Source organism: Pogonomyrmex barbatus, unplaced genomic scaffold (genome assembly GCF_055798465.1).
Source record: "Pogonomyrmex barbatus isolate J1 unplaced genomic scaffold, ASM5579846v1 scaffold1, whole genome shotgun sequence".
In the NCBI taxonomy this organism is placed as follows: domain Eukaryota; kingdom Metazoa; phylum Arthropoda; class Insecta; order Hymenoptera; family Formicidae; genus Pogonomyrmex; species Pogonomyrmex barbatus.
Window position 1 is genome coordinate 3,280,190 of NW_028297098.1, and position 144,179 is coordinate 3,424,368.

The 144,179-nt window shown below is 37.5% G+C and overlaps 2 protein-coding genes and 1 non-coding gene across 10 annotated transcripts in view; 2 read left to right on the forward strand and 1 right to left on the reverse strand.

Moving 5' to 3' along the window:
* The first annotated feature begins 24,715 nt into the window (after window positions 1–24,715).
* Window positions 24,716–102,349, forward strand: kn (EBF transcription factor knot). Of its 5 annotated transcripts, none has more exons than XR_016138315.1 (14): window positions 24,717–25,801; window positions 33,155–33,308; window positions 37,861–37,924; window positions 42,083–42,138; window positions 49,554–49,627; window positions 50,074–50,142; window positions 92,047–92,128; window positions 94,044–94,176; window positions 97,324–97,478; window positions 97,559–97,685; window positions 97,811–98,113; window positions 98,423–98,689; window positions 99,335–99,565; window positions 100,324–102,349. XR_016138315.1 is itself a non-coding variant. In XM_011647358.2 (13 exons), exons 1-13 carry the CDS (start codon window positions 25,731–25,733, stop codon window positions 100,327–100,329), a joined length of 1,575 nt encoding a protein of 524 aa, XP_011645660.1. In that variant the 5' UTR covers window positions 24,716–25,730; the 3' UTR covers window positions 100,330–102,349. The 5 variants fall into 5 exon arrangements, 2 of the variants coding, with proteins under 2 accessions (XP_011645660.1, XP_011645659.2); XR_016138314.1 differs by having other exon boundaries at window positions 100,310–100,446; XM_011647358.2 differs by lacking the exon at window positions 99,335–99,565 and having other exon boundaries at window positions 24,716–25,801; window positions 100,310–102,349.
* A 2,953-nt stretch (window positions 102,350–105,302) lies between these two features.
* Window positions 105,303–105,386, forward strand: TRNAL-UAA (transfer RNA leucine (anticodon UAA)). Its single transcript has one exon. It is a non-coding gene; the product is annotated as a tRNA-Leu (tRNA).
* Window positions 105,387–125,317: 19,931 nt separating this feature from the next.
* The window catches only part of LOC105432505 (uncharacterized), a 117,413-nt gene continuing 98,551 nt past the window's right edge, over window positions 125,318–144,179 (reverse strand). For all 4 annotated transcript variants that reach the window (XM_089085182.1, XM_011647354.2, XM_011647352.3 and 1 more), the window contains exons 2-5: window positions 141,870–141,915; window positions 138,494–138,626; window positions 131,164–131,270; window positions 125,318–130,718 (exon numbers count right to left, since the gene is read on the reverse strand). In XM_089085182.1, the coding sequence (XP_088941308.1) occupies window positions 130,269–130,718; window positions 131,164–131,270; window positions 138,494–138,626; window positions 141,870–141,915 (736 nt within the window). In that variant the 3' untranslated portion in view covers window positions 125,318–130,268. The remainder of the gene's footprint in view (window positions 130,719–131,163; window positions 131,271–138,493; window positions 138,627–141,869; window positions 141,916–144,179) is intronic.

A 144,179-nucleotide genomic window follows, 5' to 3' on the forward strand; every position in this document is an offset into this window, starting at 1 on the left:
TCGTAAAATTACCGAGTAGCAGTAAATGCGGAAAGAAAGTACGGAATGACTGCGTTAAATTGCTATGGAGCTGTCAGTAGGAAAACTTCGTTCTCAAATGCTTTTCAAGCTCAAAGGACAAGCTTTGCAATGCCGGAGGAAGATTTCGCAATAAATCAAGAGTTTGCTAGAGCGACGGTTTGTTTTTTCGCGAAACAAGAAATATGCATATCTATAAGTTACACACATGTCATAATGGCGCTTTCGACGAAGCCGGTCAAGCAGACGACGTTAAAGTTTTTAATATTCCCCGTAAACAGGCGGCATCTACCTCTGGGACGAAGTTTGAATTAGCAGAGACATATTCATACGAGGAGTTTGCATCGAGGGTCGTTCCTCGGAGGGCACTCCGTCATCTCACTGCTTCTCGCTCACCTCGTCTCTCCTTCGTGCTGTCCCATGGACGTCCTCGGGGAGAGGCTGGTCATTAATTAAGTCTTTTTGCAGACTGACCCGCACAAGTGGCAACGAAAGCTTAAAAAGCGTCCGGACCTCTATCTCGCCCGTACAACTGTATCATCTTTTCTGCCGTCTGATACTTGACAATATTAGTGGACGGCATATTTATTCATACTTTTTTCTTTTAATATGTAACGTACAACTCTCAGTTCAATTCTCGAACTATTCGCATCTTTACCGCGCATATTTCAAGTATATTATAATCTATGATCGATGAACGCAGTAATGAACGCCGCCGGAACAAGGTATGAATATGAAGTCCTACATACTGCACGGTAATCTACATTCGCTATCCGACGGATGTAGAGGATCTGAAACTTTGAAGAGGCATGTAGATCTGTACAGGGTCGTAGAACGGTCGCGAGCGGGTTTCCTCGGCATGTTAGCAGCAAATTGTTAAGGGATAGGGAATATACTGTGTATGCGAACATGACATCGGTGCCATGCTGGAACTCCGACAACGTACGTAGCGTATTGCGTTCGTTCACGTATGCAAATAAGGCCTGGACAGGCGCGAAAGACATGAAACGCGGAAGACATAAAACGTATTACGAAATACCGTATCAGATTAAAAAGGGAACAGAACCATTTCCGCGTACATCGCCAATTTTGATAAGGTTTTTCTCTCTTTCTCTCTTTCTTTTTTTCCAAATTACCACACATCTGAAAACACGACTGGAATTACGAATTATTATAATTGAGACGAATATAAATTGTTGAAAAACCTGTTTTTATCGGAACGGAACTTGTGACAATCGGACGCGGGACTCGAGGAGGGGGACGTTTTCGGCCACGAGATAGCCTTCACCCTCTCACTATCGCCGCGGTCCAAACGAAACAAACAATATGTTAGCAACCCCCGACGATATTTCGAATTTGAATTTAAATAACTTGGCAGGATCGGCTCTGGGACTTTGGGACTACGCACGAGCGTTCCTTCTCTCGTTCCCCGTTCTCTCTTTCTCTCTGTCGCATTTTGCCGTTCTTCCATTCTGTCACTCTCTTTTTCTCGCGACGTCCTTTCTCTTCCTCTCTCTCTTTTCTATGTGCCGCGATGGTTGACACTTGCACATACGAACACGCGAAACCGCATGTGACTTATAAAGTCGTTACTTTTCGTTACTCAGAGGTAGAATGGTGACCGTTTGTTAATTCTTAATTGATCTAATATTTATAATATCGTCCAGTCTCGGAGACCGTGCCAGATTTCCCCTGGTGGTCAGACCAACGGCGTCGCTGCGATATTGAAAAATATCGAGCCGAGCGAAATGTTTGCATTCCTTTGGTTTTTTACTCCTGCGCACTTTTTCTCTCGGGCATTTTTTGCTCTCTCATCCAGGCACGGCTTGATTAAAGTTTACACTGCACGCGTCGACAAATACCTTGCGCCATGTAATTTTGCTGCTCGTTGATAGGATATGCCTTCTTCGAAAATGATCATACTTCAAAGATTTTTGGAGAACAAGAATTATGTTATTTGATATGATGCGTTCACAGCACGAGCATTTAAATACGAGACATATTTTATTTTTCCTGATAAAAAAATCTTAATATTATATAAACAATTGTATAGATATAATTTCACGTTACACACTGACACAATTTTATTTCGTTTCTGTAAACGTATAGCTTTATCCTCGTGCCAAAAGCGACCACAAGCCGTCAAGATTTACCCGCGGGCGAGCAACGGCACGCGGCTCGTACATTATTTCGTCAGCGAGATGGATCCGTCTTCGGGCAAATGGCATTTGGTAAGGACCGCCGAGTAAGTTGACGCCACGGCGAGCGTCGAGTGACAACGTTAATATTAGAGAATCTGGTTATCGCGCGCTTAATATGCAAGGGTTAATATGAAGGCGCCCCCCAGGAGTCGTAAGGTGGTGGCACACGTATGCCGGCTACGTCCACGCAACCCTTTACCCGCGAGCAACCCATGGCTAACACTCGCTGCATATTTCATATTTATATTAACCTGATTAAGACATGTTACCCCGCGGCTTAATGCAGATATGTGGAGTTTGTTTTTGAACTGGCATTCATTTTAATGGAATTTGTAATTAAATGAACTATGCCGCGCCTCTTTCTCGTCTCGCTCGTTCGCGTGTGCACGCGGATCCGCACCCCCCGCTCGCGAATGTCGTAATCCTTTCAATCTCCGCGCGTTTTATCCCGCCGCGGAACGTAGCGAGACAGTACGATGTAATCCGTTGTTCAGGCATCGCCAACAACGCAAACTAGGTCAACGTGTTTTCGAGAAATGCACTCAGAGTGCATGCAGAGTTTCCTGTGTATTTAAAATACAACAATTCTCCTTTCCAAAGAAGTTCTTTTTTCTTTTCATATATATATATTTTTTTATTATTATTATATAGAGATAAGTAAGAAGCGCAGAAAATTCTATTTATTACTTTTAATTCTAACATTTGATATGGAATTTTCTTTTGAAAATTTTTACCAAAGACTCTATCTACTGAAATGACTTCCTGTCAGGGAGAAATGCAGAATTAAGAGAAGGGATTTGAATCCGTAAAGCGTGTCTCTACGTTCTTCCCGAGCAACGATATTTAACGAGTGTCGTTGATAATGAATTCCGTTTGCTACGTGTACGTCGAGCGGTTCATGAATATTGCAAGTTAGAGCGCGCAGTATTATTCGGTTACGAGGCGTGATTAGCGTCTCCGTCAACTCGCATCAAACTTTCCCGATTAATCAACCTGGCCTGCCCCTACGGTGCCGCGTGCGCGCTCTCTCGCCCCCGCTTTTGCTCTTGTTCTCTCCTTCCCGTCCATGGGCAACCCCTTCGCGATGGTGACGATGCCACGGTAATGTAAACTAATTAAACTGGAGGCCAGGCACTAATGTGTCCATTATGTCGTCCTGCCCTCGGCCCAGCTTCGCACCGGACCCTCAAATCCTCCTCCCTTCCTTCCTATTCCTTCGTTACCTCTTGCGGTTTACTCATTCTCTGCCTCCATTCTGACCACAATATGGCAGAAACGTTGGGCACGTCAAGCACAATAGTCAAGATTGTCTTAATGTCTTTCTATACCTAAATTGGCACATCTGACATTTATGAAAGTCACGTATTGTTTGTGAAAAACTTCAAATTTCAACTTCTTTTTAGTTTAGCCTAAAAGATTAAAATGCCCTTGCATTTTGTACAAAATAAGCTTTCATACATTTATTTTATACATCCATAAATTTTAATTGTTTAGAAATATAAAAGAGTATGGCAGTCATAACCAAATTAATTATATTGTGTGCGTATTTTTTCTTACAAAATAATGTTTATCTTTAATAGTACGATTCACCTCCCTCCCATCAGCGAGGGGCGCAATCATCTATTATTAACACTTCCATCTGTCGGTATATCTTGCTTGACTCAGGATGCTGCTACATTATATTACATGCTACGACTGACCGTATGGCAAATCAAAAGTACGTTCTAAAAGAAGACAATGTAAGTATAAATATAGCTATAAATATTTAAAGGAATTCTAGTTTGTTAGATAAAAAAAAAATGATTTTTTTAAATTGTATTTTTATAAAGTTGATAATCTTAAAAATATATTCCCACATCCATTTATATAAATAATGTAAATTAATAAAGTTATTCATTGTTTACCGAAATGGTACGCAGATAAAAATTATACACGCTGGAGTTTCATTTTTCGTAAGAAGATCTTTCATAGAAAGATCATATGAATCTTTAATTCTGTTATTTTCTATTAGTCATCAAGGGATTTACTAAAAAAACGTTTGGGAAAACCCAACGTTTGGGACCCAAAATAATAAAAAATTTTTCAAGTTGACCATCTAGTTGGCATCTAGCAAGCATTAAAGCATATTCACTTCAAATCTTCAAAATTATCTAAATAACATTATTTTTTAACTACTAGCATTTTCAACGAGTTTTTATATTTTAAAATGTATGTGTTGATGTTAGGATTGATTATTAGAGCACAATGATAGCTTCTCTAATTTCAAAGGCAATCAATGAAAAATGCGCGCGATAAGATGAAGCAACGAAATAAGTAAAAAAGGCTCGAAATATCCAAAAACAGGCATCAAAGTAAACAAGAGGAGGGTTGCTATAAGGCCAGGAATAATTGACTAAACTATGATAGCTAAGTAAAATTTATTTGCTAATTAACTATAGTTAAAACTTTAAATACATTTTTCTTAAAACGATATTTTTCAATCACGTTGATAAAATATCTTGGACACTAACCGTTCGATCGACTTGAAGTTTCGTGTATTTATTTAATAAATGTTCTTTTATTATTGGAATTATGAAAATTTAATTGAAAAGTTATTGAATTATTATTGAAAAGTGACTATTGAAAAATTATTTTATTATATTAAAAAGATAAAAGATCAAATTTATGAATGAAATTAACATCTTTTTTTCAAAATATTGCTGTTTCAATAATTTTAAAAAAATTTTCTGTTAATATTTTAGATTCTAATAGTACTTTCTAACTTTTACAATTTAATAATCTTTTTGATTTTTTGTTTTAGACTATAACTATAACTATAACGGAATCACAAGAAATTTCTTAATATGTCTTATGCACTATTGTTTACCTCTTAATATACTTTATATGCGGACACAAAAAAATCATATCAATTATATATAAATACAGCTGGAAAAATTTTAGATTGCTATATTAATACATTTCCTTTAAAAAAATTCCCAAAAATAATGTAATTTTTAGTCTTCCAAACCAGAATTCCTCTTTAAAAGAATTTGTGTAACAATATTAATTTTTTTAAATATACTTTGTTTTTCTATTTTATGAATTTATGTATATTAACTATATATTGATTTTAATTATTTAATAAAATATTAATATTTTATTTTTTATATATAATAAAATTATTTGAGATAATTTTCTTGCTTTAAAGGCAAGAAGTAATTGTTCAGTATACGAAGAGCTTTTACTTCAAATATTTTTCCTTCCAATTCAAAGGATAAATTAACCTCTGCGGAGTCATCCCCTTGCATCGCCATTTAGAAATGTTTTATACTGCAAAGACTGCACCATGGCGTTTTAATCAAGTGCCATAGCATATTGCGCCCTAAGCTAAATGCGACTCTGTAACATCCCCCCTCTACGGGGGTTCCTCTTACAAATTGCTAGCTATCGTACCCCCCGTAGCTATGTCAACGATACGTTACGTCTAACTAGTGAATTCGGCATTAGAACTCATTGTGCTATCATACCTGCTGAAGTATATATATTATATTTTACTGGTCTACAACAATAATCGTCAATTTATAATATATTGTAATTTAAAAAAAATAATTTATATATTAAGGATTAAAAAAATTAGATTTTTACCATAACAAAGTTAATGGTTATTGAATTTTAAATACAATACATTAAGTAAATAGAAATATAATACAAAATAGATCAGATAATATATGATAATCTCTAAAGCACATCAACTTAGACACGTATGTCTAATGATAACCTGTAGGATATCCTAAATGCATTTTAAAACTTGATGAAAAATGTCTAAAAATAATTTTAACACTCTGGAGCTTGTCATTTATCTTAAGAGATAGCATTTTAGATGTTAAGAAACTCACAGATAAAAAATCGCGCGATATATGTACAGTCATCTAAGCACGATATTTCAAGCACATTTTACACACACACACACACACACACACACACACACACACACACACACACACACACACACACACACACACACACACACACACACACACACACACACACACACACACACACACACACACACACACACAACAAGATTACATGATTTTAATATTTAAATAATTTTACTGATAACTAAACTTTTATTTATTGCAATATATGTGTATATAAGAAATAAATAGATTAATGAATTTAAATAAATACTGATCTTTTTAAAAAATCTTATCAATTATTTTCAATTTATCTAGCAACACTAATTCCTTTCTCATGTTTTTTTTATTAACATGTTTCTTCATAATTAATTCTTATTTTGCCATGGAATATCTAAAAGTAATCCTAAACAAGACATTCACAAAACTTCTCAAAGTTATCATAAATTGGATCATAAGATAATCTAAGAACAGCTTTTTGATTTTATTTAATAAGACATCATAAAAATATTAATATAATATTATTTTGGTATTTACTGTAAGTTTATAGACTGTGAAAAACACAAAAATAATTTTAATTTGTAAAGATATATCTTGATAATTCTAGTTAATCTTATTTGGTTTATTTGCTTCGATTGCTCGAGAAAAGAAACGGCATATCGGTGGTCATTATAATTTTATGCGCCAACTGTCGCTGCACAGCAGGTTCTATTTATAGGCGTAAAACAATTTTCAGCATAGAAAATCACGCGTTATAGTTTCGTATTATGGCATAACGGTGCGCTATTCAGTAGGGTGCGTGGGGTTACTGTAGCATTCGTTACGCTAGTATTCATAAACCATCATAACTTTACTGGCGTGGGTTACAGTACAGTTCTCGTTACCTACTCCCTACCATCATGCAAAGTGCACTAGTCTTTCGTTGCAAAGGATGATTAGGATTAATTAAATTTACGCAAAAAGTTAACTATGATTCATCAATAAAATATTTCTGTATAAAATAATAAATAACAGTTGCAACAAAAATTTTATATAAATAAAAATAGAAATGTATAAATAAAAATAAAATATCTGATAATAATATTTATAAAAAGATTAAATTAAACAAACTATAAAAATCTCATTCTTATAACGTAAGATTAGCGACTGAATAAAACCTTCTTATATTATCCATATTATATTTATCCAGTTATATTTTTGCTGATAATTCAGCGAAATGTTTCTCTTTCATGTTTGTAACGAGATTAGTTTGAGACATCCGCAGAGACTACTGTATAGCCAAGATTGTGTGTAATTGGATGTAAGCAATTAACTCTCTTTTTTAAACTGATTTCCTGATTTGCTTCACAATTTACAAAGATCGCTTTATAAAGTACACAAGCATATCATTTTACATAACAAAAGTACTGGATACACAACATAATAAAATTTTAGTTTTTAATGCATTTTTTCATGCTGCATGATTACAGATCTTCATGTAGAATTTTAACTTTTCATTGTAGAGATCATTAAAATTTATAATTAAATTAAGTTAAATAATTTTTAAATAAAAGTTGAAGAAATATATTTATTATTACAATGATTGATTTTGCGAAAATATATGAACCACAAGTCTTTCCGTCAGAGTCATGAAAATCCATTTTCCCTCGTTTACGAGATCATAAACAGCATTGAAGGTCCTAATGGTCTCAAGATCGTAATATGTTAACGTATAGTCACATTATCACTAACATTAATCAAGCACAAGCTTAAAATGCCCACTGTTACTCCGCACTGTATTCCTTACGATAATTTATGTTGTGTTACGTTGTTTTTATTTATGGGATTATATATATAAAGATATTAATGTGCACACATACATTTAATAATTTATAATATAACGTAAATATAAAAATAGTTGTAATTTTATGATCAAAAATTATTTTAATTTATTATTTAAACATCGCCATCTTTACAGATTTCTTCGCAAAACTTTAATTCGTTTCAGATCTCAACGAGAGCACACGCACGAAACAGTATATAACTACGTCGACCGCTATCCCGCCTCTTGTACACGTCCCGAACGATAGTTTGCCAGAGATACGGACGAGTCCTTCAGGACTCGCAAACCCAACGGCTGGCCACGGCGCCCACGGGAGAAACCCCAGGAACTATCCTTGAACAGAGAGGAGCGGCGGAACTTCCGAATCCTGCAAACTGCAACTACCGCAGTTATCCACGTCGCTGTTTTTGATAAGGATATTAATAAAGTTTAACACCCATGGCACTCGCGCGATACCGACAGTGCACAAAGAGGGAGATAGGGCAACAGATGCGTCTATAGGCAGAGAGAACGAAGTTCGGACACCTTCGGGACGTCCAACATCCCTTAACGTTGTACGTTGTACGGCGGCACGAATGCGATTATCTTAAAGATTTGATGTTATAAACTTCTTGTTCTATAATATATTTCATAAAGATTGTTATTAATAATTAAATGTAACATATATATATATTTAGATTACATTGACTATAAATTGTTAAAACTATATATGAAAAATTGAGATTTGCGATGGATAGTCGGAGTGTTATATTTTTTCACAGAACGTTGTCCACTTTCCTGCCCCATAGTCCCGCACCGCTGGTTCTCCAAGTGTACAGCTTTCAGCAGAGTCGGCAACAGGAGTTCCTGAAGTCGCGACGAAGGCACGAAGCCGGCTAGTGGCCCCCTCAGGGGCTGTGCAGTGACTTTCGCCCCTATCTACCCTAAACCACGCTCTGGAAACATCCCTCCGCCTTCCTACGGATAGGTCACATCACCACCACCGTGGCTTGGAGAGATCCGACTTTTGAAGACGGTTTTCTCTCTTCATTCCTCTCACTGTATCCTGCTTAATACCGGCGACGATATGCTGAATGCCTTCTGGCAATGTTTTAAGTTTGATCTTCGTGCGTGCGTCATTTGAACAAGTTGGCACTGTATATCTTTTTTAAGTCACTTCTTATAAAATAGCGAATATGAAATTTTGCTGATAAAAATATAATAAAAGCTGATATATTCTTTATACATTTAAAGGAATATACATCAGATAAGAGAAACATTTTATATAAGGCAACTCATAATTTTAAGTAATGCAATTTTTTATAATATAACTTGTAATTTAGAATAATTTAATATCACATTTATTGTATTATTATAATTATAATATTGACAACTAAATATTACATTAACAAAAAGAAAATCATATATTTTACTTTAAGGTAGAAGCATAAGTTTCTTGTTGATAAATAAAATTACTTGTGATATAATTTCCTTTGACAAACGATTTATTTTTAATTATAATCAAAGTCTCGTGAGAATTTCTGTCTGTCTTCAGATACTAAACTTATTAAATGGTGAAATCTAATAAACGTGACGCGACTTTTTTATAAACTTTTCATGGCAACAACTTTTTTTAGGATGTAATTACATAAATAATTACACAATTATAATTTGTTATTTTATTATAATTTAACTGCAGAACGATAAAACTTATATTTGCATTTTTGTACCTAATAATTCTTTATCAAAATGAACAGCTACTTGACGACGAATTATTTAAATATTATTGCTGAGCGTTCTTCAAGGTAGATTTCTCTACCGATGTCGGATTTGCATTTAAAGCAATGAAGTAAATTCACCTCGCGTAGCATGAAACAAGGACACCATTGGGACACAAACGAAGTGGGAGACTGGCTTATGCTAGCTCGTAAAACGTCGCTGGGTATTTTAATTGACAAAATATGCTAAAAGTCGCGATCATGATAAGATTTATTTATATGCTGTTTCTCCAGTCACACAGACAAAGTTGAATATTACCTGAAAATTTATTAGAACCCGAAAAATTACTATAAGATATTTTGCCTGCTTATTGACATTACCTATTATTTTATGAGATTTTTATATACAATTTGAATAGCAATATATTATTGTTCAAAAAAAGATAAAGCTTAAAAATAAAATAAAAATAAAATAAAATTTCTATTACTTCGTGATATAAGAAATTTATTATGGCTAGACGCTGCAGTCTTGTCCTACATGTGTTATTTATTTTCTAGTCAGGAACTTTATTCTCGAAAAATATCGTATGCGAAAATCCTATGTTGTCATGTATATTACAAATTTTCATATGCGACATGTATATGATACGTATTCGAGAATTCCAGACTTTAATGCCTAAATAAATATTTTTTTTTGTATTTGTTTTTTTTATAATATTTTGGAAAAAATACAAGAAAAATCTTTTCATATAAATGTTAAAAGAAAAAAGATTCTCGATGTAATAACAATAGACAATAGTAAGGCTAATGAGAATCAGCGCTGTAAATGGTATGCAATCATATGCTTAAGTTTAACTTAGTTTATTAATAAAAAGTACCAAAAGTGGCACAAAGTGGCAAAAGTGTCAAAAGTGGCACTCTTTACAGCGTTGATTCTCATTAGCTTTATTATTGTCTATTCTTTCCATATAACTTGTAATTATTTCATTCACGATATAATTATGTGCAATATATAGGCAGATAACAATCAACTTTAATACATTTCAGTGTTGATTTAACATAAACTTTTTAAAAGCGGAATAAACACACACATACACACGCGCGCACGCGTGCACACACACACACACACACACACACACACACACACACACACACACACACACACACATTCTTCATTAGTTAAAAATAGTTTATTAAAGACTATAATCTTACAGATTTAGTAACCATCGGCACAAGGAAAAAATTTTCAAAAATGTTTCCCTTTCATAGAAAATTATGTAACTATTGTGCATCAAGACAGCAAGATTGAGGTGTTGAATTGCTGATTCTTTGTGGTCAGTTCTTTCGTCGAACCGACTATATTGTACAAACACGCTTGATGAAATGGATTAGTTCTTTATAAGAATATAGAACATAGATTTTTTGATATCCGAATGATTTTCTTTAATCCATACAATACGACATTACTTAGCATTAAATTATAAAAAGATATATTACTTGAAATAGATTTATGACTTTCTTTTATATTCAGCTTTCACAAAGAAATAGATTTAAGAAATAGATTTTTTAATCCTTTCTTTATCCTTGACACTTTCTTTCTAACCCAAATTTGTTATTCTCATAGAGAAACCAATGATGGGCAAATATGTTCTTAGGTAGAAATCTCAGAATTCAGTGTAACCTTTGAAATAGAGAATCACAAAATTACAATTTTGCTAAAATTATTTGTATTTCATGTTGATTTACATTTTTGTGTGATGAGTATCATATAATTTCTATCTTTCTATTATATTTCTCACTACTTATTTTTCTTCGGTTTTTTTTTCTAATATCACAATAAAAATTATCTAAATGTTTGATAGAGACTTAATAATAAGGATATTTTGAAAAATATTAAATTTTTGAAAAATCTAACTACACAATTATAAAGTGCATAGAAACCCATAAAAGTTTTATCTAAAACAAATTTTCTATATATCTCATTATTTCGCTGATAATTGATTGGAATCAAATATAAATATTAATTTTGAGGAATTGCTAAATTTTAGATTAGGCCGATATAATACATTAGATTTTTGTGTATAATATATTTCAAGGAAAATCAAATTGATTCAGAACAATTGTGATAGGTTCCTTGTAAATTCTATTAATTCAATGTTTTAAGCTTGGAATTAATTTAAAGCCAATTAAATAACAACTTTTATTGCTTTAAGTGAACAACAGTTTGATAAAAAACACAACAATAGATACCATATTTTCTATATGTATGTGAAAAAATTATATTGCTAATTTATCTGATTTAATTGCATTATATATCGTTATTAATGATGACCATTAAACATTTTCATATTACTGAATATGTTCCCACGAGAACAGTAAGCATTATGTGTGAATTAACAGTTTTCGATTCATGGATAATTTATAATTTGCAGTGAAAGCATATTAACCAAATTATAATAATAATTTATAATAACAATCTTTTTAATAATAATAATGAAAATTAATAAATACAAAACAAAATAATAATAGAAAAAAGAAAAAGCCTCGATAATATGTACATAAAAATAAACGGATATTATATTGCAAAAAAGTAAGGTGTCAAAGAGATCGATGTGCTGATCAAAAGCAGTAATAGGAAATGCACATATGACGCGGTCTTCATGGCTCGTTGCACTCGAAAGTAAAGCCGGGAGGCTCGTTTATAATGGAGAGAGTATGCACTTGTCCGTTCTACTGCGGTCTAAAATCTGATGCTCCCTACGGATACCGATAGCACCCTTGCTGATGACCTTGTTGCCCCTCAAAGTGGGTGCAGTATTTCCCCGTTGAACAAGTTTGAGAGATAGCGAAAATGACAGAGAAGGGTAAACGTGCCACGAGAGGAGAAGGGAGTTTACTCACGATGGGATGACCACATCTGTTTGCAATTGAAGCAAGTGGTTCGATTTTCGTAATTATGTGGATTCATCGATTAACGTTTACGTTTGTATAATAAGATTTTATTTACTCTATAATCATCAAAAAATTAATAAAAGCATTTAGGTTTTATCATAAATATATATATATATAGTATTGTATAATTACGCAAAATATTGTATAATTACACAAAAATTATATTAAAATAATACGCATGTACTAGTTTCTTAATTATATTATTATAATAATATTATCACACAATTATAATACTATTACTAATTGCAGAAGAAAAATTCCAAGTTTCTAAAAGATTTTTAGAAGCGCCTTTCCAAAGAAAGGTCTTCAAAGAAAGGCCTTTTTAAAAATTCTAAAAGCAACCACTGAAAAGAAATTATAATAAGAAAGATTTTTCTTTTACGAGAGACTCATTTATTGCACATTAAATATATTATTAGTTACGTTAATAATACAAAAATTTTTTAAATTTAATTTGATATAATTAATTTAATATAAAGTTTAATATAAAGTTTATAATAAAGAATTATCGACATTCAGAATTTAAAATAATATGGTCACTCCATATAACTATTGACTAAGAAATAAAGAAACAACATCATCAACAAACAAAATCATCTTTTGCGATGAAAGTGGAAAACAACACGTTGCCATACTAGTATCATTCTCTTTATGGATAAATGTTAGTGGTCGTTTCCATACAGGTAAGCAGATATGATATTTCAATAAGAGCCGGCAGTTAGGCGTCTCTAACGTGCATTTTGGCCTTCAGGCATTGTCATTCCCGTATCTGAACGACTGTCGTTTGTAACAGAGTATCGCGAATATCTTATATGATCCTTTTACTTTTATGTACTCGCGATATACAATATGAAATTTTATATAACCATTTTTATTATATATTATACAAAATATATTACTTCATTACATTTACATTTTGCAATATAATAGCAGAATATTCATACTTTTCTTACACGAACTTTATTAAAGAAATTTATTTAATTAATTTAAAAACAAACTTTCATATATATAAAATTAGATTTTAAATATTTTTTAAAATACACAAATGTCACACATTCACTACCCATCCGTCATCAATCCATTTCAATTGTTAATGTATGCTTATATTTCTCTAGTGAATATTTTCTCTTCTTTCACTCTATGAAGCTGAAGGAGACTGGACATTTTGCTAACAGTTTAATCTTCTCTGAGGCAATCAACTATGTTAAGTATTATAATTGCACTAAAATGCGCTAAATTGCTTAATAATAATTAACAATATATAACGTTATGAATGTTAATTTATAACTAAAACTTATTGATCAAAATATGCAATTGTGAAAGACACAAAAAAATAATGTCTGAGATTTTGGCAAAAAGAATGTCACGAGTCAGAATTCGAGAGAATTTTAACTTTTGCCTTTGTAACAGGTGTCCTGTTGCTATCGACAAAAGTTTACATAAATAATGAAGATGTCCAGTTCGCATTGAAGTACTATACTACGGCATACGAGGGATACGACGGCATACAAACGAGAGAATGAAGGAAAAGGCCTTTGTCCTCAGTATGAGGTATAGGCGTTGAAACGCCTCGTTGGTCACCAAAGGCCTTTCTCTTTCTCTCTCAATCTGTCATAGCCGCAAAGTTTGTCTCTCTGTACCATTTCTCTTCTCTCCCGTACCTCTCTGTTTATAGACCAACGCAGCTACGAGTCCATAATCCAAACAGAGGGTGTGTTGCATTCACTGAGCGTAACCATCAGCCATGTGTTCGTCTGCGAATACCTAGCCTGCTAATACCTTCCACATATTCGAATAAACGTCTGTTAACGGAGTATGCTGATTTCTTGAGATTTATTTTTTTAAGAACATTCGAGAGTGTAATACTTTTAGGGGTTATGTTAAGGTAATAAAAAAAATTAGTCAAAACAGAAAACTTGAAAGGAACTTTTCTTAAAAAGTTGAGAACATGTTCAATTTTTATTATATACGATATCTCAATGTGCAATATCTCAAAATTGCCGAATATTTTTAATTAATGTATTTTGAACTTTCTAAGACAAAAATTTTTACATAAAAATGTCATATAAATGTTAAATAATTATTTTGAATGAATAATTAATGTAAAATAAATATTTAATAGATAAATATTAAATATTATTTCTATAATATAATATATAATATAATATATATAATATATAATAATCAAAAATAAATGTTAAAAAAATGTTTTAGAAATTATTTTCTGATGACTGAGTAGAAACGGTTTTTACATTAATCAGCATTTAGATTTAGGCTGCAAATTGTTTTTGTCAAAAAATTCTTTCAAATTTTTTCAAAGCATTTCAAATTACTTGACAACATCTTTTTGTTACATTCGTTTCGTCATCGAAAGTTCTAATACCTGTTTGACAGGTCATAAATCATAAGTTCGACTGGATGACATGAGTGAACAGGCTACCAAGAGCTACATAGCATGTGTTTCAGGAAACGCATTTATACCCGACCGCGCAAAAAGAATTCCGCTTATATATATATATATAATCCTCTGTATCACCCCTTTCCAAAACCCTTTTTGGTATTCTCCGACCCCTCGATCCCTGACTCGACTTTCGGCCACGACGCTAATTCACAGTCAGTGACATCTCATTGCCTTCGCATCAAGTACTATTGTCCTGGCAAACCGGACCAATTGGACGACTATTGTGTCTCTCTCGAGCGTCACATTAAATCTTCCAAATGACACCTGGCGGAAGAAATGTTCAATGAGCAATTTTTGCAATTGATTCGGTTGCACGTCTGTGATGTTTGTTTGAAAACATCGATACCGCATTACATTGTCTGTGCTATGATTTAAGTCAGTTCAGGTCGAATATTACGTGGTACATGTTTGAGAAAATGACAAGTGCCACAGGTAAATCGCAAATTAGTTTATTAATTAATTAATATAATTTGTTACATCTGTAATCTTTATAATAATATTTTATTTTTTATATTTTTAATCATCTTTACTTTATTATACTCAATTGCTGAAATATCAGAACTGAAATAGTGTCGTAACTAAATCTTTCGAAATGGGCAAGCAATATTGTTAACGTAACAGGCTCTGGTACTGTAGCTGCGCAAACAAACTGGGCGTTTGACAATAAACAGACATAATTGGTTGAATACCGCCTCGATAGGTACAGACAAGTACTATCGGCGAATGCCCCCCGTGACGCTGTTGCTCGCATTTCCGCGTGTTTGTACCTTGTTATGAAATGCAAGCACGCTTGTACGCGAAGCACACCGCCGCTCCGTTCCTCACAATCCCTCTCGTTTTACCCCTCTTTACTACCCGCTCGCACTCTCCTCTTCCGGCGCGCTCGCTCGCTCGCTCGCTGTCCTGTATGCGAAGCAAATGTATCATATCACACGGGCCCCTAGGGCTGCATTACAAGCCCGATCATAGTACGTTTCCGGCTGTATTAATACGCCCGTAAAAATGCAACCTCTATTTCACGACTCCGCCGAACTAAACCGCCCGCTAATTCCATTTGCCATGGAGCGAAAATAGGGTGCGTATGCATCCACGATGCAAACGCGCGGCGCCATAATCATAAATACGCACCTTACAGTTCTGTACTTACAGTTCTTCATACCACACTGTCTGACCGAAATAAAAGACACTTGCAAAAAGACGTGAACATTAATTTTCTAAACACTTTGAGCTAGATTATTTTGAATACAATAAAATTTGACACAGACTTCCGGATAAAATCAGATATAATAAATGAACGGGTGTAATATATGTAATATAAAATATAATTCTATAAAATATAACAAAATATTTATTAATTACACTCTTCAAAGTACAAGAAAACAATGGAGTAACGTATGAAATTTATTATATGAACAGAAATCTTCCGAGTTTCAATATTTGAACGTAACGATAACGTAACGTTGAAAAACTAAAAAAATAAACCACTGATCAATTATCTTCTGGCACCATATACGACGATAGCAAGTCGTTCCCGCGACGGGTGATGTACATAGCTAGAATGAACGAGGACTCAGGGAGCACTGAGTGATAATAAAACCTGAACAATCAAGCGGCACGTGTAAGACGCGGAGCCGGTAAAGTATACGCGAGGATACACGAGAAAACACGAAATGCTTTGGCGTCTAGCTAGAACCGAAGGATTCTGGTGGATGAGCGTACAGGATAGAGACGATAAAAAGCAACCTTTACGACGTGACGGAATTACCACTATTCGTCGAACGAACCAATGACGACCAGTCAACGTCTTCACCTTCTTTGCCACTGATTTTATCCATATTCCTAAGTGTACAGTATTTAACTGCACCACGAAGAAGATTATAAAATTACAGACTTATCAACATGAATGTAGCAATTTATTTGTTTGTATTTCTTTTACCAACGTTTTTCTCATTGTTGTTTTTTTCTTTTCTTTTATAATATTACATTACGATTATTTCAATTTTTCAAATATTTTAATATTGCGTTACTTTTTAGAGCCATTAATTTGCCAATCGTAAAACAACATATATATATTTAATTAATATTAACCGTAGAAATTTAATTTATACCAAGATTATAATATACACACGGAACAAACGAGTGATTTAAAATGAATGACGACAATGTTCACGCCACGTTTCGAAAGCCGTCGGTGTAATAATAGATTTGCAGAGAAAACATGGAAGCGTGGCGGACCGAATCAACCTAGCGTGAAACAAACAGTGGATATTGCACGCAATGTGTCGCGTCTCGGTCCAGAATCAGTCCTCTGCAAACACGTTAATGTGCGAAATACACACATACTACCGCGGCTAATATTGCGAGAACCCCCCCGTTGGACAAAACCCTGATGCGTAGTCTCGCCGTAAGAAATGGTAGTTTCATTACAGTCAGGAAAGCACTAAGATATTACAGCACTGATTTATATTGATTGTACAACAAAACGATCGTAAACGATTACCTAGATTGATGCAATTAAAAGAAATCAAATCTCATTCAAACTTAATTTTGTTTATACGCCACTCTTTTTTTTTTTTACGGCAATAATGAGCAATCGCCGTAAGTGTGGGAAAAAGCCGCAATAATTATTTTAAACGCCACTGTTAGCAACGTGGATATCCGGGAACGAAAGGGAGGACGTACTCGTGGAATTTTGTTAGAGGGAGAGGCTACGCGCAGTGGGATACGGGTGCGTTTACGCAATTACTCGATATTACTGCTCTGGGCATCGGTAACTCTGCTAGCTCTTTACCAATAAACGCATAATCTCATAATACCATTGATTTTCAATTCGTTATTTACCTGCCCTCGGTGGGGTTCTCAAATGGAAGAAGTGATTCTGCGCAGTTTAATCGGATCACTGATTCGAGTATCAGCTAACTGGCCACGAAGCCGAAACGAATATCGTGGAAAGTGTCATCGCGGGAATAAAAGTTTTCGCTCGTGTAATGAGAAATCGCCAAAGCTGCCCCCATAATCGTAAATTTCGTCGCGGTGCCGCGCGATAAATGTTTCAAAGGAACGGAACGAAAATTTGTCGGTATGATATAAAGCATTCGAATGAGAATCGCAGCACAGTTAGCGCGAATGACTGCTCGGTAATTACAACAAAATACGCTAATATCACCCACTCTATATGAACCGTGGGTCAAGTGACCCTACGCGGTGCATCGGTCCGTGTGTCGATGCAACAGACCGTATCAAACAGGTAATGCATGCGTTATTAACATTGGCAATTTTTCGTATTAATTAACCGGGAATATGCGGTAGCATCCAATTAAAGCCGATAAAATGTATACATTGTACGGCGCAATAAACGGAAAGAATCTCATTTGCTCTAATACATAAAACATCATTTATACAATAAACATAATTTGGTTGCTGCAACTCTTCTCTATGAAAAAATGGGGCAAACACGTGCACCGCATCGGTAATATTTATGACCGACTCATTTGCAATATATTTGTAATAAACGGTGATTTATCTTTTCTTGCTAATACATAACAGCTAAGTGACATAAGTAAGAGTGATGTAATAAAATTAAAAGATAAATACATTTTCTAATATCACTTCACTAAATTAAGTTTAAAAAATCTAGTGTAATGTGATAAAATTGCATGTAAATTTATTTTTCACAAATTTCATAAATTTTAAAATTTAACAGGGAGTATGCATCAACAATCGTCTTTAAACACAGGACGATCCGGCGTTTCATTAGATTCGCTTTCTACGATGCACATAACAAATCGATGAGATGGCCAGGATATAGATGCCTTTGCCCCGTAATGTCACCGTCCGTTTCTAAGTTTATGCAAAGGAGTGGTAGGACATCGGGCTGCCGGGCAGCGGATACCTACGTAGGAGAACAAGATGGCGGCCTCCCATGAGGATTCTCGAACGAGGCCGCAATCCAACGGATACACGTCCCGTCGACGACGCTGGAAACCTCCGTTTCGCTTCTACGTCTCCTCCTCATCCTCCTTTCCGCGTGCTCGTCCCGTTCTCCTTCGTCCACTTCGTGCGTGGCTTAGCTACGTTTGGCAGCGTAGTGGTAGCCTCGTGTCTCCCGCAAAATTTTCTCCCTGTACCGACGCACAGGTCTGAAAAGTTCATGCGATGCACGCGTACACGCGAGCCAACCCGGCAGATCAGAGTGGTAGCCCCGTCCGCGGGTATTAGCTGGTAATCCATTTAAGTCATTAGCGGGAAATCGAGACGCGCGTAGCGTGTCGAAATTAATTAACGGAAACATACGGCCATTTCTACTCCAATAACGAGAATTAAACCGATATTGTCCCCAATCTACAGTAGTGGATCAATTTACAAATCAAGCGATTTTTTTCATACTTACTAATTTTATATTTGTAGAATTATCTAACTCTCTGCGTAATAATCGACGCATGATCGACTATAGAATAACGGTAAAAATAGATATATCTTTAAATTATATAACTAACGTTACCAGAGCTTCGTTTTCGATACTACTTGAAAAGATCATTTTAGAAAATTTCAGATACAACGAAAAATTACCGTGTCATTCCGATAGATAGCCTCCGTAAAGTAAGTTACATTTTCGGATACGGTAACCCATGACGAGCACGCACCGGTCGAAGTGGTGTACAGTCCCTACGGCTCTCGAGGGTATCCTATCTTCGACGACGCACCCTCCACGAATCGCGCTATCTCGCCTCTCGCCGGAACGATTTCTCGACTTGGATGCATCGTTACGCTTTGGCTAACTGGTCGAATTTCCCGCGTCCATCCCCAAAACGATCGACTAACGACCGTGCACACGAACATTGTCGACCCTCCCGCGAATCACCGATGAAACCAACGATATACAGGGTCGGCGGTAATTCGTAGTACTTAGCGGTGATGTTGATCGCCCTCTCTTAGAATCTCTAGTGAGACATAAGCTCCACGATGTGCGCATGCGAGTTCCTCCGAAATTAACAATTATCTGCAACAAGCGTGTGGAACAAGGTGAATGAACTTGGAGTGATTTTTAAAGATGAGCGCTTATATGCGCTGAAATTTTATCTTATTAATATCGTACACAGGAATTTTCGCATAAGATGCGTCAGCGTGCTGAATGCGTGACACGCGCGATTTGTTGTGGGAGATAGAAAAGTGAAACAAATCCTTCGTATTATGGGCGACGGATGGAGAAATCGCTATTGCGATTCGCTAGGTTCTATCCGTTAGATATATCATAAGGGTCGTATGGACGGTCAGCGACGTATCGAGTGACCATCCTTACTTATCACTAATTCAAGAGAACGTAGATCCCTGGATATAAAAATAATTTGGTTTATGGAAACAGACGCGTCCTCGATTCGGTAGACGGAGTTTAGTGGTGGTTACGACTACCGTGACCATGCGGGTTCAGAATAAATTATGAAGTGATCTCTCCAAGTTTCGACCGGAATATACAGAAGTTTCGTAAGGCATAAAAAATTTCTGTAATGTAAGCAATTTCTTATTTTTCATTGATCTTACGCCGGGTGCGATTTCGCGATGCGAGCAATTTTCTACGCGGAATGAAAATGTAATAAAAATCCAGTAACTCGAAAATCCCTGTTCTGCGAACGCGGCGATAAAGGCGATGGTCGTTTTCCGCTCGAAATCACGCCTTACAGCTTATCTCGTCGAGGAAAGGATTAACGACCAACGTGCCTCTTATCGGCATAGAGGTAAATCCCCAATGGGCTTGGAACAAAAACGCAACGGCTAATGACGTTGACGCGGCAACCTGTTGTCCAGCCCTTTTGAATGGGAGCACACGGATGTGGCTGTGCTAATAAATAGCCCCGTCCGATGGCGCATCTGCGTAGGAAAAACTTTACCCGAAAAACTTCGAGCGCCCCTTAGGGGCTCCCGCGCGCACACCCGCGCTCACCCCCCTGCGAAACAGGAGGCGGCATTATCATTATAATCACGCATCGATGCGCTGATCAGCGGTATTGTCATACCAAATGCTGAACTCGAGAAAGCGCGGGCAAATACAATGCGGATGCGCTCTGGTTTTTAGCATCGCCTTTTTGCGAAATGCATGATCCCGAGAGACGATGTCTCTCTCTCTCTCTCTCTCCGCGACTTAGATTTATCCCAAGATCGTTAATTGAATGTCTATTCGTGTTTGAATCAAAGGTGAAGCTTTTAACAGCATGAAATAATAATTAATTTATTTTCTTTTATTACTTCAGTATTTGTACTTAAAAATTGTGACATAACAACATTCTAGAATAATCATTTTAAGCAATATGTTTAAGTAACAACAAAAAATTAGGAGAAAGCAAAAGAGCTCTTACTTCCTCTCGTTCGATGATCGAGTACGATTTTTCGTCTTGACGAATGTTTACAATCCGTATAATTGACAGGTGGGGATGTCTCGATTTAATATAGACAAAAATAATCAGAAGATCACTTCACGAATCGCAAGTGCAAGTGCAAACAAACTCTATCATAGAATTCTAGACACTTCTACTCCGCGCACATGTTCCGAATTCGCGAGCCTGAGGGATGAGCGTCACCCCATATGAGCGTCACATATGTCGAGGTCTCTTCGGCAGGACCCTTCTTGCTATCCCATGCTGATGTACCATTGCGTACTGGTAGTATCTTGATACTTCACCAGCCGTAGGGGTGTACAGATAGTATTACAGTGGGGCAAGTGCGGTTCGCTACGGCAACACGCCCGTCTATTTTAGATTTTGCAAAATCATCGACCCGTCGTGCTATGCAGAAAGTTCGTCACGTTGTCACCATTTTTGCACGTCTAACAATACATTACTGTAGAACATTCAATGTGTTTATTATTGTTTTAATTTTATAAAAGCAATATTTTTGATAAAAATAATTACATATCACACGCGTATGAGATAAATGAAGAAGAGAAGATTATAAAGTAATACAGTTTTCTCAGTAAAAATAATTTATTGTATATTTATCATTCATATATTTATTTTTTGTTTTTAACTTTATACGTTGAATTCTTCTTATTCTTTATGCAATGTTTTTTTTTTACCAATCTGAATTTTAATGTATCAAATACGAATACGTATATTCTGACTATCTGATACTATTATCAAACTAAGTCGAAAATCCGTTTGACAGTTTCATTCGCAGAAGCGACCCCTTAAGCTGACATAGGTGAGGACGAATTCTATGGAATAAACAAGAAAACCAGAAATATTATCATAGCTGAATAATAATAGGCTTAGAAGGTAAGCTAACTAGTACAGGATATATCTACGAAAAGCATAGCAATACTGGGTCGTACGACCCTCCCAATTGATAATTGGATTTAGCGGTGATGTTCATTTGACATCATTGGGACATTTAGTACGTCGACACTGCTTTCTATTGGATTACTGGAATATATGAGAAATGTCTTTACGTAAAATCTACTAAATATAGTTGCTATTTAATGTCTGTTTCTTTTTCGGATTAATGTTTGTTTACAATAAAGAAAATAAAATAAAATAATGGAAATTTTAATAAGAAATAAAAATGGCATATAGAAAAGTCCATGAATTTAACTTCAAGTCGCTTCTTTGAAATGTTTTGTGTTTTTACATTAAAATGATCTTTCTTCTTAATAGCTAAAGCATAACGTAACAAAAAGTAGCACCTCCATCTCTAAATAGCTTCTCATACTCCGGAGCCGCGTCATTGCTATAAGGCGGCAATGTTACAGGCCGTTGGGCAGCTGAAAGGGATCTCATGAATCACAGCACTGAAAGAGAAGACGAGCTTTAGAAAAAAGAAGATTGAAACCGGTTTGGCACGCGCGCATGTCGAGTGTTTCGTAATGATGCCTGCAAACCATCATTAAGCTTCATTATCTTACCATGTGATAAACATTAATCCGCGACCCCTGACACTTCGTATACGATAGGTATACGTTAAGTAGTTTCAGCAATTACTCACTGCTAAACTTGATCTCGTAACTAGTTATTAACAAATAAATGAACATTTCCATCCAGTTTGAGAAAATCAACACTTCTTCAAACTAAAATATACATATTTTTTTATGTAACTTGTAATACATTATTTTTTGATTGCATAAGAATATATTCAGTTGATAGCAAGATAGTTAAAATAGCTATGGCATAATATTCAGAAACGCTTGCAAATGCAAAACAGTCAAAGAAGTAGATTCAAGACGGTTGAAATGGAAAGAAGGGAGGAGAGCCAAATTACCCGGCACAGAACACATTATCTCCACTTGATAGGCCCCATACCCTCGAAGCAGTGGCTCTCCGACGTAAATTGTTGAAACGAAATCACAAAAAGAATAGATTTTCTTTGCAATCTTACACCAGTAAGAAGATTGCGAAACACTGCAAATTTCTTCTTTCTTCTTTCTCTTCTAACTTTGCGATTGCCTTTATTCCCTCCATCACATAAATTTATTCAAACAAATTCTATAATTACTTTTTCGACCCAACTGCCATTCGACCTGAGATTTATATACTCGATTACCTAGTAAAACGCTTAATGTTTTTGTAAAATAAATCTTATAATTTTATGACAACTTTTATTTCTATAAATTTATATATTTAGAATAATTGTAATAAATCTACTAATGTTGATAAAAATAATATCTAAAATATTTTACAGAAAGAAAGATGATTGAACATATTTTATATTCAAACATATCTGTAAACAAGAGTTTTATAAATATAAAACAAGTAATAATAAGTATTTAAGAAGCTTTTCCTATTACTATTCAAAATTGTATAAATGTTACTATGAGAAGAGATTTAAGCTGAGCTGAAAATAAATGAACAAATATTTACAAATATTTACATAAAAAAATAAAAGTATTAAAATAAATACATAAAAAATATAATTTTGTTTTACTAATTTTTATTTAAATCAATCTATCAGTATTTAGAGTAGAGCAGACTTAAAAATCAATAAAATATCATTTAATACGATAGGATCACTAGATTTTTAAGAGATAAATAACAAATTTCTTTTTATATCTTCAATACTGAAATGAAATGTACACTAGAAACGTGTAAAGATGTAACATGTAAAGAGAAAGAAAATACACAATACATTTTAACAATAAATAATTCACCAACAAATATTCAGGTTAAAACAAAATTTCAAGAATTTTTATACATAACAAATATTTACAAAAGATATTATTATTATTATTTAACTTATTTGAAGTAGCGTTCGTTGATGTGAAATATGTATTCTTTAATTATTATAGAAACTTAACAAAAGTAGATAACGCGTCGAAGATAAATGTAATCTAAAAAATACTTAGTTAAAAAACAAAAAATGCAACATTTTAATAATTTTTTAGTATTGATTCTAAAAACTTTTATTCAGAAGAAAGGAGTATCACAGTATGAACCTTATTCGAGTGCGGCTCGCGCCGGAATGACAGTCTCTTAACATTGCCGCCACGGCGCCACAGTCCTTGGTGTCCCAGATGGGCGTCGATATGGGTATGGGCAGCTTCATCCATTGGTCGTACGAGTCGCAGTGGATTGGTGCACGATACAAAATGGGCAAGACCTTCCAGACGGGCTGGTCGATGCGCGGTATCACTCGTAGCCGCGCCCACCACGATTCGCCAGCCCGACCCCACTGGGACCTGCTGGCACGCCGCTAGTGCCGGCCCTGACACATTCGACAAGCGGCACCGTAACGGGAAGCAACGTGCGACTGGGGACCTCGAAGGACCTTTCCGCTGGTCACGAGACACGTTTGCAACGTTTTGGCGGCGACGATAATACGCACCAGGGTACTGCTGGCAAGTGCTCAGATTATCATCGTTGCACATGTTTGTATCTTAAATATCATCGCCTGGTACAAGAATCGCAAGAATATAATATTTCAAAGAAAGGCAGCTTTGGGAGAACGTTCAAGGAACGATCAGTAACATCCCTCGCAAGGTCTACTGACATGTCACACATCGTATAGAGAGTGATACAACAGTGATAGAAATTTGCGACGCGACTGACAAAGGACAAGGGACACGATTCTGCGCAAGTGAGAACAGTGCATTGTGAGACAGCAACGTGATCCTTAGTGCGCGTTCGTATCGCGAACTCGTGGCACGCACGTTCGGACGCATGTGCACCGGCACGCGGTCGGTGCGCCCGGTTTGACGGTGCAGTCCGGAAAGACGCGACACCCCGTCAGTGGTGAGCGGACGTTCATGCACCGCCACGGGCAACCGGTCGCTAACGTTTCAGTGATAACGATTCATGCACGTTCCTAAAGAAACGTGGCACCGGGCGTACCCGCTCTGACGGAGAGACAACCGGTGGAGTCTCCCGCGGAGGCGCGAAGGGGTGTCCGAGGGGGCGACGAAGGTTTTTGCAAAGAGTGCAAAGCGAAGGAGGAAGCCTGTTGCCCCAAGAGAGTCCGTACGGCCTCACCACGCGGTCCGACGAGTGGAGCAGTCTCCTGCCCAGCTCCACGATCGTGGGTGCTGGGGGGTCGCCATGGCTCGGACTTGGTGCCGGGGGTGGTACTGGGGCCACCACGGGGGGCGGAAGTCCCGTCGAGCTCGAGGGCCACTGGGGACGAAAGCTGTACGGCGCGAGTGTGGCACCGCCACCCCCGCCACCTCATCATCATCCGCGAGCGCCGTTGGTTTTCGCGCCTCAAGATATGAGACAGATACTGAAGGAGGAACCTGTACCACGTGCTTGGCCGCAGCCCACGCTCACCGACAACGGAACGTGAGTACATAAAAATATTATCGTCATCTTTATCTTTCAATCGAAAATATACAAAAAATGATCGAGAAATTACTACCGGCGAATGTTAGATAAAACTGATATGTATTGTCGAAAAAATATCTTGTCTGATTAATTCATACAATTTTATTAGCATAACGATGAGTTTTATTGAAAAGATGATGTTCGCATAGTTGCATTATTGTGACAAACTTTTGTGCGATACGATATATTTGAATACGAATTAATTCATTTTTTAAACACACAATTTAAAAGTATACATGTGACGTAATTAATCTTGGTTTAATGATCTTGGTTTAATGCTTAAAAAAAGGGGAAAAAGCTGTTTCATATAATATTATTTCTATTAATCGATGAAGAATATATTTATAATTGTGCACAGTAAAATTTCATCATCATCATAAGATATACATTTTTTAATAATATTTATATTTTAAAATATATAGTATATAAAGGTATATACATGTGTTATTACTTCATTATTCGTTTATTAAATCAAAACAAAATATTCATATATAAATTATTATGTTTACTTGTAGTTTTTAATTCATTCAGACAATTAATTATATATACATGCAAAAATCAAATATTAAAAGTCAAAGATGTATTTATGTGAATTGGAGAAGAATATTTTTTCTCGCTGTTATGTGTTATAATGTTTGCCGTCGGCAAGTTATATCCTTCCATAACAGTGTGAATTATACGATATAAATTAAAATTGTAAAATTGCTTTTATAAATACGGAATAAAAATTGATTTTACACAAATTTTGCAAATTATAAATTTGTTAAAGAAATGAATTAATGTTTACAAAAAAAGATCAACAATGATTTAAAGTATTTTCTTTTCTTTATGAAACGTTAGTAAAGTATTTTTTTAGAATAAAATATATTATCTAAATTGCTTTAGAATAATTTATCCACCGTCATCAGCATTATATTTTACAAAAGAAAGCTGCAGCCATTAGGAGTCACATGGCATTTTTTTTGTAACTATATTACTAAATATATTCTACAAAACCAGACATTCTTTCTTTTGTTCTTTCTATTTATAGTGTATACCTTTAAAAATTATCGTATATTTGAATATTTGTTTGAATAGTAAAAAATCTATGAATTGTGATTAATTACAATACCTAAATATGCTATACATAAAAATTTGAAAAATTTGAAAACAACGAAGAAACCTGCCTAAGACGATTCAGAAAGGTAAACTGGGTGAACCGACGGATTCGCTAATTCAATAGTGGTTCTAACTAATCCCTTCCTCCAAGCACCGTGACACGAGGACCGACCGGAATCGAGTTAATGTAATTGAGAATCTTAACGCCTTTTGCTCATTGCTTCGTCCCAGACTTTTCGAGTCTACTTTCTCCCTTTACTCAATCGTTTTTCCTCTAGACTCTATCGGAATTGATGTTTCTGCAAAAAAGACAATTTTTTTAACCTGCACTTGCAAAATCGAAATGTGAAGAATTTTATTAAAACTACTTGTGAAAATACTAGTGCTATTTGACTGACAAAGAATAAGAATTTATCACTTAAAAATTTCACTGAGTTCGCGATAACAGAATGTTTTAAAATAATATAATTAATATAATTAAAATTAGTAAGAAATTATTTTATAAAAGAAACTGAATGCACAGAAATTAAGAATTATTGCTTAAACATTAACATAACATTATTGATAGAGAATTATAATTAATTCAATTCGATAGGTAATAATCGCTATTGTACGCAAATTTCGAGAGTATAGATCTCTTTTTCATCAAACTTAATTGAATCAATGTTGCGATAGTCTTGGTAATTGTCTTACAGAAGTTTAAGAGTCGCAAAATGTTAAACGTCAACTTTCACCTTTACGGAAATTCAAGCTGGAAAGTTTCGTTTCCTCCGCTACTAAGAACAGTTGTACCGCACAACTGTGTTACATCGAGATCAACTAGGAGGGGTGTGCGAAACTGTTTTAAAACTCCCGCGGAGCACAGGCATAAACTCTCGCGCTTTTTAAAAACCTCTAAAAAAGTTATCCACCTAATGAAGCAGTAAACCACCGCGCTCGAGGGAAAGAGCTGTTGCGCAGCGGAAAAACAATGACCTTTCATATGAATATGAGACAAAGAAAAAAAAACGAGACTGAGAGAAAAATTGCTACCGATCTTTGAAACTGTAATCGCTTCGACCAAATCTCGGAGAAGAGAGCGGTAGATATATGTGTAAACTCGACCATTTGACATATATACCGCACGTATTTTAAAAAAACATGAATTCTGTGGTCTTTATAAAATAATTAATTAAATATTTGATCACAATTTAAAGACAGCGGTAAATCTAAATATTAAACGTTTAATACAGCGTGTAACAGTTTTAATACGTTTTAAATATAATATATAATTATTCCAGCTCTTAATTAAAATACATGAAAATTATGTATTAGTGGGGGAAATTCTCGTGTGGAATATATTTGCGAAATATATGCGCATCACGGCGTGTTAATAACTAATAGATTTTTATGCAGCAAAAGGTACGATGAAACACGGCGGTAAATTGAACAACGTTCGCAGTAACGCTCTCTCGTAGCAAATTACATTCGGATATATTACAAATTGCTCATTATCTCCATGCGCATTATGAATCGCGTTGGGCGCGAGCGTAAACAGAGAGCGTGCTTCGGCTAACTCGCAATAACTAACGCCCGACGGTGCGTATTACCCACGGATTTATTGTAATTCTCTACGATTGCTTTATCCGTACCCATATTCGTAACCATACCGGTGGGTTTGTATTATCCGCATATATTTCGTCCATAATGCAACACAAATAGCACAGGTCGCATCTCTCGTGTATAAAGTATAAGCATCGATCGGTTTATCCGGCAATCCGTCGTTGTTCTAAATACGCCGGAGATCGCGCGCCTCGTCGTCGTTTAAATGTCGATTATGTCATAACCAGATACGCGGGTGATGATTCCACAGATTTGACGCGAAAATGAAAAAGCTCCGTAGCAATTGTCTAACGCGATATAAAGCGCAATTCCCCTCGTGTATTCGCACGGTTCATAAACCGCCGTATATACACGTCATTCTTTATTCCTTGATATATTTGTATAATTGTGCAAGTCTCGCAATATTTTAACGATTATCATCGCAATCGAGATTGCTATTGCTATAAGGAATTACGTATATTCCATATCTTCATTTGTACGTATTTGAATGCATGTCGCGCTTTATCCGATATCATTATCGATTGGAATCCAATCCAAATCAAATCGAATTGCACGGGCACTTTAGCCGACCTAAAAAAATGATCATGCGGTGGATTAGTAGCGGCGGAGGGTCGAATGATTCGCAGGTGCTGGAACGAGCAATGTTATCTGCGAGACCAAAAGCGCGCGCGTGGCAAATTGCACGCACGAATACAGTAAACGCGAATGAAGCCCGTAATTATCACCTCGGCGTCGGTCGGTAGGACGTGCGACACGGTCGCCAACATAAACGCATAAAGCGCATGTGTTATCCGCATATATCTGTGAAACTCATAAACACTGAAGCTCGTACAATCCAGAGAATGGGAAATTGAGCAAAAAGTTGCCGTTTGAGAGATGAATTGTTGTAAAGATATATATGAATTGTTTCGCTGTAACATGAATTGATTATGACAAAGTAGACAAGTTTGCTTCAATGTTTACATACTTTTTGTGTGAATTTATTGTTTTTAGTTAATCTCATTAAAGGATTAAAGATTAAAATATAAAAAATTACGTTTGCATTATTATATAAACGTTATTTTTTAGGAAATTTGTACTATTTTCTTAAATCTCACTACATTGTAGTTTGAAAAAGTTTAAAGTATAAGTAAAGCTTATAGTAAAATTTATTATTAATTAAAAAGGCATAGAACCAGTCGATAATCAAGTATTATTTAAGACTATAAAACTGACTGCTTCCTAAAGTAATTTAGACGTGAGTTTGCAGGCACTGATAACCGCATATGCATTACTGTCATATTAGCGATACGAACTGCGCGCGTATGCGCGGTTTTCCGCAATCCTCGATAGTCGCTCGAAAAGGCGTGGTATACAGTAGTGAATTTTGGGTGATAATATAACGGTGCGGCAGAACGTGCCTACGCGTTATATAGGAATTGGTGCATGGCAAACGGGGCAAAATAATCGGACGTCGAGAGTTATGGGGCGCGAACCGGCGACCGGTTAATCAGCCACCGATAATTATCGACACGGGCAGTACATCACTACCCTTCCTCCCTCAACGCTACCCACTACCCTTCCTCGGTCCTCCGCCGCGATCCGCCGCGCCGTTCCCCGTTCGTTCCCCGAAAGCCCGCGTTGCACAACCCCTTGCAACCGACCCCGCGTTTCCACCCCCCCCCCCTTCCTGCCGGCGGCTCGGCATCCCACCACCTGGCGTGACAAACGCACCGCCGATACCATCATTTATTTCGCAAATGTGCTGCAAAACTGCCGCTATTCATTTTCGGTCCAGTCGATTCAGTTTTCCGCTCCGAGGGTCCGCCCTGATGGCTGTGCGCGCAGCTCTGTGCAGTCGTGCGATGGTTTTATCGTTTCGCGACGGCACGATCGCACAGACCAGTGCCGATAATGCGATTTCTCGGCGGTGATTTTTAACCGCGAAGAACGATATAATCTCTTCGGTAAAGTTAAAAATCTCTCTTTTTACATACGACACAATTATATTTATTATGATTTGACAGCAATAGATCATTAAAATTTATAGGACAGTTTGACAGAATTTATATATTATCGCTATATTATTGGAAACAAAAAGATACTAATAATAAAATATAGAAAGTTATATCCGTGGATTTATAGACATTTATAATAAAACATATAATAAAATTCTGAAATAATATAATAATTATTATTTTAATGTATTTTAATGTGTTCTAATTGTTGGATGTAAAGTGAAGAGGTGACGCTGGAATGATGATAGAAAACTCTGAGCTTTACGAGATCAATCCGAGTCTGAGATCCACACGCGGGCTGTGCGAAGTAACGTACTCGAAAAGGGGACTTTCCGTGCCATTACTCAAAGATGGCATTGGAGTCCGGCGGCCTAATCTCGGCACATGAGACCTTAATAGGATTTTAAGGCGTCGAGACCACCTGCGCGCTTCCCCACGGTCGACCTCGTTTGTCTTTCCTCTCTACCAGTTTGGGCATTCTTATTGCGTCCAAGAATTGGACTGATATACCTCTTCGACGTTACGACATAGATTATCGTTTAACATTTCACTTGACTACCAAGGTTTAAAGATTATTCGTGTTTATTAGAATGAAAATAACTATTATCTCTATTTGATTTCGATGGACTCTCAAATTTCAATAGATTAATTAACTTTCGGGAAAGATAAAGGCAGAAGATTGGAGGCAGGGAGAATGCATGGCGTGGTAATTAATGCGCATTCAAAATATCCCTATAAAATGTATATATATTTAATTCTTCTATTATAAGATTTAGTTATATGAACGTTTCAGCTTATCTTCAAGTTATCCAGATGTACATATATTAGCAGAACATTTCATAGACCTGTAGTTTCCATAATTTCTGGCATGCGGTGGATGAATGAGTCCTAATCCCTCCCTAAGTGTCGGTCCACAATAAGTATTTAATCTTTAAGTCGTAAGAACTTGACTAATCATAGTCGATTATTCTTTTCATATTCGATTATAATTGGTCAATTTCTTACGTCTTAAAGCTTAAATCACCTATTGTGGACCGACACTAATGATTGAAAAATATGTTTGTCCATTAAGGAACGAGCTATAAGTTCTATGTTATTCGTTTGTTATATATACAAAAAAATGTACAAAAAATATTTATCTTTAAAACTAAAACTTTAAAATAATCATAATTTTGTTCACCCTTATATGCGAGGAAACGATATAAAGAATAAAATTTTAAATATAAAATTTGATGCACTAAAGTAAAAAACGTATATAGGCCAAGAAAAAAGTTGTTAAATTTAAAATTTACTAACAATAATTAAACAAATCTTAAGTTAATTATGTTAAAGTATTAAATCTATATTTGAAATCAAAACATTAAATGTTAATCGGAGATAATCAAAGATTATACAAAGAATCTTAGTGATTACGTAACAAAATTAAAGATAAAAATAAAAATAAATAATTTTAAAAAGGCTAAAACGTAACATTAAAAATTAAAATTATTGCAAAGTTGTAATTTTTAAATTATTTAAAATAGAAACATAAAGGCATGGTATAAAAGTGTCATAGTATAAATTTAAACTATTATCTTGAAGTTTAATGTGTAATATTTCAAAATCTAATTTTCTGTTTAAAAATCTCGTCGTATAAAATTTTTATATTTATCTTGTCGAAATTATAATAATCGAAACGCATCCTATTCTCGTTAATATGAGAATGCGCTCTGACTGTTAAACGTAATAACTGTTTTCCGGTTGATATACTTGTCTCAAAATGATTTTTAATTTTTTTCTTGTTTGACCAACATAACATGCGTTTTAATTCTTACAAGCATTTTGTATATCACATTTTTCTTTGGTCATGCGAGGGAAATGTTTCTGAGCTTTAATAATCTCTCCAAGTTTAGATTATAAAAAGATAATTTTATATTAAGATTCTTGATAATTTCTTTGAATATCTCCAAAATTTTAGTTTGTTCTTCGGAGATTATCAAATTAGAATTTGAAAATTAAAATTAGAAAAATTAGAATTGGAAAAATTCAAAAAAATTAACAAGAATCTCAAAATTATCTTATAGTGTCAACAAGCTTAGAAGGATCATTAGAGAGCTCAGAAAGATATTCTTCTGCGTGACTAAGGAAAAAAATGTAATATACACAATAGCTTGTAAAAATTGCAACGCATATAATGGCAGAAAGAAAGAATTACAAACCAAAAATTCTAGACGCAAAAATGATGGATGGGATATAAGAATCACATCAACAGAGAAACAATTACTTATTCTATCATTAGGTTTCATGATTACACTTTCAATTGTCCTTTTTAAAAATTAATTAATATTATCTCTACAGTATACATATAAATTGACTTATAGGTCATAAACAGTTATATTTGCATAATAAAAGATTAAGATAACAAAATATTGAATATTATTTATATTGAAATATTAACATTATTTCTAACAGTAAAAATTTAATTTGGGAAATACGTTATTATATTAATTAATGCTATAAAATATTTTTGTATGATAATAAAATATACATACAGTTACAATATTAATATATTGTAATGTAAATTAATAAAATAAACAATTCTTTAAAATATGATATCACTTGTGATCAATTACAGGGTTGGCGTGGGCCGGGCACATTTTGAGAAACAACCACCAAGTAATTTAAGGAAGAGCAATTTTTTCCATTTCGTAATCGCCCTTTATGACCGACACGGCCAACCGATCGAGATTGAGAGGACGTCGTTCGTGGGCTTTGTCGAGAAAGATCAGGTAATAATTTCTATTATTATATTTCTCGTATGGCTGTAAAACTTTTATTCGATTCGACCCGACTAATTTATCATTGATCGCTGACACAAGGTATTGTAGAACATAATGACATAAGAAGTGTTCTTCACGTTTCTTAAGCTCGAAAATCCGCTGGCGTGAAGATGTCTTTCTTTCCGAACGTGCTGACAAAAAATTGTAGCGAATAAACACAGAGTTTGTGAGTACCGATAGAAATGAGCGACTGATAGCGAATGATAAGTTCAGAATTTCAATGTTTCGCGCTAACCGCCGCTCTCCGGGGAGGCCGGAAAAAAGGAGAGGAGGCCCTTTATGACGCCGGGGGAATATCGTGCGAGCGCGCGCTTATCTCGATAATTGCCGTTTCCATCGGGGCCGGCGTCAAATATTAAACAGCAACGCCTACGCGTGTACGCGTACGCGTATCGATGATCCGTAGAATCCATAGCAGCACACAGCGCCTCTTTTCCGGCAATTAGCCAGACAGGCGAAAATCCATCGGCCGCGTGAGAAATGGAATGGGCACGATGGGCAGGATCACGGGGATGGTCACGCGAAGCGAATGACCTACGAATAATAAAGAGCGCCCTTCAAGCGCCTTCTACTCATGCTCGCCGTACCTTCGATTGGAGATTACGTTCTGTCGGGCGTTTGTTAACCAGGTACTCGTGCGCGCGAAATATCAAGGCTTCTACGAGAAATTACCATAATTGTCAACGATACAGTCTGCAACTAATTACATGGCAGTAGAATGAATTCTGTCGTACGTTTATATGTTTTATCGCGCGACGCGGTAAAATATACATACAAAAGGGCACTACAGCTCGTATACCTTTAAGACCTATCACTTCACGGTTATGAAACGCGATGAAGCTATTTTTTTACGTTCAATTTCATTGTCCTGAATATCATAGCTGTCAGTTATAACGGCGATGGAAGAAACGACGTTAATATAAAGATCGCATTTGAGCAATTATGTTAAAACCATTTTATAAACGATATATAACTATAATTGCACCAAGATAAGTTATGAGGTGCAATTAAAACACGTAAATTGTGATCCTATACGGAAATTAAGTGACAGCTGCTGAATAATTCTAATATACTTTCCGAATCGACGGCGAATAATACGATAATTCACCGTGATATAAATTTGTCGACAGATGGGAATCTAAGTTCCGCTTGCGGAGTTATCGCGGGGAATGATCGCGACCCCGAAAGAATGCTCTCGAACGGGACGCGATTGTCACTGCTCGGTCATCGTTGAGAGCTCCACTTTCTATTGGTTAGGTCAATTAGTACAGCTGTTTAAGGAAAAGTTGGCTCTCTGCCGTCGTGCGACGCAGCGTCGATTCTTGCGCAAGAGAAATCGTTGCGTTGAGAGACCGCGTGGTCTTGCACGGACTTGCGGATTTGCGCAGGTACAACACATCTCCCGGTATGTGCGCTCATAAGAACCGATGTACAGAGCGCGCTTTATGGCATTACATCGTGGATCAATCGATCGGATCTATGTACGTATGTACGTACGTATGTGCAGCGCTGCGCACACGGTACACCAAATAAACGACGGGAAATCCAGATGCACGGCACGAGGACGAGGACCAAGGTCCAAGCGCATATAAATTATCGAAACGTAATCCCGACCGTAACCTCTGGAATTCTAGTGAATCCCGTTCGTATAACGACGATGCTCTGTCGGAAGTCCCTCTGTCTTTCTCTTTCGTCCTCTCTCGTGTGCGCCTTCCCCTTTCTCTACTTCTACGCCTCCGGGGTAACGAGGTACACCCCCTAATAAATCTATCCGCCATAAATCGTCGGCTAATTCGACACAGGAAGACATATAGTTAGATCGCGTTGTAGGATGTAACGTCGTAGATTTAGGAACGTAAGGTGTAGAATGACTTGCGATCTTGCGAAAGTTGCGAAGTTTGATAAAATGATCGGTTAATCAATCAAACGACATGCTGATAATGATTAAAGAAAATGATTAGCGTCTCTCAATATTATGTATAATATGATGAGATAATTGAATAATTCTAGTCTACATTAATCTGATCTTTTATGTTCTTAATATGAGAGTACATGAAGTTTTAGACATAAGATTTATTTCTGGTAATTATCTGTGGCATCTTGCATTTTGCATTTTAATGGACGAGCGCATTGCATATTAAAATTCCATTCTTAATGTAAATGTTCTTGTAATGTAAGTTTTGAATTTAACTTAATGCAACGTCGGATTACGAAAATTTAGCTACATTAAGTTTTGTATGTATAATACGTAAGCAGATTCATTTAATTATTCATATCGCGATGAATATCAGGGCTTCTCACTTTTGTATCTTTTCAGCATCTGTCGCTCCATCTTTTCGTGAATCTATAACGTTCCACTTGGTTTCGCTCATTCCTCTCTCATCCTCCTGGCCTTATAATACGTGCATAATTCACGTTGTCGGAACAGTTGCATCGCGTGGGCTCCCTATTAATTAGGGTCATGCACCGCGGATATGCATCAACCCCGTGTCGAGTTTGTACCTCGATCCACGCATCTTCTCCGATCTGTCTTAATCGAAATTATTGTATTCTGTTATAAATATAATAGAGAAATATTTGCATACATGTATCATTTTTGCCGCATCTTCATTATTCTTTTTTAATAATAAAAATAGATTACAATAAATATATATATTAAAACATAAATATAAATATGCATACAAACATAAAATATCGATAAATGTTGATCATTCAATAATTGATTCTAATTGACATTCTAAAACAGAGAGCTTATAACATATTTTATTTTCTCTTGTCTGGAATAAAAAAGAAACATGCGAAAATTGGTATATAAAATGTGTGCGTAAGAGGTGTTAAAACGATCGTTTATCGCGAGAGAGACAACGCAGAAACATGTGAATTGAGGCTCGCTAAGCTCGACACGGCGCAATACGACACTATGATGCTCGTACACAACGTTCCCGGAAATGGACGCTCTAGGTAAATACCTAGCATCTCCTCGTCCCATCCGCTTTTTGTTCGTGTTTAATTAAAAAGTAGTCAGCGAGGAAGGAGAGACAGTGAAAGAGAGAGAGAGAAAGAGGGAGGGGGGGGGAGAGAGAGAGTTCGACCTATCCGCGTATATATCTGATTAACGTCGGTCGTGCGTTGGACGAATTTAGAGATTAATGGTCGTGACGAGCGCCGACGACAGGAGAGAGCTTAATGCGTACGCTCAGACCGCGCGCGCGACGGAAAAAAGGGAAGAAAGACGTCGCCGGTCAGACGCCGATCGACGAAGCAGGGCCGATTATCCGATGAAGCGAGTGCGGACGGAGGGAGTTATTCCGTTAGAAAAATGATCACTTCCCGTTCATTCGCGAAGAAATCTTGCGATGGATTTATGCGGTTTTCTTATCCGCGTCGACTATTCCCGCGCTTAAGCTGATAAGCCATAATCTTGATATCTTCTGCGGAACTCGTACTCGTCGAAATGGAGCAGCTGAGGCAGTCAGACTTGAGAAATAAGATAATTTAAGAGTATGAGATTGTTCACGACAAACGTAGTACAAGAAAACGAATATATATATATATATATATATATATAATATATATATATATATATATTATATTTTTATTTTATTTAAATTTTATTCTATTTATTTTATTATTTATTGTTTTAAAAAATTGTTACATATATTTCATTATAGCATAGCGTATACATTTTACATGTTTTTAATTATTACTTTTATATCTTTTATATAATTTGCTAATTGGAATTTGTTTTTCTTCGCAAGAGATATTAAGAATCTTCATTCTGTCACAACATCTGTTGAGTGCACTCAGCCATAAAAAAATCGTAGACGCTGTTGTATTATATTAATTAATTTATAGCGAAATTGTATATGAAAAATATGGAAAAAAATTAACTTTGTCTATTAGAGAAAATAATAATTGTATAACGTATCATCTGCATGTATGATAGAACAACAAAACGAGTCAATAAAGTTTTGCTATACATCTATGCGCGTAATTACGTTAATTTGACGTAGAATCGATTGGACTGCCAACGCTTATCCTCGAGTCGAAAGGTCGTATTGCACAACTAAAAGTCGTAGTCGTGGGACGGAGAGGGCGGTCGTGGGTGTATCACCATGATGTTCCGGGGGTAGGTAGTTGAAAATGCATTACCGCGGTCGCGGCATATGGCACGATGCACGCATGACTCGTCAACGGGGCAGGATGATAATTATGCATCGCACGCCATACGTAATGGCATGGCTCTTACCGGCGCATCAAGAAATTAATAATTAGCGTGAGGTGGAGCAGGCTGGGCACACACAGGCGTTGCGTCACGGTGCACTTAATTAAAATAGAATAGAGCTCGAAGAACGCGAGGTTGTGTTTGAACGATAGCTACCGTGAACTGTCAAACGATAACGCCTTGTAGAAACTTGAAAGTATTAATAATTGATTTAAAGCGACATGTAATTTATTTATTGTGATTAGAAATATTTAAGTATCGTGTCTCTTCTTGTAGGAATCTGAGGGCCAAAAGACGAATAATGGTATTCAGTACAATCTACATCTACTCTATTCTAATGGTAAGTAACAAAAATTTATTTTTTTTTATTTAACGTTTAAATAATTATAACTTATTTATGATTTAAGCGTTTTGTTTAATTATATTAATTATCAATGAATTATAATCTATTTAATAACTTTTTTTTCGTATAGTCAATCATTTAACAACTAAAACATTTACGTTAAATATTAATACACATTTTATATTTCCAATGAAATTACGTATAAGTGTGTGTAAAATAAGTACTCCCAAATCACATTCACGTGGCAAGGCGATCAGATCAGAGTCTCGAATCGATCTGCATTCGTACGCCCAAGTAGTGGGGGGACGAAGCCCTAATAGCCCCATCCGCGTAGCGATGATGACGGGTTATCGACATTCCACACGAACACCCGGTCTCTTAAGGTCGCTAAAAAGTCCAGGGACTTTCGAGGCTCCGGCGCAACAGAGACATATTTTACGTCGCTGGTTCAGGCATGGCAAAAAGGGTCCAGCTTCCGTCTTAAAGAAGCACACGAATATACGCGCACGGACAAGGCGCAAAGGGAGATGAGAAACGGCGGGGAAAGAGAACAGAAGAAGCGAACATTTTGAAGGTGGTCCGACCAGCAGACCCCCAAAAACATACTCGCATTATGAACGCATTAAAAAGCCGCAAGACGCTATACGCAAGCTCCCGACCCAACAGTTTTTCATTCTATATATGTCAATGAATAACGTCACAAACCGCAGTCATCTCTTTATTCCCTGTCTTATCTTTCCCTTTCCCTTGCTATGAAACCCTTCATCTACCTTTCTTCTGTCTCCTCTGCCTTTTCCATCCTTCTTTATCCCAGCTTACTACAATGTCCTCCTCCGTCTCCATTGCCGAGGCCCGATCAATCAATGCGAGATTTTTGTGTTGACTGGCTTGACTGAAGGACCGCGCTCCCATCTATGGTCACTAAAACGTGTCGCCAACATCGCGAACAAGAAGCAACTAACTATTGCAAACTAAAGAATACCAACGCGCACCTCTCGAATCGTCAGCCAAGTTCTTTGTCTCTCTCGCGCCTTCTTTCGTCGTATTCTGGTCACCGGTTTTCTACCTCATCGTCTTCGTACACTTTACGAGAAAATACATGCTGCTTGTGCCTCTCCTTATCGTCATGCAATTTTATCCATGCTTTCTCTTGAACGCGATGCCATCCGTGTTTGCGTTTTGTCGGCAGCTGGTTTTGCGTATCAGAATTCTGATCGCATGATCGGACATGAAACAGTCTCGTCTGGAGAAACAGGAACAATCGGAGATACATTTGCATTTGATGAATCATAGATCACGCTAGTGCCAAATCTAATCGAGAAATATATCTTTTGCTAGTATTTTTTTTCTAAAATTTAAAGTGCTGTGCAATTTTATTCACATTGATTTTCCCTAATAAGATTAAAAAATATTTGACCCATATACGTTCATAGATTAATTGATCATTTAAAAAATAATTTATTAAAAAAATTATTTAAAAAATTGATGTGTCAAATAATAAATATATATTTAAATGAAAAGAGGAACAGTTATAACTTATAATCGAACGTTAAAATATAAAGACACTTTACACTAATTATAAGAAGCTTTGAGAAGAATCGCTTTAAAGAAAAGAAACTCCTTACAGTTATCGAACATGACGATGTAACAGAGTTTACACATTGTCGTACGTGAGTGCTACATCGCTAGTTATGTCCTTTAGAGTCGATCGGTACATCAACGTGACTGTGATTTATGCGCCGTAGATCGGACTGTCGTGTCGTATCGTCGTTTATAAAAGTTTCATGCACGAAATACCTTGCCGCGCGCTCACGCGTGCGCGACTGTTATGCCTTGGAGACAAATTGGAGTACGGACATGCTCTGTCTCCCCAAGCTCACCGTTATACTGGCAGATCCGCATCAGGTGTTCCTGATACACGTCGTGGCGTCACCGATCGCTCGACCAGGCAATAAATCTGTAATTAAATAATAAATAAGGAGCGTTCTCTCCCTGCTCTGTCCGAGTGACGACGGGCTCTCGCCCATATTGGGCCCTACTCCTTTTTGTCATCGTTCATTCCTCCTGCATCTTCGCGTGCTCCGTTTCCTCTTTCTACTTCTCCACCTTCCTCGCCAGCATCGGCCTTTTCTTACACACTTCTCGAGCCGTCTGTCACACACATATGCGATAAGGAAAGTACGCGATACGCACAACACGTACTCGGTACGATAGAGATGGAAACGAAATACATGAGGCTGTAGCCGATGGAATATCGCAGCGCATAATAAAAGCGCCGCTGATCAAGGATCGCCGATCAAAATGATAGAATGGGCGGTGTCGGCTTTTTTGAGAGATCGTTTTTGCCCCCTTCGAACCCGGTCGCCTAGTTATGCTAATGCCCGGCCGATCTAGACTTATTTGCCTCCGCTCAGCGGGACGTGGCACGCGAGTCTTCTTTCTTATTCAGCGTGTTCTTCACCTCTTGCCTTTATCGTCGTCGCTTCGAATTGCGCGAAGTGCCGCGCCGCCGGCGATAAGGTTGACGTGCGGCATTCCATGCGCTCATAATTACATTCCACATCCCTTAACCGATACAAGATGAATCGATTTACAAAGAAAGAATTGTTTTTCTCTTTTCCACTTTTAACACTGCCGTCATTATAGTTTTCCAAGAATTAACGCGGCGAACAACGCTGCAAATATGCAATTAATTATAAGAATAAGAGAAAAATTAGTCTTCAATTTTTTTATGGTAAAAGTCATTTTGTAATTAAAAAACTAGATTAAATATTTTACTACAATCTATTACGAAACAGTTTTGAAATTACATTATGTACAGCTTTTATAGCCAAAAAATATACACGTTTTTGTAAATTTTTGGGAAATATAATTTTTCCCTGAAATCTTTTTATGAAAATTCTCAATCAGAAAATAAAATACTTTTTTTTTTTATTTAAAATCGTTACCAATTAAAACTTTTGTAGCAGAGAAAGTCAGATATTCCGGCGGAAGCTCATAGCAGTTATTCGGTCAGTTTAGCGTCGACCTGTATTCGCAAATCCTGACATGGCCACGGATACGGTAAACCGGTCGACTGCGTATGTAACTTCCGGTAAAGCCGCGACGGTTTCTCGAGGTAATTTGTGAGCTAGTTTCGAGCAGAGTATCGTAATCCGCAATAACGTTATGCGGCGTGAGCCCGGGCCTGGGCGCCCGCCGGGTCTGGGAGTCTTATGTCGGGATTACTTGGCTTACCGGGCACGCGAAGCCGGAAGCCACGGGGGTGTCTGTCCGAAATACACCCCAGGATTACCTGGTGCTCCCCGAGGAAGGAAGGAACAGTTTCGAAAACTTGCAACGCCGAGATGCGCATGGCGAACTATGCTTACGACTTTGATAGCGCGCAATAATAATGCATGCCGATATGTAATCTCCATAATCTTTTTTACGAAACAAACGTACCTTTTGATGGCTATAATTACAAAAACAAAACAAATCAAAAATTACAGACTTAAATATACTTTTCACAGTTTTTACTGTGCACACACTTAGCAATTAAAATGAGGATGTCTTTAGGTTCTTCAAATTGGAAACTGCGTTTTACCTTACGAGTAAAGCGTTCCTGCAATGAATTCTTCAGGGTCGAATTTGTATCTCGAAGAAATAAGGATGTAATTATCATTAACGCATTTACACGTACGGGCGTTTCGTTTCCTATCCTGGCTCATTGCATTACGATACGCGCAGTGATGTCGATATTCGGCGTATTCCAAAGTAAGATCAGGATCGACATAAAGAAGCAAAATAATTGTGCATACGCATTGAAGGGCAAGAACAAGTCGCTTTGTATCGTTGACTTTAAATACTTCTGAATATGCAACTTTTTCTTAAATACATCCTTTCGGCAGCGGTATGCCTGGCAGAATTTGGACATGTTTCCGTATTCGTCGTATTCTTCTCGTATAAGCGTTGCAAATTCCTGCGCGAAACGCTTCTTTGCTTAATGGTAACTTTTTATCAAAATACGCGAACGAAACAAGTAGCATAACGATGATATTATTATTTCTGTTATCAAAGTGTTCCAAATATATTTAAATGCTTTTTAAAACATATTTACTAAGAAGAAAAGATATGTTTCTTATCTCTCTTATAATATTATTTTATATTTTTTAGGTGTCAGGCAGATGCAAGATATCTACGTTAGGCTCATTGACTCTGCGACAAAACAAGTGAGTATAAATTTTTCTCTGCTTTCAATAATACAATATATAAAATAATCTCATAATTTGTTATACAAGTATATACTGTTAAAAATGAAAACTGTTATTTTAAGTATGATTATACGAAATTTTCAAGTGTCTTTTAATGTTAAATTTAAAGAATATCAAGAACAATATATATTTAGTAAAATGATACAGCAATTTAGGAGAGCATGCCAATTGTCTCGTTTTCGAGTAAGCTTTTGCGCGTTAAGCGCTTTTGCCGTTTTTATGCGTCGAGACTCATGCGAAATCGTCGTAGCGACGCGCGCATGTGAATGGGGGTGTTATCATCTCGGCTACAAGCACTTAATTTTCCGGGGGGTTGATTCTTACCCCTCCGGGAAAGCAGGCACACCGCCGCGCGCGGCTGTCCCATCCTGTTATCTGCGCCACGTGGCGAACTCTGCGCGCGACCCGCGAACCACGTGTTGTGATCCCGCACCCAGGACCGTAGATCCCGGTGCGCCGATAAGGCGCAAGAAGGATCACAACCTTCGTGCAAACGCAAATACATCGTGCGATCACGAGCGCGATAAGTCCTTTTATGCTCGTTCGAGGGTAACTTTTAGGCTGCGACACCTTCGTGAAAGGTATGTTTCACGCTTACGAAATGTCACGACATGTAGAGAAACGACCATGCCCTAGAAGTTAGGGAAAATATACAGACGAAATAAGTGGACGGATGTGAGCAATTTTCGCACTTAAATTAAGCCATAACTACATACATGCGAGTCATAATTCGAAAAAACGATGAAATGGTTTTATTTTCTGCGTACACTATAACGTTACCGATTTTTTAAAAAAAAGGATAATTGAAAAATGCTAAAACATTGTTAAACGAAAACATTAGCAATGTATAAGTTAAGTTTAAAAATAATTAATTATACTGCGTCAATATGAAACAAATACGAATTACTTAAAATTATTTTGTTTTGTATCGTGACTCGAGATTCCAACAAGTTCTTATAGATATGCGCGCCATTTTAGCAAATTAAATCATCTTAGGGCTGGTCGGTTACGGAGGTAAGAAGAGGGTGGTAGTAGAGTGAAGAAGGAAGCGAAGAGGAAGGAACGAGAAGGGTTGGGGAAACAGAGCTGATGTTAGTTTTAGCTGATTAAATTACTAAGCCGCAGTGGCCTTGCACCGGCAGAGACCGGTCCTCAATTCGCGATCCATTCCTTTTATTAATCGGATCCGAGATGTTATAGGGTTGAATGGTTAGAATAGAGAAAGATCGATATATGTTATTATCTTTCGAAGCAATTGGCGAAATAAGAACAAATTAAAAAGACCATATCAATAGCTGCGGAAACTACTAAGTTCCAACTATTTGGCTAATTTACAAAATGCCATGTTTGTTTAATGTTGCAGTATCAAGTGAGGCGTATGCGAATATTCAAAATATGCAATCACGTCTATGGCAATTTTAACTTGCAGAAACTAGAGAAAAGAGGAGTAGATTGAAAACGCGAAAAAGGGGAAAAGAGGTCGAGTGTATTCGAGAACGATTGTCTGCGAGGAAAAGAAAAGCGGAAGTGATAGATAGATGCCGAGACACCCTTCTCGGAATCATGCTGGTAAAGGGAGTAGAAAGTCGAGCGCGGGGAAAGGATCGAAAACGAGAAAGCTGCAATTTATACATCAAAGCTTCGATTGAACGCGTCTCCGCTATCCTGCCAAAGCGAGAGGAAGAGATACAGGAAGGAGAATCACCGTATATTCACCGTGTCGGTGTGCGCCGCTACGTGCAACAACTTGCGCGAAGTGTTTAGCAAATCCAGGTCGTATCCCTCTGTCCATTGTACTCTAGAAAATTGACAAACCCGGATAAGCTTATCCGTGATTAAAACGTGGAAGATAAAAGAACCGCTTACAGTTTGTATGTATTGATATTGCGGCTCGCTGACTTCAAGCTCGTGCAAAAATTACTCATTAGTTTAAGTATCACATAATTTTCTTTCTTTTATTTATTCTATGACATTGCAGATAAAATGCTCTAATATAATAATATAATAATAGCTCTAAATATAATTTTATTTTTATAATAACTATTTAATTTATCGTTTTTTTTTTAACAAAATAATGTTAATTTTATGATATTAGTAAAATTTCTTTATTTAATATTTGCAATTTAAAAATGACTTCTGACTTAATTTTCGCAAAAGTGGATGCGTACAATACGTACTTGTTAGAATTACCATCATTATTTTTACATCGAAAAGCTCGCGATTCGTGCAAATGCGTTCTACTTTTCTGGTGAGTTGCTCACAAGCCAAGCCGAGTTATGGCTTGCAAATTGCGATTCGGAAACGCGCCAACTTTTCTCGAGACCGAATCAGGTGCTCGGTTATAAATCCGCAATAATTGGCTACACCGAGTCGACTGCTGAGCTCGTGGTGAAACCCCCGACCCTTAAGCTTTTCTTCAATTTCTTCGCTCCTTCGCCAAGGTAGGTATCTATATCAACGTTCGCTTCTTGGAATTCCAGTGAGCAAAGTAGCTGTGCAACGAGATGCGAACGAAAGAGAGAAAGAGAGAGAGAGAGAGAGGGAGGCAGGGAGGGAGAGGAGATGGTAAAGAGAGGGAGGGAAAGAAATGGAAAAAGGAAGTGGGGAAGAAAAAAAGGCGCAGGATGTTGAGAACCGTCCGTTTCTCGGTGAAATTTCCAGAAAAATACGAGCTGCTTCCCGAGAAAGAAACGAGTTTCGTGCAGCGTGGCTGAATGGCGCTAACAACGTACGCTTTTAAGCGCTCGGGAACGAACTTCCGCCCGGCGAGAGGGGGACGAACGAGAGCCAGAATGCGTTTTTTCGCGGGATTAAAAATGCTAAATGGTAATTAGTTCCGGGGATAAAAAAAGCATTTACAGGACGTGTATATGGAGAAAGCAGAGAACCGCACGGCGCCATTATTCTAAATGAATGAACAACAGGAAATTGTATCTAACCTTTTTAAACTCCATCCAATGTTGGAGATGGTCAGCCGTCAGACTATTTTTCTCACCGTAATGTCGACTCGTCAGCATTCGCAGGGGAAACTGGAAAGCGCGTGTTCGATCGAATTATGCAAGAGTGGGGTTTTTTTTTATCGTTTCAACCAAGATGTCTTTTCTTCTTTTTGATATAATGTCTGTGATTCTACAATTTAAGATATCAAATCGAGCTGACGTAGCTCAGAATATAAAGTGCCTATAGCTAATACTGAAATATGAGTATTTAACTATAGATTAAGGAAATAATAAGTTCAAGATAAGTTAATCCCAGACAGATAGAGAGAAAGAGAGGCCGACGTTCCCCTCAGGCGATGGACATTCTTCTAGGGGCGAGGGTAACGTTGTATGTATGTTGTTCGACGTATGTACGGGAGGTTGTGGGGGTTACTCGAACGATATAGAGGGGGATTCCCAGGGGACTTTTGGAATCGATTCAGGATGGAAATCATTACGGTAGATTTGAATGACTATCTTCGAATTTATCTGCTCCCTTCAGTACTTGCTTTTCTCCTCGTACTACTGCCATCTTCGAGGGCTCCAAAAGAACGACGTTACGGTTTTATTATCATGCACACCGATCCTTTTTCAGCTGAATGATAGTCTGTTGTCTGCCGATATAAAATGATATGATATCCTATGGTAAATATAAGATATCATATTATTAATGACATTATTTCACTCGTTTTGATTATTGTCTGATTAGATTTGTTGTTAGATTACTGAAACTGATAAAATTAGTGATAAAATTAGTCACATTAGTGATGTTATCATTTTTAAAGACAAACATTTTTACAGGTATTATATTTAGGAAATCGACTATTATAATTACTATATTTTTAAAAACTTGGAAAAATTATCTATTTGTAGTCTAAATGTTTCAGATGTCTTATGTTTTAGAAAATTTTATTTTAATGCATCGAACTCTACAACTGTTGTATTGTATAAATTGATTATGATTGGAGATTCCAAAAGACTTTTCGCTATAAGTCCTTAGTAAGTAATTCCCGTGGGAATTAAGCTGCGGCGGGGGCCCAAGCATTCTCCTGGTGGGACTAGGAGGCAACGAAAGAAAGGCCCCCGAGGGGATCGTACTGACTGGTCGCACCCCCAGGACCCTCTGTTTGATGTCGTTGCCTCCGACCACCCTTCGCCTACTTCAGCCATTCACCCTTGAGACATTCTACGACATAACATCGCCATATCCAATGAACCGACGAGCGAAGAAAGACACTGGAACTTTTGGGACTAGCATACGTAGAGACATGAATTTAAATGCATAATATTCCAATGAAACTTTTAAAACACAGTTACTAATAGGAACTGACCATCTTAATACATTTATTTATTAATTGCAATTGTTTTATATTAATCATTATATAAACATATAATTTATTTTGTTTATTCCTGTGTTGCTGTCAAAAGATTCTCAATAATATTCTTAATAACAAAAAAAGAAATGGATAATGTTTCGAGAGCTATGTCATAAAAATATTTGCTTACAAGTTGCCCGTATGTATTCCACGTATACAAGATAAATAAAATGCGTAGGCACTATAACTTGCGTAATAGTCGTAAAGCAAATAATATTGCATGTCACGTCGCACGCGTTACATGACCTACCTGACTATGTTTTGTTTTACTGACAATTATATGTACGTAATATTGAAACTAATTGCATCTACCATTTATTTAGATTCTGTCAAAAATCTTATTTCCTTAGTTTGATATAAAAATTAATTTTAACGATTTTCTAAGAAAGATGTTAAAAGTTAAGGCTTTTTTACTTTTATATTAATATTAATGATTCAGAAATATTACTGATTATCAGCAATTTTTTATGTATAATTGCTTATATTTTTAAGATGCGGAAGGAAAAAAATAATTAAAATGTAACACACAATATGGAAAAATTATTTAATTTTATATTTACATTTTTATTTATTTCCGTAAACAAGTAGAATGTTGATAAAAAATAAATATTTTTGTATATTCCAAAATTTATTTCACGTCGGAGAAGAATTACGTCTTTTTTATCTCATTTTTATATACATTATACAACGTTCATCAAATTCCGAGGGCATGACGTAATAATAGAACATTTAATTTTATCAGCATATATCTGTATTGTTTATTTAATTTTATTATCTTAAAGATTTTAATACAAAGAAATTACATTTATAGAAGAAAAAAAAGATTTAATTGTTTAATTGTTTTTTTTTATGCAATAATACATACAAATAAAAATGTAGATGTATTAATGTCAAATCTATAACAGCTATACACCGCATTTTCTGTTATTCTATCAACTGTAATGAAAAATCCTGATTCAACAAGCGATATTTCACACAAAACTTAATTGGTTAGGTGTAAGTAAGCGCTATCCTTATCTCGCGACAGAGTTTAATACGTACAAAGTACATACTTATTGTTAATTATTCCGAGTACAAATAAGTTCGCATGTCTCTTTACTATTGAGACTCGTAATAGCTGAACGGCACGTAACGTTCTATGACTCCTTCCTTCACTCTTACCAAGAACGTGTACTTTTCCCCTGCCATCCACGTTCGCGATACCCCAACTCTTCCCTCTTCCTCCATGTTTATTCTTGCCCCCCCTATTTTCCATCCTGACATCTCCGTTTCGACGCCGGATCCCTCTCTGATTTACCTACTACGATGTATACAGCTACGGCGGTTCGTTTACGTTGCAATTCGGTTATTTCGTCCGCATAAATATTTGACGCCATTCTGGAAGTCGCACCTACACGCCGGAACCAAGTGTGTCTGATACCATTACCGTCGTACACCGACATTTAACCGGCCAAGCATGGCGGTGGTGCCGTCAACTCGATGAATTCCCTGGGACACTGTATTTCACTATATTTACATTTTATCGCTCTTCGTCGTGAACTCCAACGACTCAGAATGTTATGCAAAGCACGAAATTGTGTAAAAATCGCACGCACAATCAATGCAATTGTACGTTCGTTTTTCGAAGTCTGGCTTCATCAAAGACTTCGATCAGACACGGCGAAGAGAAGTTTGTAACGAGAAAATAACTCATTTTTCAAATTGAAATACTGACGTTATCGAAATTGCACCGTGAAAAATTTAAGTTTAACAAAACGCAAATAGTGCGTTTTACCGTTAAAAAGATATATATAATATTGTACATAGATAATTTTAATAAGGTCGATATTTTGTTAAGAAATGAGTTATTCTTTTGCTTTATACAACTGTATACAGGATGTCTATCATTTGAAAAAAACTTGGAATTGTCAGGGAATTTATTTCTGCCTTGAAAAATCAGAGAATTTTATTGAAATCGAGGAATTCTTTGAAGTTTTTTTTTTTGTTTTCATTATTATAATCAAGTTAACCAATTGAATTATTAATATATAAAGTATAACAATGGATCCATCCATTCAAAACATCCATTCAGAGTATACTAATACTATGATTAATTCAATATTCACTATTGAAGACATTTAGTGATTTCATTTAGATGTAACTTTATTTAATGAAGACGAATATTTATTTTAATAGTAAATGTTGAATTTTGTGCATCACATAGTCTTTTGTTTGTTTGCTTTTAGAAATAAAGTTTGAAAATTTTATGCAATATAAGATATTTATGTTTTAGAATCTTTATAAACTTTTATAAATGGAAAATATTAAGGACTTTTCACAGTAAGTATATATTTATAAAATTTATAAGATCTATCTAAAATCAATTTTATTTTACTTGGAATATTTAATAAATTGTCTTGAAAATCAGAGAATTCTCAGGGAACTTTTTTTCGGGTTTGAGTAGACATCCTGTATATGCGAGAGATCAAAACGAGCCTATCTGTTCGCGCTTTGTTATTCCATGGTTAATCCGCGCGAAGGTCCCCATCGGTAAGTGCACGAATACAGAATAACGACGTGTTGTCATTAAATAAAAATCAATCGCGTGGTCGTGAAGGAGGCTTAACGGATTTGCCTGCGCCGCCCATGGCTTAGTACTCCTGCGGGGAAAGTAGCCCCTTCTCAACTCTCATCCACATGCAAGCTTGCTTAATACGTTACATATTTCCCATCGATGGTTGAATTATCTGTCGAACTGGATTACTACCACGTCGTCCATGTCCACGCTAATTAGCACTTTTTTTCTTCAAAATAAAATCTGCTAAAAGAAGTAAGAAACAGAATTGATAATGTCGCGAGAAATTTAAGCAAATTTAGAATGACAGTAGAGTTGCACAAATGAGTGAGAATTAAAACGAAATAAATTAAAAACAAATATAGTTTGTAAGAATACATTTTTATTATTACGTTTAAATTAGTTTAACAATTTTTTTTATTAAAACTGGCAAATATTAATGATAATATTACTTTTCTGTTATAGGCAATTATGTACGAAGGACAAGACAAGAATCCAGAAATGTGCCGTGTTCTGTTAACGCATGAAGTCATGTGCAGGTATATTTTTCATGTCATGTGTTTCTATGTTTACATAATTATTTCAAAATTAATATTTATGATCAAATTTTTACTGATATATTTTATAATGTAAAGCTATTTCACATATTCGCATACATGTACACACACGTGCCGACTTATGTTATTTGCGTTTAGAACAGTGTCCCTCTTCCCTCTGTATAATGCCACCCTTGTGGCATAAACGTAACGAGGCATACGGGGATGTAGTCGTTCTCCGGGGGTAGCTGACTCATTGTGACCCATGGGACTTCGGGAACGTACTACTACTAGTTTTCGCTACCTACTTCCCGAATCCCATGGGTCTTGGTATTTTTTAGACTTGAAATTTCTGACACCGCGTTAAAGCTTCTATTTACGTTTTTCTTATAAGAATAAATTTTGCCGCAAAAATACATAATCTGACGAAATATATTGTTTATTCACAGTCGATGCTGCGATAAGAAGAGCTGCGGCAATAGGAACGAAACGCCGAGCGATCCTGTCATCATCGACCGGTGAGTAGAATCTACCGTTATTTAACGATATAAACGCGGAACGAACGTGTCAGTATCGCGACAGTCATGATCTGTTTAAATGCGCGAATTTATCTCGCGTGCGTTACGCAACGAGTACGTTACATGGTATCGCACATGACGGAATCTCGACTTGACGACGACGAACATAACGACAGAAGCGTCGATTTCGTAGAAATCGCCTCTCGTGTCTCAGCCAGTCGCTCGCGCTATCTTTGTTTTCAACGATCTACGAAATAAAGGTCCAGATAACTCCTTCTCGAAGAACCCACCTATGAGATAGAGCCCCGTCTACCGTCGCAACCTGGCTCCTAGGACATTTAGGCTTGCAAAATACGCTTCCTACGAGGTATAGCAGCGGGATAGCCGGGATAGAAGAGTACTCGAATACTCGGGCGTACTTACACACCTTCCACCTTGTGCATGGTGCTGCTCGTCCATGGTAACATAGACTACCTTTATACACTTACTTTCTCGCTCCCTCTTATTGCCGCATGCTCGCTCGGTCTCTATCCCATGGCGTGGCTAACACGGGGGTGTAACAGGGTGAGCTTGGTATCTGAATAGGCTATAGAGTATCCTGAGATAGGAACGGCGGGAAGGAAGAGGTTTCCCGCGGGACCCAGGCCGAGATAGTCTTCAGGAGGACATCTTGCGCTCAGAGGTGCTCAACCCTCGGGTTTCGATACGCTGGCGGCTTCGAGCTTTCATCCGTATTCGAAGGGATATGTGTTACACGCTGGTGACAGGCAAAGCCCGGTAGGCTCGCGTGTAACTATTTTTCTGCGCCTTCGAGTCTCCGACGTCTGCACCTGTTGGGTTTAACCCCCGACGCCATGTGACAGTCGTGTTTTATTCGACAATGTGCAAAACTAGCTTGAAAATGGGTCAAATTGGACAGTAACTCTAAGCATGCGACGTACAAATTAACATATAAGAACATTATTATTATTTAACATTATTATTTATTTTAAAATTGATCTCGGAAGTAAGTAATTTTATGATAGTAATTTTGAAAATAATATTGCAAATGGAATTTAAAAAATTTTGAATTTTAATTTTAAAGTAAATTAACAACATTGATAATGTCTTTGCAATATCAGTGTAGAATGGTATTACGCGACAATATGGTGCATATTGTAGGAGTTGAAAAAATAATAACTACGATCCTGTAAAGATTATGCAATCTCGTAGGCTGGGCTGATCGGTGAGACGATAGAAGAATTAATCTCGAAAATGCTCGTACGGCACGCACGCACTCGAATAATGTCGTAACAACCGCGTAGTAACGTGAATGCAACCGCGATGCGGTCGCGTGTCGTGATGAACGCCACCCTCGAGTTCATTCCGTAGACACGGTGGATCGTAACAAGAGTAAAATAAATGGATAACTTCCGCAAAATTACAGGATTAAATCTTCACCATAACCATCTTTACCATTTATTAATCAGAATAATCTTGCTTCATGCAACGTCAACGTGATCACTATTATTTATGACATATTAATCATATACTTTGTGCAATTATGCAAATGAATTAATTTATTTAATTTGCCTAAATTTAGCTAAGTAAAATATTGCACAACTTGAAATGAGGTCATGCCTCCTCGTTTATTATTGATTTTTATTCTTGCATTCTTCCAAACGAACATAAACGCGTATATATTCACAAAATATCTTCCCACTCTTCTCAATATAGATGGTAGCCTATATACATTGCTCACCGAGAATATATATATATATATATATATATATATATATATATATATATATCTCGGAAGGCTAATAGATTTTCAGTCTCGCACAAAACCACAATGGAGAACGCTAGGGCCTGATCGAGAGAGTGGGCGCAGGGTATCAATGCCACTTTGATTGAGGCGGTCCTGGTCGATTGTGACATGCTCACTCAGCTGTGCAGAAAGTACAACGCGCCCCCCATCAATTTGGTATACCTGACTGAAGGGAAAAACAAAGCGTTCGTATTCCTAAGCGTGATCATTTTGTCATCCCTTTGCGCCACTTTTGATGCAATATCCGACCGTTTCGCGGCTAAAACTATTGCGACTTATTATGCGGTTGTAGATTATACGCTTATAGTTTCATACATGTTAAGCTTGATGTTAGAGATTTTTGAGAATGAATTTCTCAAATATTTTACGTATTTATTTTAATAACTCTTTGTATTTTATACAAAATTTTCCTGAAAACATTATACATATATTTTCTTTTTATCTTCAATTTCTATTTTTATTACTCAATATTCGATTCAATGTAAAAAACGACAAAATATATCGATACTAGGCATATATTCTGTTTTTAACTGGCAAATATAGATGCAGATTCATAAAAGTTGCAGAGGTTTTTAGGTCCCTTCTATACGTGAACAGCAGTTTGATGTAATCGGTCCATTGATCGATCGAAACGTGATGGCATCGATCGACGATAGGCGGATTGCGAGAACAGTCCTAGAGAAGCTGGTATTACGCTGGACTCGGAAACCAATTAACATGCATAATTAAAATGGCATTGTCGTGGCTGGGCAACGCCACGGGCTTCCCCGCCAACTGACGGATCCCCGGGGGCTAACGGCGTTTCATAATTACGAAAATCCACCCACCTCCATCGCCTCCTCCGCCCACGCGTTCCGGTGTCACTCTTTTTCTCCAATTGCCGGTATCCAGAAGCTCTCCCCGGAAAACAGGGAAAGGAGGATGAGAGCGCGTGAAAAAAATCGGGCATCGGGTCGGTGTGCGACGAACAACGCACCCCGGCGCTGCCACAGCCAATAACGTTCGAACAGGCCGGTCGCCGGTGCGATTGGCTAACTTTATTTCGCTCAGTGGGCAAGCCCTTAATTTCGGGGCATCGATCATAGCCCTCGTATGCGCCCTCCTCGCGCTGCAGCGGCGCTCTTTCTCCTCCTGCGTCACTTCCTCTCCTCTATGCGTTATACCAGTCACGATGACCCTCAGTACCGTGACGCACCTCTCTGCCATTCCCTCCGTCAATTTGATGGATTCCATTTCGGATCCCGCGCGACGATGATCGTTTCGCTTCCCTCGTGCCCACGCGCGGCCTCTCCGAGGGGACGCAACGGCGAAATTTTGCACGAAAAAAAATACTCCGAGACTGCTCAGCGCCGCGATAAAAGTTAATCCGCTCGTGTCCAAAGCTGAACCAGGCAGATTTCAGATCATTCTAATCGCTCAAGCATCGAAACGTTTGATTAAGCACTAAAGAAGTTTAAAAATAATTGGAAAATCAATATTTTTGAATGCTTTTTCAAACGTTAATTGATTTAGCGACACTTCTCGAAAGAATAACTTGTAAATGTGAAAGGAAATTAAATATTATTAAAAATTTAAGAATACGTAAACACAATGTATACGAGCATAAAATCAAAGAATGAAAATTATAAAAAGAAATATAGAGGATAAAAGTTTATGACAAAAGATTGGAAAGATTATTTCAACAAAGAATTTTATATTGCTAGAAAAGTTTCAACATATTAGATCCCATCGTATCAAATAAAATCTCTCTTAGTGAAACTTTACAATGATAATTTCAAAAAAATTCAAATAATATGAAATAATTTAAATAAAGAATATAAAGAAGCAATGTCAAGTATTCTAAACATTTTTTAACCCCGCGAGCTCGTGCAATGTTCCGTTATGTTCCACATAAATACCGGCTCACAATATTCTCTTCTCCGGATTCAAACGCGTAACAATCAATCGTTACCTTAATTGATTGCGATTGATGGAGGACGCTCGGGCGATTTGACTGACGTCACAATGACATACGGATTGTCAATCAGTCTCGCTTGTGGCGTTAATGCATGCAAATCTGGTCGAATCGTGGCACGTTGTCTCACACCCTTGCAGCGAATCTCCATCAATATGGATTCGATATCAAGGCCGGTCAGGCTGTTTTCTATGCGCTCGCTGAAAAGTCTTTCTACGCAAACGTCGAGATATTTTATTCAACCGTAATTGTCCGTTTCTCTGTTTTGCCAGTTCATTCTATCTCTTTGCTTTTATTTATAGCAAAAGTTGACACTTGCTGACGAGTGTTTTGTACAATTGTGTCGCGATACGATAGCGGGAAATAGCGGATGTGATTTTAACATTTCTTTTTATTACTGATATTATAACGCATGCATATTAAAATAAAATATTTATTTTATTTATGTTACTGTTAGAAAACAATATAATCTAAATCTAATCTAAATCTAATCTAAAAATCAATATATTTGTATTCAGCTCTCCTACTTATAATCAATAGAATAATTGCTACATGATGTTTATACTTTCCAGGAGTAGTAGTGCAAAATACTATCGGTTATGTATAACAACCGGAAATGGTTTGATAGAACCTAATCAGATGAAAGCGCGGCGAACGAGCAGCACATGTCAGATCAACATTAATCCCACTCCACGTAACACATACGAATACGCGATATCGGGCGATTTTTCACAAAAATGATCGAGAATGATTGACTAAGATAACATTGATAATAACTGGTTTCGACTACCCACCATAGATGACACACATCGATAAGAAAAACTTATTAAGCGAACGACGTACACGATGCGTAGTGAAATGGGCCGCCCATTCATTGGTCGGGCCAAGCGTTCCTGTGGGAAATCTCATCCGATTATTGTTGTTAACTAGAACCATTCTTACTTTTTCAATTTTTCCACGATTTTCCACGACCGGCTATACACCAAAAATCATTTATATCGCGAGATTATTTTTCACTCTATTATAGTACATTGCTATCGAGTTATCAGTACTTCCTATTTATGATATCAAATTTGACATATCGCATAATAAAATAAATTTTACAACTAAATTTTTATAATATTAATAAAAATATTTCAATATTTCTTAGCATTTTGCGAAACAAACATATCTTCTTTTTTTTTTCTGAACAACAATAACGTTAAGCGAAATTAGACCGCGTCAACATTTTCGACTCGATTACTCTCGGAAGAAACTATTTTCTGACGTGACTATTAGGAAAATCAAAACATACTAAGTAGTAACACACGAACATATTTTCTCTCTTTCTCTTTCTTCCTCTCTCTTGTATGCGGAGCATATGGGTCTCTATAGTTGGCGGGGTATCACACCCTCCGTTCTCGACATACCCCTAAAATAAATGGACGAGAGTGCGCGTGCACGCTCTTGTATTAAAACGAAAACGGCTGACCGTTCGAGCGCGAAATCGCCGATTAAATATCCCGGTATTTGCACTGCTAATTATTTTTCAGCAAATCGATTAAAGAATTTGCTGTATCAATAAACAACAGCAAATCATTTTTATAAAATTATAACTAAAAGTTTACATATTATTTCAATGTGTATTACAATTCTAATTATAAAAAAATCAGCTTTATATTAAACATACAAATTTTCTCTTAATAAATTAAGAGAAAGTATATAAAATTTTATTAATATCTGCTTTGTCAATATTTTCTTTCCTAAAATATAGAAATCGTGAACGATTTTGATATAAAAGAGAAGGAAGAATATTCCGGAGGTATATACCTTGTAATATAAAGTTATAAATTCGTCTAATTAGCCGAGTCACAAAATTCACGGATATTTCGATAACATATCTCCGTTGAACGAATATACAAAATGGAGATTTTGAGGAGAGGGTTTTCGGCGAATCGCGATGGTCAGAATGTGCCTAAAATACATGTTTCAGTTGCGATATACATCTGGAATCTATATTGAATATTATCGATTTCTCTCGATCTATTCAGTTAGCTAATGGAAAACTTATGCTAAGTTAACTCCGTCGATCCATTATGTATCAACGGAATCGGTTTTGGAATTGTTCGAGTATACCATTTGATATGTTTTTTCGTACAACCCTGCCCGAGAAGGATCATTTGCACTCTGGTTTCAATACTTTTTTCTTATTACCCTCGTGAAACAGATTTCTCAGCACATACATCTAATAATCTGCATATAGATTACTACAGAAATTACTACAGAATTTTTTAAATGTTACATTTTTTTATCAAGTTTTCTAGAAACTTTTTATTTAATTAAAACGACTAGAAATATAATCATATATATGTAAATAAAATTACATATGGGCAGTAAAGATTAATAAAATTATTTAATTATCGTAGAATTTTTTAATTAATTAATGAATAACAAGTTATTCTAATTATTTTTATTTTTTAATCGTTGAAAATTACAAGTGTATTTGTATTGACTTAAATGTTTAAAACTTCATATTTATACAATTTGAAAGTTTATTTAAATAATATTATTTAACAAAAGTCTCATCACGGTCAATATTATTTTATTCTAGAAATGTATACACAAATTGAATAATTTAATATTAATGCACAAAATGGGATAAAGCACGTAGCTATAAAAGTAGGGCGCGTCGCATATAATAAGGAAAACTCAAGACTTTCCAAAAGTCGTCGAGCAAGTGGACGCTGATTGGTCTGCCCGTCTGTACAAAAAGTAATAAGTGCAGCTTTGCCGTGGCGATGCGAGAGCCTAGCCAGATACCAAAATGTACCCTGGAGCCTCGTGACGCGCCATGGAATCTCAGCCGTACTCCGGACTTCGGCTCGATTCCCTTACGGTTATTCCACCTGCCGAGAATTACCCCGATACGGTATCCTTATTTTCGAAGAATATCTTAACAGCTTCCCGCACAGCGTCTGCTATTCTCTCCTTACATTGTGAGGAAAGGGGTAAAATGGGAGGGCGGGAAAGCACGGAGCGCTCCAGCCACGACTTCACGGTGCTCTTTCGATTTAGCCTCCTCCTCTCACTGCCACGGAATCCCGTCTCTCTTACTCCCGAGGAGAAGAAGCCAATAGGGAGAACCGATCAGCTTAATGCATATTGATGCGCGCCGAGCTAAGTGAGTGAAAAATCGCCATCGATCTACCTTCCGGGAAGGTAGAAACATTCTCTTTCTTTCACCGGCGGCTTTCCATCTACTTGCTCGTCGTCGACAAAGGCGAGCTTATTTCTCCTTCTCCTTCCGCCGTTTTTACGCCAAGCAAATGAAGTCACGTACGTTTTAATTTGTGTCTAAGTTAGAATATGATAATGCTTTCGAACATATATGATTTTTTTGTCAAGTGATAAAAACGTTATTTTCAATTTTTTGTCGACTTAATATTTTAGACCACTTCTCTTAATTAGATTGATCTTATGATTTTATTTTTCATTTACTAAATTTAATTGTAATATCATCTTTAAATCGGGAAGAAAACTCAAAATAATTGAACCGTGAAAATTAAATAAACTCAAATATTTCAATTCTTAATGCAATTTAAGATATCCCTTAGGATATCTGTGTTATCACTTAACGCTTTCCGCTTTCCGTAATTCTACACACGTAGACGGTTATTTCCAGACAATTGGAGAATGAAATCGCTCGAAAGGCAGACTGTGGCCTGATTCGCGTGAACTTGTTTTCGATGGTGTATCGTCTAGGCGTCATGTCGGTAGACCCTTGGCATTTTGTAGCGGCAGGAACGCGGCATTATATGCTTCCACCGGCACTGCTTCTATCAGCCTCGTTGGGGTCCCGGCCCGCGGAACAGATGCCAACCGTCACGGCTCGCCGATGGCTGGAAGGGTGCCTCTAGATTGAGACACGGTGGATGACTCTAAATGGCATTCGGTCCTCTGCATTCTCTCCCTCCCACAGCCCCTCTCGCTCGCGCTCTCCCGCGCTCTCACGAAATCGATCTCTGTTCCTACCTTCTTCTTCCTCCTATTATTCTTAGCCAGAGTTTGCGACACTTTGTGTGAAAAGCACTTTACTCCAATTTTTTCAACACGAAGCAGTCCATTTCATTACACTTATTTCATACAACATTAATTCTGATTATATCCTTTACATTAATGTATCGAGCACACAAATTAACAAAATATTACAATATTAAGCACACAAATTAACAAAATATTACAATATTAAAGATTTTTATTTTCTGTTCAAATAAAATTACGGCACGATAGATGGATAAGTAATCATAACACACATCGTTAATGGGTTACGATTCAGCGAGAGAATTGCACGAGCGCAAGGAAGGACTCGTTTGTCTCGATGAAGGACGTGAGTAAACAGATCGGAGGGGCGCATCCGCATACGCGGGGTCGTAAAATGACAACGTCGGCGGTGGCGATCAATGGCAGCGATGGGTCCTTTCGAGGGGATTTAAAAACGGTGGTGCCCATCAGCCGTATGTCAATCCCTCGACGAATCGCGCGACGCAAATTTAGAGCGATGGTTGTAGTGTTTTCCTTTTCTTTTTTTGTCTCTTCTATGGTGTGCGTGAGCGAGAGGAGTGAGTGAGAAAGGGAGCAAGGTTCTCCACTCAAAACAGGTGGTTACCAGCAACGAAAGCGAACTAGAAGGGCTCACTCTGCTGCACGATGTAGGTAGGAGGAGGGGGGGGGGCAGGGGGGAGGGCCACTTGAAGAGTCGCGTGGCCACTCAATTACTTTCTAGGGTCTCTAAACATCGGGCACGTACCAATACCCGGATTGCTGCTAGCACGCTCGCGCGCGAAGCAATAAAGCAAAGAGTGCCATTTCATTGTTCCAATCGTATTATCGGTTTATGTAATCACCAGTGTAAAAATTTATATTATTATTCACAAAATTACGATGGCATTTATTTTTTTACCTTATGTTTAAATAACAAGCGTTATAGAAATTTATTTTAATCTTAAAATATGTCTAACTTTTGATTAGTTCTTTATTTTTTTGTAAAAATAATAATCATTCTTTGTCATGTCAATTAGAAAAAAATAATATCTTAAAGAAAGATATTAAATATATGACTAATACGTAAAATATTTTTATATTATTACAAGAAAATGGCGAAACCTCGCGGAACTTGGCTTGTAATTAAATGAATCGAGTTTACATTATTCGTAAATAAGAGGAAGAGTTTCTCGGTTTACGATAACCTCAGCATCGATCAATAGGTGACTTGCGTGCGACCGCTGTAAGGGACTGCGGATAAACGATTACAAAGCTTCTTAGTCTTGTGACCGCATCAATTCGTGTTAGATCCTTTTGCTTAGCTTTCCAGACTGAAATCAAGACTGCTTCGTCATCCGATTAATAAATATTCTAGAAGGTGGATCTTCGCAAAAAGGAAATATATGCTCTTCTCTACGATGAATAATCTGAATGCAGAAACGAATGAATCTTAAGTTCTGCTTAGCAGAGGCAACGAAATAGTGGTTTGACATCTTGGAATTCGACTCGGTTTATCGATAGTACACAGATATCGCACGCACACTTTGTACGTTTTTTACGCACGCTCGCATTCGTTTACTTTCGTACAGATCGCGGCTCGCAGAAACTGCATTGACGTATACGAGCAGGTAGCTTGACACAAGAGTCGAATAGTTCGCATAGCTTGGCGCCTCTCAGCTATCCGTCAGACCCGAAGAACTGCCGAGAGTCCTTTCTCCTTCCTGGAGCGTCCTGTCCTCGCCCTGTCCTCGCCCGTCGTTACCCCCCCACCTCTCACCCTTCTTCCACGTCCTCATCGGTCGTTGTATATCGTTCTTCGGCAATGCAGAAGGGTCCCGTCGTACCGGGAACTAAACGGCGGGTTTAGGAAAAACGGGAAGTCTTTGCGAGCCTGTCAATCAGACGTCCGCGGTTTTGCGCCCATCTGGTTAATGATGATCCACTGCTCTATCTCGTTGGAATCACGAGCGCCTGCCATCCCCTAACACGGCGCGATGAAAATAGTAAACGCGATTGTCACGGTGGAACGTATATCGCGGAACTTTGAATCGCTGGAATCTTCCAGACAACCTCGAAAACTTTTTTCACTACTGTCTATCGTCAATTCATCACGTAGCGATGCTTCATATACCATTAGGTGGACAAAGATGACAACTTTGAATTCATAACGCGAACTCTATAAATCAATCGAAATGCCAATTATCGAATGCTATTTATTTTAGAAATCTTAATTTACTTTGATTATTAATAATAGAAACATTCTGCTACTAATCGATATTCCTTTTTTTACATTAATAGTTTTCTTATATTAGAAGATTATAATTGATGTTAACAATATTTAAAGCAATGACAAATATAACACTTTCATATTCATTTATCTGCAGAATTTAGAATTTTTTAACATTTTTCTTTCTTTTTATGTATTTTAAACGATCTTGTAAGTGCGTCTGCATTTTGTAGGATTTATATTTAATATTGTGCACTTTCGGAAAGATACGCTTACGCGTGCAAGCATACTTTAAAAATACTTTCATCAGAGAATTTATTTATTATTCTCTCCTTTATTGAACCTCTCGCGCGTTCAAATACAGAATGACAAAACTAGAACGGTATCATTTTACTGGCGCACGGAAGCCGGGACGAGAAAATTTTTCGTGGGCGTCCGACCGTGTTACCGAATGGAACGATCGAAGCGTCGAGATTTATGCGATTGATTCGAACGGAGCGGGGTGACAGTACAAGGAAGCGCTCTTAGTCCTGGTGTCTCCGCTCCTCCGGGAATACATCTCCCTCCGAAGCGCCGGTGTCCGAAGGATCTCTATAAATTTGCATGTAGAATACTTGCGGATATTCTCACGAACGATAGGTGCGGAGGATAGCCTGTCGCATCTGTCGTCGCGCGTTTCGCTTCCGCTTCTCCGGACGCCTGCGTCGCCTAATTTCATTTTGACAAGAACCAGAAGACGTTACTTTACACGAAATTCGAGAAGCTACGGAAACGAACCACTTGCTTCCCGTCGATCTCGGTACTTTCGCACGCGTTGAGAGAAAATCGATTACACGTGACATATCAATATACTCTATCTATAAAGAGGAGATATGCTAAAAATTTGCATCGCAGGATATATTAGAAATTTGGAAATATGCTTCGTGTGCTTTAAATTTCATATCTTCTTTCGTCATATCATCATATTTTCTTTTTTCTTTTTTCACAAATGGAATCACTACCAAGTGAATGCAAATTTTTTGTGAATTTTTTGGACGAAGAATAAAGCGAGGGTTGACCGCGTAAGAAAAAAACGAAGGAGAAAACTACGTGGACAGTTTTGTGGGTAAACCTCATGAATATGTTGTCCGTGCCGAGATTTTGTGGTTCGAATATGCAAATATTGCGTGAAAATTGAGAATCGTATGCAGGAAAACCGCGAGGTTAGATGTCCTCCTTCGTGATTGGCGATACAAACAAAATAGTTCCCACCCGTACGAGAGGAAAGTATACCGGGACCTACTGTTCGCCCTTCGCGGGTTCGCTCGGACAACCAGCCATCAGTACCGCACCCCCGGGTACATTCGCCCATTCGTTGGGCCGACTGGCTTTCCAGACTTCGGCCGTGGGGTGGACAAACCAGGCTGACCGGTTGCCATGGCGACCTTATGGATTGATCCGAGCAAATATCATCTCCGAAGACGCCCGAAAGAATCGCCGGATTTCAGAGAATAGCTTTGGCCAGCGCTCGTCGGGTTTCTTTTCTCCTCTTTCCTTCGTACTTCCCTTCTTCCTCAGGCCTCCGCTCCACCGTACGGTGGCTCATGCTATCTCAGGAAAAAAATGAAAAGGTTTAAAAATCGACTCGCATCACCTAATAATTCGCTTTGATTGCACGTCTCCCTTACGGAAACTAATTATTATTTGTTCATTTCGCTTGTTTATTTAACGGTGGAAAAATTTTAAAATATTAGATAATAATGGGATTTTATTTTAACTAAGAAACCATTTTTCACCATTTTCACTTTGTTTAAACAGTCTTGTATTATAATATTTGCAAGACAATCATAATTATCATTTATCGGCTAACCGTTGCGTGAAACCATTAGCGGTGTAAATTCAACACATTTGGGGGAGAAACGCGCACCTCCATAGCAGAACATTAAAATCACAGCAAAATATATTAACGAAAGCGATATGTATAATTTAAATAATATTTACATAATATTTAATAATATACTGCAATAACAATTTGCTCTAGAGAGAAATAATATTATAACAGATAAAATAACTTTGTAAAATAGCGCGAACTGTAGTTAGGACTGATGCTGGTAATTTAATAGCCGGCCTCTGGAGAAGCTCGCGTATATCGCTCGACGATGACAATGATGGCGATAGCGAGTACGACTATAAACACGATGAGTGATTCAACGCGCGTCGCGGCTCGATCTCACTCTCCACCGACTTCTAGGTTCGCTATCGATGGTTCTCAACGCGGCGGCCGATCACCCGGGAGAATCCAGGATGACGCCTGGCGAGACGTCCTACGGGGGACCACCCACGGGGACAACGCTCCATATAAAGCGTCTTCGCGAACCGCATTGTCGAATCATTGCCATCGGCGCAGGCGGCAGCGTCTGCATTCTTTCCGTTTTAACTTCTTTCTGCTGGCTCCTTATTCTTCTTCTTCTTCTTAGACGCGCGCGATCCCGGTGTCCGTTGCGTCCCTCCACCTTTCTTCCTCTATCTCCCTGCATCTGATCTCCCGCGACCGTTTTTCTCCTACCTCCCGCTTCTTCTTTTGCCCTTCACTTATCCACGTTCCTTCCTCCTTCCTGTATTCAATCTCTTCTCGTTCTTATCCTACTCCGTCCTCGAGTTTTACATTCGAAATCGTTTACGAGATTATTTTTATTACGAGAATCGTAAATTAAGCTATTAATTAGTGTTGAATCTTCTTTCTTACGTGAATTCAACGAATTTCTTAAAGATTTTAGAAATATTTGCTAACCTTGCTTATGCCCATTTGCGAATTTTATGAGTCAGGGTGTCCGATCGTTCTCCTGTTTGATTCGACACCTGGTTTTTCTCTGAAACGCCTTTTTACATCAACAAAAAAGACCCGGGTCGTGCAGAGCTTCTTCGCACCTATCGACAGCCGCTTAAAGAATCGCGATGTCGAGATGAGTGTTGGATCTCCTTCCTTGGTGGGCACGATCGTGGATCGTTGGAAATTCAAGTGACGCCGTAATTAATGGTCGACCGATGAAGAAGCGGCCGTTTCTTGCAGGCATCGCGGGTCACCCTAAGATGCTCCGATGCGATAGTGTAATTAATCAGGGCGCCGACATCCTTTTTCGCCTGATTGTCCAAAAGAGACTTTCGTTTTACTTTCTTGGTCATATGTGACATACGGTGCCAAGAGATTTGTTTGGTCTTTGAAATTGGAAATTCGCCCAATTCAAGCTATAATTTTGATTGCACAGCATTTAACGACAGATAAAGAAACTTTTTATTAGTAAAATAAGATTATAAATAGTTGTATGTACAACTATATAATTTAACAATACTTATCATTTATAAAAAAAATACACATCAAATATATTATAAGTATGCAAGATAGACAAAATTAAATTATAACTATAGGATTTTTATGAACCCTCCGTTTTGTCCATAATAAAAGTGATATAACAAAAAAAAAAAATGGTAAAAGTTATCTTAACGACTCATTTTCGCCGTAATTCTTAGTTCTTTAAGAAGCTTGAAATCGATGTTCGACTTTGTTCGACCATGCAGTCAGTTGGGCGAGCAGGTTGTAACTTCCGATTAAGTCAAACACGACGTAAAGTCGCGCGAACTTCGGACTTGGCAAGTCCCAATGAGGCGTGTAATGCCATTAAAGAGAATCTTATTACGCTACGGCACCCTCACGCGCCTCCTACAGTAGGCGCCTTCGCTTCACTGCAACAAGTATCCGCCTAACCTGGTAATTAAGTCCCGATTAATTCTCCGCTTACTTTGCCTGCCAAATGGCGCGCGACTAAAGCCGACTGCGAGAGAAATTAAGGTCGCAAAGAAAAGTTGCCAATGACAAGACCGTAACGCGCGGACTGAGAACCTCTCGAGAGATTGATCATATTCTGACGGAATCGTTGCTGGTACGCGAGAGACATAGCTAAATCGTTGAGCCATAATAATATTCGCGGTTTGGATGCTCTGCTATCTCTTATATACGAATGCGCACAATCAATCTAATCACGTCTCACTGACAAGAACAAATAAATTTCCTCTCTCTTTCTCATCCATTCTTAAAACCCTTCTTTAAAAGATATTTTCCCAAAAGTTATATATTTTCTAATCTTACATGCTTATAATGCAAATTAACACACATTCAAATTTGAGTGAAAATTGGTAGTTGTTTGAATGCAATGTGAAAATAATTGTTTGATGTAAAATCATACCGGCTCCAAAATGTGCTGTATTTATATGCTAATTCATGATGCGTTATCCTAGCTAACATATATAACCATTGTCCTGATACTGTATGTGATCTCTAGAATGTTCATTTTTATCGCGTACTGTATACGGATCGAGTACTTGCCAAGTTTGGTTGCGCGAGCACGGCCGGCGGCTAAACCTGTAGTAAACGATAGCAACGCAGCCTCATTCGTCGACCGAACCCATGGATCGCGGGCAAGGGGTGATTCCATGATTAATGTTACAAACAACGATACAACTAACACACCATCCTCCTCCTCCTCCTCCTCCTGCTCGCTCTCGGTCTTGTTTGGCTCGGATAAGTAACTTCCTGAATTGTATATGACTCCAAGTCATAAGTAAAGTTAATGACAACTTTATAATTTACATGTATGAAGTAGGAGAATAAAATAAATGCAGAATAAAACTATAAATCAATTTATTAACGAATGAGTTAGTGCCATAATCGATCGCGTATGAACTTCAATTTGAACGAAAATTTCTCTCTCGTTAGAAAAGATATATCTGTTAGTGATCCGCGATAAAACGATTTGATTAAGTTGCGTGTTGTGCGCGGTTTGAAATTTTGACGAATTCTTTTGTATTTCCGCGCACCTATCCGTCCCACCTTTAACAACGATAAAGTGCACACGATGCTCCCAAAAGCCGCTCATAAATCAATACGAACTCGAAAATAACTTCGCAATAATTCACCCGAGCGCAGAGAATCCACACTAACAGCCCCGCACGCGTTGCCGGTGAGAAATTAAAATAAATCAAACTTATCTGTTGCTCGAGCCACTTGCCGGTGATCTGGCGCGTGTATGCGTATACGCGTGTACTACCTAGTCCATGAAGTCCCCTTGTACTCGTGTGCATTCACGTACGTACACGACACATATAGAGATACGTGAGCTAAACAGCACGCGATAGACCGCGTCGGTGTACAGATATTTCCTTTAGTATTTCTCATAACTGTCCTATCTTAGTAAATAAATAACGGGCTTTGTCACAATTGCGCAGCCTCCAAAATTTTCAAGCAGTCGATGTCTTGTCATCTGAGATAATCTAAACAACAAACATAGCGACTTTTCATCTCGCCTTTTTTTTTTCTTTTTTTTTTTTTTTATTTTAAAACCGGATAATTATAAAACTAGATAAGTTTCACAATTTTTCTATGAGACTCTTATAATAAAATAATTTTGAAAGCATACATTTGATTTTAATCCTTTGAAATTACCAACAGACTGCTGATCGTTAATCAATGGACAATCTTCGAACTGCTAAAAGCGTTCGCGCTACTAAGACAGTGCCGGAGCTAGGGCAACGACTTATCCACCAGTGGCTCGGTAAATTCAACCACCCCCCGTGAATAAATACGGTTAGTGGCCAGCCAAGGCCCTTAGATCCCTTTGACCGGAGGGGGCAGCGTGCCGGGGTAGTAACTGGTAAGTGCCTGGGGCGACCATCTGTGCCCTTTTGCGCCTATGCCGCCACGTGGATTGCGCTACCGTTTATGCGGCATTTGTTGCAGCTACGCGCATACATTATCGCTAATGTCCCGGGCTAGATCGCTAGAACACGCGGCATCTTTAGCGGGAAAACGTAAACGGGCAAATAGGCACCAGCTCGAACAAAAGAAGCAAAATTGGGGGATCGGGAATTACACGCTTATAAAAATCCGGCTATCGTTTGCTCATTAGTACGTATTTCTTATGCGATGTTATTTATTTTGCGCGTGCGTGCTACGAATGCTACATGCTATCTCTATTAATACACATGAATTTGCTTTTCATCTGTCCTTTATGTATTTTCTATCGAACCGGCCGCATTAAGCGCTCGTGTGTTTAGAGGCGTTATTCATTATTCAAACTAATTCCTCACATTCGTTCCAACCGCGAAGAGTCGTTCGTGGCGGAAGTAGCGATCTTTATCTTCGCTCGGCCGCGTCGTAACTTACGTGGACACCAATCGTGACTAATTAACTGGCGATATCGATCGCGCGCCCTGTCGCGCGGGAAAACAACGGTAGGAAGAATCGCGAGAAATCGCCCCGATAAGCCGCAGCCAGGCTAGCTACGATAATTCCGCGACGCTAGTTACAGCGATAGCCAGTTATGCGCCTCTCTTACATTATTATCTATAATGGCCTGGCCATGACTAACTCGCTGCGTACGGACACACGCGTGCACGAGCACGTGGTGTCGAACAACCGTGGCTCGTCTGTGCCGATAGCACCGCGCTTGTCCGGCGGCGTGTGCGAGAGGGGCGTATACCCTGGGTGTCAAGTTACACCACTACAGCTTGGTGACGCTACAATCGTTCTGTCACCCCCGTCTGAGTCCCTCTCGGCATCGTCAACGCTGTCGTTATCGAGACCCAACTCAGTCCTGTAGAATTGCCTCTACGCATGAAATGCGAAATAATTTTTTACAATCTCTGAAAGCTATCCCCTTCTTTCTCTCCGTCGATTATTTTCTTTTAATCGATAAAATTTTAATCAACTTAATGATGATAATGCATAAAAAGAAGATGTACCGAACTAACCATAATTTAATATTAACATTAACATTAACATTACCATTAGATTAACATTTTGTGTTATCTTCTGTAAAAATATAAAAATAAGTTATTAAATGATTATAAAATATAATGAGAACGAGTTGAACAATATCGTACTTTGTATGCGAATATAACATATAGATATTATATTAGTAGCAACAAAGAAATCATGATGATCATTCGAGCAAAAGAGGGTGAAGGGAATAATACCGACGTGAAATGAACGGGCGTCTCTGATCCTAGATCTTACGCAGGACTCTACCCCAAATTGCCAATTTTATCGATAATACGGATCTGGTAATTCGATAGAGATATAATGCAAATTTGGTTAATTGTTCCTCCCGAGGAAGAAGACAGGGTGAGATCGAAAGGGACCAGTAGCGAACCCACTTTTTGCCCTTTTGTTGCCCACGGGACGGATGCCACGGCGGGGATTGGGTATCTTACTGCGAGATCGAGTTTCCTTGTACATGTGGTACTGACGAACGATGAACGCGACTGACAACGGAGCACATCGTATATTTATAACAGATGGCATTGATTTATTTGGTATTCCACGTATTGCTAATTCACGCTTAAAATAAATCTTTTCGATATTTCCATTTCTTAAAATTAAAAATTTAATAACTCTGAGACCATAAATGAATTATTGTTTTAAATATTTACTCTCCAATATATTGAAAGTTTTTTTTGATAATACGAAAACATATCTTTTCACGATTGGATATCGCAATCGCGAATTCTTTCGATCTTTATATCTACAGCTAATTGGACCAGGCAAATACAAGCAAATCGACAACTTCTGCCAATTAAAATCAGCCCGCAACCGCGTTGACGTTCGTTGCACGTAGTGGCGGCAAACGCATCGCAGCCCCTAATTTTTTAAGTGGCCGTTTAAAGGGTTGCCGAACCAATTAGCATGCTAATCGGAAAGCCAGCCGAAGTTTCGACTGCAGTCCGGCGCTGCTAAAGCGTTACCGTACGAGGACCGAGTACGGGGCGCATCCCGCAAAAAAACAGAGGCGTAAACGAGTTGCTCGAGCGGCACCACGGTGGCTCGTGGCCCCGTACACCCCTACATTCACCCCCGAGAGAAAGATAAGAAGCTAATTGCGCGCGACCACTCATTCTCGCCACACCCGTGTAAACGAACGCGCGCCTCGCGTGACACGCGCACTTTCACGCACCTTCCCTGCCCACCTTTGATAGCGACGCGCATACATACGATGTAGACCGTCAGACATGGAATTAGATTTGTCAATTGAGTCATGAGACAATTGTAGCATATACTCGTGAAGAATCTAATAACGTGTTTAAATACTGTTTAAATACTGATATGTATGACGCAGCTGGGTTGTTATCAGCGCATTTGTACACATTTAGTCGGTTTGTTCTGCGACAGCGAACTCGTTTTGAAATCACACATGAATTAAATCAGTTTTGCAGTTAATAACAATATAATGTCAGTTACTTGAATGTTGAGTAATGTCGAGTTCTAATATTTTTTTTTTTTTATTAATTATTTGATAAAAATCTGATTGTTATATTAAAAATTTTGTTGCTGACCTAATGATAAATTAACAATGCAGCACTTTTAGAGTGATGGGATATACTTTAAGTATTTAATGTTTAATTTCCTAGCATTTCTATCACATTTACAAAATTCATGCGCTCAAATCGAAAACTTATCGAAGAATACCGGATTGCTCGTACTGACAGTCGTTTCGAGAGAGCACGGATCATTCGATTCCGTATCACGTTAGCGACGGCGCAAATCTAATAGAGTGCCTGCAGCATCAAATGTCACTACTAGTTGTAGAGGGGTTGTCGTATTGGAGTTTTTGATTGGCTAATCCGCCTAAATCTAATCGAGCGTCCCTACAGTCCACGCAACGTTCCTATTCTCTTGTTCGAGTCTGCTAAAATTCAATTAGGACGCAGGATCTTATCATCGTTTTGTTATAAGATATATTATGCTAAAGAAATTTTAGTAGAATATCAGCAAATTATGTATTATTATATTGTATTATTATTATAATTCATTATCAACGTATGTCTTCTAAGTCACTTTACTGTAGCTACTAGATTTCGAATATCGTTAAAAACATTTTTTCTCTTGTTCATCCAATTTTGACGTAATTTGGAAATTTTTACGTAACTGAAAATTTTTCTTTGAATAATTTAAAAAAAATGTATTTATTATTATATATGCCCCACGATTCATAATTTCAACATTAGTATTCTGGAAGAGACACACCGCAATCAATCAGTCAACCATAGTGACGAGACGCATCCGTGATGCAAGGGGCGAAAAAATAATGCGCTACACGAAACCGGTTTCCTATTGCATTGAGACTTTCGATTGCTTACGCGTCCAGCAGACTCAACTTGAAAAAATATCGGTGCCCCATGTGTAATATGTGCAATAAATTATTCTTGATTTCGCTTTCCCAATGAGCGACTAAAAGATACAAGCTTAGCCATTAATTCCCTTTCGAATAGTTGAAATCATTCTCATACCGGAACCGCACTACGTTCTCTATTAATTGACTCCCATAGACGCGCATATGGAAGTATAACGCACAATACAGTCACGTCATTTAATCACGTCTCGTCGAGCAATTTAGTCCTGATTTCACTTGCACAAGATCTCTTCCTGGAGCCTCTGCATTTACGCTGCATTTAAAATAGCTGGCATATTCTTGTTGCTACTAGATAAAAACGCGCAATCAATAGTCTCTTAAAATATGAATTTTCATAAAATTTTGTGATGATTCCTTCGTAATTGAAATAGTTTTAATTTTAGTCGAGCAATTTCTTGCATATCTATTTCAAATAATAGCATTATTAAAAAAATGTCATAGATTGAAAATATACATCTACATCTAAACATATCACGGGACGAACTATATATAAATTGATTCTATGATGTAATAGTATCTACTTTGTTCATTCTCATGATTGTCATAAGATCGCTGGCGCTATCTTCGCTGACTGGCCGTTTGCTTGCTAGAAGAGAGAGAGAGAGAGAGAGAGAGAGAGAGAGAGAGAGAGAGAGAGAAACATAGAGAATAGGAGAGAGTTTATCGAACCGAGATGTTGTGCTTGCACGAATATAGACATCCGACACACCCTAAGACCGAGATATCCGAGTACGGCGGTGCATGCGAGGGTGCATACATTGGACCATGCCACTCCTCCCCTGCAACGACGACCGACTAACACCCTCCAAAGAGCCAATAATACCACGTACCGCCAAGCTCTACTACGACGGCTTATTATTTTCCTACGGCTCATCGAGCCCAGTGTGCTCGCTATCAATTACAGGACATTCCGCGCGCGAAACCCCCTCGACGGACTTAGATGGATCAAACTAACCAGAATCCCATCTGGTAAACTTTCGCGTTACGGCCGTTTACGCATCGCAGTAACCACTCAATCCCACAGTATCCTCGTCGTTCAAAGACATTCGTAAACTAAGTCGATAAAGATTGGTCGGACTTCTCGAAAGAAAAGTGGAGATATTGAATAAAATATTGTGGCAAGCAGTTTAGCTTCGGGTAGAACGAGCGGAGTTTTATACGTCACGAAACTATCTTGAGCTGTCTTCGTCTTCATTTATTTGCCGGTATCGAGATTTAGAAATTTCGCGTAAGACGAAGCACGCATTTGTCTTGAGTCTTTCCAGGAGGTTGTATTGAATTCGCCAAAATATCATAGTACGATTACCTTATCGAATAAACATGAGCTGGAAGGGAAAATTCGTGAAGCGATGCCAAAATGTCGCACGATATAGCTGGCATCGTGCATCGCATGTATTGAAAACCGGGGACGGTCGGACGCATATATGTAAATCGAAATAACATTATCCGTTGCTCTTGCGGCAGTAGCAGGACAAAAGAGAGAGACGAAAAAAAGAGAGGAAGAAGAAGAGAAAGAGAGAGGGTAAGCGAGCATATACATGTATGTATATGTATATGTATATATATATATATATATATATATATATATATATATATATGTACGCATATAACGAGGCTGCGTACGTGTATGCACTGTTCGCTTGCGTACACTCTTGTCTATACGTAGAGCGAAAAAGAGGATAGGAAAGTGGAAGAGGAGAGAAGGAGAGTACTAGGGACCAAAATTCGGAGGGTATAAAGCGCATTTCAACCGCTACCCCTGTCGCCCAGGGCGACTGTACATCGTAACGTAAACGCGAGCTCCTCCGCGCCCGACATATGGCCGTGTTAGCCGCTCTTACCTATATTTTTGTATGACCATATGACTGATAGAGGCGCGTATAGATTGAATATTCGCGCATCGTTGATAAAGGGGCATCTATCACTAACGATCGATCGCTTAGCTTAGCTATGTTTCTTTTCACGCAGTTCAGAATATTGGTCATTGCAGTTTTTTTTTTTAAATTTGCTTGGAGCAATTGTTTAAGCGTTTATAAGTTTCTCAAATCCTTTTCGCAATGAAGAGCGTTGCGGATATAATATAAAGGAGATAGAAAATATCATACAATATAAACGGTGGATATATCAAGCGAATTAGCTTCTATGATATTGTCGAAGTAAATGGTATCTCACGTTAATAACCAATGCACATAGCGGTCTCAACGTAAGAGATCCTTGTCTCGAATAGTCCTTCGCGGAACTCCATCGCAGGAAAAGACGTGTCATAACGCCGGGACAGTCTGTGTGTGGCCGAGCAACTGGACGGCGAGGTGAGCTCCGGCTCGCTAAGTTGTCACTCGCAGTCAGCGACTCTTTTTTGTCAGAGAGAAGGAAGGGAGGAAGGAGGAAGCGGGACGGAGGGAGGAAGGAAGGATGCGGAGGGCCCCAGAGTTGCCTCTCTTCGATCCTTCCCTCCTGAGATCGTCCGGCCCGTCAAGAGCCACAGATTTCCAGTTTTTCTTCAAGCTGCACGCAACCAGCTCTCGATCTAATAGCTTGCCCCATCCTTCTCCTCTCCTCCGACTTCTCTGCAGCTTTTCTCTTTCGTTTTCTTGCCCGCTCTTTACCTCCGTTCCTCTTTCTTCCGAGCTTGTCTCTGTCTCCGACCCTCACGGACAGAAGTCGGTAGCGAGTAGAGGCAAACCCAGAGAACGCGAATCGAGGATCGACCTAATGAGGATAATTCCTGCATTGATTGCATGGAATGGTACAAGCAGTGCTTGTCCGGCTAGCAGCCCGGCCAGCTGGTTGGTCGACTCACTGTCTGACTGACTGCCTGACTGACTGCCGTCCGTAAATCATTCCTAATTAAACGATAGATATTTAATTAGGAAGCCCCAGATTGAGTTAGTTATGAGGCATTTAACTATCGCCCGTTATCGAGGTGGGCGATTCAGATGGCATCTGGTGACGAGATCTGGTCGTTCATGGCTGCCAGACGCGCATTACAGAGCGGAGAAGGAAAAAAAAAAATTAGCGTCAGAGAAACCTGTAATGAAATGTGGCAATGATATTACGTGATAGTTAGATTGAATGTGATTCGTGAAGAATGAAGCATTGCATTCCGCTTGCTTTGTACAATTTTGCGATTGCTTTATTAATTGTATAATAAAACCTTTCTTATCTTATTAAATTAAATTTTCGAAACATCAATTTATTACAGATTATGGTTTTTTTGCAAAAAATTCCAACAAAAAATTCAAAAATTTTTCTTTTATTCGTCTCTAACCTTTGACAGTATTTCTTTTATAACAACTAATAGTTTTTAGTTCATATCCTGCTAGCTTTACATAAAATCAGCCACGTGACATTGATCCTGTGCGTGGTCCTCTCATCGCCGGATACATAAAACACTTAACGGCTAATTTCCCAGCGGGTGACGATGCTTCCCTTCTACTGCTACAGCGGAGCGATCTGCTCGGCTTAGGGCGAAGTGAGAGTGCCAACAGAACATTCAGTTGTCACGAGATTTTGACACCTCCTGACAAATGCGGCCGCCAGTAAAATACAGTTCTCCGGCGGGTCAACGGGTCAGAAGCAAACGCCAGGCGCTCCGCTCATCCTTGTGATCTGGTTCTTGTTGCGTACTCAAAAGACATTTCCTTTCGAGAGTCGTGTACAACGCTCGTTTCCTTTCTCAAGAAAAATGTCTCTACCTCTTGGCTACGCCTCTCTTTATCCGCCCATCACTCCGCGCTTCACTCTCTATCTGCACGTATATATATATATATATATATATATGTGTGTGTGTGTGTGTGTGTGTGTGTGTGTGTGTGTGTGTGTGTGTGTGTGTGTATTTCTCTCTTTCTTTCTCTTACTGTCTCTCGAATTACAAATTATACTGGCAATTAACGACAACTCGAGGCTTGTTCGATCCTTCCATAGCGAGGAGAGTAACGACATATCCGTGGCCAGTATTCTCGTCGACGTTCGCATGTACAAGGAAACTTAGCCGCAGAGTTCTCCGGCGCGGTTTGTTTTGAAGATACATGATTTTTTTCGCAGCTTCGCTGCCGCTATGGCAGTACGTGCCCTTAAGCGTGTGCTATCTCATACCGAAGATGTAGTGGCGCGGACCGGAGAGCTCCGCGACTTGGTGTATACCTGTAGCGAGGATCTCAGGGAAAATGGAAATGTACGATTGTGTCTTGAAAATTGCAACGGGTCTTCGCTCGGCAGGAAGTCTGAGGATGTAAGTGACGGCCTACCATCTCTGAAATTAAATAGCGATCGGGGAAAAAACAGAGAATGTTTGAGACATTCCATTTGTGCTCGATTGTTTATCTACAAAAAAATTATTTTCTCAATAGAAATTCTCACGATTTATTTTAACTTGCAATTATTATATAAATACATTGTTAAAATCGTCTAAGATATATATTATATAAACATGTTTCAACGTTCACTTAACTAAATGAATTTTATGATAATTTATAAATATATTCATGTTTCATTTTCATAAATCACTTCTTGCGCGACTTTTTGTCATTTATTAAAAATGTAAAAAATTATACATTCTTATAATATCTATATTTCTATCAACATAAAAAAATTATTTGAATAACATATAAAACATTATTCTTTCAATTTTATTTTTTATTTGTAATTTTACTACAGGATTAAAATTGCATTACTATTTTGCATTACTATTGATTGTATTTTTAACTTTTGTGACCTCAATTTCATTTTTTAATTAATATTAATATTTAATTTGTATTATTATTTTACTATATAATTTATATTTTATAATATCACAGAATAAATGTACCATGTGCTCATTATACTAAGTATGCGAAGAAGTAGATAAAGTAGCTATATTCTATACTTGCTATCTGTCTTCCATCTCGAAATGAAAGTAGACTTGTATGGAGAAGGAAACGGGATAAGAATATTTTTTTTAGATCCGTATGAAACACAGGTATCGAGTGCGGGCGAGAGTCCGCGTTGTCCACGTGCGTAAAACGTAGTCCACTAGGGTTTTTTTTATATGTTATAATAAAACTTTCTCCTTACTTTCTCCTAGGAACAGGAATATTAAACTTTCCATATGCGAGATATGTCGCGTGTCCATATGACGACATCCACGAGTCGGGCTAAGCGGCATTTTACCGGGCGTATTACATTTATTTAATATTATTTACGGCAGGTTTTACGATGCCAATGATACGTATACGGAGTCTATCCAATATCAAATATAACGTCGTAACCCCGGTCGCAAGCACGGAGGGTGGTGGAGGCAATAAATGTACGGCAAACGGCGCTCTCCCGATAGGCACTCTTGCGTACATGCTCGTCCCACGAAAATAGGTACCAATCGAAGACTCGAAACCGCTACATGCACGTCTGAAAAAGAGTCAACACGAGCTGTCTGACTTTTTTTTTGTCGCTCCCCACAATTTTGTAAATAAGATCGCGAACAAATCGATTAAAAGTGTCTTTACATTTTAGTCAACAAGTAAAAACGATGTCGTCGATCGCCGGTTTATTTTCTTGTAAATGGTGTTACTACACGACGCGTAAAACGCATTCGCGTTGAAACGTACGATCGTTTGACTCATTTATATCGCATCGAATGGTATCAATCGAAGCATCGACACACGCCTTTTGCCGGCTTATGCCAGATGAGTTCAATGACGGGGAATGGCGTGCGCGTTCAGTATCAACGTAAATCCAACTACCCGAATCGTATGGAATTCAATTCGAGTCGCTCGTCTGTTGGGACGACACCAAGAGAGCAACGGAAAAAGACTGTAAAAGGAACGATAGGTGGGGTGAACTGAAATGGCTAAATAGAAAACGCAAACGACACCCGAGTTTATGGCCACTCACTCGTTTTCCACCTCCATCGCTCGTCTCTCTGTTTCCCTCACGATTCAGTGGACGATTTCACATATACTTCAACACTCCTCGCGAATCTGATTACTTCATTCTTGCGTTAATCAAAATCATATCAAAGTTCCCGTCTGTATTACTGTTATATGACACAACAATCAGTGAATTTGCAATCAATTAATTATAAAATAAAAATATTCTTTCACGTTTCTACGTGAAAGTTTATTCAGAATTTTATATCAAAAGAGTTGAAGCTTAATATTTTTAACGTTTTCTGTTTTCTTAGTTTTGCAAATAATAAATAAAGCACATACGTTTTTAGTTATGTAATATTTATTTATTCACTCTCTATCAAATTTCCGGTAAAAGTTCAAGCTCGATGATTAAAATACTATGAATGCACATGCACACGCACACAAACTTCGCGTGCATGGAAATTCAGTTTCCGAAGTGTGCCTGCCCATCGAATTTTAGATCCGGCATTTGTCTCTGTCCGGCTGGAATCGATCGGCGTATCGGTGGCTCGAGTGACTGCGAAACGAGAGGAAATCGAGAGAGAACAAAACCCGGCCTCTCGCCACTTTCTGGAACGGATAACGGCTTAGGGTGTACGTAATATATACGCACGCGTAGCCATCTCGTTGGTCCCTCACCTCCCTTTGAATACTTAATGCAGACAATTCGCCGATGCAGTTATTTCATGCCGGCCTTGCGAAAAAGATTCCACAGTCGTGGCACGTATCGCGAAAAGGCCCCGTACAACACTGCACAGTTGTTGGTCACGCTTGCTTATACATATAGGACAGAAAACAAAATTATAAAGAGAAAAATCTAGAGACGACATTTTATTTCTCTGAAAACTTGACAATATCTAATCCGATATCTTCTGTTTGAAAAAAAAAAATATCCATCTTTTAAAATTTATTGGAAGGTATAAAATTAATTGCAGTTAACACTCTATTTCTCTACACAGAGAAATCGATGAGGCTTGATCTGTTGCTTTTTATGACCAAACAAGATCCGTCAAGTGCCTGCGTATTCGTTAACGTTTCTATGGTCGTGTAGCGATAACGATAGATACTGAGAAGAGGCAGTAAAACGTTAAGTGGCTCAGAAACACGAACTATTGCTGGAAGACACATACGTATGTCTGCATTGTAGGTGCCCATTCACAACCTTATACATACGTCTTTGTAATATATTGAGCAAAATATGACCGCGCAATGTAAGATATGTCCGCAACATAATATTCATGGTAGCATGAACGCTTTCTCTCTCGTCAGTGCTTCACAAAATAAAATTTTAAATGTAACGTAACAATCAAGTAATCATTATTATATAATAACTACGTAAGCGTAATTTTTATACTATTAACTTTTTATTATTAACTTCGAATTACTAAATGTATTAAAATCATTTATTAAATACTTTAGAACATAAGTAATTCAATACTCTGAGTCATTTAAAGAAAATAAAAATGAACTCATGTAATCAAAAAGTCAACGTTATTTTCTCTCTTTTCAAAGGACAAATTTTTTTTTTTTAAATTTCACTTTCAACATAATTTAAAGATTACAGATTAGATATTAAACATTGCGTTCATCAGGTATATACTACTCGACTGTATGCACGGTAAAATTTAACATGTTTCAATAATGCGAAAAGATCCTCCTATCAAAATCGTCATGGAGAATTTGTTCATGTCGCTCGTGCTTAAGCGCATCGCCGCGTAGGTATCGTGTATAATGCCGCACTGTATACGCGGCGTTATCGCTGTACCAGCGGCTATACCAACACAGATATACACGGGGACGTACGTATCGCGACCGCGGTGGAGCCAAGTAGCATTTGCATGAATTTGTTGGTCCGATATCCCGACGAAGATCGTGCTTTAAGCCGAAGGAGCCCGAGAGCGACGCTCGATGTGCGCCGTGAACGCGAGCGCCGGGACGGGCACCTTTAAGAACCCCGTGTCCCGAGGGGAAGATGACTTTTTTTCAATTTGTTAATTCAGGGTAATCCTGAGGGTGGCTAATTTCGACCCGAGCGTCCTCCTCTCGCCTCTCGCGGCCACAATCGCCGCGCCGCGCTCTCCTCGACTTCTCTCGCCGCTGTACAGCATAGCCTCTTCCACTATGACTTTTAACCTCTGTTATATTTCTTTGCTCCCTCTTGGGCCCGCATCCACCGCATACGTTCGCACCGACAAGGTGAGGAACACACGATATGCGCGACGATGTCGACGTACAATCGAGCAGCAGGTGCGTTCCCGAAAAGACGAAACGTAACTTCATTGGCGGGCTCTCCCCGTCCTATCCCCTTTCCCATATCTTTTTACTTTGAAATCCGATTGCGAGCGATGAATTCCGAGATTACCTAAATGGTCTCGAGGGCAATAATGTAAATTTTGCCGACGGGGTTTTTTTTACGAGCTCCGCCTCGCGATTGCACTCATCCGTGACTCGAGAGCATAATCTCACGGAGCTACCAGCAAGAAGGAAAAAGCGTTTAGCGCCGCTCGCAAATAAAACACTCGTCATCAATCGAAATAAATATCTGATTTACGATATTCTGATTTACGATAAAAAGAGAAACGAGAAACATGAAAAACTTAGAAGAATAACGAAGAAGTGTGCGGAAATAGATTTGGGAATTTGTAATTATTTGACTTATATACGCCTTTAACAATATAATGTCGTAATCTTTGGATGTTCTTGGTCTGCCAGCATAGCCGAACACAAACTACTATATACATAGATACTAACGGGATGACGGGCGTCGGCCATGTTGTCTTGACATTCTCCCTTGAGGGTTGTTGGGGGTGGATATATTTAGCCCGCCGCCTCCAGGGACCCTCGCCACCCCAACAGCCCACCCAACCCTCAAACCACTCCCGACTTATGATGCCGTTGTCCGACCAACCCTCCAAACCTCATGCCACTCCTTGCGAGGTTTACACACAAAGCTCTTGTGAATAAAGAAAGCATGTGTCCGCTACTAAGCCAATTGTGTTACATGAATTTCTACTAGATTTTATGATAAGCAATAACAATTGCGATTATGTTATATTCTCTCTATTCTATATAAGTCTTAGCGTTTATTGTTTGGAAATTGCTTTAGTTTCAAGTAATTCTGAAAGAAAGAGACATCATAAGAATATCTTGTAAATTATATAAACATAAATATTTTGATGACATGTTGCACTGTGATTTATATTTTTGATAATATTTATAATAAACGGCAGCTTTAATATTAAAGAAATAATGTGAAAAAAGTAATAATCATACTTAATGTAAAGATTTCTTAAGTTATAATCTTTCATTTTTCAGTTCTCCTTTTTATCGATTATCTATAAAGAAATATGTCCAATCTCGGTAATTGTGATTAACGATGAGCAACGGTAAGTTAATTAAAGTACAGATTTCAGAAAAATCGATTTCCAAGTAATAGCAATAAGCGCACTAAAATCGTATTGTAAGACGTATTTAGTTAACATCAGTAAGCCAAGCCGCATCTCCTTGCAAGCGCACTTCAACGTTCACTTTCTTCAACGTTCTTTTTCTCGCATCCTTTCGCGGTTTCCCGCATCTCGACTTTCCGCTCATTGCCCTTCGCTTTTCTCTCTCCCTCTCTCGGTATGAAGAAAGAAGTCATCAATATAGCGACGGCTTTTCGTTCTTGGCCATCCCCCGAAAGGGACAAAACTTTGCCCACGGATGGGCGGGGTCACGCCTAATCCCCAGAGTCAAAATGGAAGTCTCTGGAGACCCCCTGCTTCCTTCGGGGGAACAGTGGAACTTTCGTCGCAGTAGCTCTAGGTTAGGCCGGACCGAGGGTGGCTGCGGACGATACTTTTGCAGTCGCGTAACGTATTACCGAACGAGGGAGGACACTCTACGAATTTCGGTAACCTGGCTCTCGCGCGGAGGGTCACGGGGCTAGAAACGCACGAGGGTTCGTGAAGGGCGCACCGCTTACCCTTCGAATCCTCCTTCGAAGACGAAAAAGAGTAAGGAAGACCCTTCGTAGGCCTTCCTTTTTCTTTTCGACAACCGCACGCGTGCCAATATCTCTACAACTTGCTATACGCACGCGGATACTACAACCGGTGATGGCTTTCGATTTTCGTCCGCTCGTGTGGGTCCGCTCGGAGAAAACATACATATCTACGAACCATGCTTCTCATTGTCATATACCAGAGAACAGAATATTAGAGTGTGAGTGCTTCGTTAAATAATATATAATGTTTGTGCACGCGAAACCGCAGATTAAATCAATATTGTCGAAATTTCGGAACTTCGAGTAAAACGTGTATAAAAGAGCACCTAGAAGAATTAGAAAAGTGTAAGTATATATAAAATACATTTTATTAAAACAATTTCAGATAGGCATAATTCTTTATTAAATAACTGAGATTAAATATATATACTATTCTTATTGAACATCATCATCATCATCATCATCATCATCATCATCATCGGACAGTTTAGGAGAAAACTATCTAAGTGATTGCAGACATTTCTTTGCAAACACCATAGGTCTATAACTTTTTCGACGGCCATAAAATGTCAAGTACAAGGCGGTCGTACGTGAAAAACGCGAAAGCACGCTTCGTGCGACCTCCGTCGAGGCCGCTCGATTATTTAAAAAGTCGTGTCGCGGAGTGCCTCGGAAACGAGATACGGGTACAATGCCAAATAACACGCTTCAAGATTCACTTTCATTTTCCGCCTCAGTATGCGGAGCTCGATATCCAATGTGCATGTACGTAGCAGAGCAGGGAATCCGTGGGAGGTTGAAAAAATGGGGGTTGTAAGTTGCGCGGATAATTCTCGAAGGAGGCGGAGGCCGAGAAGCACAGGCAACCTTTTGTACGAGGGTGGTAGGCAGGCAAGAGGGTTCGCGATCACGGAAGAGTGCGGAGAGAGTGTCTGTACAAGGCATAGAATTTCATATAAACTTAGAGAAGCTCTCCTTTCCTTCGAGGCGTTTCGCTTCGCCTTGTGACTGTATTTATCCGGCGTGTTCTGTTCGCAATTTAATCACTACGCCGAGCGTATTTTCTTATTATCACTCAACCAAGTTTCGCGTTACAGTGTATAATTCTATTTTGTTTATATTTCGGAATAAACGTCAACGATTTTCATGCGTAACTTCAGCGCGACATATCTGCATAAATTGCAAAAGCCTTTATTAATATGCAATATCTACATTATTAATTTACATCAGTTGCATGTTATTTGAAATCTAGTTTGAATACTGTTTATTCGAAACATTAGCCAATTATTATGATAATTTGTCATATATTTATGGTCCATGTTTTGAATAGCAGTTCAACAATTTTTGAAACAAAATCTCATCTTGTCTCATCGTCCAAATTGTCTCTGCAACTCCCTCCACCTATACGGCCATTCTGCTTCCGTGACCCACGATGGTACGTAAGCGGGACAAAGAAACGCTTGAGGAAAAGCTTGAGGAAAAGGAAGAAAACGGAAAATGGAGGAAGACGAGGAAGGAACGTCGAGAACGGTGACTTCGGGAAAGAGACAGCGAGTCCCACGGGACTATCGACTGCCGAGTCCCGTGGGGCAAGTCGATACTCCAGGGACACCCCGTTCTCTTCCTTCGGAGGTCCACCCTCTTCCTCCTCACCTCCTCGTCACCTCTTTCTACCAGTATTCGAGTTCTAAACACTCGGCGCAAGCGCAAGACAGCACGACGTCCTCGACATTGGCTTCGCTCTTTATACTTCGTCTCGACGCAAACGTTCCTTTACACATAGGGTGTCTTCAGATTCTTTATACTTGTTTTTTATATAAATTTCTTAACACGTTTAAATATCTTTTTTTTTTTTAAATATTAAACATTACATTTTGTTTCCTACTTTAAATAGATTTTATTAAAATTTTAATTTCATACTCTTAGCTATAAATGCATAAAATTCTATGTTGAAAAAGAAAGTACATAATTGATTTTTATCTAAAAAAAAATTAAATATTGCAAAATTAAAAAATAAAAATAAATGCCTCAATATACATATAATGTTTTGGTAGTAACACTCTATTGCATACATGCATTTTAAAAGGAAGTTTGTATAATTTCCAACCAGCAAGTGGACAGAAAAGAATTTTCCCTTTATTTTTAATATGATCTCATATTTTAAAATATACTTGAGACAAGAGGGGGGCGAGATAGAAAGAGAAAAGGAATACACAATAGGAATAGACAATAGAAAAAAGTGCCTTTAATCTAAAAATATTATTTAATATTAATTATCAAATGAATTTTTTTTTAATAAGAATGTTTCTCTCGTGACATCCTTTCTTTCGTCTTTAAGAAGTTCAGTGTTACGCAAGCTCGCAAGTTAATAAAATGGTATATTTAGAGAAGTGCATCCCTTTGTAAGAGGTTTAGCGAGTGAGACACTAGAATCATACGCAAAGCACTTTCACCGGTTGACGCGTAGACTCAGTTGGGTTACACGCGGCACGATGAACGGTAACGGTGTGGCGGTCGGGTTGTCAGCACCAGTAAGTTATTTAGCGGTTGAGGTCGTAGCAGTTGGCAGTGCTGTCTAATTGTAACGACACCTTTGGGACCGGTATCACTCCCCGCATGCCCACCAAACCACCCACTTTCCACCCTCATGATCGTTGAAGCGCTCAGGCAGCCTCTCGTGTTCGCCCGCTCTCGCTCGCTCTCGCTCGCTCTTGCCTGCTCTCGCCGTCCGTTCCTGGGTGTCGGAAACCCTCAGACGCCGTAAACCAAAAATACGACGACACTTTGTCGAAGCGTCCGCGTCTCGTCCGTCTTGGCTTCTCTAAAAAGGAAACACGGAGGTAGCAAAGAGTCGTTAGTCGAGCGCGCGCCGTCCGCGCGACTAAAGCCTTTAAGTCTCGGATGTACTGATATCGTCTTCGCGGTTTAAGGTCGTTTAATCTCGCGACACATTACACTTAGTTTTGTAGTTGAGCAGCAAACAGCTTTTCAAAATATTAAACATTATTTCTCGCACAGTTTCACACTTTTGATCGGGACGTCGGAATGGATTATTAAGCGGAAGCTCATTGTCTTTATTTGTTGGCAGTCGTGATATTTAGTCGGAGAATGCTACGTATATACTTTGTCGTTTGATAAAACATTTCAATACATAACAAATGTCAGATTTAACATCAAAGATTTAGCATCAAATCAAAACAGATTTGTTTTATATCCATAAGCATATAAAATGTGTTTTAATAATTTTTTAAATTTTATTCATCAATATTTTATATTAATGCTATTAAAGAGAATATTAAAGAGAAGGTATAGAAGAGATATGAAATGGTAGCTTTTTAACCAAATATTTTAAAGAAGTGTCGTGCAAGTAAGATTAAACCATTTTCTGGATTTTAAAAACTTTGAAACTTATAAAAAATAGATTTGAAAAATGTTGGCTATTTCCTACATAAAATATGAAAGAAATTAGTATCTTTTCCATTATTTTAAAATAATTTTGAAGATGTATATGACAATGAATAGAATATGCGAAACGAGAACGTATCGTCGACTGGCTTGTCGCCTCGTAATCGCGCGACTCGAAAACCGGATCTGTCTCATAAACTTTCGTGCAAGCATGGACGTTTGCTTTATTGCCGGAGCTTCTGATATCGCAGCGGTTGGTAGCAACATCAGTAGAAAGGCAGGCAGGCAGCATTATCTTCTCAGTGAGGGTGAGAGAGGGCGAATGCCCTCCCCATGAGATCACCATGGCAACCCCTACACGGCCCGCCACGGCGTCGTGTCCTGCGTGCTTCCATGTCCTGCCAGCATGGCGACTGCTAACCTCCCTAAGTCCTCAAGCGAAGAACGATAATTCGTGTCGTCAACTTGCATCAAAAGTCACTGCATTTACTTTCAAAAACAGGTAATATTCTAATAATTTTTAAGTATATAATTTGTGAGAAAATATTCCAGCAAATTACATGTAATTGCATCTTTGTACAGCGAGATAATTTCGTGTGTATTTTTATGTACGTATGTATGTGTATGTAAATATGTGTAAATGCAAAAATTACAAAAAGTGACGCATTTTATTATGAATTGTGCAAAGTTAAAAGAAATAAATTAAATCTCATTTCCTGTAAAAGTAAGTGTAGATTATAAAGAGATATTTATTTACTGTGTCTAAAAGTAAAGAAAATAAAATTTAAAAGGAATCTAATTTCAAAATTTTTTTTCTATATTCACGGATAGATTAAATTTATAGAGGTGACGATTCTTAATTGTAAAAGTAATTAGCTTTGCTTGCCAAGTCCACTCATTCAGCGATTCTTTATACCGCCACTCATCGGCACGGAGGAGCGTCCATAGGGAGAAATTAAAAACGTGCCTCCGGGCGGAATTAAGACATATTTTTTAATAAAGCCCGATAGAGATCGCATTCATTGAGGTGACTTTTTCTCTTGGTAAGCAGTAATTTCATCAACGCAATTATGTTAATCGACAAATTGTCACAGGTATAAAGAGTTTTACAATGAAAAGAATTGAAGTAAAAATTATAAAAAATTTTATAAATATATCTTTTCACAATCGTTGAAAGAAGAAAAAATTGTTATTCACAAATGTAGCATTTTGACGAGACAGTTTACAAATCATAGTGATTTCACAAATTCTCAGTAAGAAAATATATAGTTCTGTAACATAGAACTTACAAAAAACATAAATTTACGGTAACCAGAAAGAAAAGGCCTTTTCAGGTAATGGTCGAAATAAGAATGAAACGCTTGAAAGTTAGCGGAGGAATGAGAGATTGTGCCGAGTTTCGAAGTAAGTGCACTCCTCAAAGCAGGTTGCAGATTCTACAGGGAGGGGATAGGTGCTCCCTCGGTAAGCCTGTTAAGGAAGGATTCGCGAGTTTCCTCAAAGGAGCCGCGAATATTAAAATCACATTTTAGCTCCCCTAGTTTGACGACAAACTCCGCGAGCAGGCAACGAGGTTAGCCGGGATTAAGCGAGCTTCCGTTGACAAACTTACGGCATGTTACAACCGTGTACATTGACACGCGCCGCTTTAAATTGTCTGCAAATGAGAAATTCTCACGGTGTTGTGAAAATTGATTGAGCGTGCATCATCTTCTAGCTATTAATAAAAATTGAAGCTAAATACTTCTAATAAGTTTCAAAAATTATGGCTTATAAATTATCACCTTTTATCGTCGCATTAGATCGATTTAGAATTTACTGCTACTTTGCTCAACTGTCTAGCTATCGTTTCACATGAAATTTTATTCGCTTTAATTCAGCAGCGAGATAAAATACCACTTAATTAATTTATTCTACTGCCACTGCGTTTTAAAAACGGTAACATTTATAATAGTAATTAAAAATATGTTAAATGTAATTTCAACTTTAAATTTGTTGTTCCATCGCGTGCAGAGACGCGTTTGGTGTCTTAAAGCAGAGACGCGATTGTACGAGAGACGTACTGAACTGTCTACTGAATTCTTCCACTTTGAAAAAAAGAGATAGATATTGTACCGTTTTGCATATTCCTCCAACATATCATACGGCAGGATGTTGTGATATGCGTGTTGCTTCTCTGTCTTCCGCAGTCACATGATGTACGGGAGCATGCGCGACTTACGGTCGTTTTTGTCGATATTTGACAGCGGTAACTTGAGAGACTCCTAACCGCCCCTACTGCGCTCTCAGGGGACTCCGTATCTAAATGCAGGCATTAATAAATCGTGCGTACACTCGTATACCGGCGCGGGAATCGTCGTCGGCGTTAAGTTAGTTTACGCGGTTGGAGGTTCTGATGCATTTATGGAAATACCCCGCTCCTTGTCCGAGCGCTGTGTGCCCAAGGCACAGAGAGATAATTCAACAATTTTCGCAGTTCGCACGTCACGCTACGGTTACACGACTATCCAGCGCCAGACACGATGAAAATTCGACGTAATCGTACCAGAAATAATCGTGGAACTGCCCGATCTCGTAGCAAAAATAATAAAATTACCTATGTCAAGAAAAAATTATTAAATTGTGTTAAGAATTCTTACAAAATTCTCTTTTTGTTAAATTAATAAAAAAAAAAAAAGAATTTACATCGCGGTATAATTTCAGTGAATTTAATTTTTGACATCATAAGTACGAAAAATACACACTATAACTTGTACCAGTTCCCACACCTTTTTATAGATATTTATAAAAATTTTTTAAATACCTTGTCATTCTATTGATTTCAATTTTTACTTAGAGATATAAGTAAGCAAATATAGAGAAAAAAATTTTGTATAATTTACATGATGATTCTTTATAATACAATTCTAAACATTATGGATAAGAAATAGAATTGATGTAGGATCTGCGGCTTTCCTCCAGCTTATCTCGGATATGCCGTATGATTTATCCTTCCTTGGGCACGCGGTGTTAAGCACAGTCACGTTGTCGACATAAGCTAAGTTGGAGCTTACGCCAGTTAATAGCTACGACCAACTATGCGATACGTGGTAAATCGTCGGTTGATGCGCCGTACGTGCAAGGCAAATCTAGTTATGGTAGCCGGCCTCTCAAGCCGTCTTGCGGCTAATGTGATAGACTGCCATTAGGGGTATCTCGCTGTCGTAGCGAGGGGTCGACGTAACATAGGGCGGGGGTGAGCGGCTGTACAACGCTGGGGCTACGACAGGATACGTTAGTTCCAGGGCCATGCTACCTAGTAAGACGTATTACTTAGGTATGAATTATGCAATACCTCGGCAATGCCTGCCGAATAGCCTTAGCTTCAGCCGTCTTAGAACTTAGCAAACGGTATCCTCCCTATCGGCAGGAATTTGGTTAAGATACCCGTCTTTACACACGTAGTCGGTCGCCTGATTTCCTTTCGTAAACACGATGGCATCCACTCAAGATACAAGACACTCTCGGAACACAGCTGAAGGCAAGTGCAAGATTACGTAATAACGTAATGTCGCTATTGGCTATCGAATGTCCTGGTTAGAGAAGATGTAATTACAACCTGAGAAGCACCTCAAAATATACACACACATATACACACACACACACACACACACACACACACACACACACACACACACACACACACACACACACACACACACACACACATACATATGTTTGTAATTATAATTAAAGTTATTATTAGTAAAAATTATTCACCGCGTTTCTCTCTAGGAAAAGCACATTCTGTTTAACTGTAACACGATGAGCATATTAACTCATTCTTCGCGTACAATTGGACGTAAATTTATTCTACTGCCGATTCTTGGCTGGACAACTATTTACATTCTGATAAGAGGATGTTAAACAATGATGTCTCCCTTTCTAATGGAACTAAACGTTTCATACGTCGTTATATTTTCTCAGCTTTCCTGACCCGTTGCCTCCTGTATAAATTAAATTTACCTATGTTTAATCGGTGCTCATTGTAGAAATATTCCGCTTCCTGAGATCTAATTCTTGGAGTTTAATTATACACAATTAAAATTTACTTTTCATACGCTTGATTAATTTTATGATATTTCATGAATAAAAATGAAGCTATTTAGTATAAAAATTATTTTTATGACTTTATCCACGATCGACATTTACAATATCATTACTGTAATTACCGTTGCTCAAATCAAGTATCAGAGCGATGAGACAATCTCCTGTTGTACAGAATGCCTTTATTCCTGGAAAATGATTTCCTGTATTAACCGATAGTTACGCGCGATCCTTCTTAGCCGACTCTATAATACTTCCTGAGGAGAGAATCCGAAGGAACGAGTCGGTAGATGCTAGATGACGGCAGTGTAGAAAGGGAGAGGGAGGATGCTAGGGAGTTAGTGGCGTAATGGAGGCTAGTTAAACATTAAGCATCCCCAGATACCTCGCTAACCTCTTACTAACCCTGGTTAAGGTGTATGCAAGGTATACAGCTCTAGGTGGTTTCCTATACCTTACGGACCTTCGTACACATTCTTACTAATTGACGTCTTCCTCGTCTGCATTATGCACTCGTGATTACTCCCGAGCATTCTCTTACTTAAATATATCCGATCGAGTAGAAATTATCGGTATTGCTTACAAAAGTTGTTTCGAGATGGAAGTTTGCGTTGCACTTATTACACTACCGATATACTATTCTCTTCGATTACATAACAGATACATATTAATTTTACATTTTTATAATTATTTTATTAAACATTTTTTGCCTTTTTATAAATAAAATAAATATAATTTTTTCATACATAAACAATTCCAAAAGTATCGTTTTTTCGTTATTCATTTCTTATGAACAAAATTCATTATCTAATTGATTATTTAACAATCTTCAACAGAATAATTTTTGTAGTATTTTGATATTTTTTTTCCTAATAACAGGATGTTTAGATTCTAATTCTAGGAACTAAAAAAATGGTAATGAAGCTATCCCCTGGCACTAGTTGCCAAGATGTAATGACTCAGACACATTAGTAGGTGATTAGCACACTATTGGGCACGCCTATTCGAAAAGATTCTGTTGTGTAAGCAGACCCTTCTCAATATGTGATGTTTTTTTCTGATCACGTAAAAATTCGGTGCGGATTACAATTAAAACATCGAGACTCGTCAGTAATAATTCCTGTTTTTTTTTTTTTTTTTACACAAAAGATCAAGCATAAATACAGCGAAAAGAAACAAGACGCATCATTACGGATCTCTTCCGTTGAATTTTCGTCACATTATATCCGCTCTTTTATGGTGTCAAAGAAGAGAGGCGTACAGAGAGAACCGAAAACATGATTAAAGATTCTCCGGTGTGGGAGAAAATGGATTTCTGATACGCGTAATGCCACCCTATTTGGAACTATTACGCGTGAGTCCCCAAGTAAGCTCCCTATATCCATTCAGCCCCTGCTGGAAATATATTTACTAGATCAGAAGGTACTTACTTGCGACTTGGCACCCGCGAATGCCGTACCGGGTGGCATGTAAACAAGAAAAAGGGGGAGTCTTTGCAATTTTATCATTATCCTTCAAATTTTTTGTACTATACATACATATGAATGTATATATAATTAACATATAAATTGTAATTTTATAAGTTGTAAACTTTATCACTGGAACAAAGAAACTTTATCTATAAATCACGTCCATCAGGGTAAAAGCGTGAAAATTTTTTTTTGGTCGTTGTGTCGATGGTTTCCACGGAGAAAAGAACATCGGCGTTACGGTACGGCGAGAAAAATCGCTAATTGGTACACGGAAAATATAAACAAAACTACCGTGCGAATACCGATGATTTACTGCAAGGTTTGATTGAATTCATTCGACTCTGTTTACTCGTTTGCTGCTCGTACAACTCTCGCCCTTCGCGGGCCTCCGATGTTTAGCCTTTTTTTTCATTTATACCGTTGATTTTTTCCTCACTCACTCGTTCATCCGCTCCGACGTTGCAAAGTTGCTTGCTGTAAAACTGGAAACAGCGAACGATACGAACGTTTTCTACTACAAGCCACCACGCTCCCCTGCAGTCCCGTTGCAGCTACCAACCCTCACTTCGCCTACTACTTCGTTTTATTCTATTTGATCCGAGGGAATGGAAAGGTATGCAAGCTCCAAAGGGTAGACTAGGTATGATTTTGCAATCGAATCGCTTCTGTATATTTCCCTCCGTGTCAATTCGTTAGCGAACGCGAACAACCAAAGACGTCAAGCAAATTGCAGTAAAAATATAAAGTTAGCTTAAGATTATAATGCCATAAAATGAAATTAAAAAATAAGCTTTTTTCATATGTAAATAATATTTTAATCGACGATAATATTTACTTAATAAAGTGAAATACACTTTCTGTAACATTTGAAAATAAAACTTTAATTATTAATAAAATTTATAAATTTGTATAATATTAATTTGAATGTTAAAAAATGAAATATTATGTTTTATATAACTGTTTTAATGATTAACAGATTGAATAAAAATAATTTGAAAAATCGAAGAATATATATTTATATAAATATATATTCGCACATATTGCGTATGCTTATACTTATATAATTAGAAATTTATACTTGAAAAAGTATCTTATAATTGAAATAAAGATAATTCGAAGTAATGTTCCAAGTGTAAAGTGTATCTATTGGATGTCCTGAACGGTGATTCGAAATAGGTTTTTTTCGAAGAGACTGCCACGAATTCGCGAAGGCCGCCAACGGAAGAGAAAAATCTAATAGACTATCGGAATCGAATTTGATCCCCTGTAAGAAACTAGCCCTTCTTCTTGCACGCGTTCGCGTTACGACACCATCGATACTGCCGCCCCATCGAGTCCGGAATGAAATCCAGTTCGCATTTGAATCAGTCGGTAACGCAATCCATTAGCCCCTAACAGCCAATACTTCGAGGACGCGCGGAAGGAAACGACCTCGTGTAACGAAAAAAGAAAGAGGAATAAAGTGGCACGGCAATGGCGCGACGGGAGCGTCGTAAATGATTAGTGTTGCCGATGAACGAATCCCATAAAAAAAAAGCGAAGATCTATAGCCCACCTATCTTTCCTTTGCCGATCCTGCGCCCTTCCTCCCTCCTCATAGAACTCTCCCGCGTAAGTAGGGTCATTTTGTTAGCGTCAAATTCTCTGAAAGCGGATCGCCCGATTTCTTTGCTAGAAGCGATGGGTGCAAAACGCGCTGGCCGGAATATTTCAATTACTATGGACTTTTCCAAACAGATAATATCATTTTTTTTAATATTTTGTCTCTTTTTTTTTTTTTTATTTTTGTTTCTCCGCGGCTTGTATTAATAATTGTGAAATACTTTGAAAAATGTATGTAAAGTATTTAAGTAAGTATAATTTAAGTATACATTATCTTATCGAATGATCGGAATAAATGCAATGTAGATATTCTGTCGCTAGCGCGTTTTATTAAATAACAGTGTGACACACACGATTTCAATATAGATACAAAGTGAAACGTTCTCGATTCAAGAGCGGTTGCCGACTCGTTTCCGTTGTCGTCGGCGTCGTTAAAGGGGCGTCTTCGCGCTGTTCTCGCAATATCGTAGGTGCAAGTACGGTCGATGGTATTCCTATCTGTAAACGATTACAGGTAGCGTAGTCGAGCGACGCCTCAGGCGCGACGAAGATACCGTGTTTAGAGCAAGATCCACGGCCGCGATAAGCCAAGGTACAATGCTTTGAATACCCATCCAGCATCGCGATAACATCTTAACGTTCTCTAAGAGTAAACGAAATTAAATTCGCTCGACTCCGCGAGCGCGCAGGAACGCGCGCGACATTAGACTGAACTCTCTCGCGCGAATATCCACCTGAATCCCATGCCTGGATGCGAAAAACGTATGTAACACGAGATCGATACGTTTCTTTCCCTTTCTCTTTCTGTATCACCGAATTTCCCACCCTCTCGTACATCGTCTCGCCCTTCATCCTTCGCTTCGACTCAGTCGACATTCTCTTTCGCGCGCCGCTGTTTCGTTTTTGCTTTTCACTTTCGAGCTTTATGAATTTTTAACAAGTGGATTAGATACTTTCGTGAATCATAATATCGTGTTAGTTCAAAAATTTTATGAACTATGTAATTAAAATCTTCTGCGCTATTCTTTGAAGAAATTACTAAACATCTTTTATTTTCTTTTATGCATATCTTAATAGACACTAAAGATATTTGAGACAACAATTAAATTGAACATAAAATTTACTTATAGAATCAAGTATACTAATCATGATCTATCCGCAATTTTGATATTTGATATATATCCTCTAAGTGATAAAGCAAAAGTACAGAAAAACATTATTTTAAGATATGTGTTTGATTTTTTGCATGACGTCTCCAATACGTACCATAGACGCACTGTTCGGAGGAAATGACAATGGCGTCCCATGGGACAAAAAGCCTACCAGCTACGTAGTAAACCCCTCCTTCTTGCCAGCGTCGTCGTCGGCGTTGTCTCAGCCCTCCTGATTGTTTCCTACACATTTCCTTCGCTTTTTCGATCCTTCTCGGTCTGGCGTTCGGTTACCTGATCTCCAAATTCTCCCTCAGTCAACTCCTTCCATCTATGTAAGCACAAACCTCATAGTAAGTGAGATGCGTAAAAAAAATACTTGAAATTCAATATTCTTAGTGATTTACATAATTCATGAAAATTGAGCCGAAGGCTTTTTGGCAGAATTCCTACACATATACTTTTATATCCCAAAATTTTATCTTATGTAATTTTTCCGTAAATATTTATAAGTAAATAACATAACATAACATGATTTCATGACATTTTCAATATCTTGAAAATGTGCTTATTAATGTCTTTTTCCTATAACTAATATTGAAAAATATATTATACGTAAATTTCTTTCAAAATAATTATTTGTCCTTTGATTTGTCACAGTGCATTGAAATGTTTATAACAATATTTTCAATAAATATATAGATAATTTTTTTATATTATATAAAATAATCTCTCTGTTTAAAATAAAATATAAAATAAAAAGAACTTAGAATTAAAAAAATAATAATTTTTTTTCTTGTAAAAATATATTTTAAAACTGTCCTTTAACATTGTGTCGGGACAATGAAGTACGCACATATTTTGTGTAGTACACAATGCCGCACGGGCCTAAAGGTCGAGAAGCACGTCGGGAGTTTAATCTAGAGAAATGCTGAATAATAGATGACAGTGGAACGGGGCTCGCGATTGGCTTATACAATATTCAGCCTTGCTTTCCGGCCAAGTTCGCGTTCTAATTAAGTTCCTGGCGTTGAAGAGCGTTAAGCACCTTGTCAACCGTTTAACTCTGCGTCCCCTCTCTGCTTGCAGATTCTTCCTCAAGTTCTTTCTAAAATGTAACCAAAATTGTCTCAAGAACGCTGGAAATCCACGTGACATGAGGCGTTTCCAGGTAAGTTGTTGCTTGTACTTACCATCTAAACATAAATCTATCTTAAATATAAACCTGTATGATCCATGTTTAATAAATTTAATGTTATTTTTATACATCAAACGGTTTTAATTAAATTTTCAAAACTGAAACATCTTATCAGAGAGATAAATATTATTTAATCCATTAATGGATTTCTTTATTTTTTTAATATCAATATATTGACAATAATAAGAAAAAAATTTTCATTGTAGATACGAAAAGATACGAAAACAATCTCATATTCATAACATAATTTATCTGACGCGATTTACGGCTCTGTTTGAGATACAGTTAATCGCTTCCAGCTTTCCACCCACTTAATTCAAAGACGTTCGTGCTGCAATGCTGAAATGCACACTACGCGAGACACACACTTCCGTCATTCAAGTCACGATCCGCGAAATTATAGGGGCGGACAGACGGAGACGAGAATGCCGAAATTCCGCCACAACGTCGCGTGATGCCTACTATCGCAGAAAACATCGTTCTTCTCGCAATTTTTGAGATTTTACATATTTGAGAAATTTTACTATTATTACTCCATAAATAATAAAATATGAATATGAAATTTATATTTACAAAAAAATAAAAACGAATACTCTAATTTAATAATAATTCAATTGATCGAATTTTCCATTAAGCAAATGTAATCCGGAAATTACCAATTAGCTCTCAGTGAAACGTAATCCCTCTGAATCAGTTCCGCATTCTCTCGTTCCCTCCCTTACAATTCCTACTTACCGAAAATCATATCCCTTCTTCTACTCCCCTAGCAAACAAAAGCTAAAATTAAAAAATAAATAAAATCTGTGGTGAAAGAGAGCCTAATATCCTCTGTGTGACTCACTTCTTTTTATATCGTTTGATTCTTTTATTTTTCCTCTTTTTATACGTCAGAAACAATGACAAACTGAAATTAGAATACTCATCGTACTTTCGAATTTGTTTCTGAATTGCTTACTGCTCAAAGTTGCGAATTAAAATTTTTTTAGTGCAATCTTCACGAAAATTTTTCCCTCCGTGGGGCAGCAAAGCGTAGGTTATCGTCGCTTTACTCTAAGTTGGCGGTGGTGTTGCTCGCCGAGTAATATCACCAGCACGCGAGAAAGTTGCGAAGTTGCGAAGGACAAAACTTTCGGGCATTTTCCAGCCGCTCGCTCGATTTTATAAACGTTCTTCCTACTTTACCGCAAAAATCTGTTCAACGCCCCAAAACGTATGCGAAGAACGACGTGAATGTTTAAGCAAGTAATTTTGTTTAGTTTATTAAAAATCTCGTAACTTACATTGTATTTTATATTAATTTTAATATTATATTAATAACATATAAAATTATAATGTTATATTAAGGATGATTATATATATCTTAATGTGACTATACTCCATAGTCTCGCGCGATTATGTCTGCTTCATATGTCGTACGTGAAAGTCACGAATTGCAGTAGTATCCAATGCAGCAAATCGAGTTGTGCATGCTCGTTCACGGGAGATATGATGAACTTGGCTCGGTGTATGACGCGCATGAGAGAAATGCAATATTATTCACGGTAGCATCTATCGCACGGCACACCTTTCTACGCTACACTAAGCCAGATATAAACGATACACTACGTAAACTTTACAATGATCGACGTTAATTTAGTAATTTTCTTTTCAAATATTAAATTATACCCTTACATTTTTTAAAAAGTATTAAATGTTGCGGAGCTTGTCGTTTAATTGACAATTTTCAAAAATACTCTCAAATGCGCGTTTCAAGTTTTATTAGTACATATAAATACAGAATAATTTTATTATTAATTTATTACATTAATTAATTATTTTATTTTTACATTAATCGTCACTCGTGCCTTATACTTCTTTTACATTGACAAATTTCGATTTTGTCTAACAGGTGGTCATATCTACGCAAGTGGGAGTAGAAGGACCATTGCTTGCGGTCTCGGATAACATGTTCGTCCACAATAATAGCAAGCACGGACGCAGGGCGAAACGCCTGGACCCTAGTGATCCTGGCGAGTACAATAGTAAGTATGATCCATAAATATTATCAATTAATCAGTATCGTTGAAGAGATAATTTATGCGGAACAGGGCATCGATATCGTCTGCATATTTAATTGTGAAACTGCACGAGCATTTACACGATAATTCGATTTGCCCGTAAACAGCAATTGGCCCGACGTGCAGTTTTTTTGTTATTTAATTTTGCATTTAGCTGCTATATTCCCCGACAGTAATTGCAGCCAGCCTTCACCGTGCTACAACAAAGCACTCGCAGAAAATATGATAATTAATTAACGGACGATAATTAAAAAGCCCGGTGCGCACATTAAACGCCCTCATTTATTCAACGCATCGATTTTTCACGGCTGATATGATTCACGTGCATAAGCTTTCAACGTTTGTCGATCAAAATCGACTTTCCGAGCGACTCACGTTCGAGGCATTGCTATTCGAATGCTCGCGGCGTGTTGTTTCTCTCGTGCGCGGCGCCCTTCCGGCGAGGGGTGGGGTCAGTTTTCTTCGAGATCGGCATAACGACTCGGGAGCCGTGACGGGGCGGAATCGTAAGAGGGTTGCAAGAGGGCGCAACGGTAGAATGGGATATATGGAGTCATAGGGCAATTCAGCAAAGTTTGGCGTCGGTCGCGCATACAAACGGCTGATATCGCGCGGCCACCCCCTCGACTGCTCGCTCCTCTCTCGCGCAGGCTTCTTCCTCCGTCTTTTCTTCCTATCTATGCCAAGACAAGATGTAAATCAATGGGATGCGGGGAAACGAAGGATCCACGCTCCGTTCCGCGCTCCTTGTTCCTCGGTCTTATTTCCCTTCACTCTACTCGCTCGAATTTCGCCCAAGTGCCTGTCCCCCTTCTTCCCGCCGCGGATTCCAAGGTTCTCGTCTCCACCCGCCGCCGCGTCAGTTTCTTCTTTTTGCCTGGTTGGCTGCCGCGAAGCGCAAAGACACGGAAAGAAAGAGAGTGGAATTGGCCCGCTTCTCTCATCTCGATCTCTGCTTCTCTCATTCAGTTTCCTCCTCTGTCGTTCTCGCGTCCTCCTCCTCCTCCTCCTCCACCTCCGTGGTTGCCGCGGCGCGTTGGTTTGTGAATGCTAAGTTTAAGCTATCTCGCGCCGCCCTCCTGGAGCCCCTGCGACGCCAATGAAGGTACCAACACATCCACTCTTTCCAAATCCCCCCGCGAGCTATCCCCCGAAACGCCGAAACGAGCATACCAATGAGACAGGAAACGCGAGAGAAAGGGGAGGAACGTAGAACGCAGGTATCTCGTGGATTTTGCTGTCATTGTGAACGAATTCTCCCAGTTGCTGTACAAATCAAATCTTGATTGTCCATGAAATTTGAAACGTTTACTTACGGTCTATCTCTCTGATACATCGTTTTATAACTCCTTTTTTTATTTGATAAGAGACAACTGCAATTTTCATCTTATGGACTTTGTCTTGTCTCATTTTATACTTTCTTTTTCTATAAATTTAATTTATGAATATGAAGGAGAAAAGATTATAAATTTTATAAAAACTTTTTAAACTTATTTTATGTAACAAGAAATAAAACAGTGTTCTTATTTATGTATAGAGAAATAAACTGAGAACTTTATTACCACAATTCAGTATGGAAAAATATTTGCTGTTTTATAATTGAATGTAGAAGATATGATTGATTTTATAATATGATACTTGCTTATATCGAGATAAAACCCAGTTTTTCTAACAAATTTCTCGAGTCTTTACCACGCGAACGAAGTTATCGCGATCTCGCAGTGATCAAAGAGAATCGGGCCGAACGTGTCGGAGTACAACGGCTCTTCGACTTCGACGATAGTTCGGTGGCACAAAAGGGGCTCGGGAGGGTTGGAAATAACACCCCTTACCATTCAGTGGCGCGGAGGATTTTATTTATTCCGGGTTGGTACGCTTGTTCCTTGGCCTCCTCTACTGAATCCCTCTTTTCAACCCTCCACCACCTCTTCTTCTCTCCCTCGCGGCGGCCCGCACCGCGCTGTTCGACAATTCTCTACCAGGATGGTTGCCAACACGGTCAGCTCTCTTTAACGACTTTCTTGTACATTGAACGCAATAAATACCGGTGTCCCATTGAGGAATCTCCATTTGCATAGGATCACATTTACAACTTTCTAACGCTTCCGGTATGACCGTCACTTCTTTGTTTTTATATTCAAAAGCGAAATTGCATATCATACAATTTTCTCGATCATATTACATAGATTTAATTTTATTATAATAATAATTAACATAAGTTTGTATTGTAAATTTTATATTTAAAATATTTTATTAATTTCTACATTATTAATTTGATAGTTATTTTATTATTAGCCTAAATTATATAATGAATAATTCCTAATTATGAAAAAAGATCTTACAGCGATAACATATATAAGAATATCCTTTAAATACATCCGGATATAAATAACGCTGCGATCTTTCAAGCCGCCGAGATTTATCAATGTGACGGCACATAAGCACTCGAAGTGGAAAGTGTTTGAGCATCACTGAGAGCAATATACCATGATGTCAGCCACTCTGCCGTGGCTCCGCTTCGCCCAGGGTCGGTGTGCCGGGGGTGGCTTGGCTTCGCCGGGGTACAAAATGATATCATTGGGTTATAAATTCCAAGCAGAGACACCGGCGGCCCGATCGTCCTCTCCCCTTCCTTCTTGTTACAACCCTTCTCCCGAGCTCTCCGATCCTCTTCCTCACACTCTCTCTTTCTCTCGTCGCCTCATTCTCTCTTTCCGCTGTTCTCCTTCATAGTTTCTCTTTCATTTTCCACCTCTTTCCCTCCTTCACGAATCCCACGACCTCGAAAACTTGCCTGTCACGCCAGAAAATATATTTGCCACTCGGCCTCAACCGAATAAACAGAATATTCAGATAATTTTCTATATCCTATTCTCTCCCTCTCGTCAGTCGCAAGTTATTTTTGTTTTATCTAATTCTCAACTTGTACTTTTTTGTTTTATTACTTTTAATTTTTTCATAATGAGAAAACTGATCATTAATAATTTAAGGTTAAATAATTTGACAAATTGACAGGAAATTTCAACACCACGTGAATTTTATGTGAATTTAACTAAATTCTGAATTGATTAAGTGTAGAAAATACAATAGTATTTTATGTTGTAAACCTAGGTTTATATCCACCAATACCTCTCCAAACGCCGTGCATAAAAGCGATATCGCCTAATGAAGGTTGGACGACGGGTGGATCTACTGTTATAATCATCGGTGAAAATTTCTTCGACGGATTGCAAGTAGTTTTCGGGTCGATGCTAGTTTGGAGCGAGGTCAGTAATTTACAAAATAATTGAAGATCTCTAACACTACATAAATACAAAAATGTATTCATCGCACACTTTTATTATAGTTTATCACCCCACATGCAATCAAAGTACAGGCGCCGGCACGACAAATACCCGGCGTGGTTGATGTAACGTTACATTACAAAAGCAAGCAATTTTGTAAAGGAGCACCCGGTAGATTTGTCTACGTTTGTAAGTACAAAAAACGCATCCGCCGCGTATCTACATTATACATAAATTTATGCAAATAATAATTGTTACGCACAAAAGTTATGACATTACAGCAAAAGCAAACAAATCTTTGCTGAATTTTTCAGCGGTAAACGAACCCACAATCGACTACGGCTTCCAAAGGTTACAGAAACTCGTTCCACGGCATCCCGGTGACCCCGAGAAACTTCCAAAGGAGATAGTATTGAAGAGGGCGGCGGATTTAGCAGAAGCCATTTATAGTATGCCTAAAACCGGAAACATGGGGATCTCAGGGGCGCCCAGAAGTCCGGGTTCAGTGCACGCACCCGCACCTCCTACATCCAGTTCAGCAACGGCCTTTAATTCGTATACGGGGCAACTTGCAGTGACGGTGCAGGAAAATGGTAGCGCGGCAAAATGGACTGACGGTATGTACGATGTATTTTCTATCAACAGCATTGCGTCGAAATATCTTCCACAATCGCGCGATCACCCTATCATCTTCATAAATATTAAATATTTGTTATATAATTTAATAGTATAAATGATTTGTGTTGTGTGTGTGTGTGTGTGTGTGTGTGTGTGTGTGTGTGTGTGTGAGAGAGAGAGAGAGATTCCTTTTCCGTAGAGATTTGTACCAATCAAGACGCAGTTATCCCTGAGTTAAATTTAATAGGCAACCACTCACGACTTGAAATACTGACGAGTTCGTCTGACGGGCAGGTTTCTATTTCTAGACGGTAGTTCCGTGACGACAGGAGCTGCTGCTGACGGAGGAGGCGGTGGCGGCGGCGGCGGTGGTGGCGGCGGTGGTAGTGTCGGTGGAGCCAACGTCGGTGGCACCGCCGACGCCTATAGACAAAGCAGCAGCGCAAGTCCACGTGGTGTCGTAACCGGCGGTGGTTATTGCGGTAGTTCAGCCAGCACACCACACAGTCACAGTACTAACGGAAGTTATTCTGTTGCCAATCCGTATACCGGCAGCCCGACTCTCTACACCTCGCGTAAGTCTCCTGTCCTCTCTTTCTCTTTTTCTATTCCTGCAGACGATCCCATGTCTGTGCAGTATCACTGCACACCCACAAAATTCAAGTTGTGCCGAGATCAAAATCAATTTTTTACATCGCAATGCAACTAGTATATCAGAATCAGTTAAAAGTTGATTAATATTAATGTAAATAATTTTTTAACACAATAAAGAAAATATTATGAATGTTTGATAAATGTTGCAAATTATTGTCAAGATTCAACATTCGTAATATTATCTTTGTTATAATACTTATATAAATTTAATCAATATTCTTATTATACATGATGATTTTAAAATCTTTTTCAATTTTATATATAATTACTTCTGTTAAATATAACATCCGTAATATAACATCCTTTTTACATAATAAGAATATGTAGCAAAATGTAAAATATTATATTATATTACATTAGCAACATGTTTAGATAAATCAGAATATAGATATAAAACATTTTGCGTTATTAACACCGATGTCTTCGACACAACTCGAAACAACTCAAAGAAGACATAACACTCATATACGTTTTTATGTATCCAGCACGCATGCTCTTTTTCTACTTAATGTTACCTTTTAATGCACGCACTTATGATTTTCCTTTATATGGAATTTTCGTTTTAGCGCACGAACAATACGGCATATTCTATACATCCGGGGACGGGAGTGCGTTCGCCCCCGTAGTACGACCACCGACCACCTCAGTCCCACCGCACTGGCCCACACAGCACCACCTCGCCACAGCCGCCCAGTAACCGCTAACCGTCCACCATCACCACCAACACCACCATCATCACCATCACCATCACCCTATGCACTGCGATTAAAGAATTATGAAAGACGACATTTGAAAATGTATGTACATTTATTTACGACGCGGTAGTAATCTTAATTTAATCGCAGAAAATTGCTAATTTTCCAGTCGAATTTAAGTCTTGGCTTTTCTCATAAGATCCTCTCGCGTTTTTAAATATTTATATAATTGATTTAATTAATCATGAATTATTTGCAATTACAATATTTAATTATAATTTTTTTATCAAAATTAGTGGACACATTTTATAATAGACAAAATAAGCTGTATTTATATAAATTTTTAATATGATATACGTACGCATATATCATAAAGCAATTGAAAAATGAATAAAATTATTTTTATATATAATTTTTTCTCAATATAAACAGAAACTTTGACATATACCACCCGCTATCTTTCTCTATTCATTTGACAAGTTATCAAGAACAAATACAAATCTTCAATTGCACACGTTTGTCTCAAGAAATAAAAGCTTTAATTAAACATAATTATTGAATAAACAAATTTGCGAATAATAATTCCGCAAGAAATAAGAAAATATGTACATCTTACGACTGTTTTTAATTTTTTTATCAAGTAAACAATTTTTTTTTCTTTTTCTTCTTCTGTTTTGTAAATATATTTTAACATTAATTTATAAAAAATTTGTAGGATTTTGTTCAAATAATTTTATACTTACAAATATAAAATTAGTGTGCTTTTCGCCGCTTTTTTATTTATTAATTGTACCATAGCATTTAACTTATAGCATAATTATAGCACTACTAATATATAACCGACAGTGGGCATGTTGCAGGATTAGGAGAAGTGGTCGGATCACCATTCAACATGAATCCATTTATGTTACCCACCTGCAATCAAGGATACTCAGCTGCTGCCAGTCCGCTGCTCTCGTCAAATGGCAAATAGTGCTACGAGATGTAAGCTCCGACGAAGATGTCGTAAACTGTAGCATTCATGGAAACATTATACAATTCAACGAATTGGTATATGCGAATTGAATAATTATTCGGATAATAATTACATAAATAATCCAGATAATTATCGCATTGTCGTACGTACATTGCTTTCACGAATGTGAATTACTTTTATCCGTGGCTCCTTTTCCTTTTGACTTGTTAGTAAAAAGGAAAAAGAATCATATGTGTCATCATCATTTTCGTCGGAGTTGAAACCAACAATTTCGTAAAGAATCAGGCGAATCAGTGCAAAAATCTAAGACAACTCACTTGTAACGATCATCAATGATCGTATTAGTTAAGAAACGATACATATCGAACAACGAGAAGGTGTCTTTCTATAAATTTAAGAGCTCGGTCATGATTCGGATGGTATTTGTACTTATAAATGTAACATTTTTCATTTTATTTTACAACAATTTTAAGAATTTATAATTAATATACATTCTTGTATAAATAATAATTTTGAATAATTTAATTTGTTTTGATATTAAAAAATATGCTTATAATATAAATTTTATATATTTTTTATTGAAATTATTTCTCTGTTTAAACAAATTAAATAATGATTAAATTACAATATTCAATTTGCTTGATCAATATATAAAAACTATTCTTTTCAATAATAATTATGTTGAAATGTTCTTTTTATTATTTTCATTAATATAATAATAATAATAATAATAATACGCTTGATTCATTTATAATATTATTAACAAACAATATTTACCACAGAATATTTAAAATCTTTATTTTAAACAAAAATTTAACGATTTGTAAATTTTTAAAGCCAATTGCATGAACCGAGCAAGAAAGCTGAGATGGTATCAAATATTTTATATCATTCAAACAGAGGCTGATGAAGATGGAAAGAAATTGACACCACTCGACGGACATATCGCTTATCGATAAATAACAGATACCATAGTTTTAGAGAGCATTTTCGACTTCGAAATTTTAACTTCCTACCCTGCAATTTATGACTAACCAGTATCGCCTAGTTAGTGTAACGTGTAACGTAATTTGTAAAATACTTGTAAATATTGTTACAATGTACAAAAAGAAAACTATTTCTAAGAATCCAACGAAATGACATTGACGTCACTTTAGAGTGAAAATTATTATACATAGATGTAAATAAACGTAGGATGTACGTAGCGTATCCGTATAATTGCGTCAGCGGCATCCAATCTTTTAACGTAATTCCGATCAGGAATGCACAAGTTTACGTCTCCATATCTATTTTGCGGATGAAACATTGAATTTGTTGCAATCCGTTTCATTCCTCGCTTTAGAGCGAAATCTAGATAAATGTCCAATATCTAGCAAAGAAATCAGGCCAAAAACGTTAAAAAGTTGGATCGAATGCGACCTGTATAAAACGTATATAGTTGATTTGGATCGTTTGATAAGCCGGCCCGAAACAAATCTCATACAACTCACGAAAGTATACGAAGCATATACCAGATTGAAATTCCCAGTTAGTCCAAAACTTTTGCAGCAATTTTACGAGCGTAGATCGTATCGTTTGTCAAAACGAAGATACCGTTAAAAATTATTATTATGAAGAGTTCCTTTTTGCATATCGACAGACTTGGTATGTACTTTTCTTCTAGAAAGTGCATTCTTCGTCCCGGAGCCGAGCGCTCTGTGATCATGTGATGTTGATTATATATATATATATATTATATATATGTATATTGATTGTACTTTGGTTCAATCACGTCACGTCATCTTTTATGAGACGCGTTGTTCTTGTACGCACATGATATGCACACTCGTGCGTATAGACACACTCGTCGGTGTATATTGAAATAAATTAAACTTACTTTTTGAGAGAATTAAAAATCTTGATAATAGAAATGTTTTTATACCGTCTTTGATTCTTTGCCCGTCTCATCTTTAGCTAAAACAGCGGTATATAATCCTCAATGTAAGTATGTTTTAATTCTTTTTTAATAGTTTAACTTTTTTTTTAAATAAATATCAAAGAATTTAAATTTATCTATAGAATATATCTTATGTAACATATACATACGTTTTTATATTTTATGAAAAATTTTTAGATTTAATAATTAAAAATTAGTAGAGCTGAAATGAGTAGAAAAGAAATGTAAATTTCTGGTAACAAACACCTTTATTTATCTTTGAAAATAATATTTAAATCAAGAGACTAAGAGAAAATAATACATGAAATTATTGTTACATTGTTATTACATTGTTTTAATAGAATTAATTAAAAATATTCTAACAATTATTATAAAAATAATAATTATAATATTACATCTTTTCAACATGTATGAAAAATCTGACCAATTATTTAATACCATGAAATAAGAAATTTGTAAAGGCAAGAACAGAAATTGTTTTCTATAATACGTTGATTATCAAACTCAAGTGGGAACCTATTTGTCTCAAGGGAAAGAGAGAGAACAGACCGTGATCAACAAATAGCGAAACAAGATCTGAAGGACCACTCCAGAGCGATTAGTTCACATGGTGTCTCATTACATCCTACCGCCAAACGATGGCGTGTATGATGCACGTATTGTGAGGCTGTTTGTGTTATTAGATTTAGATTGGCTGGCACGTGGCAGGGGTGGCGCGTGCCGTATTGCAAACGTTACAACGTGGGTACAATACAAAATCGTTTTTCTTCAAATACTGGTTTCTTTGGCTTCCCATAGAAGGGTATCGATTTTCACTTGCACACGGTTCTAACGCGTTGTTACAATAACACGTTAATTTCCCCAATGTATAATTTATTAAAAGAATATGCGTCTTCATACACAAATTGTGTATTTTCTAATTAATTATAATTAATTATAATTTATGTGTAATTTCTTCATTGTTTAAAATTGAAATATAAAAATTTAAATTACAATTTCATGTCTTTATAGAAAAATTTATTTCATAAACTACATTTACAGAAAAATATATAAAAATTAAACAGAGATAAACATCTAGATTCTATACTCATTTAAATTCACAATAAAAACAAGAAAAATAGAATTTGCAAATACTTTTTAATCTATCAAAATACAATATAATAATTTTAATTGCTGTTAATCTAACTATATTATAATAGTATTACTTAAATATTAATATTTAAAAATAATAATAGACTTTTATATACAAAATTTTGATACATTTATAATCCTTTTATAATCTCTTGATTTTTTTAATCCTTATTTTGTATAAAGAGATGCGTTTTTAATTCATTGTGCTCTTAACGTAGTTTTTTAACACGTGCTCTTTCATAGAACTTAATATGACGCATTATATGCACGGTATAATTTGAATTTACAAAAAGAACAAAGTATACAATTTTAAAGAAAAAAAAATCTATATTTTTTTAAATTTCTCAAGGAATTACAAGCGGATATTCATTACCTTGAATCTTAAGATATTTATAAACATTATTACAATATATCCATAAAATAATAAATATATATAGTAAATTTAGAAGATTATAAATATTTTGGTATATAACAAACCCCGATCTTTTTCATAGTTGTCTGTATTTATCGCAGCATCACCACGCGCTGTCTTTACCATTATTATGTTATCGAGGCTGAGCTCGGGTTGCGTGTCAAAAGGGATGAACATTCGGGCAAGCAGGGATAAGAGCAATCCAGTGATCCACCCTTGACAGTTCATCGCGATAAGATCTGCTCGTGCAACGAGTCGGCTCCATTCATATTCTGTTTGCTTTCTGGATCCTACGACATCACAAACCCATTGTACTCTCAGTGATGCAAAAGAATATTACCATCTGCTTATTACCGGTAATCTTCCTTCAATGATATCGAATTTCCATGAGCTTGTCAGAATAGCGAATCTCGTCAACAAACGATCCGTTCGAAAGTACATTTTGCTCTTTGCACTTTTTGAGGCATAACTTGTAAAAATAATTTAAATATTGAAATTCATAAAAATGCAATAAGAAAATGTATTAAAAACATATTAAGAATATTACAACTTTTATGTCGAAATTGAAACAATCGAAATTGAATAATGAAAAAATTATATGTATGTTTCTCTATCTTCTAATAAAAATAATATAATAAATAATTTTTAAGTTATAGTCATAGTTTATATAGATAGAGCGAATTATTTAGTTTGAACAGTTTAGTTTAATATTATTTATTAAATCTATCTCCTTTAGTTTATGTAATAAAAAAGAATGATCATTTATGATAAGACATTCAATATATAGTAATACGTACATATTATTACTTTAGTAAGTTAAATGTTATGATCTAAATTATCTTACCGACTAGAATTATATAATGTTTAAAAATGACTTTACATAAAGAATCTTAAAGATATTGTATACCAATGACTCATATAAACATCATAAATTGAAATATATTTTAGAAATATATTAAAGATATTATTATATAAGCATTTTTCCAGTAGTTTTATAAAACATTTTCCAATAGTTAATTTTCTTTTACATTTTAAATGTTTTTTAGATGATTTTAAGAAGTCATTCTTCGGAAAATAATTTGTCTTTAACATTTACTTTACCTTTATATAAATACATAATACAATATTTTGCATAATACAATACTTTCTTTATTAGAATAAATAATAATTTTGTTTATTTTAATTATTATACATATATATTAATTATATATTTAAATAAATGTATTTTATATAAAATAAAAAAAACAGAAATATTATAAAATTTTTAAATGCATAATTATTTATTATTAAAAAAAGAATGATGCATCATAGATAATTTATTACCATATTCAATATGTATTGAATGCTGTAGTAAACATGCATCGAACACTGTTACCGACACCAAGCTAGGTTGGCCGAGCGGTCTAAGGCGCCAGACTTAAGTTCTGGTTCCCATCTGGGAGCGTGGGTTCGAACCCCACACCTGGCAAACTTTTTTTTTTCTTAAAATATTTACAAATCAATATAAGCTCTATAGTTTTATTCAAAATTTATAAATTATAATTTGTTTTAATATTATAACTTCGAATTAAATACATTTATTCAAATTTAAAAAGTTATTAAAATCCGTAAAATATATAAATTTTCTATTTGATTTCTAGGTTTTATACTGTTCAAAAAACGATCTATGATTTATAATGTTATTTTATCTTTTTGTTAATTAATATGTTATTCATTATCATTTTAAAACATATATATATTAATTCAACAAATTTTGTTTATATAGATATCAATGATATAATATGTTTTCGTTATGACTAATTTTAAAAATATATTGCTTTCTTAAAATATTATAATTTAAATATTTTAATAATTTTTATTATTTGTTTTTTACAATTTAAAGAAATCAACAATAATCATTTATTATCTATTATTACAATCATCGACAAATAAATACAATAAAAGATTAATGTATTTGATACTGTAAAAGTTTATTAATCGCTATTTGATCCGAACTTATATTGAAAAATATTTGGCATTCTCAACTGTCGATATAGATTTTCTAATATTGTCTTAACATCTGTAAAATATATAAAGTACCATCTTGTACATAGGGTATCAATATCACTTACAAGTTTTCCAAGTCGATAATGTAGACTGCTTATATTTTACTTTATTATTAGTAGATATTTCAGCACACACATAACCTCTGTAGATAAATTGACAAATACATAATTCTATAGACAGTTATCCATTATAGTATTAGATGTCAGTTGCCTGTATTTTTAATTAAAATTAATTTTAATTAAATATTGATTTGATTGATATCAATATTAATAATATTGATTCCAATAAAATTAATAAAATTACATTAAATATTATCAAAAATTTTTTAGATGAAAAATATAAACTTTGAGTTATATAATTAAACTCAGAAACAAATTAACAATTTTTATAAAATTTTCATTTTTTTAAGAAAATTTTATTATTTTACCATTTTTAATTTCTATTTTTCTATTACGTAGAAAAATGTGCTCAGATTAATATTTATATACATAAAAAAAATTCTAACATAAGAAAAATGAAAATCAATATATATTGTGAATATTGTTATATTGTGAGATAGTTCAATATATTCAAGAAAAAAATTTTAACAAGGAAACGTACAAAAGTGTTTTCAACTTTGATGATTTTTTTTAAATATATTTCCGTACGTTTCCTTGTAAATATTTTTTAAAAATTTAGTAATGATATACGTAGAAATATTTGAATACGTGAATACATTTTGGGAAAATACGATATTCTGAGTATATATTCTGAAAATATACTGCAAATGATATACTATGTAAATGTTCTGAGTACATCCTGAGAAAATACAATAATTTACATATATCATGCAAATGTTATATGAATGTTTTCACAATCATTTCTTCTTCATGTAATTATATTCATTAATAAATAGATGCAATGCAATTTTCTGCAAATAATTACAATACAATCAATTAAGTTTAAAGTATCTTATTAGGAAAGAATAACATTTTTATTTATATTTTTATACTAAACACGATAAAAATGCAAATAGGTTAAAAAATTATTTAATTATGCATTTATTTACAACAATCATTAATACATATCTCAATTAAATAAATTAAAATAAAGAACTTTTTTAATTGTTATTATTCTTAATATGATTATTATACAATAATAAGAAAGAAAGAAGGTTACAATTACTTCAAATAAAACAAAGAAAATATATTTTATTATTTGTTATTTTCCAGCATGGTATTGTCTCTTTATGTCCTCCGTTAAGAATCCTTTCAATGCAGCGGCGGCAATCGACAGCGCTTTAATAACACTTCCACATTATTCGGCGAGTTTCAAGTTTTGAAATATCATTAAACGAAACAATTTAAAATGCAGTCGTAAAAGCAGTAGATTGAAGTTTCCTTCTCAGCGGCCTTGCGTGTGAAGAAAGATGCGACACAACGAAGCGAAGACGATTTCGATCATAAAGAAGCAGCACACTTTTACATTAGAAAACGATGAAGTTTTGGTATAAATATTATAGGCATAATATCGAGACAGCACCGTATCGCGATCGTAAAATTGCTGTACGTATGGCGAACGATCACGAGGGCCCGCGTCAATGGCCCTCGCGCATTTTCGGGATCGTCGATGGAAAATATGACAGGGAGTTGCGAAATATTAACGAGAGAAGCCAGTCCGCGCCGTAAACACTCGATGTAAACGTATCCGGATAGCCAGCAGCGAGCTTGGACTCTGAGATCCGCGCTAATTTGGTTTTACGTTACAGAGTGATTATACGTACCCCGACGTAACGGGGTAACGCAACACGGTCTCGGTCGGCACCTTAATCTGAAACAAAGCATCCGTTTCGGCGTGAGTGCGTGTGTGTAAGTGCGCGACCGTGTGTGCCTTGGGACCGCACACATTGTCCCGTAAGTGAGTTCTCCGGCCTCCCGCGCGATTGCAATTAAACGTAGTGAGCTAAGCTTTCCGAGGTCAGGAGGATACGGTATAATTATGTCGAGCCACTTACGCGATCTCTTTGGTTACCTTGAATTAGAACTCGATTATTCTCTCATTCTTCTCTAAACTCTTCTTGGAGTCTTCCGGAAACACCTCATGGACATTCATATTTTCCTGCTCGGATTCGCGAAGATCTAAATATAAAAAATAAAATGATTCCGGAGAATCGTCAATCTCTCGAGTTGATAGAAACCATGAAGGGACTATAGAACCAATTCCATTTCAAAACTCATTTCATTCAAAACTCATTTCTACAAATTAATTAGATTTTAAGAAAATTTATTAATCTTTGTTAAGAAATCATCTAAAATAATTTAAGAATTTTTAAAACTAACTTTTTTTTAATTGATATTATAGTTTCCGTATTTATAAAATATATAAATACTTTGTCTTGCTAATTGAAAAATATTATGTTTTCTCTCTCTGTCTCTTCCGTCATTCGTAATCGATATTTTGTAGAGTTACGTCTCTTTGTAAATAATCGATTTACCAATACGCCATCCGTAAAATCGTAATCGAAAATATCACAATATTTACGAATCGGAATAGGCGTTACGCAGTCTGTTCCCGCGAATCATTACGTGAGCCGGAATGAAAATAGTGTATGAATACAGTTTACTGACGACAGCATTCCACTAATAACTTACAATACGAAGAAACTTCTCTTTGCGCGCGCGCGCGCGCGCGAATAACAGGTAATGACGTACTTAACGAGTACGGTATAGATTCCGCTTAGACATAGAGGTGTTCAGGGTTCGAGGTTCAAGTGCTCGTGCACACGTTTCACGTGCGTTGCCAAGGTGTGGGCCGGCTCGAACGTGAATTCCAAATACTTCACGCACGTGTCTAATAGTACATTCAAACACAACGGTAAATTAGCGCCAGCATGACTTCATCTCGGAGGGCAAACTCCCACATTAATCGACGATGTTACTGGCGGCAGGACACAAATGACTCCTAAAGCCGCTTTACGATGTAATCTAAAATTGTGTTGTTCTAACCGATTAAAATTGTAATTGTCACGATAAAATTTATAACACACTTAGAAGCACACAACTTTCTATTGCGACAAAAGGTATGGCTCCGATATATTTCTTACTATAATTCATGACATGTGTGTGTATTAAGAAATGCTTTAATAATATTACAACTATTTTAGTTTTCTTAAGTCTCAAGTTCTAATTACGAATTTGTATTGATGGCATTAAAACGGATTTTTATATTTAGATCAACTTTGTCAAATATCGATGCATATGTTTTGGATGTTCGTTCTTTTACTCGTTTATTAAAAGCCATACAATAGAGCTACGCAAGTTAAGATTAAAACGAAACTAAATTATTTTACAGTTGTAAAATATAAAATAATGTTTTTATTTGTTTCCTCTATACATTTTGTTTCTGTTTTGTATAAATAATTGTGTAAATAGAAGATATAGATAGATTTGCATCTTTTTTTTTAAAAATACTTTTTTATATATATTAAGTCTTTTATACAAATTATGATAAGTGAAATAATTTTTACAAGATAGAAATTAAATTTTAGCTTATATGTTTCAATTTTTATAACATGGCCTCATTATACCGAATTTGGTAACGACTACCTTGAAGTAGTACAACGCTTTCGTTTGCATTTGACACTTCGTCTGCCTCCAAGTCATCGTTCAAAGAATCGTCTAACGGAGAAATCCACAGTGACAAGTGAAAACACACACATATCTTTCATCACTAGTAAAATTTTATTTAATTTCTTTCATTTCCATTTTTATTTTATTTCCAATAAAGATTTTGATTTATTTAATTAAATTCACTCCAGTAGTTATGTATATTTGCATCAGAAAATAAAAATAAAGTGAAATACAGGATAAAATGTTTATTACAAGAAAACTTTTTTTTATTAATACATAATATATTCCAATTCTTTCTCGTCTTCGCGAAAAATATAAGCTTTAACGCATAAAAAAATGTAAGAAATTATTCCCTAATATACTTGTAAATTTTTCTTTAAATATATTTTTATTGTTATATACATTTAATGTAATTGTAATAATTAAGAAAATTGGATTGCCGTCAAGATCACATATTGAAACCATTTTGCTTGCTTCTCTTTGATAAGCTTTATGAGGATGCGATTCGCTATAAAATAATACCAGACCGATAAAACACGCATGCGACATGTAACCACGACATGGTGTACGCGCGTGGGAAGGTGGTGTCGCAGATAGAACGGTCGCATTGGCACGCATTGATACATCGAGATTTGATACGAGATCTCGCGACTTCGATACACACACCTCGACGTACCGTACGTCCGAACCTATTAATACTACAGTCAGTACGTTACCGTCTCATAAATATGGCCGCCGATACGAAAAATCACACGTCGCCGCGAGCTTAACGCGATTCATTAAATCAATTCCCCCTTTTTCTACCACCTCTGTAAAATTCATCGATGCAAATCGGCGCATTTGTCACGGTCATTGAGAAACGAATCCGTTCCGTTCCATCCAATATCGTGAAATCGTTCACGCTGCTGTCCCCGTCGAAATGCTCATTGAACAACTCTCATCAAGATGTTGGACAGATCACAATTTGAGATATTGTATTCAGCTGTATTGTAATCTTGTATCTCTTATTTATATCCTTTCCTATTGATGTTTGCATCGTATGTGTGCACGCTGTTGCAAACATTACATGATACACTACTTCAAGTCGACTGTAAGTGAAATGTAACAGCAACCGTTGTCGCAACAATGTCTTTCAAAAAGAAAAAAAATGTACGACCCATTGCCGCAAGTCTTTATCATCATCACGATCGTCGTGCAAACATAACACCGTAGGCCGTGTTTCTCGTTGCAGGGAATGCAAGAGTCATGTGGGTTTCGAGAAAACAAGCGAAATAATTGGGCCCTAAGCTCGATTCGGCGGAAGACATATGTGACATCATTGTTGTTTTTCTTCCGGCCGCACGCGAAGCTTCATGGAGTTTTGATAATATACACATTTAAAATGATACTTCAGTTCTAATCTACCTATTACGATCGTTTTCCGATTTTTCTTGACAACCTAAATATTATCTCTTTTATAACATTATTTTACGAAGGCATTATTTTTCATCCATCACACACAGATTCAACTTATATTTAATTTCAACGGAATGTTCTGCTTTCGAAACTGCGACAGTCCTGTATAAATATCAAGATTAAGAAGACAAAAATGTTTACGCGTACTCGCGACTCAAGACGGTGGCGCCATTGAGCAACGATAAAGTTTTAAGATGCGGAAATAAAAAAATACGGGTTGCCCTTATAAGGCAGGATCTCACATACGTGCGTATTACAAGACGACCGAGAGTCGCATGGATAATTTATGACACGGGACAAATTATGCCTCACCGAACCGGTAAGGAATGTGTATGCGTTGCCAAAGGTACACCAGTTGTAACTGCTTACAACGGGTGTTAATTGAAAGACACACTCCTAAACAATTATAAATATTCTCTTATTATTATAATCTACCGATTTCAACATCCGACTCACAATATGAATCAGACCAGCAAAAGAGAGAAGACAACGAACGATGTCTTTCAAGGCGATTTTGTTTCGAGAAGTATTGAGAGCGCTGCATGGCCATTCTCGAGTATTTAAGTATCTGGGATAATGCGTTTAACTGTGCAATCTGTAATTTCATTACTGACGCCTAATGAACGTTAAACGATTAAATCGCTGCAATATGTTTCGCGAATACAAATGTAATCTCTCGTTGTGCACAGTGACTCGCCTACTGCCGCAACCAATTTCAAATATTCTTAGCGCGGAACTGACGCGAACAGACGCGATTATTCATTTTTCCTTCCTCCCGGTAATACCTCTTCCTCCTTAAATAATGTGCATATCTTAACACCGAGGTTTATTGCGGCGAAAGCCATTACCGCTGTCATTGCGTGCTTGCGCACCACGTGCTTGGGAAGAGTGTCTTTATTAAACGTGTCATACCAGAAATAATGTCTATGCATGTAGTTCTATATGCTAACTGTACTAATATTATAAATAATGACCCAATAAATTGTATTTTATGCCTGAATGTTGCTAAATCTTTCCACAGATCATTTTATATTCCAGTATTATTAATGCGTTCAAGATCGAAATACTTCATTATACATTCATACATAAAGAATTTATTCAGTCCACATGTGAAACGCTACTGTGAAGCATAATATCTTGCATTTATTATTGTCAACGACAAGAGGTAGGCATACACAAAACAATTACCGGCATAATCTAGTTAAAGTATAGTTCCTTTTACATTAGTTCCTTTTACATTAGTCAAAGGAGGCATTCTAAAAGATATTATTTCAGTTTGCAAATATTGCTGATCGAGGATCGTCGCACGGGACGAAATCGCTGAAGAGAGAAAGAAATATCTCGCGCGTGCAATCGTCCTCTCGAAGTTACTCGACCGCGAAGATCGAGTCGGTTCCACTTCGTCCGATGATTTGTAATTACTGCCGCTAATACGTGGTACAAGCCGGCAGTAGCTCTCATCCAAAAACGGCAGACCAATTATAGCACGAGACAAAGGCCCCGCAAATCGTTGGACGAAGCGAGCTTCTGCGGATGGGCCCATCATGACCCCAGGGGCTTTACGATCTTACACGGCGCCACAGGTTAATCATTCGAGTCTTTCACTCTCGCTGTTATAGTCCCCGGTGCGTCCTCCACCGACAGATCCTCGATTCGCACAGCGGCTCCTACCGATCGCTACTGTCTCCCCCTGATTCAAACACAGGTTGCAAAAATCGAGGGACTCGGGTAGAACCTCTTCTGGGCGAAGCGGCGCCGCTGCTTCGGATTCCAGAAACCCTAGGGCCACGCACGTCCTTTGGAGGCAGACCACCTCCTATGGCCTCGATTTCGTTTTCGTAAATCACAATCGTTGGAGAAGAAATCGATTATCGTGCTATATTTACTAATCGTGCAACACGATACACCATCAGTAATTGGATACAAGAACCAATAACTAATCAAAGATAAAAGTTTAGTATATGTAGTATATTATGGTAAAATTTATAAAATTGCTGTTCTCTGCGTTTTATTCGTTTAATATTAAGGTTCAAATCCGATTATACCACATATATTCTATATACAAACAGATATATAAAATTCTAAATTAAGGAGTGTAATAAATAAAAAGATAAATTAATATAATACTTTCTTTATTCTTTTCTAATAAATATATTTTTTTTCTCATTTTTTTCCTGAGGGAACAAGTTCTACCTAGCTCAGATAATTAACTAAAATCCCGTACTCGAGTTACGTAAAAGATGAAGGTGTCTGGCTTAATACGGCGGCAAGGCGAAAAAAAAAAAGACGAATAGCTCGGTCTCCATCAGGTGCCGCGGAACTTAGTGTAATTTTCACGGAAGATCGGCGTTAGGTGCTAATTAACGTTCCAACAGGATCGACACCATTCCTTTTCCGTGCATGCCGCACGGTTCCGGGAATAAAAGCCCGTTTCTACGATGTTCGTGACACGCCGCCGCGTTTTATTGACCTCCTCCCCCCCCCCCCCCGTCATTGCGATTGAGATGACAGTGCGACGTGGCAGGCAGTTCCGTTTCGAAATCGTCGGTTTCAATCTTGCGAGAGGGAGTCGTTGCCGGACGTGGCGCGGGAAGTGGCGGGGAATGTGCGAATTGATTTGCGGTTCATCGTATACCGACAGTACAGTCCTGGCGCCGCAGTCGGCATTCCAGCATTTCCGGAATGGCATACCGCCTCTCATCAGGCCCAGCCTCGTATTAACTGGTGACTCTGTATTAACAGGAAAGAAGATTCAAGTACGGTCGTGCCGCGCGTAGTAGTTTCAAGTGTTGTCTGCACATTTGAAGCTACATAAACATTCGTGCGTTAAACTTTTAATGCGACGCGATAAAACCGAGGACATACGTAGATACCTGTTACTAAACGCGTGTCAATTACGATATTTTAAATATTACGACGTGCGAATGTGCAATTTGCATTACGCTTTGTAATCTTGACAATTTTGTTTCGTTATTTACAACGCAAACAATAGTTTAATTGACAATATAGAAAAATGATGATAGATAAATATATAAAAATGTATAATCATTTCTGATTTAATCTGTGCAATGTGATTGGTGTGTATTTAAAATGAATTTTTTTATTAAATAGGATTGTAAACCTCAATATAATTTCTTCCCATATACGCGTGACACTTTGAAAGCCACGCTTTTCTTTTTACAAACATTAGATATTTACTCAATAAAAACGGCATTAAAGTTTCGTACATCTACATAACTTAAATAAAATTCTCGCAAATAACATGATATATTAATTTTTTTTCCTTTAGAATTCTTTTTTTTCTTTTAGAATTCTTTTCTCTCTTTAAATAAAAAGCTAATGATAAAAAGTCTGATTAATTGATATTTCAATTATTAATAAGTTATATCTCGCGAAAGAATACCGTTCAATGGAATGTAACAAGCCAGATGAATACAAGTACTAATTCCCTTATTCTTTGTACATTATTCGCCGCCAGGAAAATTGCACACGGGGTGGACTTTCCGACTCGTCGTAAAATTCCGCGATGATCTAACTAACTCCTGGGCGCGCGTAAAGCCGCGGGTGGTATCGCGGTGTACCGTAAAGTCCCGTTTACACCCGAAACGCGAGTGGTCTCGCGAGCCAAGTCGAAATCATCTGTGGGAACCTGGACCGCGCGGCACAATGGCAGGCTTATTAAAATTCCTGGCTGTATTTTATGCTCGCGAGACGGTGGGCACCATCTCTCGCAAGGAGGCACGGCGAAGAGACGGAACGGAAAGAAGGAGAGAGAGAAGGCCCTCGGACTTGGTAGGGGAATTGGCGGGGTACGGAAGAGGGGAAGGCCACGCGACTCTCGGGGCCCAGGCTTAATCTCGCCACATCTACACCCACGCTTACTAACCGATGTGGCTATGTACCGCTGGACACACCACGAGCGCATTTCACCGCGACGACTTCGGGTTTCATCCTTTCGCCGGCCTCGTTCGCCCCCCCCCCCTCTCCCGCTTATCCTCTTTCTTGGGCGAGTCTTGAGGATCGAGCTTCGAAATTTCCCACTTATGAAAGACGTATGAAACGAACCGTACTTTGTCAATGGGATATCATACGATCTCATCAACGTTAGATGACCTAATGTATAATAATAATAATAATAATAAATAGAAATACTTTGCAAATAAGATATCAATTTTTTTTTATATCGTCGTCAAAACTCATTATATGTAAAATAATTAAAAATTAATTTTGAATATATTCAACTGTTATTTCTCCAAATTTATCATTATGTCATTAATATCGTACAGTTTTATCTATCGGAATCCAACTGACGACAAGTACTGACAAACACCGCCGGTCCTTGGATTGTCTTCATGCGATACCTAATTGGCGATAAAAGACAACGAGAAAATAAATCCACACCATAAAACGCCCCTCCCAGTTATTGAGCAAATTGTGGGAATTCCCTTTTGGCTTATCGTGTAAATATGCAGTCTGGCGTGCAGTCTGGCGACAACGTCGGTGCGCGTTGCACCTATGCGAAAATATCTACCGCCAGGCCACCGCCAAACACCCTATAGCGCGCTGCATAGAGGCGAGTGCGTTACCCTCGCGCATTTCTCGCTCTTATCGCGCGACGACCGCTTATCAAGCGCCAGTCTGGCCAGACTTCCCTCCGCAGGTGAATGTAGATACGCAATCTACCTGTATTCGTCTCCGACGCGCGCGCAAGAGGCTTACGAAGAGAACGCTCTTTCTGCATGTCTCTTGTACGTCTCTTATCGCGAATTCCGGGCCGCCGCACTGTCGTGCGCCCCACCGTCACGTCCGGAGCGGTAATTGAATTCTCGGTACTCCCGTAGCGGAGCGACTATTCGTCTTGCGTTAAAGAGCAAATTTGTTTCATCGCGAAGCAGCGCGTCGCAGTTATCAGCAACGATTCTGCAAAATGAAACAGCCGGGCTCGCTAATCGCCGCGAGTAAAGTTGTAAGACAATATGAGATCAACGTGCATACATCGACGTACTACTACGTATTATGTGAGAAAAGTACGATTGAGAAGACTCCAGATTTTGATATCATCGTTTTATGACATACATAAACGATAAACAGCAACATTGATAGCGATGTATTATTGTACCAAATAAACAAATAAGATTTAAATGTTCTCAGCGTTTAAAATAAAGATCTTTAAAATAAAGATATTGCCGAAAGATGCAATAGAGATCATTATTTTAAAAAACATAGGTCAAAAAGTTACGGAAAAATATGTATCTCCTACTTGAGAAAAGAATCTTTTCTGCTCGCGAGAGGTCAAGAGCGTCGGATTGAATTCTTCTGCACGAAAGTTAATTCGAGGAACTTCAGCATCTCGTTGAGCGCTTCCTGCCGAAGGATCCTCGTCCAGTTGGCCTCGGTCCAGAAGCAAATTAACCTAACGAGGAAAAGAGGGGCAGTTTTCACCGGAAATCACGCGGCAACGACGGAAATAAAAAGAGATAAAGAAAGATGGAGATCTCTCTCAGCGAAGGAATTCGTTGCCAATGCACCTTCGGTGCGCCCACATCCACGGCCGAATGGACAAGCTGCCGGACAGCCAGTCCACCTTCGAGGAAGGAGGAATCAGATTCAATGGGACACCATTGTTATTTATTTTCCTAGGCGTGTTCTGGCCCGGGTCCAACGGCCCACGTGGCTGCGATTATTTATAAAATCGGTACCAAATAGGGCGCCGTGCTGGGCGTTAACGAGACCCGTTCATGCCGGGTTATGCAATCCGAAACAGAGGGCCGCTCTTCCACGAACAACAAGTAAAAAGAATATGGCGCCTTGCTAATGACACCGATAGTCAACCCACTTGTAACCCATCATGCGTGCTTTTACGTTGATGACGCAAAACTTAGTACGGCGGAAGTAGTAGCGGTCGATGTTTACGAGACGTAGCGTCTGTCAATTCTTTTTTCCACGACGCTTCTCCGCCGAACACAATGATCTCTCTCACATTAAGTTAATTATATCTCTTCACATGCGATATCGTTGGCACGATTGTCATTATCGTGATTATATTGCTCGAGGTTACTAGAATTATATAATTTAGAGTAGATTTTTACTTTACGACCAGCAATGTTCACCACACGTGTCCAACAATAATCGATCGACGTGTTAAATGATATTAGCAAAAATATCCTGCTTTCAAGCCATCAGATGCAATTCGAGATAAAGTCTCTTACTACGCGATATGTTATCGCTCAATGTTTAGTATCGCGGAATAGATTAACTGGTGCCGCCAATGTGCGTGCGCGACACATTAAATATCGGGTGTTTGCATTAACCTTATCGATACACTATCTAATTTACCTATCGACATAATAGTCTTACGTTCAATCTTTATCCTGATTTATATCTCGCAAGAAAAGCCCATACTCGAAGCAGTCGGCGCACTCGAAGCAGTTAGAGGTCCAGACAACTAGGTTAAAGAGGTACTGGTTTGAAGAAAGAATAAGTTGGATAATTTGATAGGTAAAAATGGATATAGGTAAAAGGAGCGGGTGGATTAGCGGAGAAAATGTGAGTGAAGTCCGTGCAGCCGCTTGAATTATTCATCGAAAAAAGTAGGGTGCTTAAAAGGTAGACAGGAGATAAGCGGTAAACCCTGCGAAATGCATTAAAGCCGCCAATAAACTTCGCGCTCGAGTGGAATGCTAATATATTATTCGCCGCCAATCCCCTTCCTGTCTGATATTGCCGAACGAAAACGAATACAGCATAGTAGCCAAGAACGTAGAACATGATAGGACTAAAGTGACCACGCATGTATATATGTATCGGTGTCGACCAACAAGATTACGTCTTAATCACCGGATCGATTGATCTTTATCGGTATTCCATCCTTTCCCATAAATCTTACAAGATCGTCGAGCAACTTCCACGATCGTGGAAGTCTCCTATGGAAAGTAATCCACCTCTAAGATGACACGAATAACGTTTTTACGACGCTCGTAGATCGAAAATAGCATACAGGGATGACAGCCATTCAGATTGCTGTACGATAGATTATGCTATCTGCAGATTTTATTTGATATAGTCGTATATTTTGCCGATGCAACTTCACATCATCGAAAACGATAAAATCATTCTACTAAAATATTATAGCTTTGCTTATAGCTATAGCTGTAATTTTATTTTTATTTGTAACTATTATATATTCAAATGTAAATAGATAAAATGTAAATGTCAAATGTATTTTTATTATTTGAAATTTATTTCAGCTATTATAGTAGAATAATAAACATGCATCAAGTACTAAGTTATTAATTCTCACAATATATCTCATTTTCTGATACACAAAGAAGGAAGTAAAAAAATAATTATACTATAATTTTAATTATACCTATTGAAAGTGTAATATAGTACGCATACTTGTCTACATAACACTTACCTTCAAATCTTTCGGATTATATTTCTGCATTGGGATATCGCTTGGTATGCTTCCTCGGCATTGTACACGGCTCAAAAATGACGAAAGGGTAAATATAACGAGGGGGATGAATATTTATGGCGTCGCTCTCAATTGCTCCGCTTGCGAGGGAGTTCCGTACGTGCATCCTATCGGTGCATCGGAGATTCATTTGGATAAAAAAAGGGAGAAGGTATAACGAGTGTATATTCAAAACGAAACATCTATCACGCAGAGCACTTAAATGCAAACATAGAAAATCTACATTTTACTAATTATCGCTATATGTTTGTAATTGAATTTTATTTACTTTTAGTTTCACATTTCACCGGAATTACTTGGATCGTCAATAGCACTCAAGGAACAATTCTTCCAATTAACTTTTTTTTAGCGATGCCAAAAACATCAGAATTGATATTAACCCTTTTATATTTTGCATATTCTATGAAATAAATATTTTCTGAGATTTTTGTAATGCTGTCTTCTATTGTACTTAATCACTACGTCATTATTCTTTTATGCACACTATTGTATCAATATTCTTAAAAATCATGTATCAGTATTTTTAAAAACTTTTATAACTGTAGTGTGGTTAATTAATAAATTTTCTGAAATAACAGAAATGAATGTCTCGAAGGTTGTGTCGGCTGGCTTTCTGGATACATTTTTCAAAGGATAGAACAAAAAGATCTAAGAACCGAGATTAGAATCACAGATTGCTTTATTATTAGCTACGAGAGAGAATCTTTTCACATGAGTTCTTTATCTCGTTCGGAGTGACTAGCAGAATATCTATGAAATTGGCTGACGCCAGCAGGAAATTTCGTAATACTCATTGAATTTCCGAATCTGATGTGGTTCCGTCTTTGTCGCTTTCTATGCAACCCCTGCTTCTTTTAGAATATAATTTATCCAGCATTCTACAATTTTTTATATCAATTTCAATTTTATTAATTTATGATGGCGTATATCCATAATCTCAATAAAATCAATAAAATTGAATGGTTAATCGCAGTTTCTAATTACATGTCAGTATATGTCCCTTTAATATCACAAATAAATTTTTGATATTATGTTATTATATTATATAACTAAATAAGACCAATGGTTACATATATATTAAAAATTGAATGATATAAAATAGAATAGTTGCAATCCTCGATTAAAAGATGAAGAATAAAAATCAACAACTTTCTCGTCTCTTCGTGTTTTCTGTCATTGTGGACTTAGTAATACAAGAATGACGGCATGCCATCAATATTGTAAATGCTTCTCTACATACACTTTCATGCATGGTAGCTGTCGCGAGTGCGAAAGTTGTAAAAGGCGCGAATGCATATATCATGCAGGCGTAATGCAATATCAGCCGGGACTCCCTTGGTCCAGAGGCCCGACGTCGTGGTCATATGCCGGTATAAGAATAAGTAATGCCTGTTATTTGCTGGGTATTAGTTTTTGCAACGGCCTAACTTATCGTCCTCGTAAAGTAGCGCACAATTACTTGTCTCTACCGTGCAAGTGCCAGCGCAGGAGCTCACGACGACCTCTCATATCACTTCCGAGAGTGTTTCTCCGTGAAATTACATTCGCCATAAAACGACGATAAGATAAATGGCGGAATCAGGGAAGAGAATCACTTGAGGGAACTAGGTAATATATAATTACTACTGAGGTATAGTTTTAATTTTAATGTTGTAAAACTTTACAACCAATTTTTTTCTTTTTTTAAATGCCAGATTTGAGAGAAATTGATAATTTCTCGTATATTAAAAAAAACACATCTCTGCGCTCGAATTATTTTCGAAAGTTCGTATAAATTTAAACATATATTACGCATATTATGATATCGCGTACTACTCAAATTAATAGCAGTCAACGATTTATTGATCTCTAGGTTATTATAATTTTTGGTTATCTTAAATTATAATAATTTATATAATAATGATTAATAAAATGCTTTGACGTACTCATAGTATACAAGGAATTTATCGATGTTAAATTTTTTGCATCGAATATAAGTATTATATAATATATCATGCAAAAATTAACAAGAATAATGATTTTTATTACAATAAGACTGTTCAAATTATTTAAAAATATTTATGCAGAAACAATAGAAATATTTGAATTAAAAGTTAAAATATTTGAAGTTTAAAATAATAAATTTACTTCACATTATTTTTAATCAAAATTATATTATGCCTGGAATTGCTTTCTATTAAAATAAATTAAATAAAATAATGTAAAACATGTTAATCTGTATATATATTAATTATTTATTGGATATTACAATAATGAAGTATTTCTATAAAATTATATTAAAGACAACTTCTAATTTAATCAAAATATTGTACATATTTAATTATTTCTAATGTATAATAATAAATTATAATTATCTAATTTCGATAATCTTGAAATAATTTGAATATCATATATTAAAACGAATAAAACTAAACAAAAATTTTAATTAATTTTAATTATTTTACATACATTGTTATTAACGTTGCACAAATAATTATTTTATTTTATTTATATGTATCTGTAACTTTTGTGTTTCCAAACCTAAAATTGATATTAGAATTCTCAAAGAAGAGATCATTGAGGCCGTGAAATAATGCATTTCATGTTATCGACTTAACAGATCGGCCTTTAATGGGAAATGAAGATTCCATCTATGGGCTTTGTTCAAAATAACGAGTTGTCTGTCGTCTCCTCATTTCTTTTTCTTCTCTCTTTTTTTCTCTACATTCGTGTGTAACCATTTAAGATCCACGATATTTCCGGTTACGAAGTAGCCGCCGTTACGGATAATGGGCTGATAAGGACGATTGCCGAAAAAGCGGTCGGAACATTTATATGCGTACCCATGATTGGTCCAATTAAGACAAACCGGTAGCAAGACGATCACAAGATACAATAATTTTCAAAGATTTATTTTCACAACCAAACATTAAATCAATAAATTTAATCAAATAATACAGATATCCAAGTTTCTGAAGAAAGTGTGAGAGCTGATGGATCGATATTACAAATCTTATGGAATTATCTAGGAAAAAAACAATTTACATAATTTGTGAATGCATTAATTGTTTCATATAGATAATTAAATAAAATATAAGTATTATATATGTTATTTACATTAAACATTAAAATATATTAAAGGTAATTAATAATATTTTTTCTTATCTTGTATAAAGTAATTTAATTTATTATTTAATTTCTAAAAAGTTGCAAACTATGATTATATTGGATTTTATTTAATTATTATAAATTATTTAGAAAAGCAGTTATATTTAGGAAATTATTATAATTACGATACATATACATATATATGAAACACTGTATTGAACACTATAGCGGCGCTAACGATAAAAGAATAAAGGTATTTGCAATATAATATTCAAAATTTTCGGTAAGAACCTTTGTGAATGAAATTCGAGGACGTCTATAGTGAGGCGTGTAACAAAAGATCTCACGCAGGCATGGGTAACCGTTCATTCGGATCAGCCGAAGAGTCGAATGCTAGTCGCATTTATCGGATGAGAATCCGGCGAACACAAGGGTGAAAAACCAAGAGAGAATCCACCTGGTGCTTCCGTTTCTCGTGTGAGCGAAGGGAAGAGGCGTAACGTGCGAAAAATCGACATAGAATTTTCGTGATTTTTTCCGATGGGCATTGCATGGCGTGTTGGTGACCACCCGACGGGTCTACACATAAATCCACCCAGCACAGAACCCATGGAGATTAAAAGAGCAGTTGAAATCCTATACTGCGGGTTCGCAGCATGTCCAACGAATATTTACCGAGGTCAGTTCCTTATTGTTACCAGTGATTCAATCAGCTCTTCTCCTTAGGCTCTTCGCATTCTTCGACATTTGACTTCCTGTGCATAGGCACAGGATGTAAAAAAAATATATGGACGTTGAATCAAAGATCCTAGGAGATCTTGGGAATTATTTTAAAGAATAATTTTAAGGAATTAATAATTTATTTAAGCTCAATAGTAATAATAAATATTATAAATTATATGTGTATGCAAAGAAATATTGAATGAAATATATCGCAAAATTTACGTAGTTGCGATTATGCATAATTAAATATTTATTAAATGGAATATATTACATATTATATTATATATTTTTTTGCAGCGTTTCAAAGTAAAAAAACGTGATTGTAAATCGTAGTACGTTTGGTATTATGATTTAAGATTTATTAAGATGCCTTTTTGTAAACTACTAGATTTCCAAATATGGAATTCTTTTCTTTCCTTTCTCTGTCTTTTTGCAAGGGTCTGATCCGTTCTCATTCCATATTCTGCGCTCTTGAATGGTCACTGTTCTTTCGAAATTGTCGGACTTTATCCTACTGGGGACATTCCCACAGCAACCAATTTGCTGAATGGACGTCTCCAAGTCACTTCTCTTTGAAAGAATAGAATAATCTTTTAAACTTTTTTCAAATAGAAATATTTAAAAAAATATATATATATATATATAAATCAAAAGTTACAATTTCTACTTCATATCACATAACAAAAGATTTATTTATAATAAGCAAATCAATTGTGATAATTTTACTAATTTTTTATCCGATCTCTATATTTTATTAATAAACATTAATATTTTATTTGTTAACTTAAATTTAAGTGAAACAGCAATTACAAATTTTTAAATGCATGATAATAATTACATGCAATAATTACACATATGTATTCAAGGATATTAGAAGTTATACGCGACGATTAATAATGTGTCAAGTTACGCGTGAATTCACATCGGTTAAATTGACGGGAAATAACCAATATTTCGAAGTCTAATGGACGCTCAAAGCGCGAAATAATTAAGCGTACTAACGCGCGTCTAATTGCGAAGATATATCCAGGAGCATAGCGGTGAAGTCACTTACGAAATAGTATGGGATCATAACTGGTAGCGACCGGTAGAAGGAAGAACGATCGCACGATCGCACGATAGAATCTCCTCTAATGAATCGTCGACTTAATATTCTCCTGGCGCGGCGGTACTTGATTTAACGAGGGCGGCATCGCTGCGGGCCACAAAGCGTGCAGCATGCAGGTGAAGCAACGTCCGGGAAATAGACCGACCGATCGTTCGATCCGGGACTGGTCCAAAGAACCGGAGAAACGCGCAGGAACCTGTCCAGAGCAGGCCGACAGATAAGGAGCCAGGAGATAAGATACGCTAATTGAGAGATCTTAATTGGAGGCTGCGCTGGATCTTCTCGCGCGGGTGTGTGCCATCGTATTGGGGAATCCACGGACTGTTCATGTGTGTTGTTAAGATTTTCGTATCGTGTACAAATATATAGTATGACTAGAACTATTATTATTAAAAATCAGAGATAGAAGCCTCTGTTTTGAAATTTCACTGTAAAAGCGTATAATTTTTTATTTATGAGCATCTAAAAGTCTATTTATAGCTGTCAAATAAATGTAATATTAATATTTAATATAAATATATGCATGTCGAAATGCACAACAAATAACATCAATTTATTATCTAAAAATGTATAATATTTATTCTAAAAAAGAAAGTATTTAAACATGCATGACTGTACGATAAATAATTAATTAAATAAGTAAAATAATCATTGATTGAAAGATTGAGAAATAATGATAAGGCTCATATTAAACAATAAATCTCATAGTGCAATTCTTAAATGCCTCGTTTATTGTACCATTGACTAGTACGTGCATTTCGTGTGAAATTCCGAGGCACCAATCCGCCCAAACGAAAGCGGATTACAGGCATTATCCGGTAAGATAGAGTTTCCTGGGGGAGCACGAAAGCCGCACTTTGAAGAAGGTAATCTTGGGACCTGAGATGCGGGAACTTGTGCACCATGGAACATTGTCAACCTACCCGATGACGTGTAAATGTACGTTGCTGATGCTGGGGGGAATCGGAGGAAAGTAAGGAAGGAAAAGGGGTACGCGACGATTCGGAAGAGAGTAGGATAGGGCGGGTATTTTATGTAAGGATAAGAAGGGTGCAGCTCAATGGTTTCATCGGGCCGATTTCAAGTTAAATACTTGAATGGGAGATAGTGAAATGTAGAACGCAAGAGAGAGATTTGTGGGAAATAGCTCGGGATTTTTAAGAAGATGAGTACAAGATTTATGGGATATTTCTTTCTTTCTTCGCATCCTTCCTTCCCTAAAAGAAATCCTTGATTCTTTCTCAACCATCACCGCAAATAAAGAACCTCTCGGTCCGGCCATCGCTGCTGTCGCTCACCATCGGGATGTGTTTGATTTTGGCTTTCGGTTTCGAGACGACTCGAGTGGATGGGTAAGTACATTGACAGTTTCACAAATCCATCGCCGGTAGAAATTCGGTTCCTATGAAGTTGAATTTCTCTTGCGATAAAATCCCCTTTTCAAAGCCGATATTTAAAAAACTTAGAGCATAAATATTCGTATTGTAACAGCAAATTTGGAGCAATCTTTACACATCTTTACTATTGTCATAAATAAAATTTGCATTTTCTGAGAGAAATTAATTATTTAACACAGCAAGTACTGTTTGTTACTTTGAAATTTCTGGACTATTAAACTTCGGGGAAAGAAACGTAGTAATGAGAGTAACAACTTTACAAGCGTTACATGACATTAGGCGCAGGACAAACCCGTCTCGGTCGTTTTTCTTCTTTCCTCTTTTTTTTTTTTTTTGCAAATGTTCTGCAGTTTGCATAACTCGTTGGACCAAATCGTATGTCCGCTACTTTATCGCTTCGGAGACTGGTTTAGCTATCGTTCCTTCACATCGTCGTTTTTACTCGCGATTATGGCCATTAGAGGGATAAGAAGTCGGTATGATAATAAATACGATGAATAGCAGTGTATGAGCGTGTATTTGACAGTGTTTTTCATTCTCGTATGGCGGCACACATTATTAGAATTCGCAGTACATATGCGATTTAAGTTGGAATGTTATATTATTGCTAGTTGCTGCCGAACGTGCTATGCTCGTTCGTAATAGGCTGCTGCACATCGTAAACAGAGCGGGCGTGTGTATAAGTGTGTATGTATGTGTGTATGTGTGTGTGGCTTTCGCATTACAACCGGGATGATTAACGTCGCACAGCGCGAAGGCGCGATCGAAATCGATCTAATTTTCCGTCCCGAGTGCGACGGTCGTTGAACGTCGGCCAGTTACGAAAGTGGCTCCCGGTCCTTCTCGTAGAAAAATCTCAGTTCGGCTGATTGGCCGTCGTCCAAAGCGCGACGCACCTGCAAAGATCTCCAATCTCCGATCTCTTTCGGTCATCCCTTCGAAATGCGCACACGAGCATAGCACGGCCGGGGGTACATCGACACATCGATTTAGTGGGTAACGGATGGGCCTCTATATTACAACGCGAATTACAGTGTAGAATATCATCATCGTCGTCGTTCGTTATACAACAATCATCGTAATAATTATTATCATCGTTTCATTGTTATCGATCGTCATCGGGTGTGCCTAAGACAAGTCGGTATTAAATATCTTACAATACACATCTTTCATATATTTTTATTTATATATATAATATTTATACTTTACTTTTCTTTTTTATTTAGTATGTATACTATCTATCTATAAGAGAGGGGACAGGGTAGTCAGATTCATCTCTTGTGTTCTCTATTCGTTTCGTCTGCCGTTTTCTGGTTCGTCGATAGTGAGAAAGTAAAAAAAAGGAGAGGGTGGTAAGGCTGGGACGGGCGGTGAGATAGTCTGCTCGCAATCGAGTCACGCGGCGATGATAAGATGATCGCAGTGTCATACATACATGAGACTAACAGAATTTAGAATCGAGCAAAATTTCTTTTGCCAATATAAAAACATATAAACTAGACGGTAACAAATGATCGACAAAATTTTCTTCGATACCGAAACTAATTCCAGGTTGGCTCGATTACGAGTAGTTCGATGAGTAATCGCGAGAGTGACGCTGGTCGGGAATCGCATGCGCTTTTTTTCTTTTTTTTTTTTTTACACATATATATTTAGGACGACAGAGTCAGTGACACATCTCGCTTTCGAGGAGACTCGCATACTCCATAAAAATTATTCTGTCATTTTACTCCGCATCGCATCGCCGTGAACGCCGCGGTGATTCTCGCTACGTGACGCTATGCTTACACATACAAAACGAGATGGTTAATTTTTAGAGGCGGAGTTACAATACTCATATTACAATACAATACATATACACGTTAGATTAGTTATCTGTTATTAAATTATAAGCGTCGGATTTTAAAGCGTCGCCTTTTTCATGGTCATCTGTTGGCGTTTAATTTCTGTTTACATGCGACATCTTATCGTGCTTAGCTTGCATTCGCCACGTGTCGATAACGAATCACCGAAAGAAATAAGTAATATGATGTACAATAAACAATAAACGGTTCACAGTAAAAAAAAAAAAGAATTTTCTTACATTATATGAAAAACGTTATTTCGCGAAAAAATAAACATCCAATCTGTATATGAAACATGATGTAAAATTAATTTTTCGATTCGTCACACAAACCGTGGCGTTACTACATGCATATTGCTCCCTACACTTTTTAACACACAACATACAAACATCATCCGTAGGAATAATCTTTCTTATGCACTGCCACTCGTATGCAATTAAATTAATCAGGTATTGAGTATTTTCAGACTTCGTGTAAAAAAATGCGAATTTTAATAATTTAAACGAATGAAGGACCGGATAAAACAGACATGTGTTTTTAAATAAATTTTATTTATTCAGACATGTTAATTCGGATCATAGAAATGAGTAATTGAGTACTACTCTTTATTATAGCGACGTGATCGAAACGTAGATATAACGTATCATCGATCACCATTTTTTTATAGAAAATTTGTAATCAAAAGTATCTTTTCAAGAAGAAGATATAAATAAGCTAAAAATTGATGAATTAACAATTAGTGACTTTGTATCAAATAATTCGCAATCGTGGTATGACGTTGCGCGTCAATGATAGTCAAGGAATGTGATCGAGAGAGGGGGAAAGAAGTGAGAAAAGGGTGATGGTGAGTAACGAGAACGATGAAAAGAGAGCAGCGCATATCTTCATATACATATATATACGTACAAGGGGAACGAAGGGTTTCTCGGGCATTTCGGCTTTCGCGTAGTACCTAAACGTGATTTCAATAAATAAGCTACCTAGGGAGCGATTTCTTTCTTCCTTTTTTGGGAAAGGGGGAGAGAGGAGGGAGAGGGGCAGGCGCTCTTTACGTGGCGAGTCTGCGAAAATGAACCGTTCCGGGGTGCCTTCCCTGTGCTTATGAAAAGTTAAAACGACGCGAGGTCGGCGCTCGATCTCGTAAAATAGAAGCGGAAAATAATATCGCACAAGACGTTCTCGCGTAGAGCAAAGAACTCAGCGTCCCTGGTTCCCTTCGCCGAGTCGCCACCGCGTCATATATTAATGTACCTAGCCTAATAATACAGTCTGCCATAGCGTTTCTAAGGATTAAATTCATTAACGATAATGCATTATATTACACGCACTCACACGCGGTCCGGAGGCGAAATGCGTATGCACGCAGAATGCACACAACTATAGCGTAGTACTCTCGCTTACGCAGACACGCAGTTCTAACCGATCGCCGTCGTCCAAAATGCGTGAAAGAAAGAAGTATCTCAAGACAAGTTCCACATGAAATTGTTTAGAAAATATGCCAACAATTATCAATCGATGTCATTTTGTATTTGAGAGATAGAGGAACACAGACGAACATCTTGGAAAGAGTACAAAAATGAAAAACTACATTTTATTTGAAAAAGTATAGAAAAAATACTCTTTATCTCCGTCTGATATCTCATAAGAATCCTCTCAAAAATTACACGTACAGCCTTATGCCGTATCGTTAGCATAGAGAGCTCTTCTATAAATACAAAAGTAATATTTTTTTTTTTTTTTTTTTTTTAAATACATGGCACTTCTCCAGCCTAGTTTATATCAAGCCTTCAAATGTCCTGCATCTGAAACATTCTGTTCCTCCTATTTCAAAGTCACACAACGACATCGTGTTAATTTTCATAGATACTGAACACGATCCCCGCGTAATATCTCCGCGTATGATCGTCGTTCAGTGCGAACGAGAAATGAATTGTTGAAAAGAAAAAACCCGAAAGAACTGTCGTCGGTTGTCGGACTCGGCACGTTCGTAATCGATCGTGCCACGAGTTTGTGCGTCGGCGGCGGTAAGGCCGGCGTGTATGTCGCGAGCACGCACGTACGCACGCACGCAGGCAGGCACGCACACATTATTCATACACGCGAGCAGGCAGGCACGCACGCACGCACGCACGCACGCTACGTTAGGCGGCGTAATTAGCACAGCGAGCGAGAGAGTCTTGCGCGGCGTGAGCTCTAACTGCGTAGGCGGGCGTAAGAGTGGCGACGTACGAGCGTCCGCGACATGACAAATATTTCCTCGCTGGACCAACGCCGACAGCGCGTTCCCGCTTTATAATTCCCCGAGGAACCGAGTATACTACTACTGATGATCCGTGATTCTCGCGTAATATGATTTTTTTCCCTCTTATTACGAAAAAGAGCTCAATCACAAGTCGAATGGAATGAATTGGCCGCGTCAGCCACTTACTCGAGCGTAACACAAGCGAATCTTTGTCAATTTGTTACGCGTACTTATTTCACTAAGGTTATTGAGATTGAGATTTTATCGTAGAGACACAAGATTTTTTTTTTTTTTTCGGATCTATCTAATCGTGCACTTTGGGCGAATTTTTTTTTTTCTTTCAATATTGCTTAAGCGAATTATAGTAATAATTCAATATTTCGCGATATCCGAAAGATGAGTTATCTCTGTCAGGCAAATCGGGAAATACGTGTCCATCGGCGAGCGCTGTTCGCCTGTCTCTTTGCGCTACCATCGCGGGCCGGTGGCCGCGCTCGAAGCACAGCAGCCGTTCGGTTGCGCTACGATTTCTACGTGATGTGAATTCCTTTCGTTCGCGTCGCCAAACGATCGATTGGACAATAAATTGTCGGCTTGAATAAATTTACACGGGGCTGGCACGGTATTTCGCATTTACCGTGAGGCGCAGCATCGAAAAAAAAAAGAAAAAAAAAAGTGTTTTTCACTAATCGGCCACGTTTCGTCGCGAAACTAAGTAAAGAAACATATATAGGTAGATAGAAAGTGAGTAAAAAAGAGACAAGAGAGATAACGTGCGATTCGTCGCGCGCGAATCAAATCCGCGAGGAATCAACGATTAGAAAGAAACGCTCTTATACGTTATACGAGGTACATACTTGCCTGAAGGGGTCAGTCGGGGCAAGTGTAAATCGAACTTAACCGCGTGAAATTGAGATAGCTTCATCGGCGGGAGTTCACCGTCGATCCGGACGCTAAATCTCGACGACGACGCCCGTCCCCGCCGCAGAAACGTCGCTTCGCTCAGGCTGGCGGAAACGGAAACTAAACGGGCGCAGCTTAAGGCGTGTGTGTGTGTGTGTGTGTGTGTGTGTGTGTGTGTGTGTGTGTGTGTGTGTGCGTGCGTGTGTGTGTGTGTGTGTGTGTGTGTGTGGTGCGCGCGTGTGCGTGTGTAGGTGTGTACTCGGGGCGAGCCGCGCCCGCGCTCTTGATTCGCCGACCGATCGAACGAATACGTGGTGCTTCGAGTCGCGACACACTGGGCGCCGTTAAGTGGGCTCCTGACATCCCGACCGTGCGATCCACCAGCGTATTTGGCAGTTCTGATCTCAGCTTTTCACGGGGTACGGAGGAGGCAGTCTTGATCGGCGAGCTCGCACGCGGCTCAATACTTGCTGGCCTCGACGAGGAGGCGACTCTCGTGCCGTCTCCGGGGTCCCGAATCCGTCCCGTCCTGCCGCATCTTCCAGCGATTCGAGTGCCGATGGCGATGCGTGGACGTGTGGACGTGCTCCCTCGCGCTGTCGGCCTGCAACAGGGAGTTCTTCGTGGCCCTCATCACCGGCGACGGTTTCCTCAAGAAGACGTACGGCTCCCGCGGCTCCATACCGCCCATACCCTCCGCGTTCACCAGATTGTTATGATGGTTTATATCGGCATGGGGGTTGTACTTGATGAAGTTGAAGCACTCCTGCTTGCGATGGAAGTTCTTTACCGGATTACCAAACTTGTTGAAGCCGAGGTACCGGCTTGCATTGGCGACGCTCCTGTACCTCAAATAAGAGCCGTTGTATACCTCGTAAAACTGGCACATCGCTCCCTTCTGTTTCTTCAACTGAAAATAGACGGTCAACGGTTCACGATATATTATTTGTTATTAACTCTTTGCAGCCCGAGATTATATTACAAATAGTTTGATATTCTATTTTTATCATAATATTATTAATTAAATGTTTAAAAAATTGTAATTATTGTACAGCTCTTTATTTAAAAATAAATAAAAAAGTTCAAAAAAGTTCATAAATAATCATTAAAAAATGCTTTAAATAGATTTCAATAAAATTAAATAGTACTTAATGTACAATAAATCAAGTAAAGTTGTAATTTATAATACACATCATTGAAGTCATAAATCATTCAATTATTAATAATCCAATTTTTAGATTGCAGACTCTAAGTAATGAATAAAAATTTACGGCGCAATACGAGATGTTTATCGGCGCGTATAAATCTATCCGTTCATTTGAGATAATGAAGTATGTCTACTAATTGGTAATTACCAGGGCGACGAGTCTCCACCGCTTATTGAAACAAAGGTATCGTTGGCTCTTCTCCGCATAGATGTACAGCTTCCTACTGAAATCTTCCGATTGTGTGGCGAGCTTCTCTGTAACACAAAAAGAAACAAGGAATCTTATTATTACGCACTTGAACTATTTTAACGAAACACCAACAATTATATTATGCAAAGATTCCTCTTATCAATAAAATCTACCAAAAGATTTTCAAACTTCTAAAATTATTCTCTCGAAGAAAAAGGAAGTAACTGCAACTTCGCTTAAAATAATATGCATTGTAAATATAAGAATAGCTCGGAAGAACTCCGGAGACCTCGAGAAACGCTTGCAGTTTCTACCGACACGAAGCTTCGATCCCGGAGGACAGGCGACAGGATGCACAAAGCGAACCGTTTTGTGCTTTGGTATGCACGCTGGCATATTTCCGAGAAGAGACCTCGTCGAGGTTTATGGCGCGAGTTGTACCTACAACGACGCTGGGCCCCTCTACCAAGCGCTCTCTTCGGCACCAAGAAAAGAAGAAAAGACTCAGCTAAGCCTGCCGCCGAGGCTAGTTGGTGCTAATGAAGGAGGCACAGACCGTCCGGTGTATGCTTTGCCACTTAGCGGATCCTGTCGTGCCTCGACCCCGAAGTGCACGTTGCACCGTGGCCGGTGCAGCACCGTCCTTTTCTCTCTGTTCCTCTATTTCGTTTGCCTTTATCCTTCCTACTTGCTGTTACGAAATTTTGTCGAGTGAGAAGCGGGCACCCTTTGTCCGCCAGATGGAGAAAAAAAAGGGACCGGCCAGGTACAGGTGCGCGACGGACGTTCTCTTTTTTTTTTTTTTTCACTTTTATTATTTCTGACACGAGAAATATCTACCGTGCTCGTTACTGTAACATCGTATCGCGAGAACTGGGTCGAAAGTGATTTCGACCCAAAGACATTAGGTTCAAATCATTTTTCATTCCTCCCCATTTACGAGAAAATATTAATAATGCAATATTTTTATTTCACGCGCAACATAAATTTACTTTAATACCATAAGCATTTTTAAAGGTAGATTATTTTTCGCGTCAATTATATTAAAAGAAAAAATAGTTTATAATGTTTTAAGAAACCATTTTGCTTTGACATATGGTAGTACGAGATGTAACGAGGAAAGAATCGAAGTAGCAAAGGCAAAAGTTTTGTCCTCTCGCTGATAGGTTTGTCCAGAGCCGATCGCAACGTTTCTCGGAAACTTTGTGACGGAAGGCGCAATCTTAAGATCGAGTGTTTGTCCGTGGGTTAGTAGTGCGGCATGAGTTCCAGTAGTATAAAGAAAATAAAGGAGGCAAGTCTGCAGGGTGGCCCATTTGCCGTGGAGCCTCGTTAAATTCAAGTGGTTCTCGTCGAATTCCCTTCCAACATCGAAATCAAGAATGTCTCCGAACTGCCTCGTAAAACCCTTCTTCAGCTCCGTTTCTTTCTCTCTTTCTCCTCCCCCGTTCTTCTACTTGCGCCTCCTTCTCTCGTCGCCTTCCACGAGTCTTCGCAGACGAAAAAAAAGTGAGAAGAAGAGAACTTAATCTCAAACTGCTATCTCGTTAGCCTATCATGGCGTGCAGTCTGCGCCAATTAATTGCGCCACTTACATTAATTAATTGGATTTACCTCGCAATAGGATGTCAATTCTGATAGTATCGTTAAAGATAAACCATTGTTTCTTATCCAATGTTTGATCCGAGCATTCGTGTGAGAAACACCTACATAATCGTACACCCTTAAACGCAATGATGGATAGATTTTATGAATATTGATACATCGGTTGACAGATAGCTATAATTGAGAGATACATTTCAAGAGCACTTACAATTGTATAATTAGTTGTAAATTACGCAATTACTCTGTAATTTAAACAAGTGATAGAGACACAACAAAGTACACTTCGTAATTCTCAAGTAGATTATTTAGCATAAAAGAAACGACTATATATTAAAAAATTTTGTCATAAAAATTATAAAAAATTTTTTTTATATTTCACATATTGTTAAAAAAGTAGTTTTATGAAAATTATATGATACAAAAGGAGAAAGGAAATCAATTAATAAATCTTTAACAATAAAGAATATAAATAATTTTTTAAGCAATCCATCAATCGCGCATGCATACGGATGTTGCACTTAATAATTTCAATGTATCAGATACTTGATCAGAAAATTATAATCTCTCCAACCGATCAGTCGTGATCGATCAATCGCGTAATTGATTGACAAAAATAAATCAAAGTTATTTTTATCATTATAAAAACAAATATTATTTGCAAATACTGATACTGTTGATAACATACGGTTCGTGGACAGTTTATCGATTAAACGGTAAAAAGTCTTACAAAATAATTGGTAATATGACGAAAACCAATTTGAAATATATAGCCATACTATCTTAATACAAGCTCTGTGGAGAATTATACAGGATATTTGGGCAAAGCAAAACTACCGTATCGATAATGAGACATCGAATGGGCGTTATATGATAATGTAAGTCGCACGGTGGTTATAAATAAAGCGGCAACTATCGAACGCGGAGTCGATATTCCTTTTCTTCCGGTTCATGACACCGGAATTTTAGGTATGCGTCGCGCAATATCTGCGGTACAATGGCGGAAAAAGATACGATGATAACAACCCGAGCGATGTTACCGCGTTTCACAAAGTCCTCTATACGTGTTTGCTCGCTCCAGTTACCCATTACCGAACTTTCACATTTCCGGTACCTCGTCGCCGTCGACATCGTCGTCGGGCGACCGAAGCAATCGCAGCAAAACTCCGTCGCTTCGTCTCGAAGCGATGGTTATCGTTATCAAAGAAAGGAAGTGAGACTGGCGCGTCATTCGAGTGCTGACGCGTTTGTTAGTAAGTTGCCAGACGCGCGGAGTTTCGAGACAGGCGTCTACAGCGCATTGATTTCAATCTTCTTGACGAATCTCTTTGGCCAATGAATCTTTTCTCTCGAAGTGCTGGGATGTGCGCCGAATGCAATAAGCGTTTTGATATCAACGAAAATACTTTGAATCATTTTTCTGAAATCGACAAAGCACTAAGAAGCAAAAGTACAATGCTACTTTCGGACATAGAAAAAAGTGAATATATCGAATTATTCTGTATCGATTCTGCAAATTTTTTTAATTAAACGATTAAATAAAAAAATAAAGTATTGATAAAATTAATTAATAATTAGAAAGGCAGTTCCAAAATTATTTCTATATTAACACCGTCTACAAAATAAAATTTTGGAGCTTTAGAGCATGTAAGAAACCTTTCTTTACAAGACCCATCCACAATTCATTCGATGTAATATATCTTGCCGAAAGATGCCACATTGGAATTTATTCATGACGCATTCGCAAGTTCGGCGGCACGTATGAGGATGAAGAGAGGAAGCCACTAAATTTTTCGCCTCAAACCTCTGTCTTCTCTCCTTTAACTTCCCCCTATTCTCTTCCTCTGCCCATCGGCTCGTCGCCCTCGCTCTGGTTCCCTCTGATCGGAGCCGCCGCGAGATTAGAGGCTGCCAAATGAATTAAAAGCCAATTTTAATCAAAAGCGGGCACCGGCTTTTAGGCACGATTACTCCGGATAATAACTGGTAGGATGGGCCTGCGCGTAAGAGGAAAAGAGCGAGATAGAGGGAGAGAAGAATGGATCCCATATATTACTTCTACGTGCTCCTCGCGATATAGAAACCAATTCGCCGCTCGTTACGGGTTCGCAACTACTCGCATTTTTCTATCGCGCGTTGAAGTAAACTACCCAAACGATTTTACCTCACGATTTATCCGCGATATAGCTTAAAAGATTTATCAGACCTAGGGATTCGATTATTCGCCGTTTCTCTTGGAGAAACGAAGAAAAGAAAATTACATGCAATTACCACACTGCAAAAGGTACCGATATGGCTATTAGCTGCCGGTATAATATCGGCCTTGGTACGAAGGTGAGACGACGCGTCGGGCCGAGAACCACTGGAGCGCTACAATTTCGCGGCGTCGGCGTTATGAAAGCTATAATACAACGCGCGAGAGGGGGAGATGGTCGGTACCGATCGTGTAAAGTGCAAGAAAAAATCAAAAGGGAAAGGCAGAAGGCAAGAGAGAACACAGCGTATAGACGCAGCTTCTCTCGTTATGAGCGCGCGCGCGTATAATAGCGACCCTGTCATTAACACCTAAATGCACGATTGGCCGATGCGCGAGGATCGTCTCCTCTCCTCGGCGATGCACAGTAGACGAACTCTGGACGCATCAAGACGAACGGGATCAAAGGTGCGACAGGTAAAGTCTGGTTTATCGGGCTGACGCGGTAATCACAGCCCGCCGCGACTCGAATAATTAAATTCCAGTCTGGACGATCGGTGCTGCCGATCCCCTACTCGTAATATGCCTTTCCTCCCCACCTTCAGATCTCTATCGCTTTCCCTCTTTCGCGATGTCGTGTCGAAATTCGCGCGGGTGTCAGCCCCCGAAGGACACCCAATTCCGAAGTGTCAAACGTCAGACGAGACCCTCCGTAAAGTGTTTTGGGGAGTGATTTAAGTGCGGTAAGTATGTCGCGTCACGGTAATCATTAATACGGCATGTCATGTCGATCGCATCTGTTTGCATCGGTGTGCGGATAATAAAAAGTTGATAATTATTATTTACCTTGATTGTGGATAATAGTTATTATCGTGTTATTAACTGACACACTCGAATTATGATTTATCATTCCGGACTGGCTCAGTTTCCTCTCGCTCAACGTTTCCATGTCTTTTTATATGGTTACTAATATTATTCTATTTAAATCGCAACTCGGTATATAATATTAACGCGACGATTAAATTAACAGATGCATTACAAAAAAATAATAATTTATAATTACATACAATTCTCTTTTCACCCCGTTGATATCGACATGTATGAATCGATTCATAGAAAATGAATGATTGCACGCGACATGCGCGGTGTGTGTTGCATAAATTTTATTTTATTTTGTAAATTATGTAATATGTTTTCAATATAATAATTCATTCGCTGGAAGGCAGGATTTAGCCAAATCAAACTGGTATTCGGCGACAACTCGTTACTCGTTACGCCGACAACCGAAGCTTCGGAAGACTTCAGGCACACGAAGATACGATGTGGCGCGCTCTTCCTCGGAGCCTGGTACACGGCTCCTCAAGGACTCTCTCACAGTGTCTCAATCCCCCGTGCAGCAGCACACGCCGTTCCGCGTCGCGCGAGAGGGGCTTGAGTAATCGTTGGTCAGGAGAGGCTCGTTGTCGGCAGCTGAGTGCGTGAGAGGTGAGAGAGCAGAGTAACAGAGGGAAAAGGTGGAGGCAAAAGGGGGCAGGAGATGGAGGAAGGGGGGGGGGAGGAGAAGGAGAAGGAGGAGGAGAAGGAGGAAGAGGAGGAGGAGGAGGAGGTACGCGAAGGTGATGGATCTCGGGGAGGTGCAGACGCGGTGCGCAGCGTGCGGCGCGAAAACTGGCTCCTCTGTTTGCACAAGCGAGCGCCTTCTTCCCTCCTTCCAAACCTTCCTTTCGTCCCCTACCTCGCCGGCTCAAGAGGAACCGCCTCGTACTCGCGCCGCGCGTAGGGCGGACAGCTCGTTTGCTCGTTTCGTCCAGGATATCACACGTAAAAACTTCCGCGGACTCGCGAAATTGCGAAGGGAATCGCCGCGGAGGGAGCATTTCGGCGGTGCCCCGATGAGAGATCCCCGTATAGAAATTAATGAAACTCGAACTACGATGTAGGAAGTTCCTGTTATATTAATGGTATATGCATAAAATGGCACCTCATACTGATATCACCCGAGAATGAAACAACATGAATATTATGCTGCGTGATACGAAATAAAATACATATTCAAGTTACTCCAAATCTGTTTTAATAAACTATAATGTGTAACTGATGATACATTATTACGTACAATTACATAAATAAAGACAAAAGTTTTGTTTTTAATTCTTCAAATATTATTAATTTTAGGCTCAACATTTGACTAGTCATCTTTATATGTTTGAAAATATTTGACTTGAAAATATTTGACTGTTATTAGGATCATCGATCAAAGTTATCGCGAATGAATTATGCAAGGCAAACAAAAAAGATGTTTATTCATCGTAATTCTGCCAGTGCGATCTGTTTATTTTAAGTTTGCATTAATCAAGGATGCAAAATAATTTAACAGATATATAATAAATAATCATGACATTATCGTAACACGCATCTTGTCTATAAATGAGCGTTGTCTTAATAATAAATTTATGGGAAGGTAATAAAAGTGAAAGATAAACGAGTACATATGTATGTAAACGTTTTATATATTCCGTTGAATATCTCCTTTCAAGTTTTAGAGAAATAAGACCGGATTCTCCGTAACCTGCTCGTAACACCGATTCCAATAAATAAAAATGGGAAGAAATGCATTCGACGCACGATAAAGCAAACGACAAGAGTGTCTAGCCGAAAACAATCAAGACGAGATAAAATTACGTCGTAATTCATCGAGACTCCTCGGTGGCCATCCTCTTTTACTCCTTTCGTTCTCCGACATTTGTGCGTCCGGCGCAACTGCTCGCGGAAATAGGATTGCAGTTATTAGTTCGTAAAAATGGAAATTTATCCGGAAGGCTCTGTCGTAGAAGCATTCAGTAGCGAAAACGAGAGAGATAAGATTCTCAACTGACCGAGGTCGATCGATAAGAATCATAATAAATTAAGTTCTTTAGTGCATCGTATCCGAATAAAAATCCCTTTCTTATGTACAAAACTATCCGTTGGAATGATAAAGAAAATTTAAAATCCTGATTAGATTTAATTCGATTATGTATATAACAAATTTAACCAGTTCATTTCAGATAATTTTATTACTACATACACATATATAACTCTAAACAATATCTTTTTCATCGAAAGATAATTAATGTCAAAGATCACGCCAAATATATTGAATATATTTAATATTCAATTCATAATATAGTCGATAAACTTCGATAAATTATCTGAGCTAAAGATTTGCAAAAATTTCTAATAAAAGAAATTTCTTCCACAAAGGTAAAAAAATATTTTAATAAATCATTACATAGAAATCTTTTTGTTAAGAATAAAAACAAAAAAACTTAGATATGATATTAAAATTAATTATTCAGAAGATTTAGAAAATATCTTGAAAAGAAAACGTTAAAGGTTAAAACAGCTATAAAGTAATTTTCATTATTTATAAAATGTTTTATCTATCGTGTCTGAATTATATTAGCAGAATTATATTAAATAGGTCATAACGATTTTTGTGGTCTTACTTACGATAGGGTGCATTGTGATCGTCGCGTCCTATGGCTTTGACCGAGCGGCCTATTACGGTAACATTGCCGCTGCTGCAAGTCGAGTAGAGACTCACGGAGCGCACCATCGCCGGCACCGCCCCGCACATCACCACCTGCAATTACAAAGGCCGCTCATGTACTTCAAAGTCACTTGAGTCAATTGATAAAATTAGCATTTCATTCCGATTCACTTTTTAAAGTGATATCCAAATAATCGAAATAAACTAATCAGCAAATTTGGACTACAATAAATTTAATATACGAAATCAAATCAATAATGTATTTTATAATTTATGAAAAAATTTTAGATTTATAAAAATATTCAAAATTGATATAAAAATTGATACAAATATATAAAAATATTTAAATTATCTGTTATATGATAATATTATTTTAAATCGAAATCGAAATTTTCATTTACAATATTTGATGAACTGTTCAAATGTCAGCGAAAATAATTGTGCAAACACATCCATTCATTAGTTAAAAATAATAATTATAGAATATAACAAACACAAAGGGATCATATAACAATAAAAGGAGCAGCTCAGCCATATAAAATCGCTCTTTAATGTTACACATCGCGCAGAATTATCTGATAGTTAATCTTCCATTGAATATAAGAACAGGGCTGGTGAGATAAAAATTCGCGTGACATGTTTTCAGAACAACGACCAAAACCGAGAGTCGTTAAGAAAATCGTCGAAATTCTTCCATGGCCCGCCGACAAGAACGCTTTTACGGGCGGTTCACATATCATCGAGTCATTCGTTGATCTGCTCGCGCGAATTCTTTTGCGCGCGAATAAAAATGCGCCGAAGACGGACGAAGACGGAGAGTCGTTGTGCTGGCCGTTCGGAGATGGTGCTCGCTGATGGCAGAGACCTCGTTAACGAGCGGACACGAGCCGTCCATTAATAGTCGCCGAAAGTGGCGTTTCGTTTATATCAAAAGTGGCGCCGACAAGATTACGATAGCCGGTGCAATGAGCGTTAGTTTGACAAACAACGAAGTAGAAAGTTTACTGCAATCGAATAATATCACGACGCTCGAATAATATCTGAATCTACACATCTACAACAGATGTTACATTAGGAAGATCGTTGTCGTATGTGTGACGCGTATCTTTTTATAAATTACAATCTTACGGAACTCGTTGATGTGTATAAACAACACGATTATGACGTCGAATAAATCGCAACTGCAACTTGCAATTAAATATCAATTTAATATTTCTAAATTGATTGTTCTTAATGCTTACGTTTTTCGCGCGATCAAAGTCAATTCTACGTATATATTACTTCAGAATTTATCACAAGGAAGTGTTGTCGCGGTGTAATACCGTCATGTAATGAATGCATAGAGACGAAGAACAGATATGCGTGCGAATGCGGGGAATAGTAATTAACTTCGCGTTGTAGGATTTTATTGAAGTTTCATGATCATGTAACACAAGCCTTTTAATGCTCCGAAATGGTCGATCTCTACGCGTGTAGCTCAAGAGATAAATACGGATAATTGAGCTCCGTTTCTTTATTGTTTAACGTATAACGTATGCAACAATAACACCAACATTTCGCTAAATTCTTTTACATAATGTTGCAGCGCGCAACAAATTCTACGTCGCAACAGAATTCCACGTCGCAACGTGCAGCGTAATTATGTTCATCTCGACGCGCATTAGAAATTTAACATGCTGATTGATTCCGCATCGTCACTATGATATTCGCATTATCATTTAATCGTCAGAACTTTCTAACAACGACGAAGCAAACAGACAATAACAATCATCGACGAATAGCTTTCTGTAATTTTATGTATTAACTCTTCATTAAATTCTCACCTAGCAGACGTATCGTCAAGGCAATAGCCTCGAATATGCTCATCGCGATTTACCGCACGGTTACTTCAATAGGCGACGTTTAAATTTATCACTCGCGATTCAGCCGACCATCCATTTAATTATTTATTGAATCGGCGAACCGTTTACTGCACTGCTCAAGACCGGTATCGAGGATACATAAATCTCATTTAAATATGATTCGAGTCTTCACGCAATGGGACTGTCGCGCGAATTGTCCTTATCATGTTGGAAAGTCGGGTAGATCTCCATCAATTTCAAAAGCTTAATAAATAACGAATGCTCGTTATTAGTAATGGGAACTCGATCTTTACGATTTACACTTGATGATTTACACCGCATAAGGCTCAAATTATGGAAAATAGTTCGTCAATAAAAAAAATTTCATTCAACAAATCGAATCGTAATTTAACAATCTACATTTCCAGTCCAATTTTCTTTTAATACATCCAAGTTTTAACAAGTTCATCTTGAAAAGTGAAAAAATTAAAAATCGATTAAGCCGAGATATGTTCAATAGACATAGTTTAGAAACGAAAGGATCAAAGAAGAAAAAAACAACTCGATACATCACGCGCGCATTTTATTAAAGCGCGATGGCAACCTAACGGTTCTGCGATGAATGCCGTCGTGGGTACTCAAAAAATACAAGCGACGTCAAAACTTATAGCGTTTCGCGGCGCCCACAGCGGGAAATTAAACGCTGCGCCGCAATGAGTTAAGATGAATTCAAAGCCCGCAGCCGCCGCTCGGCCATATAAATTGTCAGTGCCCGTAAACGCGTAGGAGTGGAAGCGCTGATCATTAATCTATGGCAGGTAAGGTGCGTGCCGACGTAATCGCCGATTTACTTAAGTCTTGGCACGAGTTTCAGCACGCGAGCCTTTCGGGTCGGATCCCGACCTCTTCGTGCAGAAGATATCTCAGATCTGACCTAGTCACCCCCGCGATTGTGGCCTGCCGTATATCTTTGCATACATTCACGAGCTAGGAAGTAGGCGATTTTGTGCGGCTTCAGCGGAACTGCGGCTGATATTCTCACACAAATTGTATGCCGCTTGTTACTGTCCGTAAAACTAGGCCGACTGATCATCAGATTACCCTTTATGCAATTGGCTCGTGCCACAAATGTCGGTCGCGTTCAAAGAGATAAGATTACAAACCGATCATGGCGCGATAAATGTATCGTTGCTGGGCTTTCCGTACTTTAACATACGATTTTTCGATAATCTCTTCGATAATATAAATATTTTAAAATCTTCGCAGAGTAAAAAAAAAACAATATTACTATTTTTTATTAACTTATGAAAAACGTGATTAAACGGATATAATGTATTGTAGCCGCTTATTTTCTTAAAATTTTTAATAATTTTTTTCATAAATATATTATAAAAAATACATATATAAATACATTGGAAATAGAGAGAGACTACAATTTTATTTAATGTAAAAAATCTATTGGTATTACAAAAAAATTATTTGTGTAGATACTCACCATCAGGAGGCACAAAATCTTCGCTAAAACGGCAAGCTGTGGTAACCTAGAAACAACAAAAATATACCAGTTAGTTAAAAGTATCGACCGGGAATGAAATATGCAATAAGTTCGTTTCATCCAATTTGCGACGATTTTCTAAGCAATCACATATGCAAATAAATTTCGTGTGTGATTATATAGCAGCTCGCGCGGCATATAGTTATTACTATTTCCAATCGCACAAATTGAAAATACACGTGCATAAAGTGCACGTGATAAGTTATAACTGATAAGTAAAATTGTGCATATAATTTAGGATAATTAGAAAGTGCTAAAAAGATGTTACAAAAAGATTGTACCGAGTCACATCACATCCTTATTAAAACTTTAACTTATATAGCCGTTTAAATCTTAGAATATAACAATATCTTTAAAGAATATCCTTAAAAGTAAAAAGTAAAAAAGATAACAACATGCATTTTTTTTGCAAAATCTATAATTAGCAATATCAATAGCTTTGTCCTGATTTGAAAATTGAGATTAAAAATTGGACGACTAATATCGCATACTCTTGAATACATCTGTTGAGAGACATCGCATTTTCAGCCGCAAAGAAGTGAGATCTCGCGTAAGATCATCAATATTACTAACATATGAGAAAGGGTCGAAGAATCATAGAAGAGGAACGACGCGGCGCGCTGCGCCGCAGGTCGTAAATGATAACCCAGTTACATACGAGCTACATGCGGCGAGCCGCCGCAAGCAGTTGCGCAATGCGAATGCATCTCATGTTACAGAACACAGGTAAACAGCAGCCGCGGTCGCGCCGGTACGAGCTCTCGCTGTCGTTCGCTTTAATTCGACTGGGTTATTGGCTCGGCCGTGGTACCGCGGGGTGGACCAAACGTGCCTTTCTTTCGCCTCATCCCGCCTACCTCGTCTCTCGATGCACTCGGTGCACCCCGCCACGGGGAATGCCGCTGGGCGGCCCCCCGATTCACTTAAAATATTCGCTTTGTCTCTGTCAAACACGTCGTCGCGAAAAGGCACGGTGCGCCTCACTCCTAAACTACCTTGTTTTTATCATTATCTTCGGTCTTTTCCTTTTTCATCGCGAAATTATGATCGTTGCGATTAAAGCGCAAATCGCAATTTTAATTAATCCGAGCAAAATGTTAGTACAATCTTCGACTGTAGAAATTATTCGATTCATTTCAAATATATTTATGTGAGAATAAGAGAGAAAGAGAGAAGGTGAAAGAAACAGGTAAGTTCACGATATAAATTTTGCCATGGCTTTTTGCTATGCATTCATCATCGCATAGTCCCCCACGCAATATACATCAGGTCGTAACGCGGAGCGCGATACGGTGTACGCGGTCGACTCAGGTTTCGAGGTTTAATTGCACCGACACGACTGCGGCAATGGTGAGGCTACTCGATGCAAATTCACAACTGGATTTGACATTTGCTACCGAACGCGTGTAAAAAAATGATTCGTACTTTTTTAAATTGCGAGATTCATCTTATATATAAAAGCTCTAAAAGAAATTTAAAGAAATACGTATAAGATATGTATAAATTAAATATATCGTAATTATCACAAATCATTATTTATTTCATATAACAGAATGATAATTATAAATGTGATTTGAAAAGAAGATGTAATGTCACTTTTTTTTTGAAGATGTGATGTCATTTTTTTTTTAAATGAAAACAATAATATGTAATAAAAAAGATATATATGCGAGCGAGAATCTATATAAAGATCATATCTGTGGATTCTATTACCATAAGAATATTCTTATTTCAACTTATGTATACGAGAGTCACTTGTAGAACGTTTCGTATCATATTCCAAAGTATCTAATTTACGTTAGCAGTGTCAATATCAATTTTTCAATTTTCACATCAACGAAGACCACCGCCTCTAAACCAAGGTGTACGAGTATTCCACTCGCCGGGATGCCGGTTTACATAATTGCAAACTTAGTCACAACGATGTCCCGCTGACAATCTCTCGCTAGCCATTTCATTAACAGTCGTGGATCACCTCGGACGCGAGAATACATACGGTGTACCACGACGAAGGTAACCGCCGGTGTGCGGCGTCGAAAGGTGCGGGGATACATTAACATTCGGATCTCCCGGGACGTCTTACGTAAGGAGGAAAAATGTCCAAGCGAAATGTCCGTGAGATGTTTTACGTGTCATCAAAACAGAAAGAGTGCCGAGGACGTAGAATTCCAGCCTATCTCGCATTAGTCGAGTGATATTCTTAATCGCGCGAATCATTTTATAATCTCAGTCAGTTAATAATCATTACTT

What these genes read in the sequence shown, in the direction of transcription:
- kn (XM_011647357.3), top strand. Translation starts at nt 25,731, where the DNA reads ATGAGACAGATACTGAAGGAGGAACCTGTACCACGTGCTTGGCCGCAG. An exon ending in TGATCCTGGCGAGTACAATA is followed by an intron (nt 94,177 to 97,323) that starts GTAAGTATGATC and finishes TTGTAAACCTAG; the next exon opens with GTTTATATCCACCAATACCT. An exon ending in CGCGGCAAAATGGACTGACG is followed by an intron (nt 98,114 to 98,422) that starts GTATGTACGATG and finishes TTCTATTTCTAG; the next exon opens with ACGGTAGTTCCGTGACGACA.